At 44.4% G+C, this 143701-nt stretch overlaps 7 protein-coding genes and 1 pseudogene across 7 annotated transcripts; 7 read left to right on the plus strand and 1 right to left on the minus strand.

Annotated features, from left to right (window-relative positions):
• Positions 1-6191: 6191 nt before the first annotated feature.
• On the plus strand, positions 6192-7597 carry LOC124521859 (olfactory receptor 6K3-like). The gene has a single exon (XM_047093010.1). It carries the CDS (start codon positions 6215-6217, stop codon positions 7163-7165), a length of 951 nt encoding a protein of 316 aa, XP_046948966.1. The 5' UTR covers positions 6192-6214; the 3' UTR covers positions 7166-7597.
• Positions 7598-11012: 3415 nt separating this feature from the next.
• LOC124521641 (olfactory receptor 6K3-like) lies at positions 11013-11955 on the plus strand (annotated as a pseudogene).
• Positions 11956-18067: 6112 nt separating this feature from the next.
• LOC124521906 (olfactory receptor 6K3-like) lies at positions 18068-19015 on the plus strand. Its single transcript, XM_047093087.1, has one exon. It carries the CDS (start codon positions 18068-18070, stop codon positions 19013-19015), a length of 948 nt encoding a protein of 315 aa, XP_046949043.1.
• A 10090-nt stretch (positions 19016-29105) lies between these two features.
• Positions 29106-30068, plus strand: LOC124521904 (olfactory receptor 6K2-like). Its single transcript, XM_047093085.1, has one exon. It carries the CDS (start codon positions 29106-29108, stop codon positions 30066-30068), a length of 963 nt encoding a protein of 320 aa, XP_046949041.1.
• Positions 30069-40442: 10374 nt separating this feature from the next.
• SPTA1 (spectrin alpha, erythrocytic 1) lies at positions 40443-110678 on the plus strand. Its single transcript, XM_047092890.1, has 52 exons — positions 40443-40664; positions 41653-41892; positions 43676-43801; positions 45750-45890; positions 46609-46755; positions 48802-48935; positions 49488-49632; positions 51792-51946; positions 52892-53027; positions 53128-53229; positions 54709-54846; positions 55440-55550; positions 57042-57119; positions 57267-57422; positions 58818-59022; positions 60480-60661; positions 61360-61603; positions 62839-62961; positions 65807-66024; positions 66809-66901; positions 69036-69173; positions 69942-70093; positions 70211-70397; positions 71969-72070; positions 73046-73137; positions 73913-74057; positions 74821-75002; positions 76950-77049; positions 77164-77361; positions 78152-78295; positions 79135-79238; positions 79845-80007; positions 80269-80400; positions 80901-81038; positions 81206-81310; positions 82597-82805; positions 84163-84283; positions 84788-84909; positions 85674-85806; positions 89479-89577; positions 90513-90675; positions 91309-91385; positions 100538-100747; positions 103242-103538; positions 104591-104703; positions 105869-105886; positions 106375-106426; positions 107417-107604; positions 108526-108579; positions 108964-109110; positions 109723-109867; positions 110381-110678. Exons 2-52 carry the CDS (start codon positions 41656-41658, stop codon positions 110504-110506), a joined length of 7227 nt encoding a protein of 2408 aa, XP_046948846.1. The 5' UTR covers positions 40443-40664; positions 41653-41655; the 3' UTR covers positions 110507-110678.
• A 5321-nt stretch (positions 110679-115999) lies between these two features.
• Positions 116000-116953, minus strand: LOC124521732 (olfactory receptor 10Z1). The gene has a single exon (XM_047092806.1). It carries the CDS (start codon positions 116939-116941, stop codon positions 116000-116002), a length of 942 nt encoding a protein of 313 aa, XP_046948762.1. The 5' UTR covers positions 116942-116953.
• Positions 116954-130046: 13093 nt separating this feature from the next.
• On the plus strand, positions 130047-130979 carry LOC124521643 (olfactory receptor 10X1-like). The gene has a single exon (XM_047092622.1). It carries the CDS (start codon positions 130047-130049, stop codon positions 130977-130979), a length of 933 nt encoding a protein of 310 aa, XP_046948578.1.
• Positions 130980-137497: 6518 nt separating this feature from the next.
• LOC124521644 (olfactory receptor 10X1-like) lies at positions 137498-138430 on the plus strand. The gene has a single exon (XM_047092623.1). It carries the CDS (start codon positions 137498-137500, stop codon positions 138428-138430), a length of 933 nt encoding a protein of 310 aa, XP_046948579.1.
• Positions 138431-143701: the final 5271 nt, after the last annotated feature.

Genomic DNA, 143701 nt, shown 5'->3' on the forward strand with positions numbered 1-143701 from the left:
TATGACATAGATAAGTCCTAGGCATATAATGTACAGCGTGATAACTAGAGCTAACACTGCTCTATGGTATATAGAAAAGTTCTTAAGAGAGGAAATTCTAAGACCTCTCATCACAAGGAGAAAATTTTCTTCCTTTTTTTCTTCTTTTCTTTGCATTGTATCTACATGGGAAGATGGATGTTAGCTGGACATTTCACAGCAGATGTAAATCAAACTGTCATGCTGTGCCTGAAACTTATACAGCAATGGAGGTCAATTTTTCTCAATAAAACTGGAAAAAATATGTATTTATATAATCTACTAATTCTGAGCAAATCTATCAAAGAAGGCTCATATTTTAAAAAGACTCTTGGAGTTCCTCTTACTCAGGAGAACCAATGAGAAAAGATCAGAGGAGGAGGTCCCACTAATTAATCTGTGGGGAAATGGATGTTTTTTCTCTGGTTATCGGGGGAAATCTCTGGTAGAGAAATCTTCCCGAGTATTTTAGAAACAGGTTACAACAGTCCACCTGATGAACTGAAGGGACTTCAGCCACATAAATCCAGGAAAGGACCTCCTTCGTCTATGCCAGAGGGTAAGAGAAAAAAGGCATGTGGGTCCAAGGTGCGGGCTTGTCCTGAGTCAAGGAGAAAGTGAATTGCCTAGTGGGTAGAAGAAAAGGACCCTTAGCCTTGCTCCTTATGTTGACTTCACTAGCAAAATCTGGGGACATATCTGAGATTGCATGAATGGCAGAAAGCAATTGGGCTCAGGCAGGAGGAGATACATTTATAGGATTTAAAATTGGTGGTGATGGGGGTGCCAGGGTGTTTCAGTCAGTTAAACTTTGGACGTTGGATTCCACCCAAGTCATGATCTCATGGTTTTTGAGTTTGAGCCCCACATCGGGCTCTGCACTTACAGTGTGGATCCTGATTGGGATTCTCTCGCTCTCCCTCTCTCTCTTCCCCTCCCCCGTCTCTGCCCCTCCCCTGCTCATATTTGCTCTCTCTCTTGCTCTCTGTCCCTCAAAAAAGAAAAAAATGGCGATGATGTTATATGTCTGGGGCATGATGGCTGAATAAGACTTTTCCCCTAGTAATGATATTGTTCCTCTCTTTGCACACCCTCAGATTTTTTCAAAATTAATTCTGATCCAGGAGGACACCATTTTACATACTGGTCTCTGTTCCCAGTCAGAGGACTGTAAACCAAATAAGGTCATGAATAAAGAGTGCAGACATACCTGAGTTTCAGATTCCTGAAAATCTTGTATCAGGGAAGTGAGTCAGACTGAACACAGTCTGGACCCCCCCACCCCCTGACTAATGTTTTCTACCCACCTTCCTTTCGCCTGGTGGGATTAGGTGAGCTCATTTTGTCTCCTTCCAGTCTCCAACAGATAAACTTCGAATTGGCACATTAATTTCTGTAGAGTAGAACACTGCTTTTGCCAAAACATAAGGACCCAGATTCTATTAAAGAGGTTATCATCACTCACTTCGGAGAAATAAACTGAGATGCCAGAAACACAGTGAGACAATAACTGTGTCTGCTTGGGAGGGTCCAAGCTGTCTCGGTTCGAAGACGGTGGTCGTGGTCACCTTTGTACCGATTTGCCAATGGAGAGAAGTATGAACCTTCTCTGCCTCTTCCCGGACTCTCTACATGTGTGCCAGGGGTTCAGCTGAGCTAAGAGAGAGCAGCAGATTGAAACAACATTGAGGCCGGATGAAAGTAACCGCCAAGCTCTTCATCCCTTACCGTGTTAGTCACTTACTATGATAGCATGAGCAAAAGGCTGAAGACAAAGAAAGCACTTTCCTGCAGCGCATTTCTTATCCCCTGTGAAACTGAGCACTGATCAGGGGTCAGAAGCAGCGGCGCAAGCCCGAGGGTCATTTCAGTGTTGTGGGAGCCCTGAACAAAAGGATCCAGAAGTTTTAGGGACCCTGGGATGGAGAAGATACAGCGTGGACTAAGTCAGCTAAGTCCACTCCTCTCCCTTGTCCCCTGCAGAGGCATCGGTAGAGGTGCCTGGAGAGGACCTTGGTCCAAGGCTGCAGATACAGACGTAGGAGTACGCTTGCTGGGCTGACTGGAAACACACAAAGGGCATGACCGGCCAGAGGAGCCACAGTCCTCGCTGCCATCCCCTTAGAGTCTGTGGTGCACAGGCCAGGACCAAGTCTGGTGTCAATGGGGCGGCTTGCCCTGGGCGTCTTGCCTGGGAAAGCCTTTGCAATCGCCTGCAGTTAGGGCTGGAAATCATACAGGTTTTCTGCCAGGGGCCAGACTCCTCAGTGCATATGTAATTTTGAGGCGGAGAGGAGAGTGGGAGAGATCTGTTCCCTTATTCTTATCCCTATGCCTTGGACTTTTAAGTCCTTTATTTGAAACGTTTGCATAACTTAAATCTTTTCCCTTTCTCAAGCAAAGCTGATTCCATCTGCTTGGGTCTTGGGCCAGCCTAACTTTTCTGGGACTTTCAGTTCAGCCCTGTTCTTCCAACCTTTCTGGGTTTCTCCGAGCCCCTCCACTTACCTCTTCTAAGCTTCTCAGAGTCCAGAGGACCGAGAAGGGCAAGTCTGTTCCAATGGACTTACCTAGGCTCATACCATTCTTCTTCTCTATTTGGCCTTGGCTTTATCAAGAGTGACGAGTCAAACTTACTGCTGATGATTTCCCTACAGATGTGGGTCACTGCAACGGTCCATCCCCCCGGGACTGAGATTTTCTTAGGCAAAAAATACTTTCTTGTAAACTCTTCTGGCCTCTACCTGTTGGCCAGCTCCAAGGCTAGTTCCATATTTTCAGGTGTTCATTACAGGACCATCCCTATTTCTCAGTATCAGTTTCTGTCTTAGTTCATCCAGCCTGCTGTGACAGACGTGTCACAGACTGGAAGGCTTAAACAACACACATTTCTATCGAGCACCTCTGCAGCCTGGAAGACTGAGGCCCAGGTCAGGAAGATTTGGGGTCTGGTTTGTAGATGGCTGCTCCTCTCTGAATCTTCACATGGCAGCTGACAGAGAGAAGCCATTTTTCTCGAGACTCTTAGAAGGGTACAAATGCCTCTCGTGCTCATGACCTCATCTAATCCTTATTACGTCCCCAAAGTCCCTCTCCTAACACCATCACATTGGGAGGTAGTTCCAACGTGTGAATCTGAGCGGCAGAGAGCAAAAACATTCGTCCCACAATAGTCTTAGCAATGGAATCATACAACGTGTAGCCTTTGACTTCTTTCCTTTAACACAGTGCGTTTGAGGTGAATCCACATTGTGTGTCTGTCATTCATTTTCATGGCTGAATAGTATTATACGGGTGTACCAAGTTCGTTTATCCCTTTACCAGTTGGAGGTCATTTGGGTTGTTTACAGTTTTATAAATAAAGCCACTGTTAATATTTGTTTATAGGTTTTGGTGTGGCCATAGACTTCCTTTGGGCTAAATACTTAGGAGTGGGGATGCTAGATGACATACATCCGTGTTTGATTTTACAAGATACTGCTAAACTCTCTTCCACAGTGGCTGCAGCATTCTGTGTTCCCAGCAGCACCTGCAGGAAAGATAATTACTCCACACCCTCCCAGCACTTGGCATCACCAGCTGTTTTGTTAAAAAAAATAAGTTAATTGTTCTTATAAATGTGTGACGGTGATGTATCTCATTGCGGTTTTAAGAGTTTTGAGTTTTCCTGTTTTCTGGAAATGTCTTTAGGCAGATGCATGTCTCACAAATACTTTCTCCCAGGGTGGCTTTTTTTTTTTCATTCCTTAGGGCCATCAATTTTGATGAGGTTCAGTTTGTCAGTTTCTTCTTTTACATATTGAGCTTTTGATGTTAGAGCATCCACACTTTTGTTGTGCCAAAGGTCATAAGGATGTTCTCTTCCATTTTCTGGGAGATACTTTATGGTTTTGGTTTTACATTTAGATCTGTGATCCATGTTGTGTTCATTCTTGGGTATGATGCAAGATTTATTTTAGCACACGTATGTCCAGTTTTCCCAGTGCCATTTGCCAAAAATACCTTCTTTTCTCTGTTGAATTGCTTGACCATATATGGGAGTGTCTATTTTTGTACTCTCCTTGGCTCCATTGATCTGGGTGTCTGTTCTCCTGACAGTATTACATTGTCTTGATTTCTTTAGCATTACAGTGAGCCTGGAAATGTATATCAGCAGTTCTGAGTCCTCCAAATTTGTTCTCTTTTATCAAGATGTTTTGCTTTGTCCCTTGATTTTTCATTTATAGTTTAGAATTGGCTTCTTGATATCTATTTTAAAAACCCACCTGAGTTTTAGCGGAGGTTACATTGAATGAAAGTATACATTATATTACATATGCAATCATTGTATGCATGTATACATTCTATATGCATATTCATAGGCCAGATGTTCTATAATGGCATATGTTCTATAAATGGCAGAAAAATGAATGGCAATTAATATCTTTAGAATATTTATAATCCTCTCATTTTATGAAAATGTGAGGGATTTGCATGTATAAGAATAATAAACATCTCCTAATTCTCTGTGGGCACTTGATTTTCCAGAAGTTGCCGAAGTGATATTTGTCAGATTTAGTCTATATAAATAAAGCAGTTCTTAAAAGAACATTTTCAAGATATATACTTAGTTTTGTAATGAGATCTCTGAAAAACCTCAGAATGAGCCAAATATTTTCCATTGGCTCCATCTATGTTTCAAATGCTTCATTTTAATTTGGAATTTCAAATGGTATTTTTTAATAAAGTTGTAAGCTTTACATTGATTCTGCTTATAAGTAATTTTTCAAGTAGTGTTAATTCAGGGGAAATATTCCGCTGCCTTCCTAGGGAATATTGGCATACAGCATAATCAAGTGTCCTAATTTCATTGTATGAGGAGTTTGTTTGTTTAATTTATTATTTTTTGTGTGAGAGAGAGAGCAGAGGAGAAGGGTAGGGGGAGAAAGAGATAGAATCTTAAAGAACTCTCCATGCTCAGCACAGAGGCTGGATCGGGGTTTGATCTCAAAAGCCTGGGATAATGACCCAGGTTGAAATCAAGAGTCAGACGCTCAACTGACTGAGCCACTCAGGCACCCCGTGAGGAGTTCATTTTTAAAAGGTTCTACACGATCTCAAAAGAGAACTTATCTTTCAAATTCCTTTGTGTTCTCAATATTTCTCTTTGGCTCATTTTCGATTCAGGTTTCTGAATTGCTGGGGAATAGTACCCAGTACACTTGATGAGATTCCTTGAACTACTTTTAGAGATCTCTTCATACTTCATGCAATTTCAAGGGACCCAAATTGTGCTGGAATGTCACATTTTGGCTCTCACCTTCTAATTCCTTGATGGTCTTTGTCAGACTATAAACAATCCATGCAGGGAGACTTAGCTAGCTCAGAAACACTCTCTGCTTCTTTTTAATATCTCTGGTGGACTGACATTTAGAAGCGTGATGGAAAGATTTCAAGAACAGGTTTCTCAAGAGAGAACTCCCTGTTCACAGACTGGGCCCTCTTTGTTCTTCCAGAACCCTCTAAAGCTCAGTTTCTGGAATTTCTCTTCCCTCTGTGCTGACCAGTTTCCACTAGCTTTATCTCTTCCACTGCTGGGAATAGGTTCCTACCATAGCTTCACCTTGACATATTTCCCTAAAAACCTCACCCTTTCTCTAACTACACTCAGAATTCCTCTGTGGTCTGATAAAGGAACTGAATACCGAAAACTGGGGATTTTCCAGAAAATGCAGAATACAACTTGACAATAACTGTGTAGACAGGAAAATAACTAAAAGTTTTGATCGTCTAATCTATAGCCAAGAAACATCAGAGAATGTATCCGGTATGTGATTCAAAATGATTTTGGGAATTCGTATAAAAAGTGATTATCAGTAGTCCCCCTAATATCTTACTTTGCTTTAGTTAGCATAGCTTATAAAGATGACCTTATGCAATCTTACTTATTTTTATTTGTCTCCTTCATTGGAATATAAGCTCCATGAAAATGGAGTGTTTTCTTCACTACTGAATTCAACAAGCCTACAGTTGTGTTTGGCACATAATAGATACTAAATGGACATGTTTCATTAACCCAAGAATGATAGGGATAAATCATCTACCTAAAGCATTTCTTCCTTTGAACCTTATTTGAACCAAGAGATCTAACTCTTTATATTTCATCTAGGGAGTGAGCTGTGTCTTTCTACCCAAAACACTTAAGGCTGTTGAGACCATGGTAAGAAATAACCGAACTTCGACAGTGACGGAGTTTCTCTTCTCTGGATTCCCCCAGTTTGAAGATGGCAGCCTCCTCTTCTTCATTCCTTTGTTCATCATCTACATCTTCATTGTGATTGGAAATCTCATGGTATTTTTTGCAGTCAGGATGGACACCCGTCTCCACAACCCCATGTACAATTTCATCAGCATCTTCTCCTTCCTGGAGATCTGGTACACGACAGCCACCATCCCCAAGATGCTCTCCAACCTCATCTGCGAGAAGAAGACCATCTCCATTACTGGTTGCCTCCTGCAGATGTACTTCTTCCATTCGCTGGGAAATTCCGAGGGGATTTTGTTGACCACCATGGCCATTGACAGGTACATTGCCATCTGCAACCCTCTCCGCTACCCGACCATTATGACCCCCCAGCTGTGTGCTCAGCTCTCTGCAGGCTCCTGCCTCTTTGGCTTTCTTGTGTTGCTCCCAGAGATTGTTTGGATTTCCACCCTGCCTTTCTGCGGGCCCAACCAAATCCATCAGATATTTTGTGACTTTGAACCTGTACTGCGCTTGGCTTGTACAGACACGTTCATGATCCTGCTTGAGGATGTGATCCATGCTGCGGCCATCATCTTCTCTGTCCTGGTTATCGCTGTCTCTTATGTCAGAATCATCACTGTGACCCTGAGGATCCCGTCTGCCGAAGGCCGCCGGAAGGCCTTCTCGACCTGTGCGTCTCATCTTGGTGTCTTTCTGATGTTCTATGGCAGCGTGTCCCTCATGTACCTGCGCTTCTCCGCCACTTTCCCACCAACTTTGGACACAGTCATTGCACTGATGTTTGCCGTTCTTGCTCCCTTTTTCAACCCTATCATCTATAGCTTGAGAAACAAGGACATGAAGATTGCGATTAAGAAGCTTCTCTGCCTTCAGAAGGTGTTTAATGCACCTGCAAGATGATGTTACCTCATAGGCACCTCTCACTTTGGATGTTACTCTAAGATACTAAACCACAAAACTAGCATATAACTCATTCGTTGTCACACTGATAGTTTCTATTTATTCCATTTCTTCCCATGTTTGTTCTATTTATACATGTCTAATGTATCACAGACTACCTGTTCAGACATGCGTAGGTGGATAGATAATAGGGAGGAAATATGATGTTTAAGCCATTAAAATATATGCTGTAAACATTAATTTTATTTCTATTATGTAAGTATTATTCTTATTATTCCATAAGCATTAGTAACAACTGCAGATTATAAGATACAGTGGTTAAGAGCATAAGATCTATAGAAGAGAGGCTCATATTTTACTGGACTACATACAAGTTTTGTGACCTTAAACATGAAGTAGGTTTGAGAGGTGTTGGATACATCTGTTGCCTTGACTGTGGTGCTTATATGTGGTGTTTGCATATGTTCACACTCATCTATTGCACATGTTAAATATTTTCTTTGTATACAAAGTATACCTCAATAAAGTTGTTAAAAATAAAATAGACCATTTCATGCCACGGTAAACCATTAGAAAGGATATTTTTTCCAGATCTTCTCATGTGATTTTTTTCTTTAGTTTGCATATAGTTGACCCATAATGCTACATTAGTCCCAGGTGTACAACATAGTGATTCAACACCTCTATACTGTACGTCATGCTCCCCACGACCGTAGTCACCATCTGTCATCATGCAGTGCTATGTTCCCTATGCTGGACCTTTTATTCCAATGGCTTATTATTATTTTGGAATTTCAAAAAAAAATATTATGAGAAGTTAGACAAGGAAACTACGTCCCTATGTCACAGGAAGAAATGTTAGACAAAACTCAAGAGAGAAAGAAAGCACATCTTCCCATCCAAAATTTGACACCTAATTCCAAAGGGGATTACATGATAAAAGCAACTAGATTTGAAGAAGAAGAAGAAGAAGAAGAAGAAGAAGAAGAGGAAGGGGAAGGGGGAGGGGAAGGGGAAGGGGAAGGGGAAAGAGGAGGAGGAGGAGGAGGAGAAGGGGAAGGGGAAGGGGAAGGGGAAGGGGAAGGAGGAGGAGGAAGAGGAGGAGGAGGAGGAGGGGAAGGGGAAGGGGAAGGGGAAGGGGAAGGAGGAGGAGGAAGAGGAGGAGGAGGAGGAGGAGGAGGAGAAGGAGAAGGAGAGGAGGAGGAGGAAGAGGAAAATAACAACAACAACTCTGAGTTTTCAACAGAGCAATGGATTGAGCACTTGAAATACAGAATAATCCTGTGAAAAGTGGTGAGACAATGACTGTCACTAGAGAGGTCAGCAGGACCCATGTGGATTGTTTAGGAGAAGAGAGATTCACATGCATTTGTGGCATGAGAAAAAAAAAATGACATTTCCCCCTCACTTCACTATTGGCACAAAATCCCAATGACATGTCTGTTGTGAAATGGTCTTATTTTCTATTAACCATTTTTCAAGTTTTTTTTCAAGTTTGTTTCCTTCAAGACTTTCCACACGTGTGTGTTCATGTAAGAAGAGGAGGACCAACACAAAGTGCTCTTTGCAGGGCACCGGGTAGACTTACGGACACCTGGGGCGATAACCACAGTGGTGGAGAAAGTAGTTGGCCATGTCCAGAGATATGAGTACAATCAGGAAAAAATACTTCATGACGACTTTGATCCCGAAATCTAATGAGACGAGCGTACAATGGGGACCTTTCTGCTAGTTAACCCCGTGAGGGAAAGTGATGTTCTGCACTGGGGGGCAGGGAGGGAATCCCCAATGGAGCCCGCTTACCCTTCTTGCTATTCCCTGGGATGCCTGTGAAAATAACTGTAAGATCCCTTTTGGAGGGGCCGGAGGAGTGTCAAGGATGCAGAGATCCACACAGACAGGGGAGCCCCTGCAGTCTTGGGTAGAGGTGAGTGCAGGAGGCTAAGGCTTGAGAACGAATTCACTCACCATGCACAAGAAAATCATAGGGGTTCCTGGGTGGATCAGTGAGTTAAGTGTCTAACTCTTGATTTCATCTCAGATAATGATCTCATGGTTCGTGTGTCCAAGCCCCGTATCGGGCTCTTTGTTAACAGAGCGGAGCCTTCTTGGGATTCTCTCTCCCTCTCTCTAAATAAATAAATAAACAAACATTAAAAAAAAGCCTGAGGACTCAGAAACTTCAAATGTTGGTAGTGCATAAAGGCAAGTATAGCGGGAAACTTACTGGGCACAGGCATAAATAAAACAGGATACTCCATTATGATGCTATCCTTTGAGAGGCCAGTTTTTCCAGACTTGCTTAGGACTCTCATTAAAAGTGAATTGTCGGGAAAAAAAAAGATAGAGGGGGAGGGAGCCAAACCATAAGAGAGTCTTAAAAGCTGAGAACAAACTGAGGTTGATGGGGGGTGGGAGGGAGGGGAGGGTGGGTGATGGTCATTGAGGAGGGCACCTGTTGGGATGAGCACTGGGTGTTGTATGGAAACCAATTTGACAATAAACTTCATATATATATATATATATATATATATATATGTGTGTGTGTGTGTGTGAATTGTCATACTTCCCTTTCCAAACAGTCTCCAATTTTCTTTTCTCACTTGTCCATGGCTGTCTTGTGGATTTAATTCTAATTGCATCAAGAGTATGGCTTCCAAGTTAATTTATTTGACACCAACCATTTTTTTTTACATGCCAACCCTGTTCTAGGTTACTGCCCTGAAGGAAGAGCCCAGTCTAAAGAAGGAAAAACAGGGGCACCTGAGTGGCTCAGTTGGTTAAGAGTCCAACCCTTGGTTTGGGCTCAGGTCATGATCTCAAGGTCATGAGATTGAGCCCTGAGTTGGGCTCAGCGTTGACAGTGTGAACCCTGTTCAGGATTCTCTTTCTCTCTCTCTCTGTCTCTCTGTCTCTCTCTCCGACTCCCTCCCCACTCACTCTTGCTCTCTCTCTCCCAAAATAAATGAATAAACATTTAAAAAAATAAGGAAGGAAAAGCTAGTAGTTGATGATGAAACATGATAAATATAATCCAGAAACCCCAGTGTAACAGTGCCCAATATTCTGGAGTGTTGACTATCTTCCTGACGCTACTCTAAGCCTTGAAAGTGTGTTTACACATATTGGCAGGGGCAGTGGGTTCGAGCTCTTCCTTAGAGATACGGTGAACAGATTTACATTCTGACTTCAGGCGAGAATCCCGCGGAAAAGGGTTTCACCTGTCTGTGTCTAAATGTTCTCCTCTGTAAAATGAAGATGATCTTGCCTCCCTAGAGCATCTGGAGCATTAGGGAAAAAAACACAGCCTGTGCTTGGGGCGGTGCTTGCCACAGTGACTGACTCCATACCCAGCACACTATGCAACGCGGTTCTTGCTATGGTAAAGTGTTTGGCCATTCTCAAAGCCTTCCGTGCTAGTATTAATATTTTCTCCCGTCCGCCTCCGGGCTTCGGCTCGGGTCAGGATCTCACTCACGGTTTCATGGGTCTGAGCCCCCCATCGGGCTCTTCCCTGACAGCGCAGAGCCTGCTTGAGATTCTCCCTTTCTCTCTGCCCCACCCCTGCTCCCACTCTCTCCGTCTTTCTCAAAAATAAATAATAAAGAAAACACTTAAAAACATTTGGAGACTGCTGTTTCTGTGGTTGTGCCTCTGAAGGAGCAGGGAGAAAAAGCCAAATACTAGTCAATGTGCACAAGAGTGTGAAATTAGGAAAGAATAAAACTTGCAAGTTATTTCCTGTTATCCATCCAAGTTACTTAGCTGTTCACCACCCGTTCTTCTCTGCCTCCTTGTGAGCTGGTGTGTGCCCTCGCCTTCATTCGCAGGGAGCTCTGCTGAGCATATGGAGAGGGGAAACATGTCAGCCGTGACTGAATTCATCTTCACTGGCTTCCCGCAGCTCCAAGATGGCGGCCTCCTGTACTTCTTCCCCCTACTTTTTGTCTACACCTTTATTGTCATTGGGAACCTGATGGTCTTCTTTGCCATCCAGCTGGACACCCATCCTCACAACCCCATGTACAATTTCATCAGCATCGTCGCCTTCCTGGGGATCCGGTACATGACAGCCACCATCCCCAAGATGCTCTCCAACCTCATCTGCGAGAAGAAGACCATCTCCATTACTGGCTGCCTCCTGCAGATGTACTTCTTCCATTCGCTGGGAAATCCCGAGGGGATGCTGTTGACCACCATGGCCATTGACAGGTACATTGCCATCTGCAACCCTCTCCGCTACCCGACCATTATGACCCCCAGCTGTGTGCTCAGCTCTCTGCAGGCTCCTGCATCTTGGGTCTCCTCTTCCTGCTTCCTGAGATTGTGATGATTTCCCGCTTCTCTGTGGGCCCGACCAAATCTGTCAAATCTTCTGTGACTTGGTCCTCGTGCTGAGCCTGGCCTGTACAGACACGTCCACGATTCTGGTTGACGATGTGATCCATGCTGTGGCCATCATCGTTACCGTCCTAATCATTGCCCTGTTCTCTATCAGGATGGTCACTGTGGTCCTGAGGATCCCCTCTGCTGAGGGCCGGCAAAAGGCCTTTTCTACCTGTGCAGGCCATCTCGCTGTGTCCCTGATTTTCTTTGGCCACGTGTCCCTCATGTACTCACGATTCAATGCCACCTGCCTCCCAGTCCTGGACACCACAACTGCACTGATGTTTACTATCCTTGCCCCCTTCTTCAATCCCGTCATCTATAGTCTGAGAAACAAGGACATGAAGAACTCGATTAGAACACTGTTCCACCTTCGGAAAACGTTCGACACATTTGGAGGTTAATTCTGAGCCACAAATCTCCCCCCGTCTTACTGTTTTCTGTAACAGATTAAAAAAAAAAATGAAACCACTCTATACATAGTTCTTTGTCACACTGAACTTTCTGTCTGTTCTCCTCATTATTTTCCCTGATATCTAGGAAAACACATTTATACTCTAGGTCATAGCTATTAACACTGATGTATATACAGTCAAGAACCTTATTATGGGGTTGATTTGCTTGCTTTCTTCTGAACGGTTGCAATTAAAGGAAAGCTCGCTCATCACTCCAGAAGCTGGCCGTGTGCTTCAGGCAATAGATCTCGGGAAAGTTCTCTATTTCATTATGGATCATGGATTACCTGATTAGGTTTGTTGGGAGTAGATATCTTTTTTTTTAAGTTTTTGAAATTAATTTATGTATTTTGAGAGAGAAAGAGAGCACAAGCAGGGGGGAGGCACAGAGAGAGAGAGAGACTGTATCCCAAGCACTCCCTGCACTGTTAGCACAGAGCTTGATATGGAGCTCAAACTCACGAATGGCGAGATCATGACCTGAGCCAAAACCAAGAGTCAGATGCTTCACTGAGTGAGCCATCCGGGAGCCCTGGGAAGCAGATATCTTAAAATAATGATAATAATAATAATACTTAAGGAAGTAAAGTATACTTTCATTTTTAGTTATGTAATTAGTTCTTCATTAGAATAATAAGCGTATACATTTAGTAAGACTAAATGACTCCTGATGCCAGACATGTTCATAAGAAACCTACCACGTAGGATACTGTTAACACATATACACTTCAGTACACACAGATACACACAGAGAGGAATGTTAGTTATTGCTGGTCTTCCTGGGGCTAAGCATCTTCATTTTCTTCAACACAAAAGTCTTCTTTGCATCTATGGAATGGCCGCTTCAAATAACATGATTCATTTGACTTTCTAACCGAACAGCTCTAAAGAAACTTTCCTCTCCTTGCCATATCCAGTGCTGTTGCCTGAAGTTTCTATCATAATTCATGCACAGCTCTTATAATTATCTTCATAAAACACACGTACAAAAATTTTGGTATAAAAATAGCAATTTTATCCTGTGTACTGAAATTTCCTTCCCCAACAGTCCAATAAAACAGCCCAAACCAAGTGGATATTAATTTCTTTAGAGACCCAAAAGGCGCACAAAACACGAAACAACCCCACCTAGCTTACATCACAAGCATCCTTCCAGAGGGAGGGAAAGAAAAAAACCTCTGTAAGTCCTGAAAACCAAAGAAAGGTGAAGTCAATAGACAAAATGTAAATAATCTCTTAAAGTCATAGTATATACGACCCAAAATTTAAGGGAATTCAGTACAGGCAAGAGAAGGCCCTATCTGGGAAATATTTCGCAGGAATCTTTTTTTGATAAAAGTGTTGGAAATTCCAGGGGCGCCTGGGAGGCTCAGTTGGCTAAGCGTCCAGCTTCAGCCCAGGTCATGATCTCGTGGTTTGTGAGTTCAAGCCCTGCGTCAGGCTCTGTGCTGACAGCTGGGAGCCTGGAGTCAGCTTCAGAATCTGTGTCTCCCTCTCTCTCTGCCCCTCCCCTGCTCATGCTCTGTCTCTCTCTGTCTCTCAAAAAATAAACATTAAAAAAATTTTTTTTCAAGTGTTGAAAATTCCAAACAGAAGTGGGATTTTGATAGATATGCATTGGGATGGGGACTCATGAATGGGTATCTGGAATGTTTCTGTTTCTCAAGTGGGGACTTTACCTCTTCAACTCCTGGGTTTCCTTTGGTGGATGGCACGTGAAGTGAAGTTGGGACATCTTTGCCTCAAAAGTCTGAGTTTAGGATTCCACAACCAACAGAGAAGAGGCACATTAGTGGCTGTGTGTCATCCACTTGGTTCAAGTCCCATCAAGGAAACCATTTAAATTAAAGGGCCGCTGACAAAAGCAGCTGGAAATGGAGAGGGGGCCTGGGTTGCAGTCACATACAAACTTCAGTCCTACTCGGCCTCCGAAGCCAAACCCCGTGATTTTGAACTTGTGCCACGCTAATCGTAAATAACGAACACAAACAAAAGCAGATAAGGAAACAAGAAATTATCCAACAACACCTGTTCTCGACTTAGGATTGCACTTCACGGCTTCACCGTAGCCTGGCCAGAAAATTTGTATTCCTGTTCCATGGGCAGCCAGAATTCAAACGGTCATATCCGCATTCCTGAGTTTGCAGGAGCAGGCATTGGAAAGCCAAATGCACCACGAGGGCAGGAGGGAGGACGTGTGACGCATCCCAGCGGCACTCCCACATACAAACGCTTGCTATTGTCAATTAAGTATGGGATAACTTTCCATCCTGAAGGAAAACAAACAAAAAGGTTTAAAAATGCTTCTGCCAATCTAAAAGTGTACTTATTCCTCCAAGTGTCACAAAGGGCTTCATATACCCAACTGTTTATATTTTTCATGTGGTACATTTGAAAAAGAGCAGGGAGAAGAATTTTATTTTTTTATTTTTTTATTTGTTTGCTTCAGAAAGCAACAAATCAGAGAATCAGAGAATAAAGAGACTGTGCAAGTATGTTTCTCCACGTTGCTACCACTGGTGCCTGTTTGCCAACTGGACGTTCACTTGGGTTGCAGTGGGGCAACTCTTGACAATTCAAGTCCACGGTGAAGGCTGGTCTGTTAGGTTTAAAAAGGGGGCACTATGGTCATTCAACTGTTTCCATTTCTAGATTTCCTAACACCTGGATAAGGACAAATACAGACAAATTAAACATTTCTTTTCTCTTTATTTAAAAGTTTTATTTATTTATTCTGAGAGAGAGAGAGAGAAAGAGAGAGAGAGAGAGAGAGATGGAGAGCATGAGAGGAGATACGGAGAGAGAGAGAGAATCCCAAGCAGGCTCTGTGCTATCAGCACAGAGACCAATGCGGGGCTCAAACTCACAAACTGTGAGATCATGACCTGAGCTGAAACCGGGAGTAAGACTCTTAACCAATTGAGCCACCCAGGCACCCCAACATTTCTTTTTCTTAAAGTAAAGTAAGTCACTTTCCGTTCTTGTTAATTTATGCATTTTCTCATAGAAATAATTTTATTTCTAGAAACAGATGCACCGCAGATTATATCTGTAAAGCAAACTTGCCAAATGTTGCTGATACTAAAAATCAGGTTAGTTTTCATGGGGGGGGGGAATAGACAATCTAGATAAAATTGCATATTCAAGGGAGCATATAAATATTTCTTAGCGATAAGATTTTGGTATTACACTCGAGAGAAACATGAAGGGAAAAAAATCTTCCCTGATAACTTTCAGTGGTTAAAGATAAACATATCTTACACAGTCGTCGTTAATATGAATTTATTTTTATAAAGTATTCTAAGTCACCAAATTCCATGATTAGAGATGAGAAGTCCTTCTTCCTAACGTTGTGCATTCTTGAGCCAGGCTCCGTAACCACATTCACATGAAAGACGTGACCCCATCGCTTTGCTACCGTATCAGGAAACTTCTAAGATATTTTCCGTAAGAATGGTGAATAGAAAACGAATTAATATATGTGTTGTTGTATTTGGCGATGTTTGCAACACACTGTGAATGAAGTGGTATACAAGACCAATCTTTCATATATTTGTGGGGAAAAATAGAAAATTAAAGAATTCATCAGAATCCATAGAAATAATTTGAAGGAGAGCCCCATGTATGTTGCTGGAAGGAAAAAGGTGGGGGGGGGGTTCCATCATCTTCTTTAGTACTGGCTCACTTTTCCAAACGACATGTTTTCCCAGAAATTGTTTTCTTTTTTCTTCGCTACTTTATCCATGATACTTAACATGCCAGTAAGTCACCTTCAATGCGGTTCCTTTTTTAATTTTTTTAAAAATGTTTTTATTTATTTTTGAGAGGGAGAGAGATGGAGCATGAGCAGGGAGGAGCAGAGAGAGAGGAAGACACAGAATCCAAAGCAGGCTCCAGGCTCTGAGCTGTCAGCACAGAGCTCGATGTGGGGCTCGAACTCGTGACCCACAAGATCATGACATGAGCCAAATTTGGATGCTTAACTGACTGAGCCACCCAGGCACTCTAACACTGTTCTATTTCTTGTGTGTTTTTGTGAGGGTAGAGTCCTATCAAAGCTGTTCTTTGTATGGAACCCTCTCAATTCCATACCAAGATGGGAACTGACTGGTTAAATCGTAACCAGTAACAAGAAAATGGTGGTAACAATGGTCACCGGGATCTGTGAGTCTTCCTTGGGACACTGATTCTCCTCTGACCTGAAGATCTAATGAGAAGACAGGGAAGGGGTGTCTGATAATTGACCCCATGAGGGAATAGATTGCTTTCTACTTATTACCAAGGGATAAAACCTCAGTGGAGTTCATTTTCCCTTTGGTGTCTTTGGTAGGATGGCTTTAACAACACTTCCAGAGACAGTGAAAGAACATTCGGCAATGCAGAGACTCAGGGAAAAGGAAGAGCCCTCTGGTATTTTGCAGAGGTGAGTTTAGGGTCACTGAGGGCTGGGGAGAAATTATCCATTTTCTTTGCTAAGGATGAAACACATTCTAAAGACTCAGTGAAGATCTGGGGAGGCTTGAATTTGGGCATGGGACTAGGGCTTCTGAGAAAGTTCCATCTTTGGAATTCTGGGCTCTGCATATTTTCAATCAGAAGTCATATCCAGTTATTCAGACCATGTGATGGTCCAAGACACGAATGCTCATCCTCTCTTCTCTACCTGCCTTGCTTCTGGATTCTTCTGGCTTTAATGATGTTTGCAAGTCAGATCCAAACCTAGTCATTACAAAAGAAGCTACTTTCAAGTGCTTAATATATACTAGGGGTCGTGAAAGACAAAGGCTCATCCTTCCAAATGGAAGCTCACAGTCTAGTGAAGTTAAACAGACAACAAGAATTGCAGTGAAACTTAATCAGGTTAATGGTAGGGGCCCTGCCGAAGACACAGAGATGAGAATAAACCCAGAGGCGTATGTGTACATGTGTGTGTGCGTATGTGAATGTGGGGAAGGACATGAGCGCACTTCTGACAGGAGGCAGTGGCTGAGCTGAAACCCAAAGGAAGCCAGAAGCATCCTGGTGAAGAAAAGCGAGTCCGAATGCCTTCCCAAAAGAGTGTTGGCAATGATCTCGGGGAATTGGAGGTAGACCCTGAAATCTGCCATCGTGCAGGAGGAGGGAGGGGCGGGTGGGGATATGCTGGGTGTGCGGATCTGAAGTCTGGAAACACACCTGTGCTGGAGACAGAGGCTTGATGCCTATGTATTGTTCATCCACAGACAGTGAGGAAGGACAGGACTTCAGGGGCCACAGCAGAAACTTGCCATACACAGCCATGTACCGAATGGGTAAAGAAGATGGGTCCATAACACATAGAAGGAAACAATGACATAGCGAACACACGAGAAGAAGCCTCCATATGGGAACAGGGCGAACCTGGAGTGGGGTTGCATGAAAGCCAAGGGAGAAAAATCTTCAAGTAGCGGTAATCAGGAGTTTCTGGCGCAAAAGGGTAGTCATAATATAATAACTGAAACGTTTATGTTGCTTTGCGGTTATCACGTCACTGACACATAGGACAAAATGTCTTCTGTAAGTGGCAGTAAAGAAAGAATTCACACAGCAAATGGTTGAGGAGTGAACAAGATCTGAACGAGATACTGTTAATATTACTGTTTCAGAAAGCCGATCTCGGAAAGAAATGAGAACAGATATTGATCATGAATGCCAGGGGCGTTGATACATTAACTCATGTAATATAACTCCGATTGGACAAATAGGTTTTCACCTACAGAAGAAGATGCTGAATCTCAGAGAGATTGTGGGACTTGCCCATTATCGCCCAACTAATAGGCAGCAGGATGAGAATTCAGGCTCAGTATGTTCGATATGTTCGATTTGAACCCTGGCTGTACTAATCATTAGCTATACTGTCTCCCAAATAAAGATTGCAGATACAGGCAAGCCACTGGTCATTTTGAACTGAGGAAGTGTCAAAACACACGCAAAAAAAACGCCACGTAACCAAAATACTGTTTATGTTTACACTGCATCGATTTCCTTCCCTGTTAGTTGGGTATAACCTCTCCCTTATTCACAGGAAGCTCTTCTGGGGATAATGGAGAGTGAAAATCTATCAGCCGTGACTGAATTCATCTTCACTGGCTTCCCGCAACTCCAAGATGGCGGCCTCCTGTACTTCTTCCCCCTACTTTTCGTCTACACCTTTATTGTCGTTGGGAACCTGATGGTCTTCTTTGCTGTCCGGCTGGACACCCGTCTCCACAACCCCATGTACAATTTCATCAGTATCTTCTCATTTCTGGAGATCTGGTACACCACGGCCACCATCCCCAAGATGCTCTCCAATCTGATCAGCAGCCAAAAGACCATCTCCTTGACTGGCTGCCTCTTGCAAATGTACTTCTTCCATTCACTCGGAAACACTGAAGGAGCCTTGCTGACCATCATGGCCATCGACAGGTACGTTGCCATCTGCAACCCTCTTCACTACCTGACCATCATGACCCCCCGACTATGCGCTCAGCTTTCTGCAGGCTCTTGTGTCTTTGGTTTCCTCATCCTTCTACCTGAGGTTGTATGGATTTCTACCCTACCTTTCTGTGGCCCCAACCAAATCCATCAGATCTTCTGTGATTTCGGTCCATTATTAAATTTAGCCTGTACGGATGCCTCTGTGATCCTAGTGCAAGACGTGATTCATGCTTCAGCCATTCTGATAACGAGTCTGATTATTTCCCTTTCGTACATCAGAATTGTGGTTGTTATCCTGGGCATCCCTTCAGCAGAGGGTCGTAAAAAGGCCTTCTCCACCTGCGTCGCCCACATTGCCGTCTTCCTGATGTTTTTTGGCAGTGTGGCCCTCATGTATCTCAGATTCTCTGCCACGTATACGCCGTTCTGGGACACAGCCATTGCTGTAACATTCTCTGTCCTTTCTCCCCTTTTCAATCCCATGATATACAGCCTGAGAAATAATGATATGAAAGATGCTATTAAGAAGCTCCTTTGCCCTCAAAAGGTGCTTCGTGTACGTGGTAGGTAACTTAGGAAGCAGTCTTCTATATGGATGGAACTTCTTCGCAAAATACCGACCCCACAAACATGAGAACTGAAAAGAATTATGCAAGTAGTCCAAATTTCTTCTCCATGAGTTGGTGAGAAGACTGACAGAGAAAGTCCTATGAGGACTTACAGAGACAGCAAAAATACCGTTTTCTTTTCTGTATCTCTCATTTTGTGCATTTGATTTTAATTTGCTCTTTTACTTCAAGGCGGTTAATTGTATAAATATTAATAATACTCATAGGTATTACCTTTCTTTGGTATCGAATCTCTTTACAAAACTCCCAGTGACCTGATGGAGCCCATGGAGCCCACTCCCCATGACACTAAGGTCACGGGTCCAAGTTCTTTCTGGAAGCTACTGGACATTAAGCAGAAGTAAGAGCCTCTGGCACCCAGACCATAGACTGGATCCCCCATCTTTGCTTCCTTTCCAGTCAGCCTTGCTGGTATTTTTAAGATCTACATACTGGGGTGCTCTGTACATGATGCTGTCGTGAACAGGGGGTCACGGATGATGGGCAGTTATGTTAACCCTGTAACTGTGAAAAGCAACTGAGTAGATCAGATCCGTCCCCATGGGAACTTAGCGTCTCACGTAGGATCAGTGTGAGAAAATGTTGACATAATAAATGCATATGTTTACATCTATAGACAATGAAATTTATTGATGAATTAATCCACCCCTCTAAGAAATTGTCTCTTTTCCGATATCAGTGCTAAAATATATATTTTGTGTAGCAGTTTTCCTCTAATACCTATGTGACTTGGTAATAAAAAGTGTTTAATTCAAAATTATATACTAAAACTTATTCATGTTTCTACAAAGTACTTAGAGCCATCAGTTTAATTATGGCAAAAATTGGATTGGATACGCAAATTATTTCTCTCTTTTGAACCTTTATATTGTTTTCTGGCAATCACCATTCTTTTTTTTTTTAATATTTATTTTATTTTTTAAGAGAGAGAGAGAGAGAGACAGAATGCGAGCAGGGGAGGGGCAGAGAGAGAGAGGGAGACACAGAATCCAAAGCAGGCTCCAGGCTCCGAGCTGTCAGCACAGAGCCTGACACAGGGCTCGAACCCATGCACCCTCAGATCATGACCTGAGCCAAAGTCGGACGCTCAACCGACTGAGCCACCCAGGTGCCCCTGGCTATCACCATTCTTATAAATATGGCAATTATCTTTTTTTTTTTTGCATAAAGTTCTTTCCATTTTCAAAAACCTCTGTCTCAAGATAAATTTCAAGAAGTTGACTCACTAAAGTAACATGAGCTGATATGTTTATAGCTGTTGGTAAAAATATTGTTTTTGCAAACGGTTGCACTAGTGCATCGATGGGGCACTTTCAGTACAACTTTGATTACATGGATTAAGTAAGAAGTCGAGCTGCTCTGCGAAGCTGCCAATTCTATCACGGACAAGGCGAAATTGTAGCACGACTGTAATAAAGGGTAGTGATAAGTTGCAGTGATCAACTGAGTTATTGGTCCCGATTCTTCACATCCCCGTAATGGAATTACAAGTTCACAAATCTTCAGAGTGGGTGGTGTATACTTTTCTGCCCCATAACTTTGGATTGGCTTTTTTCTTTTTCTTTTCTTTCTTTCTTTTTTTTCTTTCTTTTTTTTTTTTTTTTTTTGACTATTGGGTTGTCAGTGGACATCACAGGGGTTGAATCTATGCCTTTGTGGTTGGGTTCGCTCTGGTAGCTGCTTTCCTGGCAGGATTGGACTCATGAGGCCGTGTGCCTGGGAGCCCCTAGTGCAGAGAATTAGAGACATGGGGGGCTGATCTGCCCAAAGCCTGGTGCCTGGAGCCCAGAACCAGAACCCAAAGCCAGGAGGCCAGCCTAAGTCACCTTCTTGCAGCTGACGAGCAGACTCATCAGTAGGAGGCTAAATGATTATTGTTTTAATATCCATGTGTGAAACACTTCATAAGTTACTGCGTTCTGCTGTGCGTGGGATTTGTCTGGCACCGTACCAGCCCAGAATTGTCGAAATTTAATAACTAGTCCTTACTGTCTGAATCTTAAGATTTTCTTTTGGGTTGTAAGTATTTTAGAATCGTATTGTTAATTATTTCTTAATAATTCTATAATTTTCAGAAACATTATCTGCATCAAATGTGTAATTATTTAACCATGCCACCTGGTTGTGTGTGTGCATGTGTGTGTGTGTGTGTGTGTGCGCATGCGTGGGAAAGATATTTTACACATTAAATGGATTTTTGCGGGGGATGCCTGGGTGGCTCAGTCGGTTAAGCGCCAGACTTCAGCTCAGGTCATGATCTCACGGTGCGTGGGTTCAAGCCCCACATCAGACTGTGCTGACAGCTCAGAGCCTGGAGCCTGCTTCGGATTCTGTCTCTCTCTCTCTCTCTCTCTCTCTCTGTCCCTCCCCTGCTTGCACTCTGTCTCTCTCTTTCTCTCTCAAAAATAAATAAACATTTAAAAAAATTAATAGATTTTTTTTATCATTTAGAAACAGAGAAGGTGCTGGAGACCTGCAGTGGGGAGTTGGGGGGGGGATATGCAGGTGGGCCATTCTTTGGAAAGACCATTCTTTTTTCTATACCATTTTCCTCACCGTTTTTGTGGCTTATAGTCATCTTGCACTTGATCAGTATTTGGAAATAATGTTACAGCATTAAAGATTTTTTAAGGTAGAATAATAGTTAAATACAAAAGCTTTTAAAACAATGTGAAAATAAAAAAAAACATATGCACGACATATTGAAGAATTGTAGAGATTCTACTTTTGTATTCTTTTTTAAAAAAATATTTTAAACTTTATTTTTGAGGGATAGAGCATGAGCAGGATAGGGGCAGAGAGAGAGAGGGAGACACAGAATCGGAAGCAGGCTGGAGGCTCCGAGCTGTCAGCACAGAGCCCTATGTGGGGCTTGAACTCATGAACCATGAGATCACGACCTGGGTTGAAGTTGGACGCTTAACCAACTGAGCGACCCGGGCACCCCCTACTTTTGTATTCTTATCGTTTGTTATACGTACATAAGCAAAATGTTTTGTGTTTGTCCAAACATAGCATAAAGTTCGTATGAATTCTCTATAGTAGTCTCTAATTAGAAACTGCTGTGTTAGGTAAGTTGGTGAGCGTGTCTTTTTCTGAAACCATAATACCATTTCTTGTTGCATATTTGTTTAGTTTATTTGGGGTGAGAAAAAAAATCATTTTCCTTAAAGTAAAAGATTTCTTTCAAAGAAGAACAAAGAAAAGAAACTTGGAAGAAAATCAGCAACAAATATAGACAAGTAATTTAAAATAAGATAAATGCAAAAGGCTCATAGTCACATAAAGAGATGCTTAAACTCCGGGGCACCTGAAGCTCAGTCAGTTAAGCGCCCTACTCTTTGTTTTGGCTCGAGTCATTATGTCACAGTTCATGGGTTTGAGCCCCGCATCCGGCTCCATGCTGTCAGTGTGGATTCTCTCCCTCTTTCTACCCCTCCCCTGCTCATGTGCGCTCTCTCTCTCTCTTTATCTCTCTCTCTCTCAAAAAGAAAGAAAGAAAGAAAAAAAGAAAGAAAGAAAGAAAGAAAGAAAGAAAGAAAGAGACATGCTTAAACTCTTTATTAAGGCTCAGTGGTGGAGGGGATGTAGAGACAAAGAAACACACATACCCAGCAGGTAATATAAACTAGTGTAGCCATTCTGGAGAAAATTCTGGTAGAACTTAAACTCGAGTGTATCCTCTCTCCTAGTAATCTTGCTCCTAGGAATGTGTCCCAAACATATTTTCACACGTGTTAATAAATCAGCATGTGTGAAGATGTTGGTTGGGTGTGGGGAAGTTGGAAGCAATCTGTGACCTATGATGGGGAAAAGAGTTGCTTTAACTAAGATCAGTGAATATTTCAGAGGATCATATAGGTGCTAGATGGTGTGAACTCAATGAACACAAAGAAACCTAAATAACTAAAACATAATGCTGAGTGAAAAAAAAATCAGCAATGCAATGAAATCAATCTGATACAATTGATGTGAACAAAAAGCACATGTACACAAAACACAAATGCTTGTTTCGCAAAGCAACATACCTATGGAAGATATCTTACAATTATAGTTAAGTAATTTAAATAGCTGTCTATGGAGAAAATAGGAGGAAGTATGAAAATTAAGGAAAATAAATAAAAACGTATTTCCATATAAATTTCTCTGTCTCTATCTCTCTATATATATATATATTTTTATTTATTTATTTATTTTTTTTTTACAAAAGCAGATCATTGAGGCGCCTGGTTGGCTCAGTTGGTTAAGTGTCTGACTCTTGATTTTGGCTCAAGCCATGATCTCACAGTTCGTGAGATCAAGCCTTGCATCAGGCTCTGCGCTGATGGCACGGAGCCCACTTGGAATCTTCTCTCCCCTGTCTCTCTGCCCCTCCCCACACTGTTTCACTCTCTAAATAAATAAATAAATAAATAAATAAACTCAAAAAAAAAAAAGCAGATCGCATGCCATCAGAGTTAACAACACATTTGTATGTCTTTCCAAGTCACAGCACAGAGGTCTAGTATTTCCATATCAAACCAACTGCAGCATAGTATGTTGTATTATGGTTGTACCCCTTATCCCTATGGCTGCAGATTTAAGTTTATTTCAATCACATCTAAGCATAAACATGTCACAGTGAAATCATGTCACAGTGAAAAACGGCATGTACGTGTGTAGACTGTGATCTTGTTGCAAGATTAATTCCTAGAAATACAGCTGCAATATTCAATAGTATTCAGGATGAAAGAGTGCCAAATCACCATTCTCGATATCCTAAAAATTTGTATAGTCAGCAACATTGAGAGTTTACATTTCAACACATTACCTCGTGTAGCATGTATCCCTTGACATATTCTTTGTCAATCTGAGACAAAACAAAAGGAATGCAAACACGTTTATTTGAGAATCACTGGAATAATATCGCATATATTTAATAAACAGCGCAGATCTTTTCTGTTTTTCCTTTTAACTCTTAATTGTTATGTGTCGACAATTTTTCTTTTTCTTTTTTTAAAATATGCTTTTTTTTTAAGTTTGGTGATTTATTTTGATGGGGCGTCTGGGTGGCTCAGTCAGTTAAGCATCCGACTTCGCTCAGGTCATGATCTCACAGTTCATGAGTTTGAGTCCTGTGTGAGGCTCTGTGCTGACAGCTCAGAGTCTGGAGGCTGCTTCGGATTCTGCGTCTCGCTCTCTTATCTGTTCCTCACCCACCCACTTGCGTTCACTCTCTCTCTCTCAAAATAAATAAGCATCTTAATTTAATTCTAAAGTTTATTTATTGGGGAGCCTGGGTGGCTCGGTCGGTTAAGCGTCCGACTTCAGCTCAGGTCACGATCTCGCGGTCCGTGAGTTCGAGCCCCGCGTCGGGCTCTGTGTTGACAGCTCAGAGCCTGGAGCCTGTTTCAGATTCTGTGTCTCCCTCTCTCTCTGACCCTCCCCCGTTCATGCTCTGTCTCTCTCTGTCTCAAAAATAAATAAACGTTAAAAAAAATAAAAAATAAATAAATAAAGTTTATTTATTTTTGAAAGAGAGAGAGAGAGAGAGAGAGAGAGAGAATCCCAAGCAGGCTCTACACTGTCAGTGCAGAGTCTGAGACAGGCCTCAAACTCATGAACCGTGAGACTATGACCTGAGTCATGATACCAAAGTAGGAAACCAAGGGTCAGTTACTTAACTGACTGAGCCCCCCAGATGCCCCGACACATTGACAACTTTTCTACTGAGTCCTTTGTTTCGTAAAATTTCATTCATTGAATAAATGGATACGTATTTCATTGTTGTTATCATGCTTCAAAACGTTAAAAAATAATTTATACTTTCATATTGTAATTTAATGTCATTTATGAAAGTAGTGGATTGTTCCAATAAGTCTAAAATGGCTGCAACTATATAAATTTCTTAGACATGACTTCATGTACTACTTGAAAGGAACCATTGCCTGAGTTTGGAATCGATGATACAGAATTAAATGTCATCACGGGTTGTCAAGTAAATTTGTTTCCATGTAAATAACCAATACCTTTTATAGAGTCTCCTAAAACAAACACAATGCTTAAAATTATACAAAATTTTAAAATTCGACCTAATTTCCAAATTGGTATTTTAAGGTGAACAAGGATATAGCAGATCTTGTTGGCTCGGTTGCCTAATCCAGGACCCACACCTAAACCTATTTTGCCTGTGTCTCTGAAGGGGTTCCAAGTATGGAGATGTTGGCAACAATTTGCCAGGATTTCTGGGAGAGCTATTGCTGGTGGAGTCCCAGCCGCACAACTTTTTTGCCGTGAGTGTGGAAACGATGCCTGGCACTTAGAGATCTATTTTGGAACCTTAAGGAAAAGTCCAAGAGAGTGACTCATCTATTCGGGATCAAATAAGCAAGGAGCATTCCTAACTGATACAAGTATAAAGAGTAGTTTAATTATAGAGTAAGAATTAATAAGCAGTCATTTTTTGAAGTACATGTTAGCATCCAGTTGAACTTGTCAACGAGAACACAAAATTTTTAGGAGAATGTGTTATTAACTGTCAATTCCCATGTCAAATATACTAAAAGAAAATTGTCATTTCCTACAATTCAGATTTGGGTTCCTAACAGCTGTTTTTAGTAACGGAACCAGAACTTTTTACAGAGGAGTTTAGCCCATAACACAGAGAAGGAGAAATTCAAAGAGAGAATGGAATGTCTTATAGCTTAAAAGCAAATTTGCTTTTTCCTAAATTTGGCTTCATGGCTGGAAATAAGTAATCGGGATGGAAGTCTGGATCTCGCTTTTCATTGTTCCACCAATCCGCTCCTCTCTGCTGAATCAACTTCCTTCAAATCCAAGTGTTGGATTTTCAGTAGTTTGATTCATTTAAAAGTCAACCCAACCAAAAGTACTACAGAAAAGGAAGTTTTTAAAAATACATTCATTCTGGGGCTCCTGTGTGGCTCAGTTGGTTGGGTGTCCAACTCTTGATATCGGCACAGGTTGTTACCTCAGGGTTGTGGGATCGAGCCCCAGGTCAGGTTCTGTGCTGAGTGTGGAACCTACTTGGGATTCTCCCTCACCCTCTCTCTCTCCCTTCCCTATTCTCTCTCTAAAACAAACAAACAAACAGACAGACAGACAGACAAACTTAGAAAAATACATTTATTCCAATGCTTCAGGCTTCCAGACTATCTCATTTGTCCTGGACTGGAGTTCTCTGGGAGTTCCCTGCGACTGGGTTCTCCTAATTACCAGGCTGAACTGTTTTTCTTAATTGGAGCTATTATGGGAATGATTGTTTTCTTAGTTATCTTAATTAGCCTATGTAAAATCCCCAGGAGAGTCTGTCTTCCCATGCTGGTTATGGTAAGAAAAAGATACACACATACATACATATGGGGCTGGGGCAGAGAGAGAGAGTTCTACAGGAAGCATCAGATCTATAAATCCCTACCTGGTGAAGGAAACGAAGTTCAGTTGGAGGACTCAGGGTAGAAACACAGCAGAAGGGCAAAGGCAGTTGGTCTTAGTGACTCTATATGGCTGGCAACATCAGGGTAGAGAAAGATTGAGTCTTCTCAATGTTTGTCCAACTTTGGAGTCCAACAGCAGGAAGGTCAGTGAATTAACTAATTTGGGGAAATTGAAGCTACCTAGGAAAAGAATAACCCACCTGCATAAGAATAGATAACCTTAGAGTACACGCAGATACTGTGAATATCTGTTGAGATTATTTGGAGCAAGGAGAAATTAGGAGAAAACGTTATAAGGCAAGTTCATACAAAGCATAAAAGTTTCCCAGGATTAAATATCAAAATATTAAAATTTCCCAGGAAACGTGTGGGATGTAAATGGGGCCAAAGCTTACGTGATTTTTGCTTTAAAACCACAAGTGAGCATAGTGATTGATTTCTGAAATGTTTCAGGTATCAATGCTTCAGGAATCAAATGAGATTTCCAATTAGCTGTTTGGCATTAACATCATTAACATTTGCACTAGATTTAGGATTACTAACTTTTGGATGAAGATAGATGTGGGTTCAGTGGCTTCAACGTCAGGAATGTATTTTCTTACAATTCTGAGAACTAGAAGTCTGAGATCCAGGTTTGGGCAGAGTTGCTTCCTCATGAGGTCTTTGTGGTTTGTAGATGGCTGTCTTCCCCCTGAGTCTTCCTGTGGTCCTCCCACTGAAACTGTCTGTGTCCACATCTACTCTTCTTGGATGTTCATCAGTCATATTGGATTAGGACCCACCCGAGTGACCTCATTTTGATTTAATTATCTCCTTAAAGACCCTTTCTCCAAATAGAGTCACATTCTGAGGTCCCAGGGGTTAGAACGTCAACATGTGAACTTTGGGATGACGGAATTCAACCTGTAACAGGTGGAGAGAGCAGGTTTGTGTCCAGGTGAGACCTCTAAGTGAGAGGGTTCTGAAGAAAATGTGGATCACCGGAGAGAGACCCACAGATAAGGAATTCTGGAGCCACTGTAGTGAATGAGAGTAGAAGGTCAAAAGAAGTTGATAAGCAATCTTGAATAAATAAAGTCTCTGTGTGAGAAAAAAATATGGAGTAAGAAATAATAAACAAAGATAGAAAAAATAAACAAAGATAGAAATCTGGGAGGTGGAAGACAGAATAGCCAATGAGGGAAATCAGGATAGCATGATGTCAAAAAGGCCAAAAAGGAAAGACTTTCAACGATCAGGTGATTGACCTTTGGACATTAGTGGCAATGAGGAGATGGGGGGGGAAGGGGGGGGACTGGATTTTTAATCAGAAAGCCACTGATACACTTTAAGAAAAGAGATGTACAGCATTGAGAGCAGATCATTGATTCAGAGGGTTTCAGGAGCGAATGAAGTCAATAAATACATATTAACGTATTAGGGAAAAATGATGTTGATACAAAAGAAATAAATAGTGTGTGTAGAGATAGTACTTTTCTCCCAGGATAAGATTTGTGCCCATTTGATAGCAGAAAAGAGAGAATCAATGAAGAAAATAAAACAAATGTTTTCAAAAGGGAATAATTTAATAGGACCATATCCTGCAATGCCTTGAGTTTAAATTGCATTTCACAGAGCCTCCAGCCCCCCTGTCCACCTCCGCTCGCCATACAATCCCCCTGGAGCAGCTCTGCATTTATGGCTTCAATTAGCCACTTTCCATGAAGTACATCATTTGACCAAAGTCTTCTGTCACAAAACACACTTGAGATCCATTTTTCTAGAAGAGGGGGAAGGGAAGGAATGGGAGATTGTAGAATGACCCATCGTTTCTTAAAAAAAAATGTGAACGGTGGTTTTTCTTTTCTGAATATTCTCTGAAAAATTGTTAAATACATATTATGTATATTATGCATATTTACATGGAGGGATGAAGGGAGAGAGAGAGAAAGAGAGAGACAGAGGATGTCTTATTTAGAGGCAGAAAGGGAAGGAAGAGGGTGAAATTCACCAGTGATGGTTTGTCTTTGGCATTAGAATAGTCAATGAAGTCATTTGCCAAGAATTAGATGAGGAATTGGGAGTTTGAGGAAAGAATTTTGAAACCATTTTGGGGAGATCATTGGGGAACCAGTAAGACTTGAATACAGAAGAAACATCACCTAGCTGTTCCCTCACTGCCTTGTCTAATTCTTTCTTTGTCTAAACACACCTGACCAGTAGGATTAGCATCACCTAGAAATGTGTTAGGCATGCAAATTCTTTGGCCTTATCCCATATCGACTGAGTTAGAAACCTTCAGGATATAGACCAGCAATCTGTGTTTTAACAAGCCCTCCATATGGCTCTGATGCATGCTAAAATTTGAGAATCACTGGTCTAAAATGTTGACTCTGCTTTCTGCCTGGATATTTTTCCATACTACAACCTTAGTTGTAAGCATCTATGGAATATGGACTATTTCTTTCTTCCTTTGTCTACCTCTGCATCCCCAGTACAGGGATCTACACAGTGCTGGCATTCGGTAGGCATGTTTACTTCCTGGCCAATAATCGTAGGCACCTCCTACAAGGCTTGAGTGAACTGGGAGTTGGAAGTCCTTGTTTTCAACTAGAAAATGGAGAGCCCCAATCAAAGTGCCGCTCAGGAGTTCATCTTCTCTGCTTTCCCTTATTCCTGGGGAAGTTCTGTCACCTGTTTTATTCCACTGCTCTTCATTTACACCTTCATTGTCATTGGAAACCTTGTCATCATCACAGTGGTCCAGCTGAATGCTCCCCTCCACACACCCATGTACTTCTTCATCGGCACCCTTTCCTTTCTGGAGATCTGGTACACCACGGCGACCATTCCAAAGATGCTTGCCAGCCTGCTCGGTGAGAAGACCATTTCCTTAAATGGTTGCCTCCTGCAGATGTATTTCTTCCATTCCACTGGCATCAGCGAGGTTTGTCTCTTGACAGCTATGGCCTTTGACCGCTACCTGGCCATCTGCAGCCCTCTTCATTATCCCACTATCATGACCCCCAGGCTGTGTGCCCAATTGACTTTAGGTTGCTGTGTTTGTGGCTTTATCACACCCCTCCCTGAGATTGCCTGGATCTCGACACTGCCATTTTGTGGCTCTAATCGCCTGGAGCATATCTTCTGTGACTTCCTCCCCGTGCTACGCCTGGCCTGCACAGACACACAAGCCATCGTCATGATTCAGGTGGTGGATACTGTCCACGCAGTGGAGATTATCACAGCCGTAATGCTCATTTTCATGTCCTATGTTGGCATTGTGGCTGTAATTGTACGTATTCGGTCAGCTGAAGGCCGCCGCAAGGCCTTTTCCACGTGCGCCTCCCACATCACTGTCTTTTTGCTTTTCTTTGGCAGTGTGGCCCTCATGTACCTACGCTTCTCGGCCACCTACTCCTTATTCTGGGACACAGCCATTGCTCTGGCCTTTGCAGTCTTGTCCCCCTTCTTCAACCCCATAATCTACAGTCTGAGGAACAAAGAGATGAAGGAAGCTATAAAAAAACACTTGGGTCAAGCTAAAATCTTTTTTCATAAGACCGAGGATCTCAAGTAAGATCTAATTATTGGACGTCTACGTGGCCACTGGTGCCTTTTCACTCTCAGCTCTGTGATCTGTCCTTTCCCATCAGCTGTTTACCGAGACTGGTCTTACAGAGGTCACCAAGGAACAGAATTCCCTAATAACTGAATTCTTTTGCTCTGTACCCAACTTGACACATTTTTTTAGAGTACGTAATTTATTTATTTAAATTAAAGTTAGGTAGCACACAGTGTAGTATTGGTCTCAGGGATAGAACCCAGCGATTCATCTCTTACATACAACACCAATCTCATCTCGACAAGCGCCCTCCTTAACAAAGTCAGATAAAAACAAATATGTCAAGTGCATTGAGGAGGGCGCTTGACATATCTTTGGATCCGACTATGATAAGTAAGCTTTCTGCCACTCACTTTAGTCAAGATAAGTTGATTTGCTGGAAATGATCTGGGTAAACATTTAATTTTAGCATTGTCAAAGTATTTGTTTGTAAGATATGGTAATGGAAAAATTATCTTCATAAGACTAAGTTCTCTCCATGGTACTACCAATGGATATAGTTGAAAAATAACCCTAATTCCTAACTTGAATATTTATTATTGATAAATAGCCATATAGACATATTTCAGCAGGTCCTATTATGACTCCCCTGCTCCTTTTGTACCTTAGCAATGTTGTGCAAGGTGAGTTCCAGTCTGGGTCAATAATGAGTCAAGGCCATTTTCGTGTGCTTGCGGCCAGCTGTAATGTGTGAAGCTAGTGGAGACCATTGTGGTCAATGGTAAATCAACTTCACGTACATTGGTGACCATGAGAAACTAGGAGAATGGGCAGGCCTCTGTAGAACTGACAGGGGATGAGACCCAAAAAAGTAGTTGGCTGCAGTTGTGTGGTGGTTCAAGACGATGACAAAGAATCTTAGAGCAAGAAGATCACTAAATAATACTTTAAAAGCAAAAACAAAACGAAACAAAACAAACAAAACTTGGCCTTCAAAAAAGTGAAGAAATATAACTAATCTATGCATTAATGAATCAGTATTTTTTTCATAGTAAATTGAAAAAACTTAATCTTTGTTTTCAATGTCATAAAGGGTATTGTATTAATTAAGCAACATCGATAAATACTTATTGAATGGATAAACCAGTATGGCCATGCTAAATGATCCAGCCCACCGATCGCTGGTATTGAGAAACTCTTCCCTTTTCAATCCCTTTTCCCCTGGCTTTGAGGATGGTGGGCTCTTCTTGTCCTCCTTTGTTTGAGGGCTCTGTCTTTCTGACTTTTCTTACACGTTTCATAAAGGGTGATTTTCTCCAAGGCTCACCCCTCAGTTAGAATGTGATGAAGTGCTGCTTGGGTGGCCCAGTTGGTTAAGCGCCTAACTCTTGGTTTCAGCTCAAGTCATGACCTCACGGTTCATGAGTTCGAGCCTCGTGTCGGGCTCTGTGGACAGGAGAAAGGGGAAAGGGCTTCTGAGAAAAGGCTAATACTATCTCATAAAGAGCTCAGACGGAGAAGAAAAGGGAAATGAGAGAAAAGCAAAAGCCATAGGTTGTCTTTGACAAGGGAAAGTCTTGACAAGGGAAGTCTTCAGGGAATATTTGGCATGTCTTGACATGAGATGTCTTGACAAGGGAAGTCTTCAGGGAATATTTGGCATAAAAAAATGAGGGAAAAGAGAAAAAGGGAGATCATTAGCGTTGCTGGGTTCAAGTAATGTATCTCTGTCTCACGTTCTTCCGAGAAATCAGGAATGGAATTACTTCACTGACTGACCGACTACTTACTTTAACTGAATTTTCCCAAGTACAATATTGTTTGTTAGAGAATTGATCCACATAAATCTCCAGCATGGGAAAGGGTTACACGATTTTCTTATCTGTTTTTTCCACTTTCCAATTTTATATTATATAAACCTTTCCTAGATATTATCGATGTCCCTAAATATTAATATAGCCTAAAGCTCTCTCACTTACATCCATACTTTTCCACCCCCAAGCTGCTCTCCAAAGTGAGGCTAAGTTATTTCTTAAAACTTAGATCTGACCACTTCATTACTTTGTTTGAAATCCTGTGATTAGACCCACCCTACTCCAGATTGTGAGTGGAATTTTACTAAGTAATGTGTGTGTGTGTGTGTGTGTGTGTGTGTGTGTGTGTGTGTGTTGAATAAAGAAAATTCCAAGAGGAGGGAAAAATAAAAGCAAAAGAAACAGGAAAAGAAGGCTCATGGGGTGTGTTGACATTCATGTGTTACTTTGTAACACTGCTCTTAGTAAATCTTGGGGTCAAGTGGCTTCTGACTTGGTCAGCACAGGAACAGCCAGCTTATTCTTGTTAATTTTAAATATATTTCTTTTCCCAACAAGTGCGCTGCATTTATTAACCTTACTTTCACTTCTAATAATAAAATAACATTTTATATCTTCACGGCTGTAATTATATTAATAATAACAATATTATATTAATAATAACAATAATACAATTTTCTACTTATTGGGCGTGCATTATATACAAGACATTGTAATAAATGTCTCCTGTATATATGTCACTTGATAACAATCCTAAGCGATGGGTATTACTATCATTCTTAGTATATAAGTAAGAAAACTGTGGCTCATAGGGTTTAAGTGATTTGTCTAAGGACACACATTTAGTAAGAGACTGGACTGTGATTTGCACCCCGTTCTATTATTTCAAAGCCTTGCTCTAGGGGTGCCTGGGTGGCTCAGTTGGTTAAGCCTCTGACTTCAGCTCAGGTCATGATCTCCCAGTTCATGAGTTCGAGCCCCACATCAGGCTCTGTGCTGACAGCTCGGAGCCCGGAACCTGCTTCAGATTCTGTGTCTCCCTCTCTCTCTGTCCCTCACCCGCTCACACTCTGTCTCTCTCTGTCTCTCAAACATAAATAAACATTAAAAAAATTTTGTTAAAGCCTTGCTCTTAACCACCATGTTATATTCCTAATATTGCATCGATGGTCCTGAGAAAACAGTGACATGCGGAGGACTCGCTTCTCAGAAGCTACTCAGCAGAGACCATCCCTGAGGTTCCCGTAGGTGCTATTGAAATACTTCACCTATTTCTTCAAGAAACGTCTAAAAATTATCTACCATATGCAGGGGAGAGTGATGTGTGTTGGAATAATGCCGGGACGAGGCACATTCTCTGATGTCCGGAAGCTCACGGTCCGGGATCCGAGTTGAACAAATCCAAGGAGCTGAAATATTTACTTTGCTTTTCCTCATCCAGTAAGCAACCATTAAACTTCGTCCACATTAAAAAAAAAATCAGCATGCATAGGGTTAGCAAGGGTCTTCCGTAAGTGGTGGGACAGCATAGATTACTGTTATTAATTTACTGTTATTAATTATTACTGTAATTAATAAATTACTGTTATTAAAATATGGAGGTGGCTTCACATTTGTTCTCATCGTTTGCACGGTGGAGTTCAGCTGTGGGACCACTCCTTAATCACAAAACAAGGTAAGAATAAAAACCCGTTTGTATTCAGGAGGATATTATTAAGGTGCCGGAGAATAGAACACAGGATGCTAATTCTCAGTAACTTTGTACTATTAGTCGCTACTGCAAATCTAACGACTTGCATCGTTTTGATACTTAACTTCTGCCTGCTCAGCCCGTGCACCTTTGACCCTGTGCTGTGTCATTCTTGGAAAGCTGCTACAAGAAATCAGAGATGTTGTCCACACTGAAGAACAACAGAAACTGCTACAACCGATGATGAAAAAGAACCACACAGAGTTAGGGAAGGTCATCAAGAGGACGGGACCCATGAGCTGGATCCCGGGGATGGGAGGTCCAAACCCCCTCCCCTGTCCTTGGAATGTGGGTTCCGTTGGCCCTTCCCCCTCTTGGAGGCCGGCCAAGGACCCAGATGCTCACAGCTGCTGGCCAGTATATGCAGCTGAACCCTGTTAATGCCTCACTATAAACTGTTAAGACCCTGGCGAGTGGGTACAGGAACCTGTAGCCGCCCAAGACAAGCCCAGTATGTAAGTTCCCTTTGCTTATTATACCCGCCACCTACGGACCTGGAGTGGCCCACCTCTTTCTGGGTCTCTCCTTGTCCTCCAAATATGGGGACTGGTCTCAGATTACACCTGCAGAACTCCCTGCAGTGGGGTGGGGGCTTGCAAACCAACACAGAGATGCTGTCGACTTTATCCTGAAAAGGTACTTGTCCTCCAACACTTGGAATCTCGGAAGAGGCTGCACTGAGCACGAAGGCCACCTGTCACCTCCCCCATCCTGGGCTGCCCCCAAAGTTTCAAACCGTGGCTGCTACTTCTGGGAATTGATCATACATAATTGCTAACCAACCTACCACCTTGTGGCCGGAGTTGAATGTTGGGATCGAATCTGAAGTATCTCCTGGGGCTTTGCTCCCATCTCGAGTCAGTGCTGGGGGCAAAGGGGAGGGCTCCACTTAGAGGGGACCTGCGTGCCTCCCTGCAGTGACCCTGCATCCACATTGCGAGGGTGAGCCACGAGCCCTCCTCCTGCTTCCCACCTCATCAGTGTGCTTATTAGAGTTTACTATGTTTATTATATATAATTACATACTGAAAAACCCTCATAAGTAATTCAGCATGTAATTTGAAGGTAATTATGTTCACTGTTAATGTTGTCCCGCATTTTTTTTAATTAAAAAAAAATTTTTTTAATGTTTACTTATTGAGACACAGACAGAGACAGAGCGTGAGCAGGGGAGGGGCAGAGAGAGAGGGACACACAGAAACAGAAGCAGGCTCCAGGCTCCGAGCTGGAAGCCCAGAGCCCCATGCGGGGCTTGAACTCACAAACAGTGAGATCATGACCTGAGCTGAAGTCGGACGCTCAACCGACTGAGTCACCCAGAAGCCCCCCTCATTTTTTTTTTTAATCTCAGACATCTCATCTGCATGGATTTACTGAACAATTCATTACTGACCAGTTCTTACACATGAGGCATTGATAGTTTCTGAACAAAAGAGTTTCCACTGAAGCCCTGGGGAGAGGCCTGTAAAGGCACGATAAAAAGAAGTAATAACAAAATTCATAGAATCATAGCAGAAGTAGTAACTAGGCGGGGTGCCTGGGTGGCTCAGTCGACTGAGCGTCTGACTTCGGCTCAGGTCATGACCTCACAGTCCATGAGTTCGAGCCCCGCTTCGGGCTCTGTGCTGACAGCTCAGAGCCTGGAGCCTGCTTCCGATTTTGTGTCTCCCTCTTTCTCTCTCTGCACCTCCCCAGCTCGTGCTCTGTCTCCCTCTGTCTCTCAAAAATAATAAACAAAAACGTTAAAAAAAAAGGAAATAGAAACTATGCTTGCAGAATCAAGAAAAACTTCAAAGAGAAATCCTGTTTCTTCTGAGACGTGCAGAACCTTTACTGTTTCTTTATGTCTGTTTATTTACCTTTAGATCTCCATCCACATTCAATTTAGGAAAAGTTCTTGACACAAACCAAGGACAGACAAGGGACTGCTTTTAAGGAATACCTTGCTCTATCTCATCCCCAATAATGGTGGCATAGAACTTTCTCTGGGAGGAATGGAAGCTGCTTTCTAGGCAGTGTCCTCTCTTATTCCAAGTAAAACCAAGAGCTGACACACCCTGAATGTATTTGGGGTAAATGTCTTTTAAACATTGGTTCCGATTGAACTTTTGACACTTAGATAAAGTTATCTTTACTTATTCATTCATTCATTCTTTCTTTCTTTTAGAAAAGATTTATCAAGTGTCTATTGTCTATTAAATAAGGATTATTTCTTGCACCTCGAAGGTAGATATTTATCGCATGTCTTACCAGGGTGTGTCCTCTGGGTGGGAACATATGGGCAGTTCAAGAAATCAGAGCACCGCTTTTCTTTTGGAGTCTCTGGCTATCATCGCCTTTCTCTGAATGCCCCAGGTGGCTGACTCTCGCCTCCGTTCACATGACACTGGCAATGAGGAGGTTCATCTCTGGACCAGATTTTGGAAAGACCATAAAGCGGTACTAAGTTTTCTCCAAAGTCACCTCAAAAGTAGCTCTGACATTCTTTTCACTGAAATTCCTCTGAACCCTTCGACGCCAACTGATCAGAGTGCCGCATTATCTTTTAATTTGTTTCAGAAACGGGGAAGAGAGGCCATAATGGAAAACTTTGACGTAGACATGAAACTTCCCTTTCAGTGACCGATTTACAAACGTCCCCGTTCAAGTGGCTTATATGTGCAATTACGAACTATGCTTACGTCTTTTTGTAGAAAATCCAGCGTTACTGACATCACTTTGCTGTAGCACATGTATTTTGCATGCAGACAGCTCTCAGTGCAGGACCGTTAGCACAATCTTACACACGCAGTGTGAAAGTGCGGCCTCTGGTTTGTAAACTCCTCGAGAGCAGGCATCTTGCTTCGGTCACCTCTATGTTCCCTCTGCCTGTTAGAACTCTGTGTCCATGAAAAGGCTCAATAATAGTTTGCTGAAAGTGTAAAGGGTTTTTTTTTTTTATTTCTTTAAATGTTTATTCATTTTTGAGGGGAGGGGGCAGAGAGACAGAGGGAGACACCGAATCCGAAGCAGATTCCAGGCTCTGAGCTGTCAGCACAGAGCCCGACGCGGGGCTCGAACCCATGAACTGTGAGATCGTGACCTGAGCCGGTCAGATGCTTAACTGACGGGGCCACCCAGGCACCCCTGAAAGTGTAAAGTTTTAGAAGAGAGATAGTCTATGCTTCTTGACAAATTAGACGTTATAAAAAAGTTAAGGTATAGAAAAAACTCAGACGGTTCCCACACTCTCCAGGGTACGGCAGGGGCGGGCAAGTAATGGGTAAAGGCAAGGTATGTGATATATACACATGCAGCAGTTTTTAAAGAATGAAATGAAGCCATGTCACAGATAGTCCACTAAAATTTCTATGACTGGCATATATTTAGATGCTAAATAGAACTTTCACTGATATCATGGGGGCTCTAGTCCGTTAAATATAAGAACTAAACTTCATAGTTTAATCAGGGCTGTGAAGGAAATAATATGTTCAGTCTTGGCACTTGGCTCCTACTTCCCTTTATTTTAATGAGAAATAATATTTTTTAGTTGAGCTCTTCTTTGCCCCGAGTGGGGCCATGACACTGAACCTGCTATCTTTACAAGGTTTATGAGGACTTAGGTTTATACAGTTTCCTTTAGTGCTGCTGTACTCAAAGAAAATTATTAGTGGCTGGGAACATCAACCAGCTTTATGCAAGACTTTTAAATGATGCATCGCAAATCATCCTTGAAAAGATAAGCCCTTAGCTTTATGAGGGATTATCCCACAGCCGATCCCTGCCCTTTATATTCTGATTTTCAGAATTAATGATTCAGAATAAAATGTATGACCTGTAACTGAAACATAAAGTGAGTCATATAACAACACCCTGAAACAGGTAGGTTAGTCATGACTGTCCCCATTATATACTTAACAAAATTTAAGCGAATTTCCTATGCTCATCAGGTTATTAAGTGGAAGAATCAAGCTTTCAAGTTAGATGTTTCAGTTTGAGATCCAAGGGTTTTGCCATTATCCCAAAGTTTCCTTCCTGCCTCAATCACATGGTTCATTGCAGAAAGCGCATGTCATGGGTTTTATTTTTCCTTATTCCTTGCAGGGATACCAAGTAAAAAATAATAATAATAAAATACACAAGGGAGGGCGAGAGAAGACTGTAGTAGGGGGGGAAAGAATTATATTTCTTTTATTGTAGGATTGCAAACTTGGATAATATATATCCCAAATAACTTTAGAGGATAGGCAGTGATAACAATTAGCGTGGGGACAGTTAACTGCAAAGAGATCGTTTTATGTTTTTAAATTATACTATCTAATATTCTAACCCCTAGAAGAGACAAAAAAAAAAAAGTAGAGACGTTTTAAAATGAGAACTAATTCTGGAAAAACAAAAAAAAATAATAAAAATGTTTAAAAAATAAACTAATAATGACCTTTATCCCATGGAAGAAAAGGTTACACTAAAAGTAACATAGTTTTCCTTGTTGGTAGATGAGCTGAGAAAGTGGGACTCCAGAAAATCCACAGTCAACACGATAGGGGTGTTCGTGCTGCGGCTTGGGGCTGCTTCAGACTTTGGGGCGTGGAGCACCTCTGGGAGTTCAGGGCCCAGGAAAAGATCTGATAGCCAAAGGGGGCCCCGGGGAAGCTGGGCAGGGCTGATTAACCGCCGTGTGGAGTATAGATCTGCCCAGAGCCGATACCCACGACCCATGCAAGGGCCCTGCCAATCACCCCCGCCCTTGTACCACTGAACGTGAGACTCGTCTCTGATGAAGCTGTTGGGGACACCCTCCGCCTTCATCTGCAGCCGCTCAGCCCTCGCTCACATACAGAGCAACACGCGATTTTAAAGACAGTACACGATTCTAAACCTCCACTGTATTCGCGTTCTTTACCTGAGTGTCTGGAATCAGAGTCTGTCTATCATCAGAGCCGATGAGCATTCTTGGAAAACTATGAAAGTGGCAAGAGGGCTCAGGGCTCCAAGGGTGAAGCCACCAGGATCTGAGATATTCTTGTCATGACTCTCCATCCATCCCAAGGGCACCCAACAAGGGTGGCGCTCTGGGACAGCAGTGGCTCCGTCAACCTGGAGGGCCTGAGAAGATGGGCTGGGGAGGGACGTAGCTGGTAGCTGCCACACGGGCAGCCAGACTGCTGACAGAGAAGCTTGCACCAGGAGCCCTCCTGGATGCCATGGTGGAAAAGTCACACAACGCTGGGTTTTGATGCATAAAACTTCTTTCCTGACCCTTGTGCGTTTGCACATCTCTACCTGCTCTCAAGGCTATTGTTCTCACCCACTTTTATTTCATTATTTCATGGTGACCAGTCGTGCTGATGGGGCCCTGTTGTTTCCTTGGTCCCAAGGTTTTCACGTGGTTGTCGCCGGGAAGATTCTGGAATGGGACAACCAGCAATGTTGATGGATTAAGAGGAGCTTGGCTAGAACAGATGGAGGGCAGGGTGGCATAACGGTGTTCCTCATGGGGACTTGACTCTTTGTTTACACGCACCCAAACTGAAAGCCATGGGATGGGATCCCTCTCAGACACCACCTCTGTTCTCATATAAAAATGGGGATGATAATCCCTGCTTCCCAGAATCCTCTAAAGATTGGAAGTCAATGTGAATTGATCATGCCAACATATAAATTATATGTACCTGAAGATAGGATAATTGATGGTGGTCCTTACATCTTAGATAAAAGTTTTTAAACGTCCTGTCCACCTCAACTCCAGTCACAGGTTCCTTGGTGCATGTGATATAACACATCCACTAAGATTTGTGTTGCTGCGTTGAATACCCTGTTTGATTTGAATAGAATGAAACTGTACGGAAAAGAAGAGAATTTGAAGCTCTCTCAGTTGTTTTGGGTGAAGAAGAGGGAAGAGGGAAATCAGAGGTATAGAACCTTGTTCTACCTTAATAGACTATGAACGCTTGGTTATTCAAGGTGGATCCAACCTGGAATGAAGTGTGGGTCACATACTTGGCTTGGGCAGTCCCCTGCTTTGTAGGAGGATCTGAAACCATCCCGGTATTTTCTCTTTGTTTGATTCATTTTTGTAACGTGGCCAAAAAGGACTATGCCTTTGGAGAACTGTTTCTGCTTCCTTTACACTCCATTAAAAACAATTCATAAAACAGGATGACTTTTATCCCACATTTTAGAACTCTGTCCCATTCTCAGATATTTTATTCATTTGTCAAATGAGGTATGCTCATTTTTGCTTCATGAAATACGAATCAACACACACATATCTTCCTTCCTCCATCCCTTCGATTTAAATGGTTAAGGGAACGGCTGAATGAGATTTTTAAAAACCCAGCCTGGAAGACCAGGAATGCAATTTTCTTCCTATTTTCACAAAGGCTCTACGGCAAGAATTAGCATATCTTACTGATTTCAGGGCTGTTAAAAATCTGCTTCTGTGTTTTCATGAAGTGGTTGAGTTGTATTTCCTAGAGATGGGTTGGAACAAGAACCTATGTGTGCCCCCAAGTTCTTTTAATTCTGCAGAGTCCAGAGAGCGGATGACCCAGAATTCCTTCATGATTTGCCATTCGCAGACATAGCATCTAAGACGAGTCAAAGAAACAACACAGAATTATAACACGGCTTCTTTATCTTACGTCTATCTGTAATGGCTTTTGCTTTCTAACTTTTCATTTAAAGAAAAAACCTTCCTTTTATTTCCTATGAAATAGGAAATAGTTCCTCCTGAGAAACTTTTAGAGCTACATACAGTCTCTGAACCGCTGAGTCACCCAGCGACTGCCCAAGTTAACAGCTGCCTCTGCTGAACGTGTCTCCTGCCTTCTGAAGATAACAGAGACTCTAGCTGGCGGGAGTCTGGGCCCAGGGCTTTTCTTTTCTTTCTTTTTTTTTCTTTTTGACTCTTCCACGTGTGTACCATTTCTTTCATTTTTATCGGAAGAAGACTAAACAATTCCATGTGAATTCTCTCTCTCTCTCTATTCCTCTCTCTTCTGGAAACATCTTGTCTTGCCAGGTTCTTGACCTTTACGAAAAGTGAAACGCTTTCCAAAGGAAACCGTGAGTATGGAATTCTTTATGGCACAGTTTGTCATTGATATAATGAGGAAAGCAGTCTCGTTTGACCTTTCTGTACCGTCTTGGACAGAATCTGTAAGCATTGTTTCTTGGCTTTTAAGAAGTAGAGAAGATTGATTTTGACTCTCTTCTTGTGAGTATCCCGTTTTAAACCACGGCCTTAAGCTTGTGGCTTTATAGCATGAAAATCTAGCAATGACCCATTTACACGGGTCCGTATATAGAACAAGTAGAGAACTTGGAGGAAAATAGTACACAAGAAAGATCTGGGTCTGTAGAGAATGAGTTGATTCTGTAGCCCAAGTAGTAAAAGCGATATACAGAGTAGCAATTATATTTCAGAGGAAGATTAAAATTTGAACTTGATATTCAGTGTCCTGGCGGAGGTAAGCTAGGGGAAACTGTGCCCACATCCAGATGAATGAAGGTAATCCTCTGGAGATTTTTCAAGTTATTGCCCTAAACAGGTTGGTGCCACTTATGGTGTTTAACAGTATAACCTTTTATGTTGTGGAAGCCAATTACTGAGATGCTAATAATTTGAAATGTATGATAATTGGATAAAAGATGTGCTGAACTTTTTGTTTGTAGTGTTTGTAAATATAAAGCAAATAAAAAAGTGGAGAAGATTAATTTTGACTTAATTTGTATACAGAATGTATATATTATATATCCTAATTAATTTATATATATATATATTTATATTTATATATATATCTTAATTTATAGAATGTAATAGATGTTGGCACACATTTATGTGAAAAGTTGGAAGAATGTCTTGAGTGCTAAAGAATTATTAGCCAAAAGGGTAGCTAGATAAGGTTGAAATTATGTAGATACACTGGACCCCTAATAACAACAGGCTTCAAGACATCTGAATCTAAGTCCCACATGAGTAAAGGCCTTGGTACATACAAAAGGGACATCATAGAGATTTGAGCACCAGTAAGAGAAGATTTTTAACTTTCAGGCTATGGAGACTAGTGGCCCAAAGGTGCTGGAAACTGCGGAGGCGATCCAGGAGAGACGTCGGGAGGTGCTGACTCGGTACCAGAGGTTCAAGGAGCTGGTTGCGGAGAGGGGTCAGAAGCTCGAAGAGTCCTATCATTACCAGGTTTTCAGACGGGATGCAGATGACCTAGAGAAGTGGGTCTTAGAGAAACTCAAGATTGCAGATGATAAGAGCTACGAAGATCTAACTAACATACAGGTACTCAGTTGTTTGACTTCCCCAGAGCAGACCCTGAGATCTCCAGGGAGGGTAACATTCTTGTAATGTAAGTGCCTAGTTAGTTAACTGTCAGGCGATAATGTCACAGAAAGATCAGACTACCCATTAGGGACCATAATTCTATTTCTAAATGGCCCGTGTCTTTCACTTCTCAAGCCTCAGTGCCTTATTTACAAGCGAAACTCGCTCTATGAATGTATTCTTTTTTTTAAGTTCATTTATTTATTTTTGAGAGAGAGACAGAGAGAGAGAGAATGGGAGGGTCAGAGACAGAGGGAGAGAGAGAGAATCCCAAGCGGGCTCTGCCCTGTCAGCTCAGAGCCCAATGTAGGGCTCGAACTCACAAACCATGAGATCATGACCTGAGCTGAAACCAGGAGTTGGGCACTTAACTGATGAGCCACCCAGGCGCCCCTCTATGAATGTATTCTGAATCTGAAATTAAGCCATGAGCAAAACAGTGACTGAGAGTTCAAAGAATTTATGACACACTCTGTGATTTTAATATTTTGAGGTGAAGAAACATCAGTGCCTCAGAATCAGTTGCCCTCCACCCTGCTCAGAAGGATAGGAGCAGAGTGGAATTTTTCCTGGGTTTCTCCCAAGGGGCTATCCATGCCCTTCATAAGTCCACTTGACAGGTGTCAGGAGGAGAGCTTTGGTGGAAGCTCCTCTCCTCCTTGTCCTACAGCATGTGACAGAGTCACGACCAGGAGAAAAGGTAACCTACCTAAAAAGGGTACTTGAGGGGCACCTGGGTGGCGCAGTCGGTTAAGCATCCGACTTCAGCCAGGTCACGATCTCACGGTCCGGGAGTTCGAGCCCCGCGTCGGGCTCTGGGCTGATGGCTCAGAGCCTGGAGCCTGTTTCCCATTCTGTGTCTCCCTCTCTCTCTGCCCCTCCCCCGTTCATGCTCTGTCTCTCTCTGTCCCAAAAATAAAAATAAACGTTGAAAAAAAAAAAAGGGTACTTGATGTTGGAGAGGAAGCACTGGGTCAAGAACAAAGTGATATGGATTAAGTGCATCCATTTATATAGGCCAATAACAGCATAATCTGAGAAGCAAAAACATCTCAATCACAAAAAAGCCATTATTGTAATAATCACTTTCCTCATTGCGTTCAACTTTCCATAGCACTTACTTCCTCTTTTCTGAAGAGGAACAAATGTGGGGCATCTTCTCATCCCCACCGATGGCGATGGAGGGTATTTACTGGAAACTCCCCAAAGGCGATGGGAACAGGACAAAACATTTCTCTGTGGCCCTTGACTTTGAGCCTGGGGGGGCCAGGAGTGACCATTTCTTGTAAGATGTGACTCCTCCAGCCCTGAGCACGGGTTACCACTTAATCTAGGTTGTGAAGCAAGTAGTTCCACCCGAAAGTAAAAAAAGGAACAGAAGAACATTTTTAGGACCCAGGGACGCTAGGCTTCATTAGCCATGTCCTCTGATTTCTTTTTTTTTTTTAAGTATACCCATACTTTGTTTTATTTTTACTTTTAAAGTTTTAATTCACTTTTTATTTTTTACAAGTTTTTATTTTGTTTTATTTATTTTTTTAAATATGAAATTTACCGCCAAATTGGTTTCCAGACAACACCCAGTGCTCATCCCCGCAGGTGCCCTCCTCCATGCCCCTCACCCACTTTCCCCTCCCCCCACCCCCCCATCAACCTCCAGTTTATTCTCAGGTTTCAAGAGTCTCTTACGGTTTGCCTCCTTCTGTCTCCGTAACCTTGTCCTCTGATTCCTAAACTTCAGGGCAAGTATCGGAAGCATGAATCTTTGGAAGCAGAAGTGCAAGCAAAGTCCAGGGTCATTCCTGAGCTGGAAGAGATCAGGGAAACCCGGTTTGCCGAGGGGCATTTTGCCCATGAGGACACCAAGGTAACTATACGACATGACTCTGGAAGAGACGAGTCCAACTTTTTATTACGTTATCAGAGTTTTCATTGATTATGCCAGGTATGCAGCTAGATGCAGCTGGCTTGGAACCGGGGTTCCTGCCTCTGATCTTCTAGTGGGGTGGAGCAGGAAAAACGACGGGACGTCCTCCTGTTCCTGGGGTGGGAAAAGAGCTATGACACGAAAGCTATCCTGGGGTAGCATCACGCTCCTCCTTGAGCACCGCAGGATAACTTCGCTGAAGATCAAGTCCTTTTCAACCCAGTTCCACGTGTCCCAGATGACTTGGCCTTCCCAAATGTCACTTCATTTTTTTTTCATTTTTTTTTAATTTTTCTTTTTTTACAGAGACAGGGTGTGAGTGGGGGAGGGACAAAGGGACAGAGAGAGAATCCCAAGCAGGCTCCATGCTCGTTGTGGAGCCCGATGCGGGGCTGGATCCCATGACCCTGGGATCATGACCTGAGCCAAAATCAAGAGTCAGACGTTCAACCAACTGAGCCACCTGGGGGCCCCTCCCAAATGTCATTTCTGATTATTTCTTCTGACCTCAGGGTCCATGTTCCTTAGACTCTTCAAACAAGGGATGTTCTGCCATTTGAATCTTCTCTGAAATACCTGTCTGTCTGTGATGCCTCCTTCTCTTCACAGCCCACATGCTGTGACTACTATCGTAGTTCTGTACATCTGCTCCCCAAATCCCATCTTCAGAAAGTCCTCCCTGAACACTGAGGACTGAAGACCATCACCCCTTTGGAATCCATTACTAACGGATCAACTCTTTTCTGACTTCATTCACACACTCTTCCAACATGCTTGTGTTGATAAAGTCACTTCAGGATCTCTTCTGCATGAGTGAGATCTTTCTTTCTTCCTTCCTTTCTTTCTTTCTTTCTTTCTTTCTTTCTTTCTTTTTTCTTTTTTTCACTGAGTTTTTTTGTTTTGTTTTGTTTTGTTTTGGAAGCGTCAGCCCAGATTTACGTTACATATTTAAAAATTGGGTCTAGTCTTTCCACATTTGGCATACAAATTCTGGTCCATTTTACTGTCAACAAAATATGGTCAGACAACACAGACTTTAACCAGAAGAGAACCTTATTGGAAAGAAGAGTCTGTAACAAGAAAAATCTCAAAACGTACCTATTGGTGTACAATTGAAATCATTTTTGTGTCATTCCCAGCTTTGTGTGCCACAGATCCCCTACATCAATTACAATATTTGAGCCACGTTCGAAACCTTTTCACAACTATCAGACTCACCGTGCTCCATCAGACTGCACCGCTATGGGATTCGGAGAGAAGTGTGGTCTGTGTGCTACCTTATGCCGTGGACCAGTTGGAAAATATAAGATTCTTGAGGACATAACACAGACGATACCTTCAGTTTTTCAAGTTATGTAATACATGATCTTCTAAGCTAACCTGGCGTCAAAGCCTTCGACTGCATAGTCCAAAAATTCTCTTATGGTTTTGGTGCCACGAATTTCCACTACAAGTTAGCAAAACTGTAACTCTCACTCCTTCTGGCAAACAGTTCGTGCTAAATTTCTTCTACGACTTGGCCAGTACTTAGAACGCCCTCTGCCTATCATGGACCTTTCCAAATCCTATCTGTTCCTCAAGGTTCAGTTCACATGAGCACTCTTCCATGAATCTTTGTGGCCTCCTGTCTTGTGGTCGGCAATCGTTTCATCCTGTAAAACCTCAAAGCACGTTTACATTTTTTTCTCTCGTGGCAGATCACATCCGGCCTGGTTTAGCAGCACATCCCGTGCATGTCGATTTCCTCCTGTAAATGTTTGGTGGAGCCGTTAATGCACGGGCGGATGACATTTTTATCCAGCCCCCCTGCCCCCCGGTGGAGTGTGCACCTGCCCCAGCTGCCCTAGGCAGGTGCGGTGTCTGAGCGGTTTTGCCTCTCTTCCCAAAGGCCCATCTGGAACAGCTGCGCACGCTGTGGGACCTCCTTCTGGAGCTGACCCGGGAGAGGGGCGCCCTGTTGCTGCGGGCCCTGCGTCTACAGCAGTACCTGCAGGAGTGCGCCGACACCTTGGAGTGGATCGGAGACAAGGTGGGGACCACGCAGGACACAGAGGACTTCCCGTTCGCGTCCCAGGCACCCCGCGGCAGTTGAACGCAGGCTATTTGTAAACCAGTCTGGGTGCCTGTTCCTGGACCCTGTTCCCGGAAAGTAGGAATTTTGGCAGAGATGTGGGGGAGACCACTGACATTACAATGTGGGGAGAAAGTGCTCCCGGCCTGTCCCCGGCTACTTTCCGTGCCCCTCGGCTCCTTCTCCTGAATTTTTGCTCCGACTCTGGGTCCAGGCTGGCGGTGTTGCTTGCTCCCTCCCTAAGGGCTGCCTCTCAGTACCTGTAACTATTTTTCTAGACACTGAAAGAATGATCCCGTAGTTAGGGCTGAAGATAACAAGTAAGCAAGAGAGTGCATAGTGCCGCCCTTTTGCGGATACTCAGTGTGTTGACCTGAGTAGAACCAGGATGAATTTATTTCTTATGTTCCAAAGTACAAAAGGTGCTTCCGGGAGCCTTGGCCAACCACGTCCCTGGTCTTTCTGGAAGATTACCTCAAAGAGCGCCATGCCCTGGGCCAGGGTGCTCCCTCCGGACACCCGCTCCTGCTTCTGGCTCTTTCCTCAAGGTCTCTCCCAAGCCCCACCAGCCCCTCTTTCTGAGATTTCCGGGGAGTGTGGGCAATGGTTTGAGGCATTTGAACTGCAGGAATTCTGAACGTTTGCCAGTGACTCAACAGACTTTCCTGGTCCACAGGAGGCTATAGTGACGTCAGCAGAGCTGGGTGAGGACTGGGAACGCACAGAGGTCCTGCATAAGAAGTTTGAGGAGTTCCAGGCGGACCTGGAAACTCAGAAAAGAAAATTGGATGGAATGAACCAGTATGCCAACCAGTGTGCCGAGGTGAGATGGGGAGCAGAGGGTCGATGCAGGGAAGGGCTCCTGAGAGCCAAAGCCTTCCGCCATCAGCAGGTGGGACGTGAGGGACACGGGCATCGGGAGAAAACAAGGCTGCGTGTCCTTGTCGTAACAGGTCCGGGGCAACTTCCTCTCCTGTCCGGGCCCATCCCTTGCCAGTCTGTGCAAATAGAGGCGTGACTGGGAGGGAGAGCGTATGTGTTCACACCTGTGGGTGTGCCTGTGCAGATGCGCGGAGGAATGAGACCCGCAACCGGGTAACTCCTGTGCGGAACACCGGTCGGTCAACCACTCAGTTTTATGCAGCACCCTTTTCATGGAGAAGAACCCGAATAAAGCAGCAAAGAATGTGAAATAATGGTGGGCTACTGTAATATGGACGATGTCATTATACATGATGTTTGTGGGTGGGGGAAGGAGAAGAGAGGCAGATTTACCTTCCTTTACTTAAGAAAATGTTTAAATAAGCTTTCAATATCTGAGCAGGCAAACAATTCGGTGTGGGGCTACATAACTGTAGGATGTGCCAAGAAAACCGGGAAGACAGCCTGGTTTTATTTGTATATAAAGGAAATTTTATGTGGATGTAAAGGAAATTTTATGTGGTTATAAAGGAATTCGAAACTCCAAGCGTTGGCTATTGTGCTTTTCCATATGGTCTCATCCTCACTGCATCTCCAGAACGGCAACGATCTTTCTGTACTAACAGAATCGAGATTTCAGGACGAACGGGTACCTGAGGGGGGAAAGTAACTGACTCTCCGTTTTTTTCCAGGCCGCGTTTCCAACAGTCTCTAAATTTTCTCTTTCCGCCACCTTTGTCCTGTTGTGGAAGTTGTTTAGTTATTCGGTGCTGTCTCACAAACCGTCACAAAACTGAAAACAACAAACGTGTTACTTCTTCCGGATTCAGTGGTTCAGCTGTTCCACTAGACAATGCTCCTGGTCCCCCCTGGGTTTCTTAAGTGGCTACAGTTATTTGGTGGCTTAGTCGGGGCGGAGGGCCCAAAACGGCCTTGCCCCCACGTCTGCGGCCTTGGCGAGGATAACGAGGGGTTTCTCCACACGGTCTTTCATGTTTATGTGTCAGCATTCCAAAGGTTAGAACAGAAGCTGAAAGTACAGAAGTTCGTGTCATTTCTGGCACATTCTATGGTAAGCGAGTCATAGGCCAACCCAGATCCAAAGCGTGAGGAAACGGACTTCACGTCTCGAAAGGAAGGCTTCCTGGTAAAATAGCATGGCCATTTATCTAACCTACCACGGGAAGGATCAACACAGCTTAGAGCGCGTCCTCTGCTCTTTTGCACCGGGACCCACACAGCGCCAAACAGAAAGGACCATCTATCCAGGAAGGAGAGGCTCGAAAATCCCGTCTGGAGCGGCTTCAGAATTGGGAATGGAAATGTGAAGAGACAGGGACAGGAGGAGCAGAAAGACAGACACGTGGGAACTACTCAAAAGTGCCAAGTGTCAACATAGGCTTACGCTGTTAACTTAACCTAGTATTCATTAATTTCAGTGCTTTAGATGCTTTGCAGCAATCCATGAAGTTTTTCTCCAAAATTAAATGTGGATACATGTGCGTAGAATTCTGTATAATCTCTCAGTAGATTCTCGAAGGCGTCAGGACCCGAGAGGAGTTAAGAACCCCAGTAGCAGAGTGTTGGAAAATAAAGTCATATTTCACAGATGGGGCTTTTTCTTCCTTGGTTTTCAGGATTTTCCGGGGATTAGCAGGCACCAACAAGGTGGAATTCTGAAAATAACACCATGGCTGGGCAATGTGTGTTAATAGGGTGCCCCAGGGCTGCGAGTGAGAGAGACTGTATCTGGGCGCTTGGCCTCTGGATTTTGGCAACGTGGATCGGGTTAAAGCTAGGGCACAGGGCTAAGGTGAAGATTGGGATCTGGCCAAAAGGTCGTTCTCCATGCCTGGCAAAGTACGAACTAGCATGAAATGAGAAATGTCAAATGATTTTTGGAATAATCTCAGCTTTGCCTCACTCCCGCACTGGTCCCCTCCCACAGGAGAAACATCCTGACCTGCCCTTGATTAAGCTAAAGCAGGATGAGGTGAACACCGCCTGGAAGCGTCTCCTCAGCCTGGCTGGGCAGCGACAGGAGACGCTGGCCAATGCTGCAGACCTCCAGCGATTCAAAAGGTACAAATCTGGCCCGCACGTTATGGGAAAGTCTACGACAGCGCCACATCTAATTGTGCCGGCCTCTGTCTGCTGCTGGCAATTACCGGCCAATCCCTCAAACCAAAGGAAATCATGTGCTTGCATTTAAGGCTGCAAGGGAGAGCGTAGTTAAGGCAGCTGTGACCCACCCCGTGGCCAAGCGTGTGATGACTGGAGCCTAAAGCTATAAAAGCGCAGGTAAATTAGCGATAGAAAGGCTGCAGAGGCAAGGAAAGCATATTACGAACTGGATGGGAGTGGAAGGTTGAGTTGGGAAGAAGAAAGACTCATGAAGAGCTGACCCAGATATGGGAAGTATATGCAGAGGCCCAATGACCAGGGAGATGCCCAGGCCCCTACATGTCAAAGGAAGCCATTAAAAGCAAGAACTCTTTGCATTACTCTTTGATAGTGAGTAGGAATTCCAGGTAATTGCTAGCCGAGTGGACCAGGGCGGTCTCTGCCGTGTGTGTTGTTTGCCCTGTAATTCCTGACATCTTCTTTGTTGGAGCTCATGTGGCTGTCTGGCAGGGATGTGACGGAGGCCGTCCAGTGGATCAAAGAGAAGGAGCCTCAACTCACCTCTGAGGACTATGGCAAAGATCTCATTAGCTCTGAGGCGCTGTTCCACAGTCACAAAGGTCTTGAGAGGAACCTTGCAGTCATGCAGGACAAGGTAAGCCACTGCTGGAAGAACGGCCAGCCTCCTGGGCTAGAAGAGGTATTTGCTGGCCATCTTGCCTCCAGAGGACGCAGTAAGTTCATTATTTCAATGAGGGAGAAATTCCTCGGCCCTGAATATTCTTCTTGTTCTAGTTCGTGACTTATACATGGCCATTGGATAGCCTTTAGTTTTCTTTAAAGATACACAGATTTTTATATAGTCTTGTGTTTTTTTGCAATGAATTTCGTGATTTAAAAACAAAAAAAAAAGCTACCTCCCACAATGGCCTCCTAATCTCACTCTGTACCTGCAGCCAGGGAATCTTTTCTTTGGTCAAAGAAAAAGCTCGTCAGTTCCAGCTCAATCTTGCTTGGTTTTTTTCCTGCACTTGGTAGATAAGGGAAGACATTTCTTCTTGCTCTTCTATAAGAAACTCAGAGACACCTAGGGCACGTTACTAGGTCCACCTTTGGGTTTTCTTCTCCTTTTTTAAAAATTTTATTTGTTTAAATTCAAGTTAGTTAACATAGAGTATAGTCTTGGTTTTAGGGGTAGAATCCACTGGTTCATCACTTACATAGAACACCCAGTGCTCTTCCCAACAGGTGCCTTCCTCAATGCCCATCCCCCATTTAGCCCATCCCCCCACCCACCTCCCCTCCAGCAACCCTCAGGTTGTTCTCTGTATCGAAGGGTCTCTTATGGTTTGCCTCCCTCCCTGTTTTTGTCTTATTTTTCCTTCTTTTCCTCCACGTTCATCTGTTTTGTTTCTTAAGTTCCATATATGAGTGAAATCATATGATATTTGTCTTTCTCTGGCGGACTTGTTTTGTTTAGCATAGTATACTAGTCCCATCCACATTGCAAATGGCAAGCTTTCCTTCTTTTTGATTGCCGAGTAATACTCCATTGTTTATATATACCACACCTTCTTTATCCATTCTTCAGTCGATGTTTGGGCGCTTTCCATACTTCGGCTATTGTCAATAGCACTGCTGTAAACCTTGGGATGCATGTACCCCTTCAAATCAGCACCCCTGTATCCTTTGGATAAGTACCTAGTAGTGCAATTGCTGGGTTGCAAGGTAGTTCTACTCTTAACTTTTTGAGGAACCTCCATACCGTTTTCCAGAGTGGCTTCACCAGGTCGCATTCTCACCAACAGTGCAAAAGCGTTCCTCTTTCTCCACATCCTCTCCAACATCTATTGTTTCCCGCATTGTTAATGTTAGTCATTCTGACAGGTGGGAGGTGGTATCTCATTGGGGTTTTGATTTGTGTCTCCCTGATGATGAGTGATGTGGAGCATTTTTTCGTGTGTCGGTTGGCCATCTGGATGTCTTCTTTGGAGAAGTGTCCATTCATGTCTTCCGCCCCTTTCTTCGCTGGATTCTTTGTTTTTTGATAAGTTCTTTATAGATTTTGGGTACTAACCCTTTACCTGAAAGCTGGAAGACGCGGGTCCCTATCCCTAGAGGAATAGACATAGGCATGCCGGAACTTAGTACAAGCCCCTGCTCCAGACTGACTTCCATCTTTGCTTCTTCCCCCTCACAACATCACCCATAAGTTCAACCAACTCCATGGAGTATGCACAGCAGTCAGCCCACTGAAGGGCCCCGTGTGCTGTGCCCTGACCGTAGCTCTGTCCCTGGAGCAGTTTTGTATTTTGTCTTACTTTTTTCTCCGGATAACAAAATCTCAAATCCTAGACGACATCTGATGATAGTTGAATATAATGATTCCCACAACAATATTTATGGAAACAGTGTAGAGGGTGGTGAGTGACAGCCTGAGGTCTAAACCTTGCTCCTGGTACTTAGTCACTAAATGCCCTTGCACTAATAAATACCATCCCAGCTTTCGCATAAAAGGGGAATAAGAATAGTTTCTACCTCTGAGTACTATTTTCAAAAGACTGGAAAACAAGCAAACACGTGTGAAATGCTAAGCACCATAAGAAACAAACACGGTCAGTAAATTATTAATGCTGAAATAGCACGTCCACATATTAACATAAAAGCCTCAGTGTACGTGTATTAAGTTATTAGTATTCATACGGCTGTTTTCTCGGATCTCTCCCGCCAAACTTTGTCAGGGAGAATCAGAGTGCTTGGATTTCCCACCGCATTTCTTTCTCATCCCCTTTCCCTCTTTCTTTTTCCCCAAAGGTAAAGGAGTTGAGTGCCAAAGCAGACAAGCTGATGCTTTCCCACCCTTCAGATGCATCTCAGATCCAACAAATGAAGGAGGAGCTGGTCTCCAACTGGGAGCACATCCGCGCCTTGGCGGCCAGCAGATATGAGAAGCTGCAGGCTTCTTATTGGTGGGAACCCCCTCCTCCCTCTTGCTGTCTCTCTATAGGGTTCGGGTATAACGTCAAAAGCAGAAATTAAGAGTGAAAGCGAAGACATGAGGAGGGACCCAGCCCTCCCGCCTCCTCACTGGTCGAGGCAAAAAGAAGCTTCATTTGTTAAGAGGAGCCCTCTGCAGGTTGATGTGACGGTCAGAATGGCACCTCCACTCACTGCACCCCGTCCGTCTTCTTCCACTTGCACAGTTGTAGGATGCTAGGAAGCTGCCCGGGGACCCGGAAAAGCAGCTAAAGAAACACCAAAATCCTGGCCCCAGTTTAGGCACCGAAATAAACTTCCAGGCTGAAGGGCGTAAAAATAAATCTGGAATTATTTCCTGAATGCCGTGTGGGCTGGCTTGCCAAAAAGCCGGGTACCATTTCAGTAGTTAATGTTTATGGTTAATCATTAAAACCCCAGAAGACAGTGTTTATCCTACTTTTACGATCCCAAAGTAACTGGTGAGCATTTAAATGTTCGACTAAGTAACCATTTTCGTGGTTTTGTTTTTATGAATAGGGTCAAGGGTGAGCTAAGGTGCATGAGGGCTCCTAACCCCAGCTCTGCTTCCTTTTATTTACGTGTCAGGGCTTATACTTTGGCCTCGTTGGCCAAAGTGCTTTACTCCAGTTCAAGTGCTTCCGGGGTAGGTGCGACGTTGTGATGTTGGAGAAGCAGGGCCCCTGCGCCTCGTCACACAGCAATGCACCCGTCCGGGGAGTCTGCAGCCTGGAGTGAGGGACAGCCTGCACCATTAAAGGAACAGGCAGTGCATCAGGGCAGTGGGAGGGGGGCGGGGATAAGGGTGAGGAGCACGTTGGACATCTCAGCTCAACCCAACCCCAACTCCAGGCTCCCAAGTCCACTCACACCTACCTGGTTTCTCCTTCCGGCCCTTTACCTTAACTTCCCTGCAGGTATCAGCGCTTCTTATCTGACTACGAGGAGCTCTCAGGGTGGATGAAAGAGAAGTCTGCTCTGATCAATGCTGATGAGCTGCCCACAGATGTGGCTGGCGGGGAGGCCCTGCTGGACAGGCATGGGCAGCACAAGGTAGAGAAGAAGAGCCTCCCCAGGAGGAGGAAGAGGGAGGCGCCAAGCCCCCCAGAAGGTTTCTTGCTGAATTTTAAGACATTCCGTCTTGTGACCCTAGCACGAGATTGACTCTTATGATGACCGATTCCAATCTGCTGAGGAGACTGGTCGGGAACTGCTGGACCTCGGTCATGAAGCCTCTGATGAAGTTCTGGAGAAGGTAATCCAGTTTAACAGCGTGCGAAATTATGATACACATTTAGCCCCACTGAATCTCATGATAATATGACCATCTCCGAACAGGACGAGGGTAGAAGTCGTATCAACCTCTCAATATTGAGATGCTCCCTTCACATATTGCTTTAGCTGAAATGAGTCATCTGAAATTCTCAGGACGTGAGGCGTGCTTCCTCACCTCTGAGCCTTTATTTCCTGAACCTACCAAGTTTCATCGACCTGCCTTCTACCTAATTCAAAACCTCCATACCATCTTGCCTTGTCATACTTGTGCCGTTTTATCGCTTTTCCATACTCGCCTCTAGACTGTAAATTCTTTGAGGACACTACCTACGCATCTTTGGATTCCCTAAGGTGCCTGGCCCACGGCTGGCTTTCTTCTCCCCTCTCGACAACCTCAAATCACACTGATTTTTCTATACCTTTGTTTCTCAAATCTACATTAAATAACAGGAAAGCTTTACACAGTCTGAATCCCACCCGCTGAATAATCAGGTTTGCCATGATCGTCTCCTCCTGAATCGCAAGGACTCACCTCATCCCCCTGACCCCTGAGAGATTTTGCTTCAGACGCAGAGTCACCGAAACTCCTTGGGATGATAAATAAAATAAGATTTGCAGCCTCTTTGCCTTTCATCCGATTCCAATCACAGCCTCCAGTGCTGGGGGTGGGTGAGGTTGAGATGGCCATAGTTTGAATTCACCCCGAGCTCTCTGGGAAAAATAAAAAATAGGGATTTTTGTTTTTTAAACAATTTTCGGCCAAAGGAAACCGAGATCCCTGCAAATGCACCTGTTATCCTGGGAGCCTGAGAAATCTGTGCTGCCTTTTTGCTGGACTTAGCACGGCAGCATTGCCAGTAGACTGGGATTCCTTGGGCAGACGTGTGAGCAGGAGGAAAAGGCTCGTATGGGTTTGAGAATGTCACCTTTCTCTTTCCTTGGGGGTTCTTATTGGCTTTCAGAAGGGAATGCAAACTTCTCAGAACGATCATTTACGTGCTGTATAAACGTCACCTTCCTCCAGCGTCCACCTTCTTTAGACACTGCACTTTGCTCTGGGGCACTTGTATTATCTAACAATCACTTGGAGTGATGATGCTGTCATGGTGTGCCCTCCTATGATCCCGGTCCCCATCCCCATGCCCTCCTATGATCCCGGTCCCCATCCCCGTGCCCTCCTATGATCCCGGTCCCCATCCCCACCCTTTAAATCCCTGTTCGGTGCAACACCTGCCACACTCTACTCCCCGCTTCTTCCCATCGGAATTCATCTCTTCTTCATTTCTACGTATTAAGCGTATTGTTGTGCCTCTGTTGTGGCCTTTACCCTCATCTCCCTGCCACGTTGTTCACCTAGACATTGATGTCTTCAGAGAAAAGCCCGCTTCTTGTTCATTTGTGTGTCCTTCCGAAGGCCTGGCATTGACTGGGCGCTCACGTTGTCTCCTCCTTTCCAAAGATGACCATACTCGCCAACGACTGGGCTGCCCTGCGAGGGCTGTGGAACCAGCGGAAGCATCAGTACGAACAGTGCTTGTACTTGCACCTCTTCTATCGTGACAGTGAGCAGGTGGACAGCTGGATGAGCAGACAGGAGGTAACAGGAGGGGACCCTTTACCACGGGACTGCCATCGGTACCCTCACAGCTGCTGCTGAGGGCTGGGGCTTCTCCTAGGACCTGGAGGGTGATCCGTGGGGAGAAGAAGAGAGCAGCCCTTTCCATGAGGCTCTTAGAATTCCCTCATGAACAGAAGCCTAGAAAAATACCTAAATACACAGCAGAGGGGCTTTAACCGCAAGCCAACAGGAGGCCAAATGCGTATCAAATTGCTAAGGGATCAGGGATAGAAAGTTGTGATGAGTCAGGGTTAAGCAGAGATGTCCTGAAGGAGGTGAGGGGCCCTCTTGAGGCAGCGCTGGGGGCTCAGAATGGTGCCTGGATTGGCCGGGCGGATTCTATGTGGACAGACCCAGAGACAAAGGTGGTAAAGGTGTGCGGGAGGATTAGGAAGACATCTGAAGTTCCTGCTGTTTGAGGTTGGTCCCCACACACCATCCCGCCATGTGCTAATCCCACCTTGCTCTCCCACCACCTCCCTTCCATCCTTAGTCCCTGTGTCAGAGGTGTTCCAAAAGCAATGATTCTCACCAGTGAGGAGAACGGAGTTGTGTCTCTCTGTCTCCTACAGGCCTTCCTGGAAGATGAGGACCTGGGGAACTCCCTGGGCAGCGTGGAAACCCTTCTGCAGAAGCATGATGACTTTGAGGAGGCCTTCAATGCCCAGGAGGAGAAGATCACAGTAAGAAGCGCCCCCGGTGTGGGCGCCGCATCCATGTTTGTTTGCGTCATCAGACAACTCCCGTCCTCAGAGAGGACCACGTGTCACTGCCAGACAGAACGTGAGGATTACTTTTAAAAGAGGAAACATCCAGAAAAGCATTCATACCCATCTTGCCATCACATTTCTTGTTCCACAAAGCGTTATTTCGAAAGTTTTTAAAGATTTTGGCCATTCGCATTTTCCGACGAATTGCAGGACGGCCTTATTTTTTCTACAGTGTGAATGGTTATTATTGGATCCACATCTGATAGAGAACCATTACTTAGAAGTTTGAAAGGTATTTTACTTATAACGTATTATTTATTTAGCTTGATCTTCTCCAGGAATGTCTCCATTTAGTTTTCTCTGGTATAATCTAGATGCCTAAGTAACATCTATGCATTCCTGTATATCCTCAGCTTTGTGTCTCCCATCTAATGCAACCACGGTCTTCCTGTGAAGCCTACGTTACAATGTCCCAGAAACTGGTCAACATATAAGCAGGGCTCAGACAAGTGCAGGAAGATTTTATTGGTCCGGTAGACTCTATGTCTTTGGCTGTCTCCTAGGCTGGTGCTGGCTCTTAACTCACACACGTCTGCATATAGGACCACAACCAGCAGCAACAACCCTAACCATAAAATTCCAAGCCCTGCCTGTCAATCTTCAGTCAACCTGGAGATTACTATGGTCTCTTATCAATCCATGTGATCACTCTGTTGATTGTCACGGGTAAAAGCTAAAATAATTTGTTCTTTTAAAAATGATATCATTTATAAATGTTTATTGATTTACTTTTGGGTGAGAGAGAGAGAATCCCGAGCAGGCTCTGAGCTGCCAGTGCAGAGCCTGACGCAGGGCTCGAACCCACACACCGTGAGATCATGATCGGAGCTGAAGTTGGACGCTTAACCGAGGGAGCCACTCAGCTGCCCCCATGCTTCATTTATTTTAAGATTACTTTCCTATTCCTGATCCCTTAACCCATTCTCAGCTCTAAAAATCTGAGGAGTTGATGAATGAATATGAGTAAATGTTTTGGATACTTGTTCCCATGCAGCTAGAGATACAGATGTATAACAGATAGGGGGAGAGAGAGAGAGAGAGAGAGAGAGAGAGAGAGAGAGAGAGAGAAGGTGCTGGCTACCGGACATGACTATATCCACAGTGCTTCCTCCTGAAAACTTCAGAATAGATCAACTATTCACCTTCAAGTGACACCAAAATGCATATACTATAAACTAGATTTTAAAAATATTATGGAATAAATGGGTAATTAATTTGTCAGGTATACATTTTTGAAACAGAAGTTGTGACAGAGGTCGGAACTAGTACCCAGATCTCCAATCCCAAAACTTGTACTCTTCTCACACTTCCGGGCTTCCTGTCTACAGTTGGCCAAATGCTGGCCACTGACTCAGGGGCCCCAGTAGAAAAACCACTCCAGTTTTTATCGTTTCTGTTTTTCAGACCTTAGACAACAATGCCACCAAGCTGATCGATAACGACCATTATGACTCCGAGAAGATCGCTGCTCTCCGGGATAGCGTACGTCCGAGGCCGCAGACGCGCGTCTGCCTGCTTGTGCCGAGGGGCCAGGGGAGGCGCTGGGGGCATGGGCACTGAGGTGGGCAGTGAATCTCAGGTGTCCATATTTGGCTGTGCTGACCATGAGTGTGGTCACGGCTTTTGCAGCTCTTGTCCCGGCGGGATGCCCTACGTGCCCGGGCTGCCATGCGGCGCAGACTTCTGGAGGATTCGTGGCTTCTGCAGAAACTGTATGAGGACTCAGATGACCTAAAGAACTGGGTCAACAAGAAGAAAAAGTTGGCCGATGATGAAGACTACAAGGTAAGCGGGGTTTTCAGACCCTGGGCACACTCAGCAGGACTGAGTTTCGGGGGACAGAAGTCTTAGCGTGGAAAGGACAGTAGTGTTCAGCAGGCGAGCCTCCTTTACAGAGGAGCGTCATGAATCCCTCAAGACGCAATATCAAGCTGAAAGCCAAGAATCTGGCTTCTGGATTTCCCGTGCCCTGCTGCCTCTCACCTCTTCCCTGGCACAACTTCTAATGTCCTGTAACGTAACGGGGAAAGGGAGGGACTGTTTTTTATTCGGCTGCTTCTTGCCCCTTGGCCCCCTCTGCTGCTCTCCTGGGCACCTTTAGAATAGGAACACTCTGTGTCCGATCCCGGTGGATGTTCACGTTACTGAAAGCTACCAGGAACCTAAATGTAACCTCAAGGTTTGACGTAATACAGAGTTACACAGTTTTCTATCTAGAAGGGAATGGCTCCTTATTTTTACTGATGAGAAACCAATAAAATTTGAATTGGAAAGGGAATTTGGATTTGAATTGGAAAGGGAGTTTGGATTTGAATTGGAAAGGGAATTTGGATTTGAATTGGAAATTGCCCAAAGTTATACAGTTATTTAAAAGGCAGTTTAACAGAAGCGTTTGAAGCATGAATTCTGGAGAAGGTGAACCGGGGCTTGAATTCTCTCCCTGTTCTGTCTCAGGTTATGCGACTTAGGCAAATTCTTGAGTTACCTCTGACCCATAGATTTCTCTACCTTGGGGTTGTGTAACATGCGTATTTTTCACTCATCGGTGTTATGTAATATAAACTATTACATACACGTATATATATTCATACACTTCCACATTTACTGTCAAGGCTGGAATTAGTCTCTTAATTTCTAGGCCAATATCTATTCACAATATTTACTTTTCTTGACTTCATTCGGTCTTCGGTGTATACCTTGATCCTGAGCATCTTATCTGTACCTTTCATTTTGTGAAACTCCATAACCTGTGTTTGCATTCTTTAGAGGAGCTGTGCCTCCAGGGAACGGAGGGTAAACAGATCTTCTCCAGATGGGGCAAAGGGGTGAATGGTTCAAGTATCAGGACAGGAATGAGAAAAACTTGTCACCTTTCATGACGGTTCTCTGATTGTTTATACTTGCATGGCGTGCCTTATTCAAAATTAATCTTCAGGAGTTATCTAGGCTCTGTAGAAATACGTGTAAGAATCGATTAGCCACATGTGCTGTGTGGATAGATGGAGGGGATGGCCATGTGAGTTTGCTAACCTTCTCTGGCTCAGTACTCGGACCACGACTGTTGCCTTGTTTCCTTTCCTTAATGCCGTTGTGTTTACAGGGACAAGTGACCCCTATCCTCAAAATTCCTGCTCCCCATTCTTTAGATTAATAGTTTCCTTGTCTTCGGTCTTGTCTCAGGATACTCAGAACTTGAAGAGCCGGGTTAAAAAGCAAGAAGACTTCAAAAAGGAATTGCAAGATAATCAACGCCTGCTCAACACGCTGGAGAAAACTGGCCAGGAAATGATTGAGGCTAATCACTACGCCGCGGACAAGGTGACTGCTCGTGTGGCTGAGGTTGTCAGTCTCTGGAAGGAGCTGCTGGCAGCCATGGAGCAGAAAGGTGAGGGGCAAGGGTTTTGGTCAAAGGCTACTTCCTAAATTCTGAAACCTACCCTTTTCATCTCTGCTACCTTGAATGACCAACGTGAGAAGGAATGCCGTTTGTTGATCAAGGGGTTTTTACAATCCAACCCGAATTTATCACAGCATTAGATATGGACAGTTTTATGTTCTCTTCACATATGTAGGTTTAAGCGAAATTACTTTTGTTTTCTTCACTTTGCTCCCACATTTTTTTCTTTCTCCCGAATAAACATTCTGGAGCCATGAATCCAACATTGGCTACGCACCTAGAACTAGACTCCTTACCTCAAGTTTCACATATTTGGGTTCTATAGATGAGACCAGATATTATGACCCGGGTTATTAACTTAGACATTAAGGCTGTCAGCACCACATGTGATGCCCCTGCTAAATTTATTCTTATGAATAGGGCTTGACGACTTGTTTTTTTTGCCTCCTTGAGAGTGTTCAGGCTCTGCCGCAAGCTCTTAAAAACAAATCGCCGCATGTCTACTTGAATAATCTCTAGGCACCTTTAACTTCCTTTCTCTAGAAAATCAGTTGTGAGCACTGGGTGTTGTATGGAAACCAATTTGACAATAAACTTCATACATTGGAAAAAAAAAAAAGAAAATCAGTTGTAGTAAATTGACACAAACAAAGAGGTTTTCCCATCAATAATCTCCTTGTTAGATGCAGACTCCATCTATAGACATGACTCTGCCCTAGTTATAGGAGAGATGTATCATGCTCATTCTGTTGGATAACATTCTAATTTTGGGTTTAGGGGGAAATCTAACCTGACAGTAACAATAAGATGTCACTGCTACTCCCCCACAACAGGAGACACATAAATTTCCTCACAGATATAATGCAAATAATTGCTGTAAGGTCAAAGAATGAAGAGTTTAGTTGAGAACAGTGTGGATAATCAAGGCATTTTCTGGAAGAGATAATCGTGAGGCGTGGCTCATCATGGGGACTAAGAAGGACTGGCAATGTTCTGAGAAAGACATTTATAAAAAAGACACCTCGAAATTTCAAATGGAACCAATCCCGATTTTATCCTTCCCTGGAGAAACGCAGTACTTGGGTTTGGATTCCTTTGAAAAGGAGGCCTCGTTAGAGAGTAACAAACGTCATAGGAAAATACCCAGGATGGTTAAAATTTAATACAGGGGAACTGTAAGGCACCAGGGAATAAACTGATTGTGTACTTTTGTTTTGAGAATGAACGCTACCCTATTTAAAAACAAATGCCATCCGAGTTCTACAAATTCAAGGTGATTTTTTTTTTTTTTTTTTTTTTGGTATAACCACATCCGGGATGGTTATCTATATTTTTTTCTCATCAGAACATCAACATACTGTATTCCTCCTTACGTTGATGGAAGGTGTGCCATTGTGTAACGAAAAAGCGATGGCCCCTGTCTCAATCCGAACGCCTTCTTCCAGGGACGCAGTTGCATGACGCTAACCAGGAACTACAGTTCCAGAACAACGCGGAGGACCTAGAACACTGGCTGGACAAGGCAGAAGAGCAGGCTGCCTCCGAGGACTACGGGAAAGGCCTGGCAGACATCCAAAGCCTGCTCCGGAAACACGGCCTCCTGGAGTCCGCTGTGGCCACCCGCCAGGTGGGTCGCCAGCCCTTTGGCCGCGGTAGGCCGGGGCACCCCTACGTGCTCCGAGCACACTCGTGATGAGTAACTCTCGAAAGAAAAAGAGAGCGAGACACCAAAGGTAAAACTGCCCGAGTTTCAGCTGGTCAGCTGCCCCTTCCTCAGATCTTCTCTAACGTGGCCATGGCGCTGGGTGCCCGTGGCCTCTGTCAGAACCCCGTGGCTCGTGGGGCTTTGTGGGCTCTCCTACTTTTGGCATCACACCCTCCCTGCCAGAAACTTGGGCTTCGTATTCCGGCTCGTCACTCACTAGTTAGGTCACCTCCGGTGTGTGTCTTCACCCGATTCTCACCTGTACGAGAAGGTTTGGGCAACATTGCCTCCTCCTGTTCCGGCACCCCGGGATGCAAAGCTTGGAAATATCTCGAATCCCACTTCTTTTATGTTTTAGTTAAGAACGCTGAAGCCCACAGCGGTGACGCGACTTGCACGAGGTCACAGAGAACGTTGCCAGCAGGGCGAGGACTACGATGCAGATACGTTAGGCTCTTAGTTTCGGGGTTATCCCCCCGACATCCCACCAGACTGTGACTTAAGCTCATCCACGGAGGGGTTAGAGTGTAGGCACTGTGTGATGTTCCGGAGAGCCCGCTTCCAGTTGACTCACTTTCTCATCCCCTGGGGTCCTGACACCTATTCCGTCTCTCCCTCAGGATCAGGTGGACAGCCTCACAGACCTGGCAGCATATTTTGAAGAAATAGGCCATCCCAATGCTGGTGACATACAAGCAAGGCGGGAGTCCCTGGTGTCCCGGTTTGAAGCCCTGAAGGAGCCACTGGCCACCCGGAAAAAGAAGCTCATTGACTTTCTGCACCTGCTGCAGCTGTTCAGGGACACAGAGGATGAGGAAGCCTGGATAGAAGAGACAGAGCCTTCGGTGGCTTCCACCTACCTCGGTGAGTCCTTGACCATGAGTGGGCAGAGCCACAGGGGAGGTCCAGGTGTGCAGACCGTTTGAGAGAGCTGGGACGCAATGGTGGGGGTGCTTTCAGGGTTTACTCTCAGCTTTCTCCCCGCACACTCGGGAAAATATTTTCCAGTCTTCCATAGGAGGTGTTTTAAAAAATTCATACCGAAAAGTTTACCTCCTAGAATAAGTCACGAACAGTGTCACGAATGGAAGACCTCTGGGAAGAGCTGGAGTGCTCAGCTTTTCGCTACTTACTCTAACGTATTGCCAAGGTCATTGGCTGAGCAGCCATGGTTAGTGTTTAAGGTACCAAGTGATTTTGTCCGTAGCGTCAGTGCCTCCCTTTTGTAATGATCTGCGCTTCCGAAAGGGTAAAAGAGGGCAGAATAGCAGAGAAAGTACAGACTTCCTGTCTTTAAGGAGCTGTCATCTCATCAGTGGGAGGCCACAGGTGGAAGGAGAACTCAGTGTCCACGTCTATGAGAAGCCGATGATGACGACAGTCTGGGAAAACTTCTAGAAGAGAAAAGACCTCTTTGAAGAGTCCATGGGCACAGTTTCTGGAAAGTCATTTAGTGGGAAGTATAAGGAAGGGACGGTGAAGGAAGAGGGAGGAACCCACGGACAGGAGACAGGGGACGGTAAAGTCAACACCTGGAACTCGGGAGCCAAAAAGGTGGAGGAAAATTAACCATGCACACCACTTAGGAGGTGCTTGTGAATGTTAACAGCAAGGGAGGCATTTATATGTCATTTCTAATCTTAACAAAGAAAACTTCAAGACAGATAACACACCATTTTCTTGGTGAAACAACCTAAGTTGGAAGATTTAATAACTTTCTGACACCCGTGGGTATTAGTCAGTGCAAGAGCCTACCTTTTAGAAAGTAATCTGATGAAAGACAATTGGTTGCAAGATATTGGAAGTTTTAGCTGAGGAGTTACTCGCCTCTCTACCTATCTTCCGAAGAGAACGGTGATTTATTTATTGTCTTTTGTAAAATGAGGAATTGAATCTTCTTAGCACAAAGAGGCAAGGGGAAGAACAACGCTGAGCAGAGTTAATTCAGAAAAATAATATAAATTTCGGGAAATGCACTCAGAGATCACAACCTCAAAAGAAGAACTTGTAGGTCGAAGAGTTACAAACAAGTAGACTTAGCCTCTTCTTATTCTCTACACTAGAACCACACCAGGCCCTGAAATTATTTTTCTTTGTAGGCAAGGACCTGATTGCCTCCAAGAAACTTCTGAACAGACACCAGGTCATCCAGGATGACATCGCCAATCATGAGCCACACGTCCGAACGATAACGGAGAGGGGAAACAAAATGGTAGAGGAAGGTACGATCGGTTCTGGTTGAACTGGCCAATCATCACTATGTTAAACTTAAGGGAAGAAGTTTGTTCCATTTTAGGGCTTCATGGGAATTGAAAGGTACAAATGATCCACCTTCCCCCTCAATGCAGAAATTCCCCTTGGGCATTTCTGACAGGTGCAATGATGACACAATGTTGCTTATATATGCCAATAATAGGAACCCTCCTACCTCACAAACCAGTCATTTCTATTTTCCAATTAAGCCAATAAAGAAAATATTTTTTGCCAATAACCGATATATTCTCTAGGAGTTGCAGAATTTAGAATTGAAGTTCTAAAGCCCCATAAAACAGATCACACCCTTTCCCCACTTGGGAGCTTCCAGATCTGTGAAGACTTGCCTTAGGTTCCCAATGTCTTATAGTCTTGATGGCAAATAGCACCATTTATTTAAATCCCTTACTTTATATAGTCTTGATATGTCTCTTCCCTCCTGGCCTCCCGTCTTCAGAAACCCCTACTGCTTAAATAGGACGCTCAAAACCAAGCATCAAATTCCAAGCAACAGTAGATTACACTGGGATTGTTTCTCCCTTGATTCAAGAATAAATTGGGGCCAGAAAAAGAATAAATTGTTGCCAGCCAGGATCCAGTTATCAAAAGTATAGTTTAAAATTCACATGGCTCTGCAAAATTTCAGACCTCAACGGTGATTCATTTGCGGTTACTATGTTATTACAGTGATTCACCTTATTTTTTCTTCCCTTGAAATCTCCAATTGTAATTGTGGATTTTGTCTATTTCTTTCAGTTCTATCAGTTTCCGTTTCATGTATTTTGAAGCCATGTTAATTGTGTGCGGAGAGATTTAGGCTTGTTGTGTCTTCTGGATGAGTTTAAATCCTTAACATTATGGTATAGCTCTCCGTATCCCTGGTCATACCCTGAAGCCTACTTAGCACGACTCTAACACAGTCACACCAGCTGTCTTTGATTCATCTTTGCACAATATATATTTCTCTATCTCTGCTCGTACTCTGTTTCTTTATGCTTAAAGCAGATTTCTTGTAGACAGCATGCAGCTAAGCTTTGATTTTATGTTACACAATCTGATAATCTCTCCCTTTTATTGGGATTGTTTAGATCATTTGCAGCTAATGCAATTATCAATATGGTTGCAATTAAATCTAGCATCTTGTTATTTATTTCTCCTTACCAGTTTCCACAGTCTTTGGGTTAATCATGCATTTTTTTGTGATTCCATTTTTCTCTCCATATGTGTTTAGTAGCTATAGTTCTGTGGGGTATGTGTCTAGGGGAGTTGTGTGTATGTGTGTTCAGTTTAGAGTAGTGATTCTCCACTTGTGGTTTTGTGGGTTTCATAATAATGCTAACACATTACTTGCCTTTTTCATAGGCTTTCTTTCATAAATGCACAGTGAAGTTCCCTGCATGATGTGTGATAATGCCCTTTTGTTCTAACGGTGAATAGAATACACACTTGTCTATTCTTTTGTTTTAAAATTTTCCGTTTCAGTATCTGAAAGGGTGACTATTCAATAACGTTTTAAGTTTATTTATTTATTTTGAGACAGAGAGAGAGAGAGCAGGAGAGGGGCAGAGAGAGAGAGAATCCCATGCAGGCTCTGCACGGTCAGAGCAAAGCCCACGTGGGGCTCAAACTCACGAAACTTGAGATCGTGACCTGAGCCAAAACCAAGAGTCAGACGCTTAACCAGACTGAGCCACCCAGGCGCCCCTTGCCTTCTGTTTGAAACCCATTTTCAGGAGACATAAAATTCTTGAGAGACAGCCTCTGTCTTTCTGTACGTTAAAGACACTGCTGAATTGTCTTCTGACTTTGCGGGGTTTCTGATGTAAAGTCCGCTCTCGCCACGATCTCTGCTCCCCCGTGTGGAATGTGTCTCTTTTCTCTCTTACCCTTTGATGCTTTTCATCGCTGATTTTCAGAAATTTGATCACAGTATAACCTGGTGTGCTGTTCTTTGTTTGTTGGGTATGGCAATCACTGAGCCTCTCGGAACCCCCAAGGAAGACTGCATCCTGGAGCTGGTTTAGAGACGGGGCCACTACTGGGGTGCAGTTCTGCCAGAACTCAGCTCATGTGTTGTAATCCCAGTGCACTTTGCTGGGCGCTGACTTTATCTGCAGCCCTGTGTGGGCCCCAGGGATGTGGGGCCTCCTGCTTTGCAGCCACCTTGTCCTCACCTGGAGGGGTCTCCTTGCACACGTGCGCAAGGGGGCACCAGTCTAACCCGCGAGGGGACCTCGGCACACACCTCCGAAGCCCCATCTCTGTGCGGCACCCTTCTTCGGCCCTCTGCTCCGTGGGCTCCGGCTGTCCCTCCTGCCCCAGCTCTGGTCCGCCTGCTCGGCCCGGTGTGACAGCCGGCTTCACCCTCCGGCACAGCCTAGAGACTGCCCCGTGCATGGGGGGGCACATGTCACTTCTGCCCCTTCTCTCATGAGTCACGATCCTCTGCCTGTTGCGTGAACATCATCGGATCTTGCGATCTGCCCAGTTTTCTAGTTGTTCCTATGTACTAAGCACCTTCCGGGCAGAAGCGACGATCGGTTGGATTTTCTGTTTACTCCAGACAGTGTATGTTTTTGGAACTCTGAGCAGGACCCACACCTGGGTATTCTGTTTCAGGTCTGCGTGTCACAGACCACACCACCCCACTCACTGCCACGCACATCCACCCATCCTCTATCATCGCCACACGGACTGCCCACGGTAGCGTCCTCCTACCTCCCTCTCTGTCTCTCCCAGGTCACCAAAAGGAGTGAGGTATGGTGATGTTAAGGAGGGGAGTACTCACCCTTCTTTTAACTAACTACTCCACAGGGCACTTTGCTGCAGAAGATGTGGCCTCCAGGGTCAAGGCTTTGAATGACAACATGGAGTCTCTCCAGGCTCGAGCAGCTAGACGGCAGAACGATCTTGAGGCCAATGTCCAGTTCCAGCAGTACCTGGCTGACCTGCATGAAGCCGAAGCGTGGATCCAAGAGAAGGCGCCTATGGTAGACAACGCTAACTATGGGGCCGATGAAGAAGCAGCTGGGGTAAGGGGAGCGTGGGGGTGGACATCGTCTAGTACGTACCAAATGGCACGAGACTGCGGGACAGCCGCACGCTCTGTTAGATTCTTTGGGGCTTCCAGAGTAAACACATTTGGCCTTCACCAGCTGGGATAGCCTTGCAGTGGACACAGGTCCTAAGAGGTACACTACATTTTCCCGATCCCACAGAGATCTGTAGATTCCTTAAAGATTATCTAAACCCAAAAGGCATGACCAGAGAGCCATCCCTGTCTTGGTCCCATCCTAACCTTCTGAGGCTAGCCTTGGAATTTCGCAAACCAACCATGGTTCTAACATATATGCGCTGCAATTACTTTATTGAAATAAAACCGGGCAGACATGTACCCTAAGGGTCATAATTATCTTCTAGGTCTTGCTCACTGCCTTATGGTAAGCCGGTATCGTATTTAGCAAACCTTCAGCGCTGGGGATAATTGCAGTGGGCATCTAAAGTATGCTAATGTTGAATCCTACACAGTAACGTCACTAGCTGTGATGTGTGTTGATAAAACACTTGTGCTGTTTTGAGTTCGTTTTGATTAAGCAAATATATCGAAATTGTTGACCTTCTAACTCCTGTTTTCCTACTCCTTGTCAATTTAGAGTTAGCAAAAGACCTCTTTATTATAGATGGAAAGTGTCTCTTACCGAGAATGAGGACAACCGATATAACCGGAGACTATAGCCCCACCACCCCCAGGAATGCATAGCGTTCTTCGCGTTCTTCCTGTATTCGATTCTAACGATCCCTCCTCAACAAATCCAGGCTCTTCTAAAGAAGCACGAGGCCTTCCTGGTGGACCTGAGTGCCTTTGGGAACAGTATGCAAGCCCTGAGGGACCAGGCGGAGGCCTGCCAGGTGAGAATTCTGGCTTTGAGATGCCAGAAGCCACAATCCCCACCAGAGGACACAGGACTCTCTTTATGACTGGCTTTTACTTCCAATAACTGGGAAACAATTGCAAAGAAAATGCTAAATTCTAGGGTCCTTATCAGCAGAAATTGTAGCCTCTTCATAGCGTTTGCAGAGATTTAATCCGGAAGGGGTTCTCCTCGTAAGAGCGATCACGTTCTCATTGATGTACTCTCGTTTTCTGTTTTCCTTCCTTTTATATTCCCACTCCTATCCTTTATTTATAGCTCATTCTTACAGTCCTTCCTGATTCCTTGTCTTCCTTCTTAGTTGTTTTTATACATTTATTAGATGTCTAGCCGATGCGAACCAGAATAAAAAATAATCCCGACAGCAGGACAGTTCCAGTCTATTAGGAGATCAGAGATTTCAGCAAATAAGTGCATATGATAGATACATGAACAGGAGAAGGGGTCTCAAAGAAAAGAGTGTTCCCCTCTCCTGAAATAAGAGTGTTGGAGGCTAGGCAGATCCTCCCAGCTGAGGCGAACCGCTTTATCTGAGTTATTTTTTTAAGGTGGTTCACTGTGCAGACGAGGACAGGAAGGGCTTCTCTAGGCAAGAAGCACCGGGCACAGAATGGCCAGGTGCATTTGGGATATGGCGCATGTGAATGGTGGAGAATGTGAGGCTGGCCCGGAGCCAGAGCCAGCAGTGGAGGCTTCTTCCGAAGAGGATGGGGGCGCCTCCTTGGGGTAGCGGAAGGAACAACAGAAACACTGGGAACAGCCTTTCTAAGGAGAGGCTGTGGACTCACATGCCAGGAATAGACAACAGACAGGCGGTGTATGCCCAGTAACCATGTGTGCACAGAGCCTGCGTGCCCGCCGTCCTCGGCTGGCACGGTGGAGCCTAAACGAGCAGACGGGTGTGCGTCTGTGTGTGTGGAGGACACGCGGTACTCGAGGGATAGAAAACCAGAGGGGCCTGTGAGGGGAGGTATACACCCTCCGCTCTGATCTGAAGAAGGGGTGAGCCATTGCTTACAAAGGGGGGATCGTAATTTGTTCCTTCTCTCAGAGGTGTGATATTGGCAGAAAGTATATCGGTAGGAAATCAAATACCTTGGAGAGCAGGTTGCTTGCTAAAGAGAGATACAAGGTCTTTGATCTCAGTTTATGGTCTCAATTTATGAAATTCTGTGGCCTTTCCTGTGCTGTAAGTCACCCATCTCTAAAAACAAAGGCCAGGGGACACCTGGGTGGCTCAGTCGGTTGAGTGTCCGACTTTGGCTCAGGTCATGATCATGCTGTCGTGGGTTCAAGCCCCGCGTCGGGCTCTGTGCTGACGGCTCAGAGCCTGGAGCCTATTTCGGATTCTGTGTCTTCCTCTCTCTCTTTGCCCCTCCCCTGCTCGTGCTCTTCTCTCTTGCTCTCAAAAATAAATAAAACATAAAAACAAAGGCCCACATTTCCTTGACATGATAATTTAAGGGTTAAGAGGTTGGAAGGATCGGGGCACCTGGATGGCTCAGTCAGTTAAGCAACCGACTTCGGCTCACGTCATGATCTCACGGTCCGTGAGATTGAGCCCCACATCAGGCTCTGTGCTGACAGCTCGGAGCCTGCAACCTGCTTCGGATTCTGTGTCTCCCTCTCTCTCTGCCCCTCCCCCACTCATGCTCTGTCTCTCTCTCTCTCTCTCTCTCTCTCACAAAAATAAATAAATGTTAAAAAAAAATTTTTTTTTAAAGAGGTTGGAAGGATTGTCAGTGGAGGCCCAGGAAATGGAGAAGGTGATGAGAGATAGTGGGTCTTTCATTTTCTCAAACAATCTTCTGAAATGTTGGTGCATTTAATCCCTTATTACCTGCTTACGAACTGGTGCTTAGAGCATTTGCCATGTTTCTGACAATCTACAAACTCACTTGCTCACTCTGTGTTCATATTCCCCAGCCGGCCTGTCCCCTCTTGTATCAGGGTGGAGAATATCTCTGGGAGCGACATGTTGCATTCTGTCTCTTATGGTAGCCGTGCAGGAGGTTCCAGCCCGAGGCTCTCCCCTCCGTTCAGCCCAGGGCAACCCACCACCCTTGGGTCCAACAGGTGCCTGACATGATCTGCTTCCTGCTTTTGTCCAGCAACAACAGGCTGCACCAGTGGAGGGAGCTGCCCGAGAACAGAGGGTGGTGGCTTTGTATGACTTCGAGGCCCGTAGCAATCGAGAAGTCACCATGAAGAAAGATGACGTCTTAACTCTGCTCAGTTCCATCAACAAGGTGAGTCTCCCTTCTGACCTTCTTCCCGTCGGCAAGATGGCCCTTCCATGGTCAACTCGCCCAACCTTGCCAGATACCCATGTTTTGGCCTCCAACACCTTTCTACTGCGGTCTCTCTTAAATTGCCGTAATCTATTAAGTCGTAACTTTCTTCCAGATATCGTGTGAGATCCTGTAGCTATCTTTTGGGGTTACAACACCAATTACAGTGAACCAAATGAAGACCCAAAAAGCTTCAGTAATTAGCCCAAAGACATATAAACTATGAATGGCAGTTCTGCAATACTAAACTGTCCCTTTCTTCTCGTCTCCTTGCTTGTCTCCCTTCCGTGCTAATGGTCCTAGTGATGGGACGCCAATGGTCGGGGCTAGGGGGACCCTGAAAAAAGAGAAGTCTTTTGTCCACTCGGTTTTCTTCAATGTGGCAGAGACGGGTCTGTGAGAAAAGTAAGCAAATATTGGCTCTTTTCAAAAGAGCTCAAACAACTTTTTTGAAAAAGGAGGTTTTTGAAAACCTCCACTGTAGTTAAAGGTCTAATGTCACACGTCAAGATCCTTGATTTCGGAGGCTGACTTGAACAATCCCTGCAAGTCCTTATTTACCTCCTCCAACATCTGTGAAAATCACACGCCAGTCATAAGCAGTGGTTTGCTTCTCTTGCCCTCAGCCTGTGCCTGTGCCCACAGGCTTCGTTATGAGAGTTGAAGCTTCTCCTACCTGTGTTTTTCCGAGACCTAAGGAAGGAGTGGGGATCTCTCTCTCCACAGGACTGGTGGAAGGTGGAAGCTGGTGACCACCAAGGCTTTGTGCCCGCTGTCTACGTCAGGAAACTGGCTCACGATGAGTTTCCCACGCTCCCGCAGCGGCGACGAGAAGAACCAGGCAGCATCACTGAGCGCCAGGAACAGATTGAGAAGCAGTAAGTTCTGGAGGCTGCCAACCCAGACAGTACTTGGCTAATCATTTCTTATTGGCAAAGACGCGTCTCATGTTTCGTGTTTCACGACGCCTTCCGCTTCTCCCTGGTTCCGCGCAGGTACCGCTCCCTCCTCGATAGGGCCGAGGAACGCAGATGTCGCCTGCTGCAACGCTACAACGAGTTCTTGCTGGCCTATGAGGCGGGCGACATGCTGGAGTGGATCCAAGAGAAAAAGGCAGAGAACACCGGGGTGGAACTGGATGATGTCTGGGAGCTGCAGAAGAAGTTTGACGAGTTCCAAACGGTGAGAACGAGCGACTTTCTCCTCTAGACGGCTTTCTGAAAGTGACTACTGTTTCCATTTATTCCACGCCTGCCCCTAAGTGGTTGTTCAACTTCACATTTGCTAAATATCCGTCCCAGAGCTGCTGAGGGTCCCACATTTCAAAGCCCTGTCTGGGTATTGGAGCTAGAAGGAAAACACAGAGGAGACTAGTCCCTGACTCGGCAGCCTGTGGTCCTTACTGCTCCTAGACCCTTCTGGGACTGCTGGTCTCCCTGAGTTCTTCAGCACTTGCCCCACACCGCGCTGTGTTCTGGGAGCTCAGGTTGAGGGGGGAAGCTGGGGTGAGAAGGTGGGAAAACAACCTGACTTTACACTTAAGCAGTTTCTTTTTTTTTTTTTTAAGTTTTTATTTATTTATTTTGAGAGAGAGAGAGAGAGATGGAGAGACAATCCCAAACAGTCTCCAGAGCTCTCATCCCATGGGGACATGGGGCTCAATCCCACAAACCATGAGATCACGACCTGAGCCAAAATCAAGAGTTGGACATTTAACTGACTGAGCCACCCAGGTGCCCCTACAGCTAGACAGTTTCTAAGTTTCTGCCTGCCTAAAACCCTCTGTCCTCTGTTCTCACAGATTTATTCTATACGTTATCTAGTGGCGAATATAAACCTCTCCTTTCCTTTCTTTTTCTTATGATGCCTTCTACATAGAATTCAAGGTGACATATAGATAGATGATAGATAGATAGACGACAGATAGACGATAGATAGGTAGAAATCTGGGTAAATAGATGGGTAGATACACAGGCATATGGATGGATAGATGATAGATATAGATATCGATAGATAGATAGATAGATAGATAGATAGATAGATAGATGATAGATAGGTAGACATGGGTAGATAGATGATAGATAAATAGAGAGATGATAGATAGATAGATAGATAGATAGATAGATAGATAATAGGAATTATATGGATTGTATATACATACACAGAATACATAAGGAAAGAGAAAAGAGGACAGTGAAAGGAAGGGAGGCAAGGACAAAATTATAAAAGAACACCAAGAATGACACTCCCACGAGGAAGCTCGTGGCCTCCCACGAGGAGGCCTTTGTACAATGTAATGGACAATATCGTCCCCATAGGCATGGTGCTAAGCTCCTCAGAGCGGTTTCTTACAACATGACCTAAAGCAAGCAGGTCACAGCTTAGTCTGTGAAATTCTATAGAAAGCAAAGGAATTTGTACTGGTTGGAAACCACAGTATGCGGCTCAGGGAGAGACTCCTTTAATGGCGTCACTTAATCCGGGAGAGAATTTTAAGGAATCTAGGAAATTAGATGTGCTCCACACTCCAGAAAAATAGAAGCTCTCTTGCCAAGTTCTTGATAGCCACAGAGGGTCAGGGAGTTTAAAGGTAACTCTTCTTAGTGGCAGATCGGAGGGCATCTTCTTGTGCTTCGCAGGCGAGGTTAGCAGTATGTTTAATGTCTAGTCAAGTTGGGGCAGAGGTGAGCCGGAAGGTATGAAGATTCCTGAGAAGGGGATTTATACCGCTTTGGACAAATGTTCCCACCCAGGATCTGAAGGCCAATGAGCCTCGGCTGAGGGATATCAACAAGGTGGCAGATGATCTTCTGTTTGAAAAGCTTCTAACGCCAGAAGGAGCTCAGCTACGTCAGGTAAGTGAAGCTCCTTCCATTTCTCCTCACCGCCGGGCTGAGGTCTGGGGGTCTACGTCTCACTTAAATACATTCAGCGTCAGATTCCACAGATCAGCTAGAACGGGCAGAAGGTCTAAAGCTGGCTTCAGATAAGGTCAAAGACAATAGTTCAAACAGTCTAACCATGTATATATTTAAACTGATCTGAAATCTATAGATCGCAGCACATACCTCCATCTTTTCTTACAAACACGGAAAATTCATGCCCAAACCATGAATACAAAGAAAATGCAGTTATGAAGCTCTGACGGTGGAAAAGGGTTAGTCAGGAAAGCTTAGTGGCAGGGACAAGCGCTGATGAGATCTGATGAAGGAAGGAGAAAACTATAGGTCAGTAGAGATGGGAGGTGGGGGCCTTCTAGACCTGATTTAGATCGGGACCTAAAATCATAAAGATTTTACGAAAGATCTGATGAACGTGAGTGGGAGGTCCGCTCCAGCTCTCTGGGTTGTCATAAACCAGGGAAGATGTGTCCTCTGCCTCTTTTATGGCGGTCGACATGGGGTGAGAGGGAGAAGGCGTGTGCATAGGAATAACTTGTTTCCTCTTTATAAAGAAGTACAGCTCTAAGTGGTTGTTTAGCTCGGTCAATCTAGGATGCAGAAATATGGTAAAAACTTCTAACCACCAAGGCAACGTATTCCATTCACCTTTTGGAGACTGTAATTAGTCTCTGCAGCAGCAAACATCGGTTGCTGGCCTAGGGTTGATGGTTCCACCCTGGAACGTCATTTGGGGAAGGAAAATGATCCCTTGCTTAACAGCATGAATGAGGGCCAAGCTCAAACTATCCAGGAAAGAAAGAAACCTGTGCAGTTTCGGAAGAGATCACGTGGAAACAGCCATGATGCAAGCCTCGTCTGGTCTTTGGACAGCGCCGAGCGACTTGGCGTTGGCTTTCCAGCGGACTCCTGTGTGTCTGCTTCTTTCAGGAGTTGAATAACCGCTGGGACTCCTTGCAGAGGCTTGCAGAAGAGCAGCGACAGCTGCTGGGCAGCGCCCACGCCGTCCAGATGTTTCACAGGTGAGGAGGTACCCCAGAAAAGCCCCCAAGGCTGACGACTGCAGGGGACGCACAGTGGTCAGCACAGCACCCCTGAGACAGAGATAAGAGGGGGTTGGGCATCTCAGTAGTGGATTCCTTTCTTGGCACGCGGGGTCCTCCCAGACAAGGAACATTAATTTCTAGTTCGTGGATCCCGGTGCATAATTCACAGCCTGCATGATAGTTAATGCAACGGGGAGTAGACACAAGAGGTTTAAGTCATTAGATTTCTGAACTAGCAGTAGGCAACAGGTTATCACATTGGCTCTGACTCTCGATTCGACCATTTTTTACATCTGATTCCAAATCTTTGTCCACACCTCCATAGGCGAGTAAGCAAACAAACAAACAAAATGGTGGCCGAATGCCTTGACCGTGCATACGTATTTTTGAGCATGCAGGGGAGAGAAAGGGAAACGCAGACAGGTCTGGCTGCTTAGAAGGACTGAAGATGGAAAGCCAGGAAGCAGTCAAGTGTGCACTCTGCAGCCAGGCCAGCTGGTGCAGACAGGCCCCATCAGGTGGCGGTGGAATAACCTTGAGAAAATGGCCCCCGTGGGGTTCAGTTTTGCCTATAGAGAATGGGAATGGGAATTGTACCTATGCCTCAGGTATTGGTGGGACAATTCAATGAGCCTACATTCTGGCACCTCGGAAAGGGTGACGGGGATGATGGTAGAAATGACTTCCTTGGAGCCAGCTGGTCTGCCTGTGGAATCCACTGTCACTCTAGTCTTTTCCTCTCGTGAACCAGAGAAGCAGATGACACGAAGGAGCAGATTGAGAAGAAGCTCCAGGCCCTCAGGGCTGCTGATCCCGGCTCAGACCTGTTCAGCGTTCAGGCCCTTCAGCGGCAGCATGAGGTCTTTGAGAGAGACCTTATGCCTCTGGAAGAGAAGGTGAGGTGTGCGCTCCCAAGCTGTCCCAACGTGCCCCCCTCTCGTTTACACCTGTCCGTGCCCTCATTATTGCTTTCATTCCCCAGTCCCACACTCTTCTACTTCTCCTTATCTTACTCTATACTTGCTTTTAGATCTGTCCCTACAGCAGGTGCACCAAAAGGACATGCCCAGGACCATGAACACAGAGGGAAAAGCATATTGCAATGACCTCTACTGTCCAAGTACCTCTGTAGTGGGTTCCAGGTGCCTAGACCATACAGAAGGCCCACAGCCTCAGACAGAGGGGGAACTGGCCACACCCAGGATAGCCTGGGCCAATCATATTCCCATTCCCTCTGTGAGGAACTGACAGCACATAATCCCCCTCCACTCTAAAAAAAAGCCCTGGAACTTGCCAGATGTGCACTGGAATAACACAGGGCATCGTGTGGCTTGGTATTATCGTGCAGAGCAAAAAGAGCACAGAAAATGTCCATACTAAAAAGACCTTCACATTAAAAGTCAGGACCCTTGGGGGCTCCTAACTGATGTTGCCACTGACCAGCAGAGTCACTTAACTGACACCTTCTTATCTTAAAAAGAAGGGTGATAATGTCAAGTTTGACTGCTTCTGGGAGTTATTGTGTGTACCCAAAGGGTTGACATTATTTTATGAAGTAGTAAGATGTTCTTGTACCTCACTGACGTCTATTTGAGGAGTGGACATGGCCAGCGCTCGGAAGTGTTATTTTGCTGAGATTCAGTCCTTGCACCTCCTCAGGTGACCATGTTGAGGGAGACGGCAGAGCGGCTCAGTGAATCCCACCCAGATGCCGCTGGTGATCTGCAGAACCAGGGAACGGAGCTGAAGGAGACGTGGGATGACCTTCTAGGGTGCACGGAGGACCGTAAGCACGACTTAAATGAGGCCCGGCAATTCTACACGTTCCTCAACAGAGCCAGGTAAAGCTCCAGAGGCAGACTATGCCAAGTGGGGTGGGCGGTTTCCGTGTTTGGTCTCTACATAGACCTTCCAGGAGCAGTCTGAGTATAGGTGTTCTTCACGGCTGGTTTGGAGGGTATGTCCACATCCGGATCACACCTCTGGCAAGACAAAAAGCTCCAGCTCGGTAGTTCAAGCCATAGGATACCCAAGTTGGAAGGAATGTGACGCCATCTAGGTAAATCAAGTAAGCCTAGAGCATGGACGGTATACAGGGAGCTATGTCAGCAGCTGTAGAATATGGATGTTTTCTTTCTACTAGAAAGGACAGAGGAGCACAGATAACCATGGTAGAACACAACACAGCCCAAACACGCATCCTAACGAATGCGTGGAACTAGCAAACAAAGGCACAAGGATAGGAAAGGTGTACCATGTTCATGAAGCAGGGGCAGCTGGTGCAGCGGATCGCATGTCAGAGGGGTCAAGATAGTGTTGAGATAGAATCTTAGAGAATTTCCATCGCCTTGCTAGAGAGTCTAGACATTAGCATAATTGAGCAAATATACACTCTATCTGTGAAACAGTTTCCACGTTCTGCCCCATCTCATCAGTCTCCTGGGAGGAGTGTTGGGAATTGAGGATCCAGAAAGTAGTAGCTCACAATGTAATACTTTTGGAAAAAAAAAAAAAAAAAAAGGAGGCAAGTTTTGGTAAATAGTTGCAGTTGCACTTGGCAATCCCCTCTCAATTCAGGTTCTCTGGAAAGCTATCATTTTTCATACAATAGAAATAAATAGCATCCATAGATGCCCCCCACAATCATATATGTACTCATAGCTCTGTGTATATACAGATTCTGCTCTGACTTCAGATTGCAAGTCAAATGCTGCCTCTTTCTCTTTACGAAATCTTACTCTTCAATATGCAGAAATAATATCCCCCCTGTCCAAACAACTCTGACCTGATTCTACTTCTTTATGACCCTTTTGCTTTTCAGGCTGTTTTTGAAAAGATAGGTATTAGCCTCTGTGTTTTGTTTGTTTGTTTGTTTTCTTTCAGTCTACAGTGTGAGCTCCTTGGAGACACAAATATGTCTCTTCTGCAATGTTTGGTACTTAATAAGCACCCAGTGAACCCTAGTTGTTTGACTAAGTGAATACATGAGTTTACAAGAGAAAAGACCCTTCTGCCTCAGAGTGGATGTTTGCTGTTTCTTCCACAAGAGGAAGGACGCTCTCTATGTGATGCTTAATTTGGGCATCACGCAGGGTTGCTAGTCAGAACGTTATTACTTGACATTACTCTCTGGGGTGATGGACTTTAGCTCTCCTTATGATACCTCTTGACTGCTATTGGAGTAAGAAATGGGCCCTGGTCTCATCGACAGCATGGAGTGTGTGAGTGTGTGTGTGTGTGTGTGTGTGTGTGTGCGTGAGCGTGCACATGCTGGCAGAGCACGTACTAGATTCTTTTAGGAACAAAGTAAAAGCGAAGACATGCCTTCCTCGAGATTCCATAAAAGATCGATCTTTAAACTGAAGAATCCACTTTTTAGGGACAAGAATCATTACGAGTAATGGAATATGTGTCGGTCCAGGATTCGAGTGTCTGGGTTCCAGTCCAGATGTCTGTTTCGACTCATACTGCATAAGAACATCACTTACATTCTCTAGGCTGACCTCCTCATCTCCAAACTGAGAACAAAACAGTTCCCAGAATTCCGTACAGGATTATTGCAAGACCTGAAAGAGATAATACATGCAAAGACGTTTTCAAACGTGGGGGATTGCCATTATTAAGTCAAACAGTGAAAGGGCTGTTTGCAGAGGGCCTACGAAGCAGAGAAAGACAGATGGAAAGTGTTACTCTAGAAATGTTTTCTAGAGAGGAAAAAGCCAAGGACAGATAGCCCTGTAACAAGCTGCGTGGTCGTCCTGTCAATCCCAATATGTCTGTTTCTCTAGGGACCTAGAGAACTGGATGAGTGGCATTGGTGGCATGGTATCATCAGAGGAGCTGGCTGAGGATTTAACTGGCACAGAGATCCTGCTGGAGCGACACTCGGTAGGGCCTACAAAAGCCATAGCCGCCGATCACATGACCTCCCGACCTTCCCTCATCTTACGACTTTGATGAGATGTCACTGGCGTCACCAGTCTCTTCCCTTTTCCAACACAGGGGCATTATGCTGACATGGAGGCTGAGGCTCCCACCTTCCAGGCCTTAGAGGAATTCGGCGGAGAACTTGTAAGAAGTGGGCACCGTGACAGCCCTGAAATTCAAGAAAAGCTTGAAGCGGTCAGGCAAGAGAAAGGTGACTTAGAGAAAGCTTGGGATCAACGCAAGAAGATGCTGCATCAATGTCTGGAGTTGCAGGTAAAGCAAACTTCACACCGTTTAGCAGGATAGCCTCAGACCATTCCTTCTATGCTAGTGTGCATGGTTACTCCAGATGCTCATTTCACCGGACGCACCACCCCATAAGCACAAGGACATTCCTTGACTATCTGCCCCTGTATTCTCATCATTGTGGTGTTCTCTGCTCTGATCCCTGTTAGAAGAGCCAAACAAAATGGGGGTCAGCTCTTGGCATGGGATGGGGTGGTTATTATTATAATGTATTCATTGATTGAGAGTTTGGTTGATGATTCTTATTCTTACGCTACTGTGTGCGAAGCCCCCAAAATAGAAAGATAAGTAAGATAACGTCCCTTTTCTTAGTGAAATTAGACATGTAGACAGCTGATTCTAGCATAATAAGATGATTCTTAATAAAACAAAATGTATGAATATTTTGAGGCTGAAGAAGAGGGAGCGATTATAGCCAGTGAGGGAAGGTACGAGCGGGTCATTGACGACCGTGAGGTTAGTGTTTATGACAGTCCAAAAGAAATAACCAGCCAGCATCCACCAGGCACAACATGTGGGAAACCTCACCCTGAGAATGGAGCCTGTATAAATATACACTATAGCTTATTTGAAAACATAAGATGTGGTTTCAGGGAAGAGGGAAAGGTCCAGTATAGGTAAGATTCATGGTATGAATGTTTCTTGGGAGAATATAAGCACCCCTTACGGCATCTCTTATATCAGTATCGTAGGAGAGGGATAGATTCTGTCCTTGGTGCCCTGGATTGAATATAACCTCTCCTTTAATTCCCCGTAGTTGTTCCACGGGAGCTGTGATCAGGCCGAGAGCTGGATGATGGCACGAGAGAATTTCCTGAGGTCAGAGAGAGCGGGCCCCTTAGACAGTCTGGAGGCCTTGATGAAGAAACGGGATGATTTGGAGAAAGCAATCAATGCCCAGGTAATAACAACCAATCTAAGAGTTCCGATAACAAATGTTAGTAATAATAACAGAAATACCGATACATACATGTCATTTCATGCTTTGGAAATATTTTTTTACGAAATTTATTGTCCAATTGGTTTCCATACAACAGCCAGTGCTCATCCCAGCAGGTGCCTTCCTCAATGCCCATCCCCCACCCTCCCCTCCCTCCCACCCCTCCCCCATCAACCCTCAGTTTATTCCGTTTTTAAGAGTCTCTTATGATTTGACTCCCTCCCTCTCTAACTTTTTTTTTTCCTTCCCCTCCCCCGTGGTCTTCTGTTAAGTTTCTCGGGATCCACATAAGAGTGAAACATATGGTATCTGTCTTTCTCTGTATGACTTATTTCTTTAGAAATATTTTAATTCCCGTTTGCTTCTTACAGAAACCTCTGAGGTAGATAGGGCAACTTGACACCGTGGCTTAGTCTTACCCAGGTCACACACGACATCGGAACGTCTTACTGCCAGCCCGGCCTTTTAAAACCTAACTTTTAGCATTGGAAGTGACTTTAAGTATTGCTTACGCCAACATCCCACCCAATGCAGGACTCACCCTCTACGACGGCCATGGGAGGAGTCTGTTCTTTAAGGGAGCTCAGTACTAAAGAGCCCATCTTAGTGTCATTCTTAACGTTTGTCTTCCTGTTGAGTTTAAGTCCACCTTCGTGGCAGTCATGTACCCTCTGGCTCTGGTTCCCCCCCGCCGTGTGAAGCCACAGAGGGTGTCTCTGTTCTTTTCTAGGAAGGAGTCTGGGATTGCCCTGGAGGTCTAATCTCTAGGCGTCTGGGCTTTTTTCTTCTCCTCTGTCCAGGACAAGAAGATCACAGAGCTAGGTAATGTTGCGGATCGGCTCATTGCTGATGACCACTATGCCAAGGAGGAGATTGCTGCTCGGTTACAACGGGTGCTGGACAGGTCAGGCCTGAGCAAGTGTTTTGTGAGCTAAGGAAAATGGAACGAAGGGACCTCTTGGCTAGCATGGAGGATGGGGGTCACGCTCTGAGTCCTTCTCGTTTCTAAATGCCTGAAACTGTCTTGACACTTGGAAGCCTTTCTGATCGAGAGTCACAGAATTAAAGTCATGGAAGGTAACTTAAAACAAAAAAAAATACCTGATTTAACCACTGTATCTCATATTTGAAAATAATGAGATTCTGTGACAACTAAGCCTATCAATATAATAAAACGGGTAATATATAATAATATATGACCTTTGGAAATGAGGTCAATGGACGAGCTGAGCAGGTGGAGGGAGTCCTCAACTTGGGGAACTCTTCTGATGGAGTGGCAGGCATGTGATGGCAGTGAAGAAACCATGAAGGTAAGGGTTCTGCTCAGGATGGTGGGAGCCAAAAGGCACCTGAGGAGAAATCTCCTCCTCCTTCAGTCTATAAATAATGAAAGGAGAAGGCACAGTTTGGCAAATGGCAAGATTAGTGGCTATGGCATCAAAGCTTGGTATCACTTGGGCATTTGCCCTCGAGGGTCGAGGGCAGAGAGCGACCTAGCCTCCTCCTCCAGATGGAAGGCTCTCAAAGAACTACTGGTTGCTGAGCAGACAAAACTTGGTGACTATGCTGACCTCAAACAATTCTACCGTGACCTCGAGGATCTGGAGGAATGGATCGGTGAGATGCTGCCCACGGCCTGTGATGAATCCTACAAAGATCCCACCAACATTCAGGCAAGTTCGAAATGGGAATCTTGGAAAACTCTGGCATCCCCAGATTTCTGGATGCAGGGTATCTCCCTAACACTCAACTCTTCCTAATGGTTGAGATCCCTGCCCTGCCCTCAGGGGCTTCTGAGTCTAACGTGAAGGGGTGAGTCCTTCAGAAGTCACCACCTTAGTTATGACGGCGCATTCACTCTTTTCTTTTACCCAGAATGTATCTATCTCACTTCCCTAGATTCCAGGGTGATTTAGTTTCTGATTTCCTTTCAGAGGAAATACCTGAAGCACAAGGCCTTTGAAAATGAGGTCAACGGCCGAACCGAGCAGGTGAAGGGAGTCCTCACCTTGGGGAACTCTTTGATTCAGCGGCAGGCATGTGATGGCAATGAAGAAACCGTGAGGGTAAGGGTTCTGCTCAGGATGGTTTGGGCTAAAAGGCACATGAGGAGAAGCCTCTTCCCGCTTCAGAGTTTCTGTGGGTAGGGATGTGGAGCGTGTTCTGTGGTTACCGGTCTTCCCTCCGCTGCCACACAAAAGAAGTGAGAAAACCGTGAGGCTCAGACCTTACCACTTTCGTCAAGCCCAGGACCTAGGGCTCCGAGAAAGCCTCAGACTTAATGCCCAAGTGATATCGTGCTGGCTTGGCATCTTCTATCCTTCCTGCCGAGGGTTTTGCCACTTAGGCATCAGTCTGTAGAAGCAACCCAGGGCCCTTTCTTCAGACTTCCTCCCAGCACCTGCTGTTCTTTACCCAGATTGAGCACGACTGGCTTAAAATGGCCCTCAAGTGCTGGCCGACTTTGGCTAAGCCCTAACTCCTAGCCCCCTACCGAAGCCTCTCACATTGTCACAGGACTCGGGATCCTAAAGACCATAGTAACCCCCAGGTTTCTTTGGGTCAGAAACAACTGCAGGAACTGCAGAGACAGTGGGACTACCTGCTTGAGAAAACAGCTGACAAAGGAGAAAAGCTTGATGAGGCGAGTCGCCAACAGAGGTTCAACACAAGCATCCAGGACTTTAAGTTCTGGCTCTCAGAGGTAATTGCACCTGGAAGGGCAGGGGCACGGGAGCTTAGTAAATGTTGCCAATTAAATGGATTTAACTTGACTCTCTTGGGGAAAGTTGGGGGACATGGTTGCTAATGTTGTTCTCCCTAAGGACAGGCTTCATCTGGAAGCTTCACTGCATATCCCTTTATTTCCAGGCAGAGACACTGCTGGCCATGAAAGATCAGGCCAGGGATTTGGCTTCGGCCGGAAACTTGCTCAAGAAACATCAGCTGTTGGAAACGGAGATGTCGGCCCGAGAGGTAGGTGGTGTTGGAATCTCAGTCCTGTTGGCTGAATGCAAATGCTTCTGGCTTTCTTCCCTCGTCTCAGGAGGCCGTTGGGGAACGCTTTCTTAGCAAACCTGACCAAAACTGACTAGTGTCCTAAGCCAGCAGTCGTTACCATCAGGTCAAATTCATGAGCTGCAGAGCTGTGGCAATGATCACTGCTAACCAATTATCATGCAACTGTAGATTCTAAGGCTCCAGAAAGAGGGGCCTAAAGTTATCGTGTCTACCTTTGAACGATGTGCACATATAAACTCACTATCTTCCAAAGCTCATATTCGATCTGTCTTGGAAAGAAACTGCAAGTTTATTTTACATAATTATGGAGGGCAAAAAGATGAGAAGGGGACATCAGGTGCAATGAAGTTGAATTAAATATGCACTCTGGAATTTCCATGGAGAATTCCAGTGCATTCCAGTATCAAGCAGATACGTGTCTTGGGAGCAACGATAAACAGGTTGGCAGGTATTAATTTCATACTGAAGAATTTTAAAAATATTTTTTAATGTTTATTTTTGAAGGAGAGAGAGACAGGGCGTGGAGGGGGAGGGGCAGAGAGAGAGAGAGAGAGAGAGATTGAATCCGAAAGGGGCTTCAGGCTCTGAGTTGTCAGCACAGAGCCCAACGTGGGGCTCAAACCCACGGACTGTGAGATCAGGACCTGAGCCGATGTCGGAAGCTTGGCCGACTGAGCCACCAGGACACTGCTCATACTGAAGAATTTTATATTATCGATTTTATTTCGCGGCAGAGATATGCACAGGAAGGGCAAGAAGTCAAATGCTTTCTAAGTTCAGATCTTTAGGGCTCGATGATATTCCCCCACGACATCGACATCGCTAGAAGGGCAGAAAAACAGGCAGGACAGGCTGGGTGTGTTCCCGATGTGGCCAGCCTAGGAACGTTATGGTCGCGTATCTGTTCTTGAATACTCCTATGGATACATCTGCCAAATCCAGGACTACTGTGAAGAGGACAGTCCTCTTTGGAGACACACTTACTCACACTCATTTTCCAGTTGGGGAGAGGAGGAAAATGCAAGGCAGAACACCGCCAGGCAAAATGTGCGGTTTAAGGAATATAGTCTTGTTACTGTCTTTACCCTTATCCCATCCGAGTTAAAAGGGCGTATCATCAAATTATCTTCAAAAGCAATCTGTTCCACCCAGTCCTCGAACAGGAACCAGTGGTAGTTGAAATCCAGAATGTACTCAAAGCCTGTGGGGTTCCGTTCACTGAGCACCCCTGCACTTTCTAGGATGCTCTCAAGGACTTGAATGACTCAGCAACTCGTCTGCTCTCCAGTGGGACTTTCAACGTTGACCAGATTGTGGAGCAAAGGGATAATGTCAATGAACGCTTCCTGAATGTCCGGAACTTAGCGGCCGCACACCACGAGACACTGAAAGAGGCCTATGCCTTGTTCCAGTTCTTCCAGGATCTAGACGATGAGGAATCGTGGATAGAGTATGTACTACCAACTCACACTGTGTGAATGATCCAGGAGAATAGATGATCTGTTAAACAGGTTCCTATTTGCTGCTGAAATGAAACGCGTCATTGTTTCTCAAAGTTGATAGTACTTCTTAATCATGTCTGCCTTAGCCTAAATTTAACACTGGTTTTCTTTTCCTCAAATTCCCTCACTGGATGCAGGCAGAAGGAGACAGGCTTGGAGAAGTAGGGAGCAATTCATGTACACTCTGGGAACAAAATCAAGAAACCTTGTGTGTTTGTTCTAGAGGGTTCACAGTGTGTGCGATGTCAGAATGAGACAGCTGGGCCTTTACAGCTTACTCAGCTGGCGACATCCTTGTCCTTATTCCCCGTTTATCCTGTGACTCGAAGGTGCCACTGAACTGGACACAGGACCTGCCGTGGGTTGGTTACTAACTCTGCTTTCGTTGTAAAAAGTACACTTGGGGAAATCTTAGTAAATCAAATTATTTTCCCTACTTCCCATTTAACCTGCCTCCTCGTGCTCCTCTCGTACAAACCTGCTGATTCTCGCTGGTAATCAATGACTTAGAGGGAAGTGTTGTATATAGGGCAGCATGGAGGACATCTTAGAAAACTTTAGAAGCAATGAGATAATATGATCTTGTCTACGTAGCCCTGTCTTGTGCTTTGCGGCTATGTTCAAACATTGTTCACTTGGAAGCAATCCAACTGCCATGACTCCTGTAGTATAACTTTTTGCACCCATTCTACCTAAGTTCACTATTGATATTAGTAGACAAAAATAATAAAGCCATGAAAGTCAGGTATGTGCATGGCTTCATTGATATGTGTGTATTAATATTTTTGAAAACCAATCATTAGTGTATGTTCTTGAGGAAAGAAGAAAAGGTGTGCCAGTAGGCAGGCAAGGGAATGAAAGGGAAGGCTCTTACAGCTGTGGGTACGGTGGGGATCATTATGTTATTTTTTTAATGTTTATTTACTTGTTTTGAGAGACAGCACACAAGCGGGGAGAGGGGAGAGAGAGAGAGAGAGAGAGAGAGGATCCCAAGCAGACTCTGCCCTGTCAGCACAGAGTCAGATGCTTGATCTCACGAACCATGAGATCATGACCTGAGCCGAAGTCAAGAGAGTCGGACACTTAACCAACCGAGCCCCCCAGGCGCCCCCAGTATGTTACTTTCCTTGGTGTTTGGATTAAGCCAGGAGCTTGGCAGAAAGCCTCTGGCACCAAATACCTTTGTGGTTACCGGAATTTACCACCTCCTCACCCCCCAGCCACACACCCACTCTTAGAAAACCCTCGCTCTCGGATGGCCTCACACGTCCAAACTGCATTTGGGGTTTCCTTCCTTGGTCCCAGGGAGAAGCTGTTACGAGTGAGCTCCCAGGACTACGGCAGGGACCTGCAGGGCGTTCAGAACCTGCTGAGGAAACACAAGCGCCTGGCAGGGGAGCTGCAGGCACACGAACCCACCATCCAGGTAGGAAGAGTGGAGGCGATCTCAAGCCCTCCCTCGTGCCGCAGACAAGCAGGGTGAGGCTGCCTCACGCGGAGGTGGCCTGCGGGCACACAGAGAGCTGGGCATGGAGTTCACAGGTGTTCTTCCCTCCTCTGCCTGTTGCCCCCTAGGGACAGAAGGGGTCTGTGCGGAGACCCATGTTTTCCCCCGGAAGGGGCACTTTCAACACCCCAGGCACTGTTGCTGGTGTTAGGATGTAGGCTGGGACCTCTGGGAAAACTGTACTTGAGCCGAGCCATAAGGGAAGGAGACAAGTCTGGGTCTGGCTCGGCAGCAGGGTCACCCTGCGACCGTGAATAATCCAGAAAATGGGTCATGGAGTGTAGCCTGGTGGGAGCACTGGAGATTGTAAATGCAGTGGAGGGTCGGAAGGGCTGGGTACCTTGTTGGGGGGAACGATGACTAAATGGAGACAGAGGGAGAGAGAGACCGTGGAGTAGTGTGACATGGGGGTGTGTCCTTCAGAATATTCTGGATGCGGCAGAGAGGCTGGGAGACAAGGCTGCTGTGGGGCGAGAGGAGATCCAGGAGCGCCTGACTCATCTTTTTCAACAATGGGAGAAGCTCAAAGAGTTGGCCAGCACTCGGTGAGTTGGGGATCGGACGGAGGCCGTTGTCTTCCTGGATTGTTGGTATTGGGCTTAGCATTGGCTGCTCTCCCCAGCTCCCCGTCTCCGTTGATCTTCAAAGTCCCTGTCCAGATGTCAGTGTTACACTCAGCTTGCCCCCTTTTGCCCCGGGGAAGAGGTCAGGCGGCTGCCACCGCCACGGCCTCGCCACCCGCCGGCTCCTGCGCTCACGGCTATCGTGGTTGTCCCCACATGCCAGCCATCCTTCTCACCGGGCCGTGGCCCCCGGGTCTGTTTTACTTTGTATGACCCACCCCGCTCCCAGGCTTGGCGCTATGTGCAGCCCCTAGGAAGCAAAGAACGAGGGGTAGATTTCCTCCCTTGTAGCCAGATGGCCAAAGCAAATAATTTCTGCCTATAATTCCATACCTGTTGGCGGTAGGAAGATGTGTCTTGCTGGGGAGTAGAAGGAAACATCTAGCTTTTTGTGGTGCCTTCACTATATAAGAGGCAGCACACAGAATAGAAAGAGACCTTAGCTCACGGACGCTGTTCTCCAGCTGGGCACTCGTGTTTGGACGAGGCTCCCTCCCAGCAGCAAAGACTCCCGGGGAGCAGGAGATGCCACAGAACAGGACTTCTGGGGTCAGGGCCTCCCCCTGTTCACAGGAGCTCAGATCAGATTGTCCTGTGTGTCTGCCTCGTGCAGCTGTGCTGCTCAGTATAGTGCCCCGTGTGCTGGCTTCTCCCCATCCTCACTGGGGTTCACTGCCCTGTTGCAGAGGGCTCCGACTGGAAGAATCCCTAGAATACCTGAAGTTCATGGAGAATGCTGAGGAGGAAGAAGCTTGGATCAGTGAAAAGGAAGCTATGGTTGCACGAGGGGGTTCTGGGGACACACTGGCCGCTACTCAGGTGAGTAACAGGCTGAACGATCGATTTTCTTCCCTTGGATTTGAATATTTTCTTTCTTTTCTTAGAAAGCATATTTATTTATTTTGAGAGAGACAGAGACAAAGACAGAGAGAGAGTCCCAAGCAGGCTCTATGCTGTCAGCACAAAGCCCAATGCAGGGCTCAATCTCATGAACTGTGAGATCATGAGCTGAGCAGAAAATCCACAGTCGGACGCTCAACCGACGGAGCCACCCAGATGCCCCTGATTTAAATCTTTTCTTAAGTAGTCAACATTTTCATCCATGAAAAGAATCGTTCTCCTGGTGGGAGGAAACGATGACGGAAATATGGGTACTCCTGCCAATTTTAAATATGAAAAATCAAGGTCCGAGGATGCAAGCAATTTGCCCAAGATCACAGAATCAATCGGGTGTGAAGATAGGACTCAAGTCTCAATCCCATGATTCGTGAGTTCAGTCCTTCATGCTTACAGGCCTTCCCTCACAGAGGTAGGTTTCCTAAAGATTCCCTCAAATACTAATGTTACACTTAATTGGAAACATTCTCATGCCTGGCCACTGGTTGCATTTTCCAGAAAATCAATTTTAGAAGGGCGACCTGGCAGGTAGACTAGTTCTACAATTTAGAGACACCCTTGTGAATACAGAATTGAGTTTTCCAATAAAGAAATGACCAAGTGGTCCATGTGATCTTGAGTTAAGATGGAGTTTTAGAGCTTTTGAGAAGGTGATCATAAGATAATGATATTCTTGGGACCTTGAGGTCTCCGCCTAGTAGCCTTAAAGCTTAGGGATTTACCGAGAAGTCTCTGTGGAGATTCATTCACTCTTACGTGATGACATAAGGGAAGGCTCACACTGGCGATGGAAAACTTAAAACCTGCACGTGGCATGAAATCCCCACCACTAACTCCTCTCGTTTGAAACATCTTCTGGGACATGTGCACACACTGCACATGTATGAGTGGTTTAAGCTTTCATATCAAACATTCCCAAGGCTTTGCTTTTCAAAATCAAACCTTACATTTTGAGAACTGTAGGTACCCGTGCAGTTATAAGAAGTAATACAGAGAGGTCCTATGTGCACTTTACTCAGTTTCCTCCCGTGGTAACACCTGCCGGCACTTCGACACTGACAGAGTCAAGAGGCAGCACGTCACCGTCACCATCTTGCAGAACACTGTCCTCCCTCTGCCTCCCCCTTAACCCCAGGCAACCCCTAATCTACCCTACGCCTCTGTAATTTCGGACGTATGAAGAATGTTGCATAGATGAACTCATACAGTCCGTAACTTTGGGCAGTTGGCCTCTCGCACAGCGTCGTTCCCTGGTGACTCGCTCAGGCTGTGTGTGACAACAGTTCATTCAGTGCTATTGCCGGGTAGTATGTCATGGCGTGGATGTCACCTGTTGAAAGGTGTCTGGGTCGTTTCCACTTTGGAGCTGTTACGAGTAAAGCTGCTATCGATATCCATGCAGAGGCTTCCATGTAAACGTGAGTCTTCCTTCCTTGGGCATAAATGTCCAGGAATCCAATTGCTGTAGGATCACTGCATATCTGGTTCTGTAAAAAAAAGTATATATGCATAAAAATATAAAAGTGTTCAACTGTTTCCATAGCGGCTGTACCGTCTTACCCACTCGCTGGCAGCGCGTGAGTGATGGCGCCTTCCAGCACATTCTTGCCAAGAGTTGGTACCGTCACCATTTTTTTTATTTTACACAATCTGATAGGAGTGTGGTGTATCTCCTTGTGGTTTCAATATTCATTTCCCTAATGGCTAATTTTTTGGGTGCTTATTTGCTGCCTTATTTTCTTCAGCGTAATGTTTGTTTGCTTTAACTGTTGACCTTCTGTGCTTCTGTGTCAAAAATGCAAACTTTTGGCCTCGCCCAAGATCATGAAAAGCCGCTATGTCTTTTTCTAGAACTTTAGAGATTTACGTGTTCATTTTAGGTCCATTAGCTGTTTTGAGTTCACTGTCGTCTGAGATGAGGCATTGGGCGTGGTTCATCTTTGTGCCTGTGACTGTCTAGTGGCTCTTTGTTCTGCAGGTGTCCCTCCCGGCCAGCCTGTCACTTTCACGCCCACTCATGCTGTTCTATTTGAAGTGCGGCTTTTGTAGACCACATATAGCTGGGTCACATTTTTAAAGCCATTCAGCCAATCTTGATCTTTCGATAGGTACACTTAGACCATCACATTCAAAGACTCGTTTTAATGAAAAGTCTTTGCAGTAACATACAAATTCCAGGAATAGATTTTTATGAGGATTTATTGCTAATAATCTTCACCATTACCTTAAGATACCTATCCACCTAGCCTTTCTGTGTCATCTTGTATCAAGAAAACAATTGGTCCTCTGAGTCTGGGGGTTCTTGGACCCGTATAGATTGGCAAATATAAGAGAAGAGAGTTGCCTACCTGTCGTTGGATTTAGATTTCCTGCCCCCAATCTCATATTCTCTCTTTGTTTAACATGTGAGGAGAAGAGAAGATATTTCTGATCAACTTCTTACAGCTACAAGAACCATAAAAGATATATTTAAAGTGAAGTTTTAAGCTTTGGCCTTATCAACTTTTAACACAACATTGAGGAGACTACTTAGGACTTAGGAATATATTTGAAGGAGGGACACCTAGACTTTATTTAAAGAAGCATGAATTAGATGTGAGGCACCTGAGCTGTCCAGAGTGTCCAAGGGGAAGCACAGAAAAGAGATTGGAAACAGAAGGAGATGGGGTTAAAGAGACTTTATTTCATATATTGTGTGTACGTAAAACACGGCTAAATCAGTCTATCTTATATTGTGGATCCGTATCCAATCTCCATGTACAGTTTCTGCATAAAGATGAAATATACAGTCATCCAATATCATGTAGTGCATCTTGTATTTAAAGAAATAACCATGCCTAAGAACACCTTGTATCCTGAAATTCTTTTGTTTGCAAAATGTGGCAGTTAAAAACCGTGTTAGTCACACAAAATCCATTTCTTCCTGTGGCCCAGGCTAGTATGTGGTATAGAAGGAGAAGTGGGCAGGGTGCTTTGGGGACAGGACCAGGAGGAGGCAGCCGAGCCAGCCCAGGCCCTCGTGGATGGAGGGTAGTGGTGGGCAGGGCTGCCTTGTCTGGAAAACACTCGGGAGAATACAAAGAAGGAGACTCACTGCTTCTGGGCTTTGTCCACACTCCTTTCCCCATCCTACCAGCAGCAGTTAGACCCAGAGAAGTTCAAGACTGAGATTCAAAACAGCTCAGTGCCTTCTTTACCTGCCTTTATGCCCACTCTTAATATAGGATGATACTTACTCTTTTTCTGTGAGATACAGCATTTCATGGAATTATGTACATTTCAAAATGGAGGAATCCGTGTGTATTACCTTGACCGACACTCTCATCCCAAAGCCCAGAAAAGCTTACGTTCACCCTAGTAAGTTAGAAACAGTGTCACTGTATTCTTTTACTTCTTTCTTTTCTGGTAGGATTGCCCTTTTTGGCAAGTGGAGAGCTTTAGGGGAGGCATTTAGTGGCACTGTGCAGGAAAAAGTGGACGCCCCCCTAGCGTAGCCAAATCGTTCCTGTGAGTTGCATCAACGGGAGTCAGAATATGGGTAGGTTAGATTGTCCAGGCTTGGATGTGTCGATTCTCACGGACTCATTTCCACAGAGCTTGCTAAAGAAGCACGAAGCATTGGAAAATGACTTTGCCGTCCATGAGACCCGAGTGCAAGATGTGTGTGCTCAAGGAGAAGATATTTTAAATAAGGTGAGTACTTCAGGGATTCCAGGCCAAGATCATCTTCTAAAAGGGATCGGTCCAAATACAGAATCACGAGCAGTGCTAAAACCATACGCTGAATTTTATTTTATTTTATGTTTTTAATATTTTTACGTTTATTTATTTTTGATAGAGAGAGACAGAGCACAAGTGGGGGAGGGGCAGAGAGAGAGGGAGACCCAGAATCCAAAGCAGGCTCCAGGCTCCGAGCTGTCAGCACAGAGCCCGACGTGGGGCTCAAACTCCCAAACGGTGAGATCATGACCTGAGCCGAAGTCGGACGCCCAACCGAGTGAGCCACCCAGGCGCCCCCATACATTGAATTTTAATAATCTCTTCCTAGCTATCTTATTTTTGTTCTGAGCACATAATTATCTATTCAGTCACTGTTTTTTGGAAATTCTTTTTTCTAGTTCTTACAGGCATATCTCTCAGATTTCCTTAAATCCCCTGTTGACCCTCTTATTCACTGTAAGACATTTATAAACATCTTATCGTGTGCTTTGGTTATAGAGTATTGTAAAAACGTAAAGAAGTTCTTTGTGCGCCTTTAGCAAAGAGGACCACACTGAAACCCCTTTGTAATTTGAGAATCATTCTTTGGTACAAATGCTTGTTTTTATGAACTCTCACTGATCTAAGTACTATACAGAGATCCTTAAACAGAGGGGACTCTGGCTAAGAAAGTCACACTCATGTGGCCCCACACAAGAAGATCTCCTAAATGCTAGAGTGGAAGTAACCATCCCGGCGTGGATGAAAAATACAATAATACGATAACTGCAGTCGACCCAGAAGAGAATAGTTACGTATTTGTAATGAGAGAGATGCCACCTTTTTATCATACTAAAGAATTCAACTTCTAGCCATGGACATCCACCAATGTGTATCTGTTCCTTCTCTTCTCCATCTTGGTGTCTCAGGAGAAAAGTCAGCACACGGAGAAGGTAGCCACCAAGATACAGGCTCTGACCGAAAAGATCCCTTCTCTGGCTAAGGCGATGGCTGCTTGGAAGTTGCAATTGGAAGATGATTATGACTTTCAGCAGTTCAACTGGAAGGCTGATGTAGTGGAGGCCTGGATAGGTATGGCATATGAAGGCCAAGGTCCTTGGGTGTGAGAAATGCTGGTAAATTCCATCGGTAGAAAGATTCTGCAGTTTTCTCACTTCCGGTGAGAAAAAAGATGCTCCCTCATCACTCACTCCTACCCTTTCTGGACATAGTTACACTCACATGTGCATGCATGTGTGCATACACACACACACACACACACACACACACATTCATCCCTCCCCCACACACACACACACACAAAAACATGCTGAGGGGTGACTGAGGACCAGAATTCCATAAAACACATTTTTGGGGAATTGGTGATTTCGCATGTGATATTCAGAAGGGCAGAGCTATAGCAGAACATTCTAAAAAAAAATAGCGTGTTTGATTGTTTTTAACTCATGCCTGATCTGCAATTTTCCTTTGTCTTCCAAACCACCCAGAAGTGTTGGTCCCAGCTCAGCTTCAGTCAGGGCTGCACTGCATAAGTCCAGAGAGACCACCCATCAGCCCCCCACTGCTCCCATATTCCAATAAATGACTCACTTCCGGAGTCAGGAGGCTCTCTAATGGCTTGTAGGGAATATTCCTTTTCTCCTTACCAAAGCTGATTCAAGAGCAACCGTGTTTCCCCTCTAATTAATCGTCTTTGCTCTCTAGCTGAGAAGGAAGCAAGTCTGAAGACCAATGGCAATGATACAGACCTCACTGCATCACTTGCTCTCCTGGCAAAGCAGGTAAGGACAGGGCTGCTCGTGGGCAGGTGCCCATGGTGACCACAGCCCACGTGCACGGAAGATGAACACTAGGATTATTCCATTCCCAAATTCTGTGGTTTTATTGTCTGTAGGACCTGCAATATTGTTCCTCTTTTTCTTCCCCATATGCATAATTTGCTAGTTTTTTTCTCTCTCTCCCTCCCCTCAGTCTTGCTGCTGCTGGGTGTGCATCATTTTTATCAGAGAACGAGCTTTAGGGTTTTTTTTTTATTGTTCTCTGTTATATCTTTGGATATTATCCCACTCATACCTTTTTATATCTTTCTCATTTTCTTTTTCTTTCCTTGGGATTAACTTCTTTCTTAAAAAATTCTCAAGGTGGATATTTATTTAGATTATCAAATATTTAGCCACTCCTTTTCTAATATTTTGATATAAGGATATGAATTTCCCTGTAAGTAAAGTTTTAGCAGCACCTCACAATTCCATATGTTACTTTTGTTATTTTCACTCAGTTAACATGCTTCTGTCATTTCTAATTTCTTATTTGAGCCATTGGTTATCCCATATTGTATTTAGCTGAACTTCCCAACACTTGGAAATGTTCTTACTATCTTTTTTGACATTTATATCTTGTCTAATTCTACTTTGTTTTAAAAACACACCCTCCATTATTTTAGAAGCTTGGTTTACATCCAGAAAATAGTCTGCTTTGGTGAATAGTCTACTTCCAGTTGAAAAGAATGTGTACTTTGCAGTGTTTTTTGTTACCTGTCAGGTTTTGGTTGTGAATCGTGTTGCTTAAATGCTCCATTATTTCTATATATTCTGAAGCTAAGTTAAAGGTTGTGTTGGCATTTAGAATTATGAGTCATCTTGATGAACTGAATCCTTTTTATTCTGAAATGTTCTTTCTAATAACATTTCTTGATTTAAAGTCTACTTTTTCACAATCTAGAGTACCAGTGTTTTTTTGTTTGTTTGTCTAGTGTTTGCAGTCCATATTTCTATCCTTTGGTTGTTTTCTTTTTTACATTTATGTCTTTATATTTTCTAATTTTTGTTGTTTAATTGATACATGTATAGAATGCAAAATGATTAGCCTTGTAGCTGACACCTGCCTCCCATCACATAATTGCCTCTTCTGAGAACATTTCAGATCTACTCTCTTAACAAGTTTTAGGTGTATAATACAGGAGTGTTAGCCGTAATCATCGTGTTCTACGTGAGATGCCCAGAACTAGTCAATCATTTAGTTGGAAGTTTGTATCCTATGACCAGTATCTCCCATCTTCCCCACCCTCCAGCCCATGGCAACTACCCGTCTGCTCTGTTTCTCTAAGTCCAGCTCTTCTGTATTCTACGTGTGAGTGATATCAAGTGGCGTCTGTCTTTCTCTGTCTAGCTTATTTCACTTAACGTACGCTCTCAAGTTTCATCCAAATTGTCACAAATGGCAGGATTCCCTTCCATCTGGCGGCTGAATAATATTCCATTTTATACACACATCACATCACATCGCATCTCCTTTGTCTGTTTATTTGTTGATGGACATTCAGGTTGTTTCTGTATCGTGGCTAATGCAAACAATTTTGCAATAAACATGGATGTGCAGAGTATCTTTGTATTTTAGATTGTCTGCTATAAATTTCACAGTGAGGATTGCTTTATTTATCTAATTTGATCATTTTGTTGGAAGGGGTGAGTCTATTTACATTTGAAATTTTTGTAATGTTTATTTATTGTTGAGAAAGAGACAGAGACAGAGCGTGAGCGAGGGAGGGGAAGAGAGAGAGGGAGACACAGGATCCGAAGCAGGCTCCAGGCTCCGAGCTGTCAGCACAGGGCCTGATGCGGGGCTCGAGTCCATGAGCCATGAGATCATGACCTGAGCCGAAATCAGATGCCCAACCGACTGAGCCACCCAGGCGCCCCGAGTCTATATACATTTAAAGTAATGTATTAGCTGGGGTGGGAAGGCAAGGTGCACGGCGGCAGGGGGGGCAGGCTTAGCTCGCTTCTCCTTAGGTGATCCACTTCAGGAGGGGCCCTGTGCAGCCGGAGGGAGTCAGATCGCTGCCTGAGGTTTGGCTCCGCAGAAGCACAGAGTTGGGTGTTCGCGCGGAGCGAGCAATTTCCCTGGCCGGAGCCGGTTCCCTTTGGGATTTTGGCTGGGGGATGGGCGGGGGAGATGGCGCTGGCGAGCGCCTTTGTTCCCCGCCAAACTGAGCTCTGTCGTCCGGGGGCTCCGCAGCTCACCCTCCCTTTGTCCTCCAGCCTTCCCGCTTTCCGAGCAGAGCTGTTAACTTATGACCTCCCAGACGCTAAGTCGCGCTTGCTGTCGGAACACAGTCCGTCAGGCCCCTCCGCTTTTGCAAGCCGGACTCGGGGGCTCTGCTTGGCCGGCGAGCCGCCCCTCCGCCCCGGCTCCCTCCCGCCAGTCCGTGGAGCGCGCACCGCCTCGCCGCCCTTCCTACCCTCTTCCGTGGGCCTCTCGTCTGCACTTGGGTCCGGTGACTCTGTTCTGCTAATCCTCTGGCGGTTTTCTGGGTTATTTAGGCAGGTGTAGGTGGAATCTAAGTGATCAGCAGGACGCGCGGTGAGCCCAGCGTCCTCCTACGCCGCCATCTTCCTAGTCGAGCCCCCAGCTAATACGCCAGATCCCCAGCATCACAAGCCTGGCAGTGTGCAAGTAACCCAGACGGGCCACGCCACCCCACAGTGAATCCCGCCCCTAGGAGAGGGGAAGAGAAGGCACACACCAGTCTGACTGTGGCCCCAGCGGTGGGCTGGGGGCAGACATCAGGTCGGACTGCGGCCCCGCCCACCAACTCCAGTTATACACCACAGCACAGGGGAAGTGCCCTGCAGGCCCTCACCACACCAGGGACTATCCAAAATGACCAAGCGGAAGAATTCCCCCCAGAAGAATCTCCAGGAAATAACAACAGCTAATGAGCTGATCAAAAAGGATTTAAATAATATAACAGAAAGTGAATTTAGAATAATAGTCATAAAATTAATCGCTGGGCTGGAAAACAGCATACAGGACAGCAGAGAATCTCTTGCTACAGACATCAGGGGACTAATGAACAGGCACGAGGAGCTGAAAACCGCTTTAAAGGAAATGGAAAACAAAATGCAAACCACCACAGCTCGGATGGAAGAGGCAGAGGAGAGAATAGGTGAACTAGAAGATAAAGTTATGGAAAAAGAGGAAGCTGAGAAAAAGAGAGATAAAAAAATCCAGGAGTATGAGGGGAAAATTAGAGAACTAAGTGATACACTAAAAAGAAATAATCTACGCATAATTGGTATCCCAGAGGAGGAAGAGAGAGGGAAAGGTGCTGAAGGGGTACTTGAAGAAATCATAGCTGAGAACTTCCCTGAACTGGGGAAGGAAAAAGGCATTGAAATCCAAGAGGCACAGAGAACTCCCTTCAGACGTAACTTGAATCGATCTTCTGCACGACATATCATAGTGAAACTGGCAAAATACAAGGATAAAGAGAAAATTCTGAAAGCAGCAAGGGGTAAACGTGCCCTCACATATAAAGGGAGACCTATAAGACTCGTGACTGATCTCTCTTTTGAAACTTGGCAGGCCAGAAAGAATTGGCACGAGATTTTCAGGGTGCTAGACAGCAAAAATATGCAGCCGAGAATCCTTTATCCAGCAAGTCTGTCATTTAGAATAGAAGGAGAGATAAAGGTCTTCCCAAACAAACAAAAACTGAAGGAATTTGTCACCACTAAACCAGCCCTACAAGAGATCCTAAGGGGGACCCTGTGAGACAAAGTACCAGAGACATCACTACAAGCATAAAACATACAGACATCACAATGACTCTAAACCCGTATCTTTCTATAATAACACTGAATGTAAATGGATTAAATGCGCCAACCAAAAGACATAGGGTATCAGAATGGATAAAAAAACAAGACCCATCTATTTGCTGTCTACAAGAGACTCATTTTAGACCTGAGGACACCTTTAGATTGAGAGTGAGGGGATGGAGAACTATTTATCATGCTACTGGAAGCCAGAAGAAAGCTGGAGTAGCCATACTTATATCAGACAAACTAGACTTTAAATTAAAGGCTGTAACAAGAGATGAAGAAGGACATTATATAATAGTTACAGGGTCTATCCATCAGGAAGAGCTAACAATTATAAATGTCTATGCGCCGAATACCGGAGCCCCCAAATATATAAAACAATTACTCATAAACAGAAGCAACCTTATTGATAAGAATGTGGTAATTGCTGGGGACTTTAACACCCCACTTACAGAAATGGATAGATCATCTAGACACACGGTCAATAAAGAAACAAGGGCCCTGAATGAGACACTGGATCAGATGGACTTGACAGATATATTTAGAACTCTGCATCCCAAAGCAACAGAATATACTTTCTTCTCGAGTGCACATGGAACATTCTCCAAGATAGATCATATACTGGGTCACAAATCAGCCCTTCATAAGTTTACAAGAATTGAAATTATACCATGCATACTTTCAGACCACAATGCTATGAAGCTTGAAGTCAACCACAGGAAAAAGTCTGGAAAACCTCCAAAAGCATGGAGGTTAAAGAACACCCTACTCACGAATGAGTGGGTCAACCAGGCAATTAGAGAAGAAATCAAAAAATATATGGAAACAAACGAAAATGAAAATACAACAATCCAAACGCTTTGGGACGCAGCGAAGGCAGTCCTGAGAGGAAAATACATCGCAATCCAGGCCTATCTCAAGAAACAAGAAAAATCCCAAATACAAAATCTAACAGCACACCTAAAGGAAATAGAAGCAGAACAGCAAAGGCAGCCTAAACCCAGCAGAAGAAGAGAAATAATAAAGATCAGAGCAGAAATAAACAATATAGAATCTAAAAAAACTGTAGAGCAGATCAACGAAACCAAGAGTTGGTTTTTTGAAAAAATAAACAAAATTGACAAACCTCTAGCCAGGCTTCTCAAAAAGAAAAGGGAGATGACCCAAATAGATAAAATCATGAATGAAAATGGAATTATTACAACCAATCCCTCAGAGATACAAACAATTATCAGGGAATACTATGAAAAATTATATGCCAACAAATTGGACAACCTGGAAGAAATGGACAAATTCCTGAACACCCACACTCTTCCAAAACTCAATCAGGAGGAAATAGAAAGCTTGAACAGACCCATAACCAGCGAAGAAATTGAATCGGTTATCAAAAATCTCCCAACAAATAAGAGTCCAGGACCAGATGGCTTCCCAGGGGAGTTCTACCAGACGTTTAAAGCAGAGATAATACCTATCCTTCTCAAGCTATTCCAAGAAATAGAAAGGGAAGGAAAACTTCCAGACTCATTCTATGAAGCCAGTATTACTTTGATTCCTAAACCAGACAGAGACCCAGTCAAAAAAGAGAACTACAGGCCAATATCCCTGATGAATATGGATGCCAAAATTCTCAATAAGATACTAGCAAATCGAATTCAACAGCATATAAAAAGAATTATTCACCATGATCAAGTGGGATTCATTCCTGGGATGCAGGGCTGGTTCAACATTCGCAAATCAATCAACGTGATACATCACATTAACAAAAAAAAAGAGAAGAACCATATGATCCTGTCAATCGATGCAGAAAAGGCCTTTGATAAAATCCAGCACCCTTTCTTAATAAAAACCCTTGAGAAAGTCGGGATAGAAGGAACATACTTAAAGATCATAAAAGCCATTTATGAAAAGCCCACAGCTAACATCATCCTCAACGGGGAAAAACTGAGAGCTTTTTCCCTGAGATCAGGAACACGACAGGGATGCCCACTCTCACCGTTGTTATTTAACATAGTGCTGGAAGTTCTAGCATCAGCAATCAGACAACAAAAGGAAATCAAAGGCATCCAAATTGGCAAAGATGAAGTCAAGCTTTCGCTTTTTGCAGATGACATGATATTATACATGGAAAATCCGATAGACTCCACCAAAAGTCTGCTAGAACTGATACAAGAATTCAGCAAAGTTGCAGGATACAAAATCAATGTACAGAAATCAGTTGCATTCTTATACACTAACAATGAAGCAACAGAAAGACAAATAAAGAAACTGATCCCATTCACAATTGCACCAAAAAGCATAAAATACCTAGGAATAAATCTAACCAAAGATGTAAAGGATCTGTATGCTGAAAACTATAGAAAGCTTATGAAGGTAATTGAAGAAGATTTAAAGAAATGGAAAGACATTCCCTGCTCATGGATTGGAAAAATAAATATTGTCAAAATGTCAATACTACCCAAAGCTATCTACACATTCAATGCAATCCCAATCAAAATTGCACCAGCATTCTTCTCGAAACTAGAACAAGCAATCCTAAAATTCATATGGAACCACAAAAGGCCCCGAATAGCCAAAGGAATTTTGAAGAAGAAGACCAAAGCAGGAGGCATCACAATCCCAGACTTCAGCCTCTACTACAAAGCTGTCATCATCAAGACAGCATGGTATTGGCACAAAAACAGACACACAGACCAATGGAATAGAATAGAAACCCCAGAACTAGACCCACAAACATATGGCCAACTCATCTTTGACAAAGCAGGAAAGAACATCCAATGGAAAAAAGACAGCCTCTTTAACAAATGGTGCTGGGAGAACTGGACAGCAACATGCAGAAGGTTGAAACTAGACCACTTTCTCACACCATTTACAAAAATAAACTCAAAATGGATAAAGGACCTAAATGTGAGACAGGAAACCATCAGAACCTTAGAGGAGAAAGCAGGAAAAGACCTCTCTGACCTCAGCCGTAGCAATCTCTTACTCGACACATCCCCAAAGGCAAGGGAATTAAAAGCAAAAGTGAATTACTGGGACCTTATGAAGATAAAAAGCTTCTGCACAGCAAAGGAAACAACCAACAAAACTAAAAGACAACCAACGGAATGGGAAAAGATATTTGCAAATGACATATCGGACAAAGGGCTAGTATCTAAAATCTATAAAGAGCTCACCAAACTCCACACCCGAAAAACAAATAACCCAGTGAAGAAATGGGCAGAAAACATGAATAGACACTTTTCTAAAGAAGACATCCAGATGGCCAACAGGCACATGAAAAGATGTTCAGCGTCGCTCCTTATCAGGGAAATACAAATCAAAACCACACTCAGGTATCACCTCACGCCAGTCAGAGTGGCCAAAATGAACAAATCAGGAGACTATAGATGCTGGAGAGGATGTGGAGAAACGGGAACCCTCTTGCACTGTTGGTGGGAATGCAAATTGGTGCAGCCGCTCTGGAAAACAGTGTGGAGGTTTCTCAGAAAATTAAAAATAGACCTACCCTATGACCCAGCAATAGCACTGCTAGGAATCTACCCAAGGGATACAGGAGTACTGATGCATAGGGGCACTTGTACCCCAATGTTCATAGCAGCACTCTCAACAATAGCCAAATTATGGAAAGAGCCTAAATGTCCATCAACTGATGAATGGATAAAGAAATTGTGGTTTATATACACAATGGAATACTACGTGGCAATGAGAAAAAATGAAATATGGCCTTTTGTAGCAACGTGGATGGAACTGGAGAGTGTGATGCTAAGTGAAATAAGCCATACAGAGAAAGACAGATACCATATGGTTTCACTCTTATGTGGATCCTGAGAAACTCAACAGGAACCCATGGGGGAGGGGAAGGGAGAAAAAAAAAAGACGTTAGAGTGGGAGAGAGCCAAAGCATAAGAGACTGTTAAAAACTGAGAACAAACTGAGGGTTGATGGGGGGTGGGAGGGAGGGGCGGGTGGGTGATGGGTATTGAGGAGGGCACCTTTTGGGATGAGCACTGGGTGTTGTATGGAAACCAATTTGTCAATAAACTTCATAAAAAAAAAAAAATAAAAATAAAAAAAAATAAATAAATAAAAAAAATAATAAAGTAATGTAACTGATGAGTATTTACTTATGTTTATGATTTAACACTTCCATCCCCCATCCAACCCCTACTTTTTGGTCAGGGACTGAAATGATACGAGACATAATTTCATTTTTTGGGGTGGGGACTTGCCTTTTTTTCATTGGCTCTTACTCAGGCCTTTCAAGGGTTTAACTAAACGCCTTTCAGGGGGGCTTCCCCTCTTTGTGTTTTCAACTCAGCGCTGTGAGATTAGCAAGGAGCCTACTTAGCATCTTTGACTTTTTGCTACCGTTTCTGCTGGGCTTCTAGGACTCCTGGCCTGTGCGGTTTCGGAATCTGTGGACGCCTGGAGGAGAAAACAGACAGAATATCGAGCCTATTTTTCTGCAGTTCTTTTTCCACCCTGGCTGCCCAATTCCCCAGAAACTGTCTCTTTAGCCTCCTGAGATGACCAAGAGCTCGGAGCAGCTGCGTTGCCCTCAACCTCTTGGCCTGTGCGGCCTGCACGTCATAGGGGAAGGTGACAGAGATTATTACTCTGACCTTAAGACTGTGTCCTCTTCTCTGGAATTTTGATCCTTTGAGGTGTCGTTACCTGAGTTGCATTCTGCTCTCTTTCAAACAGCTGATGTTTTGTGCTTTTATCCAGCAGTTACAGTTATTCTCAAAGGGAGAATTAATCATATGCAAGCCACCCTATTAAATCTGGAAGTTCAGTATCCAGAACTTTGTGATGTTGATTTCAGCACCACGCACACACACACACACACACACACACACACACACACACACACCATGAATCGTGATCTAACTGAGCCCTGCAAGAGGTCTGTTGTCGGTGTGTATACCTCCAAGATCTCTGATAGTGCGCTGTCTGCTACCAATCAGAGCACAAAACCTAACAGAGGACGCAAAAGAGTCTTAGAAAGGATGCGAGCTGGAGGAAGCATTTAGTTTTGACTCAAAAAATGCGGAAGATCGTCCCATGCTCCCGTATTCCCTTAATATTAATATTACACCTACCCTAAGGTCTGGTTATAAAACACACATCCACTCAAACTCAGCCATACTTCCAACCACAGACATTCACTTAAGTCTCGAAGTTACGTCTCCTTCTGCTTGGTCATCACTCTAATCCTTTCCTAGACCTTGTCTTGTCCATGATAAAACATCTGGTAGAACCCAGGTGTGACTGGCCCCGGGAATCTGGGTTGTATCTCCGCTCACAGCTTCTGTCTGGGTCTTTCCCAGGACACGCTGGACGCCAGCCTACAGAGCTTCCAGCAAGACAGGCTGTCGGAGATAACTGACCTGAAGGACCAGCTGGTGGCCGCTCAGCACAGCCAGACCAAAGCCATTGAGGAGCGCCATGCTGCCCTGCTGAGGCGCTGGGGGGAGCTGCTGGAAGCCTCTGCAGCCCACAGACAGAACTTGCTGGAGAAGCAGCTTCCCCTAAAGAAGGTAAAAAAAAAAAAGAGAGAGAGAGAGAGAGAGAGAGAGAGAGAGAGATGAGCCATAATCAGTCGTCCACTATCTGTATATTCTATTAGCCATGGAATCCAGAAATAGATACTGGAAACCCAGTTTGGGTAATCTAGAGACATTTGAGTGACTGCATGGAAAGGATCAGAAAGGCATTCTTATTTTTTTAATTTTTTGTTAGTTTTTTTAATGTTTATTTAAGAGACGGAGAGACAGAGTATGAGCAGGGAAGGCACAGAGAGAGAGAGAGAGAGAGAGAGAGGGAGATACAGAATCCAAAGCAGGCTCCAGGCTCCGAGCCATCAGCACAGAGCCCGATGCAGGGCTTGAACCCACCAGCCATGAGATCATGACCTGAGCCGAAGTCGGGCACTTAAACCGACTGAGCCACCTGGGCGCCCTGGCATTCTTACTGAACAAGAAGTTATTGGGGTTTTTTTTAGATTGATAGGTTGTGTTTTTTGTTTGTTTGTGTGTATGTTTGTTTGTTTGTTTCTTTTAAGACTGACTTGTCAGTTGTCCAGCTGACTTGAGAGAGAAGCCAGGCACATGTAGCAGAAGAAGTAGGTGGGTCAAAGGGTGAAAGGTCCTAGTGTTTGAAAGAACTAAACTGACAGGTGGGAGGTAAGGCTGTCCTTGGGCTTTTCTCTAGCCCAGACACAAGGAGCACTCAACCAGTAAAACCTGAGTTCCCACCTTGTGTTGATCTTTCTTGGCTGGGAGACCTTGTATATGTCCCTTAACATGTCTGAGCCTTGATTCCTCCATTTATGAAATTGGATCATATTACGACTGTTTCCTGCTGGTCTGTTATGACTATTAAGAGATAATGGATCTGAAAATGCAGTGCAAACCACTAAGTTCTATGTAGGTATAAGTGATGAAAATGTTCTTTCTAGTGGTGGCCGCTAAGGTATTGGATGTTGATCATAAAAAATACCAATAATAAAAGGAAGTCAGGATGGTCAGTGACATTACTGAGCACTCCTAGGCCGTAAGTATTATACCGGGCAGCAAGGTAAGGCAGGCAGGGGAATTAGGAAACAGACACACGGACAAAAATCAGTCAGTCTGAATGCTTAGCTAACTACTCTGTTGGTATGGAACCTACAGAAATAAATCTTAAGTGAAAAATTAAGTCAATTTGGGGGCAACTTTACACACATATATGCATTCTAGATAGAAAGATGCTTTACCTTCTGATTCTATTTCGCTTAATTTTTGAACTGCAAAGAGATTTGCTATTTTATTTTCTGATTATAAAATCTTTGTAAAATACTCAGGTGATCCATAATATTACAAAAATAATACGAAATACTTTATAGGTTTTTTTTTTTTATTTCCTATATAGGAACCAAGTCAATTTCTCTGTACTGGTCTATTTTTAGCATATACATTGCCCAAATGAGTACAGGGTAAGATGTAATGGTGTAGTACCTTCGTAATCTCCCTTCCATTTAGGCCAATTTTTTCCTCTTTAAACCAACATATTTGGGGATGAAAACTCATTTTCATATTTGCTTAAGATAAATCTCTTGGGAAGTATAAACTGCTGAGTATGTATGTATGTATGTGGGTATTTTAGAGGAAGGAGAGAGAGAGAGAGAGCATGCGGGAGGGGCAGAGGGAGTGAGAGAAAATCCTAAGCAGGCTCCACTCTGTCAGCACAGAGCTGGACATGGGGCTTGATCCCCCAATGCGAGATCATGATCTGAGCCGAAATCAAGGGTTGGATGGCCAACTGAATGAGCCACCCAGGTGCCCCAAATCTATGATACATTTTAAATCCAAAACTAGTTTTGATCACCAGTGTTTGGAACAATCCATGCTATTTCTGTTGTTCAGAAATTCAGAGAATTCAGAGTCATCGAGAGCATTATGGAGAACGCCAGACAGTAACCTAGGAGTAAGGGTACAGACCAGAGGGTGGGAGCTGGGTTTAAGCAGGGGCTTCAAGCACGAGCTGAGCCCTGAACAAGTTCTAGAAGGAAGGCAGGAAAAGAACTCTGTACAAAGAGACATCAGAGAGGTGTGGATAGACTGGCCTAGCCCATAAATGATTTGCTTATTCAAACGTTCATCCATGCATTCACGTAACACTGATGTTTGCACGTTCCCTGTGTGACAGGCAGAACTGGAGCACAGACTTCAGAATAACAAATTGTGAAATCGTATGGCTGAAAATGGCCCTCGCTTCTTTCGGACTCTCAGAGTTAAAACAATGCTAAGAGTCCTTCCGCCTCCTTACGTGCAGAAGGTGGAGGCCTCGGCTACTCTCAACCAGGGCGCCAGGCCTCGAACTCGTCTGCCCGCCTGCTGAGCACATGGTGCTCGGTGGTTTCCGTTCTGCCCTCCCACAGCTGCTGACCCGCCTAATATTTGAAGATGGGCGTTCTTCTTTTTTATATCCTCAGTCTTCTCTTTTGCTGAGGGGTTTTATTGGGCAAGATGGAGGTGACTTTTTCTTCTGCAGGCTGAGGAGCTGTTCATGGAATTTGCACACAAGGCTTCCGCTTTCAACCACTGGTGTGAGAATGCCAAGGAGGACCTGTCAGAGCCTGTGCACTGTGTTTCCCTGAACGAGATACGGAAACTGCAGAAGGACCAGGAGGCCTTCCTGGCCTCCTTGGTGGGGGCCCAGTCGGACTTCAACTATTTGCTGGAGCTGGACCAGCAGATTAAGGCCTTAGACGTGCCTTCCAGCCCTTACACCTGGTTGACAATGGAGGTGCTGGAGAAGGTCTGGAAGCACCTACATGACATCATCAAGGTAATGGCACACGGCAGAGACATTCTTTCGCTGTGGCGAGCGTGACCACCTAATTTAGTATACAAGTTGGGGGGCCTTTTGAGAAGGAAAGGATGCTATTAATAACCACGTTGGGACAGCAATGGAATCTATCTAAGAAAATGTTGGAAATATGTCCACAGTAAGGTATAATCCTACGCCCCAGAGCTCAGACACTCTCATGCCTCCGGGTGGTGAGCAGTGATTCAGGGAGGCGAACACAAGTCCCAGGAGGTGGCTGTAAAAATGGGCCATGGAGGGGCGCCTGGGCAGCTCTGTCAGTTAAGCGTCTGACTTCAGCTCAGGGCACAATCTCACGGTCCGTGAGTTCGAGCCCCGCATCGGGCTCTGTGCAGACAGCTCAGAGCCTGGAGCCTGCTTCGGATTCTGTGTCTCCCTCTCTCTCTGCCCCTCCCCTGCTCATGTTCTGTCTCTCTCTGTCTCAAAAATAAATAAAAACGTTTAAAAAAAATGGGCTATGGAAAGTTCACGAGGTTCGTATATATGTCCACAGTCTCTAGAATTCCCCCATCCAAGGCACGCATTTCATACATACCTCCAAAGTGCCTTTTTTTTTATGTGTTTGTGGTTGTCTGTCTATAGTGACATTTATCATAGAAACTGGAGAAGATATTAAAAAGCTTAGCAGAAAAATTTCATGAAAATGTCACCAATTTTAGATGGCAACTCTCGTTACTACCTTTCCCTAAAGGAAGGCTGCTTTCCCTTAAAATGCTCCTTTTATGTTCATTTAAATGAAAATTTCACCCAGAAAACAAATGAGAAGAAAGATGATTTGCCTTTATTACTAGTTTATTTGTCACTGGGCTTGGTCTTACAGATGCGTGATGGGAGCTTCCTTCTCCTTCGGGGGTGAGGAGAGGGCGGGATGACATAGGAGCACGTACTACATGCTTCTGGAAGACAGGTTAGATCAGGGGAAGATGTGCAGCTGAGAATAGCTACAAAGCAGCTATTTTACTACAAAGAAAGGTCTTCAGCATTCACTCTTCTCTCTGTGATTCGGGGTTTAGGAACGAGAGCAGGAGCTACAAAAAGAGGAGGAGAGACAGGTCAAGAACTTTGAGATGTGCCAGGAGTTTGAGCAGAATGCCAGTGCCTTCCTTCAGTGGATCTTGGAGACCAGGTGCGTGGTGCTGTCCCCAAACCCATGATCCCTGTGTCACCACGGGGGTGAAATGCGTGTCTGAGGAGAGTAGGGGAGGGGGGGGGTCCTACAGGATTTATGGTGTTCTAAAATCACCAGATCCTGTCTGTGTTTTTCATCTGGAATTGATGGTTTTCTAAGTCAGTCCGTGCAAAAGCAAGAAACGAGAATTTCGTGCCACTGCCCATCGTGTTGCCTTCCATGTTCTCTCCTTGATGCTCTCATTTTCCCCCGTTGCCTGTGATTAAAGTCTAAAAACCATAGCAGTCCCTTATGTTGGCACTTTACAAAGTGCTTCTATACCCGTCACCTCCCTTAACTCTCAGAGAGACCTTGAAATGTGCACAGAGCCGATTCGATTATCTCTGTCCCCAAGTGTGGGAAGAAGATCAGTGGACGAGTTGACTTGCTCCAGGTCGCGTGTGTATTTATGGGCACGACCAAAGGCGGAGCCTCCTGTGAACACCTGCTATGAAGCTCTCAGGCTGCCCCATCGCTAAAAAGAAGCCGTGGTGAAAATCAGTGAGATAATAAGTGCGGGCTGCTTTTATTAAATGCAGAATGTCCTATACATGACAATAACATTTGTCACATCTTCTGGGGCAAATGATCTGGAAAAGAAGAGACTCGGAAGGTATAATACGTTAGCATAAATGTCAAGGTTTGTAGGCCGTCTCCAGCAGGTGGGTCAGAAATGTGGTCAAAGTGGTGGTTTCGACAGTCCGTGATATATACCGACTGCTCCCACAAACCCAGCAAGGAAAAACCAGACAATGAGCAGAAAGCAATCCTGTGTCATGGCCAAAACTCATGTGACAGAGGGCAGAGAAAGCAAAGTGCATCATCCTCTGCCTCTGGTGTGGTCCCTCCCACCCACCCCCACCCCCAGCAGTGTGTCCCCGACACCTCGCATGGTCACCTGACACCTGAGCTCTTCTCCATCCCAGGACAGGAGGAGCCGCACAGAGGCTCCTCTGAGGGGGCGAGACTCTGGGGACAGTGCAAAACAGGTTCCTCTTTTCTGGTTACAGAAGATTTAGAATATTTCTTAGATCTGAGGAAAGAAGATCATTGAAGTCATCCATGTTAACACGTGGTTTCTCTTTTCTCTCTTCTGATCGCTGCTCCCGACCTCCACGCCCAGGGCTTATTTTCTGGATGGGTCAGTATTTTGTGTTACCGTGTTTGTTTTGTCATAGATGTGTCTGTTATATTCTGGAGGCAAACGGAGGACTCAGCATGGGGCATCTTTGCCATCGTCACCATCAGATTGAGATGGCACCTAAGTGGAAGCATGGGGTGGAAAGAGAAGTACAGGGTATATCATCCTGCCCTGTACCCCCCGAGGGGGAGACTTGCCCTTGTTAGGTTAAGGGTATGTCCCAGAGTAAGAATCAGGGGGACTATGGCAGCCTTCTCACAGGCACAGAAGAATGAGGACAGACCTTCCTTCCCTTCTCATCTGTCCAGCAACTTGCTAGCTGACAGAAGGGTTTGGTTTCATGAAAATCTGGTGTGAAAATTCATTCTGAAGAGGCCATTATAATAAGATACAGAGGTAGAGAGACGTAGGCTGTCAGAATCAGTCCGTCTGGGTGAAATCTTGACCTCTGATTTTATGAGTAACATTTTCCTCTGCTTCTTAACTAGGTCTTTGCTCAAAGAGACGGGAACCCTGGAATCCCAGTTGGAAGCAAATAAGGTAAGTAATGTTGAGCATCAGCTGAGGATGTTCCCAGAATTACAAGGAGTGCCAGGAAAACCGGGAGAACTTTTACATGAACCTAAAGGCAACCCTCGTAGTACTTTTAGGTACATTTCCGGGCCTGAAGGTCAAGAGCTTAAGGTTCTAGTCCCAACCCTGCCCACCATTTGCATTCTAACCATTGACTGACACTTCACGGACAAGGACATCGGTTCACTTCAATGTCTGAACCTGAGCTTTTGTATCTGTACAATGGAGCTCATAATGCCTACATCATTATGATTAAGATGATGATTACGAATGAGAGCCGGGGTGCCCGGATGGCTCAGTCAGTTAAGCGTGTGACTTCAGCTCAGGTCATGATCTCAAGGTTCAGGGTTCGTGGTCTGAGCCCTGTGTGGGGCTGTCTGCTCTCGGCATGGAGCCCATTTCGGATCCTCTGTCCCCATCAGATCTTTCAGATCCTCTCTTCTCCTCCCCGGTGCCTGTGCACATGCATATTCTTTGTCTTTCTTTTTCCTCTCTCTCTATTTTTGAGAGAGGTATAAACCTAAAATAAAATTAAAAAAAAAAAAAGCAGAACAGATACAGAAGCTCTGGGCCTACGATCTGGAGCATTCCCCAATTTCTGTTGTCATTTGACATGGGAAAATAATACGATTGAATGTAGAGGATCTCTCGAGGTGTCCTGGAGGTGCTACTCCTGTCTCCTGCAGCACGTAACTGCTAACTCTTAGACTTCTATATGGCAGATGTCCAGAATGACAGACGTCCCATCACTTAACCTTCCCACCATCGCATAAATGAGGAATACAGAAGTGGACCTCTTGAGCAGTTCATTTTTCACAGAGGACAGGAAGATGCCTGAAAATCATTCAGGAGCAGGCAGGGGAAACCCAAACCCATCAGCTTCTTAATCTTCTCTACCATCGCCTGGTTCGGAGCTACCCTGTGTGACCGCTCTTTCCTTTTGTCGGTCTTCTCTAGCGGAAACAGAAGGAGATTCAGGCCATGAAGCGCCAGCTGACCAAGATTGAGGATCTGGGAGACAACTTGGAAGAGGCTCTGGTCCTGGACATCAAGTACAGCACCATCGGGCTGGCCCAGCAGTGGGACCAGCTCCACCAGCTGGGAACGCGGATGCAGCACAACCTGGAACAACAGATCCAAGCCAAGTACTGTGGACCCGTGACCAGGGCTGGGCAGGGCGCGGGTGGTACTGGGTGTCAGGAACTTAGTGAGCCCCAAGGGCTAGAGTTTGGGGTACTGTTTATAAAAGAGCTGCTTCGGAGGTAGTACGCACACCATCTCCAGACTAATCAATATTCTCTTTCTCTCCCTCTCTCTCTGCTGCCCCACAGAATGACGATTTCTTTTTATATGGGAATCTATTTTGAGACAGGAGACAGCGCCCCATCCCCCTGAAGCTATTCGTCATTCAGTTCTCAGAGTCCCTTGATCTTATGCGATCTCTTCAGGAAGCAGTCCCTTTTGTAAAAGCCTGTCTCAGATGTCTAGAATGCAAGAAATAGTCAAGGTGGAGAGCCAGAAGAGCAAAATTCACTTGTTTTTCTAAATAAATTAATTACGTCAGAGCAGCTTGAGGTGTCGGTAACAATGACAGCATTATTATCTAGACAAGGGATTGGCAAGCTTTCCCTGTAAACAGACCAATCGTAAATGCGTCAGCCTTGGAGAGCCATGTCGTTTCTGTTGCAACTACTCACTCTGCTGTTGTAGAGACAAAGGGCTATTAATAACCCGCAAATTCATGAGCCTGTACATATTTCAATAAGATTCTATTTATGGACACTGAAATTTGAATTTCGTGCAACTTTAATGTTGAATGAAACACTTCTTCTTTTAATTATTTCCAACCATGTAAAGAGGTAAAAAAAAAAACCCTCCATAGCCCATTAAACTGTGCAAAAGCAAGTGGCGGGCTAGATGTGGCCCACGGGTCATAGTTTGCCAAGCCCTGAACTAGATGATCTGAATAGCATATTATCCACCGACATCCCTCTCTCTTCCACATGGCAAGCCTTCTGATGTTTTTCTGTTTCATTTCATGGGCCAATTCATGCTTTTCCTTTCAGAGACACCATAGGTGTGAGTGAGGAGACATTGAAGGAGTTCAGCACAACCTATAAGTGAGTAGATCTTCATAGTTGACCCGTTCTTTGCTTTCCAACACATTCAGAATGAATCTCCAAATAACTAAATTTGTCCCCTCAGTGTGGCTTGGTAAGATCTTAAATGAAGATCTAGACGTGTTAATGAGCCTCAAGTCACGGCTTTGAATGTGTCTATGAGAATTCCTGGACTTGAGAAAATGCATTTCTCTCATGCTCCCCATTTGACTGTCTTTACTCCATCCACCGGGTTAAAAATAGTGCAGAAACACAGGCAAGCTCTCCACTCAGCCCTCTGATGACCTGTGGCACGTTAAAGCCTCAGCCAGTCCCACAAGAACTGTCCGTTTCTGTTCTTATCTGGTTCTCCATGGAACTTGATAAAATGGTTTTGTTCTTCAGACATTTTGATGAGAATCTGACGGGGCGCTTGAGTCACAGAGATTTCCGGTCCTGCCTCAGAGGACTCAACTACTACCTGCCCATGGTGGAGGACGATGAACCGGAGCCCAAGTTTGAGAAGTTCCTGGATGTGGTCGATCCAGGGAGGTAGGAAGGAGACCGAGGGAATGGGGCTTGGAGACCAGGGCAGAGAGTGAAATGATCCATAAAACATGACTCTGTTAACTCATCTCGGGAATAGGAAGACACAGACTGTATAGACATGAGTTGGGCAGCCTTTTCTGCCTCGGTAGGATCAGCTCCGAAGTGCATGGCACTGATTCCAGCTCAGGCACAGCCCCTGCAATTTGCTCGATTCCTGCTTTTCACTTTTGATCTATGAATTTCAGCTGGTTCTTGAGAGAAGCATCTTTCCCTGTAAGGTCCTAGGATACCCAACTGGCGGGGGTGGGGTTGTGTGCATGGGGGGTGGGGGTGGGGTGGAGACAGTCATGAAGGTGCTAGTTCTTTCCAATGCCAAGGATGCCACAAGACCAGAAATTGAGGCCTTCGATTCAACTTGAAAAGCTTGAAGCGCCTGGGGACTGGGGCTGGTGGAGACTTGCAGACTGTGAGGGGCATCCGGCCAGAGGGCTCCCCCGGGAGCAGAGGCTGGGGCCGCGGAAGCTGCATTGGCTTAGCTGCAAGGGTATGGGAAGCAGGGTCAAAACAGAGATCGCAGCCCACGTTCTCAGAGAGCTGAGCCCATTTGTCCCCCAGGAAGGGCTACATCACCCTGGAGGACTACACCTCATTCCTGATCGACAAGGAGTCAGAGAACATCAAGTCCAGCGATGAAATAGAGAATGGCTTCCAGGCCCTGGCAGAGGGCAAGGCCTATATTACCAAAGACGACATGAAGCAGGTCAGATTGCAGTTGCGTCCACGGTCGCTGTGCTCCCATCGTATTCCAGAGCTTGGTTACTTGGGGCCAGGGCGGCCTCCCATTGGCAACTTCCCTCCCCCACCCACCTTTTGTCCTCTTGGCTCAGACACTCTACTGCACAACTTGTCATTTGCTTACTCACCTTTCATTTTGTCTTGTACCGGCGTAAAAATGTAGAGTCATCCTCTAATGACTGTAGCCGTCAATTCCAAACCTGAAACTCAATTTGGAAAACTGTTTCCTGTCCCAAAGTTTATGGAATGGGATAAAGTGTGTGGTCAAAGTGAGAGGGGAGCCTCTGGGTCAGGGCTGGTTGAAAAGATGGGCTGGTCTTACTCCTGGGAAATTACAGATTTCGGAGAAGATGTGTGGTGGGAACAGGGCCGGCTGCTGCTTCTAAGTCTCTGCGGTCCCTAAGGTTCAAGGCCTATCACCAGCCCCAAGGAGCCAGCTGTTTTTCATCCCTGGGACTGTATCTCTGTTTTGTTTCAGGCCCTAACCCCAGAACAAGTGCAGTTCTGTGCATCACATATGCAAGAATACGTGGACCCGCGAGGCCAAAGACACCTTGCTGGTTATGACTACGTGGGCTTCACCAGTTCCTACTTTGGCAACTGATAAACGGCTTTCCTGGGGTCGTAGAAAATCTTGGTGTGGTGGGAAGTACTGGGGGAGGAAGGAGACAGGCAAGTATGGGAGGGAGGGAGATAGTCGTGTGTGTGTGTGTGTGTGTGTGTGTGTGTGTGTGTGTTACACTTATTAGAGGACCTGGAAAAATCTCAAGCTGGAGGATATAAGGCATTAACAGAGTTGGAGGAGAGGAAGCATCACAGGCTTATTTCTTACGCAACCAGTGACTACTCAGGGGTCAAGTTCTTTATTTTTTCTTGTTGGAGTCTACACATTCTTTATTACTTTGTTTTGTTGTGATTACGGAATAAAATATTTCCTTTTGTAAAAAAAAACCCTCATATTTAAGTATTTCTTTTTAATAGGGCAATATGAAGTAACATGTTACACACGTGAGCTTCTGTATTTCTGAGAATCACACAGCCATCTAAACATGAGCAGGTAATTACACTGCGAACAAGGGCCAGGGTAGAACGGATAAAGTCCAAGACGAGTTACAAAGAGCTTCTCTTGAGTTTTGGAACATGTCTAAATTCTTACCTTTGAGGGGTGCCCGGGTGGCTCCGTCCGTTAAGCGTCCGACTCTTGGTTTTCGCTCAGGTCACAATCTCGCGGTTTCGTGAGTTCGAGCCTGGAGTCGGGCTCTGCAGTGACAGCACGGAGCCTGCTTGGGATTCTCTCTGCCCCTCCCCCACTCACTCTGTCTCTGTCTTTCTCAAAATAAATAAAACTCCTACATTTGGAAATGAAGATATTTGACATCCTGGAGAACCCCAATACTTGTGTCTGTAGAAGAAGAAGAAAAATGCCAGCACCTGTTTTCCTCTTGATCTGTCCCTTTTCCATACTTCTCCATGAGAGAGGATGTCATTAGTCTCAGAATGGTGAGATTCTGGCCAAACAGGGCTTCCTTTTGTACTCTGTGTCCTCACATTTGCTCTTACATTTTAATGCGATGACGAGATTATTGGTTTTGATTTCCTTCTGCCTCCCATTAGAGAATTCTAATTCTCTAAGAAGAGAATTAGTAAGAAGTAGTAGAACTGTTTCCAAAATGAAGAATTAAGGAAGAAAAACAAGAAGAGGGGGGTGCTGTCTCCAAAAAGTGTTCAGGCCAAAGCTGACGTTCTGTCCAGACTTGTGAAAGCCGATGGTGTCGTTTGCTGGAGAGAATTCTTAGGTCAGTCGGCCTTGTACCTTGTGCTAGCATCCTGCACGGTGTCCGCGGCCAGCCCCTGGATATTGCTACCTGATTATCGCCTTGTCCCAACTCATCCTTCACACAAAAGTCAGTCCTTCCTCAGCCAGGGACAAATTCTGTCCCTGGAGCCACTTAAGCGAATCTTTGGTTAAAACCAAAAAGCTATCTTTGCTGCTAATAATGTATAAAGCTTTTTACTAAGTTTTGCTTAAACATTTGGAGACTACTGAACATGAAAATCAAAAAGGATTTGAAGAAAAAAAACACTTGATTATGAGTTACCAAGAATGGTTGCAGTTGACAAAAAGCTAGCCCAATGGACCATCACAAACGGTATCATTAATATCACACTTACCAAGAAGTAGGGAGACTCTAACAAACACGTGCTCGTAATGAACAAAGGCAAAGGTAAGTATGGTTCCATTCTCATCCCGAGCCTCCCCCTCCCCCAAGAATCTGCAAGGCCTAAATCAGATTATTAGGCATGATGGATGATGGGTCAAGAAATGCTCTTTAAGGCAAAGGACCATTAGCATTTCATGAAAGATATCGGGTCATATTGAGGCCAGAGGAGATAATATTTATCTGATGAATCAACAAAAGACCACAAGAAGGTGATGATGTCAGAGTCACATACAGCTCCCTCTGAAGTCAGATTCTGACCACCTAGGCACACAAGTACAAATGGAAATGCGGGGAGCAGCATACATAATTTTGTTGGGTCTGTAGGTATTCAACTTTTAACAATTAGAACTCATATCAAATGTCCCTTGTGATTTGGGTTTAAGTTCCACCTAACTGATACTCCAGTTTTTTTTTTCAATTTTTGTAACATTTTATTAATTTTTGGTAGAGAGAGAGAGAGAGAGAGAGACAGAGCTGTCAGCACAGAGCCTGATGCGGGGTTCGACCTCACAAACTACAAGATCATGACCTGAGCCGAAGTCAGATGCTTAACCAACTGAGCCACCCAGGCGCCCCAATACTCATCTTTTATTAACTTTCTGTTCACTTACTTTAAACTGGAGCCCTTGACTTAGTCCTATTAATTCTTTTCTTTACAACATACAGACTGAAGCCTGTTTCCGAGCCCCAGCCCTACAGCTACATCCGTGGGTGTTTTCATGATCCCTACTGCTCAGTTGTGTCTCTATAACTCTTCCACTCCTAAAAGAATGCTCCCCTTTACTTTTAATGCGCCTCTCTGACACCAGGCATTTGCCTGGAAGCTGTCAGATTTCTGTTTCCTGTATCCAGGCCGGTTTCCCAATCTGCGATCCTCTCAAGGCCCAGGATCCGGATTCCTGCTTTCTCCGGTCAGATGCTGTGCCAGGCAACAGCCCTGTACTCCTGCTTGTCCAGTTAAATCACGGAATGCAAGATGCAGGGCACTGCTGGTCCCAGCTTCCACCAACATGAACAGGCGGCTTCAAGTGATGCTGTCTGGAAGCTCCAAACAGTAACAGATGGCTGTAAGGGGTGCTCTGTGCGTGGCAGGCTCTGTTCTGAAAACTTTTTAACAATCTTCTCCAAAAGAGCCCTAGAAATCAGATGCCACTAGGGGTGCTGGGTGGCTCCGTGGGTGAAGCAGTCGATTTCGGTCCATGGCATGATCTCATGGTTTGTGAGTTTGAGCCCCGCGTCGGGCTCTGTGCTGACAGCTCGGAGCCTGGAGCCTGTTTCAGATTCTGTGTCTCCTTCTCTCTCTGCCCCTCCCCTGCGCTCTCTCTCTCTCTCTCTGTCAAAAATAAATAAACATTTAAGAAAAAGAAAGCAGATCCTACTATCATCCCATTCTATGGCTGGGAAACGGAGGCACAGAAAGGCGAAGAAGCTTGCCCTAGGTCACGTGTGCAAAACGTGACAGATCAGGGCTTTAACCTCAGGAAGTCAGATTCCAGACCCTCGTCACTTAATGGGCTCCTTAAGGACCATGAGTTGGGTACATGTGGTCGTGTTCACATCGGAGGGGCCTCTGTTTTGCTGTGTGTGTGTGTGTGTGTGTGTGCGCGCGTGCATGTGCCTGGAAGGATGATTTATTCTTTGTCAGAAGCACATGGTCACTTATTTAACCAAAGGAGGGAATTTGAATCACCTAGAGTGATTTCATAAACTCTTTCTGCCTGGCCCCAACCCAGGTCAGTTGTAGGCTCTGTCTGTAGGGATGGCTCCCAGGGACACCTATTCTGAACAATCGTTCCACCCCCATGTGATTTTTACGTCCTTCCAAACTTAAGACTACTACATTTGGAAGTCAGTAGGACCTTTGAGTATTACTTACTAATTCTTGGAACATCTTTTCCCACCACTGCTAGGTGTGCATTTAGGGAATGCTGTGCTAGATGGACTGAATCGATTTGGGAAATGAATTTGCTCAGGCAGCCTCAGTGCAATGGGGAGATTACTCCCAGCCTGGAGTGAAAAGGATGCGAGAGTACCCAACTTCTCTCCAATGACCCAGGCCCTTTCTGCCATCTGACTAACTCTCCTACCTCTCCCCAACCTGTTCTCTTCTCTGGGATCTGGCTCCCTTCTTCCCAAATTTAATTTCCACAAAGTTCTAACGGGAGTCTGTGTTTCTTCCCTGAGAACATAGAAAAGTATGAATTCTCATTTGAAAAAAAATCCCCCCAATATGAGTTTCTCTCAACTCTTGCCCCCCACTGCTCATTCATTGCTGAATTATGTGAATTTGGCATTTTCAAAACCTCTTATGTTTCATAATTTTCTTCAGCTTCCAGCCCCACTATCCACGTTCTGGTCTCCATGCCTTTCTTTATGATGATGATGGTGGATTTCTTACTGATCTCTTTGCCTCTTTTTTCTCTCTGCTGAGATCTGTCATCCTCTCTGCTGCTGGATTAATCTTCCTGAATCAGTTTCCAGACGCCACTCAGCTCTCTGCTCAGAGGTTTTACGGTGTCCTCTCTCCCATTGTCGAAGGCATCAAGCCTGAAGCAAGGTATTGAAGCTGCTCTCCGCGAAAAAATGCCTTCACCCAAGCCAACTTCTCAGCACCACTGGTGACGCATTTTCAGCGTCTCTGGACAATTCACCAAACTCTGACACAGGCCTAGATTGCCTTGCCATTGAGACTTTAGTTACCCTATTTTCTCTTTTAGCAGATTCTTCCTTCCCACTGACTGCATTAAAACTTACCTATCTGTGAAGAACAAGTTCAAGTATCACCTTAGACACAAAACCTCTGAAATCCACCGATGTTAACCTTGAAGTCTCTGATTCTCCAGGGAAATTAACCTCTCCCCAAACTAAAAGCTGATATTACGTTGCTTAGCTCGTTATCAATAATAGCAACTGACACTTATGGGAAGATGACTATGATCCAAGTACTGTGCTAAATTCTTTACATGCATGGTTCCGTTTAGTAAGCCATGCAAAACCACCAAGGTACAAGCATTTTACAGATGAGGACGTTGAGGCTGAGAAAGGTAATGTAACTTACCCAGCATCACACAGTTAGTTACAGGGCCTGCATTCAAACTCCTACCTGACAACCGTGTGAATTCATGATACCTTTGCTTACCCCTAAGAATGTCTGTGCACGAGATATTACAGGTGGAAAGTGTAATACACAGGACAGTGTTCCACCACAGTTTCTACAGGACAGTGTCCGTGCTAGGGAGTGATCCAAGCAAGGAGGTCCTTAACACCAGAGATCATGAGGCCAACACAGGGCACAAAGAAACAATGAGCCAGAGATAGATGAGACAATAATATAAAAAAAAGATGAAAGGCACCCTCTGGGGGAGAGAAAAAAAAAAACCTACCTTTTCATTTAACAGAACATTCAAACGAATCTGTCAAATAGATTCTCAATGAATTTCGATCTTGGAAGAGCATTATAGGTAGGATAGTCTAATTATGCAGTGATTTTACGAACATCTACAGTATCCCTGATAGGGCTCCAGCCAGCCCTGCTTTGAACTTGAAGTGCCAAGCTGCTCTCTGTTCAGCCGAGCTGGAAAATTCTTAACGAATGGGGTTTCCGTGGTGGCGGCTCTTAGGCCGAAAGTGAAAATTCAGATTCTGAGCTCAGTGGGAGTTAAGCACCATGGACAGAGCAGGAAGCCCTGCTCAGCTCCCCCAGCAGCCCTCCCCCCCTCCCCCCAACCCTGGGACTGTAGGCTGCAGGATTGGGTTCTCCCAGAGGGTTGGGGATGGGACAGCTTTGACCTGCGACGCAGAGTACGTGGCCGGTTGGCCTGGGTTCCTGTTCTCAGTCCAGCCTATGCAAAGGAGGCTGAGCCACGGGAGAGCCTTCATCCTGCACCCAACAACCTCCCTCGGAAGGCACTTCTCAGGGCTGTTTGCACAGCCCGATTCCTTAGACTATAAACAATAGGGTTGAGGAGAGGGGTCACCACAGTATAGGTGACCGCAATCAGCTGATCCCGCTCAAGAGAGTAACTGGCTTTGGGCCTCAAGTACATGAAGGAGGCACAGCCATAGTGGATGATGACCACTGTGAGATGTGAGGCACAGGTGGAGAAGGCCTTCTTCCGCCCCTCAGTGGAGGGGATCCTCAGGATAGCTGCCAGAATGTAGGTGTAGGAGATGGTGATGAAGGAGAAAGAGACCAGGAGGACCAGCAGGCTAAGGATGAGGATGCCCAGCTCACTCGGGCCTGTGTCCCCACAGGCCAGGCTCAGCACTGGTGGCGTGTCACAGAAAAAGTGCTGGATCTCGTGGGAGCCGCAGAATGGGAGGTGGAAAATGACCAGTGTCATTCCCAGCCCAAAGAGGTACCCACTCAGGAAGGAGGTGCCAACCAGCCGGGCGCAGAAAGGAGGATCCATGCGGCTGGCATAGTGCAATGGGGCACAGATGGCCACATACCTGTCAAAGCCCATGACGGCCAGGAGGAAGCAGTTGGTACAGGCCCACGAGGCAGAGAAGAACATCTGGGCAGCACAGCCCTCATAGGAGATGGCCTGGCCCCCCATGACCAGGCTGGAGAGCATCTTAGGGATGATGCCCAAGGTGTAGCAGGTCTCAGAGAAAGACAGGAAGGAAAGGAGGAGGTACATGGGGGTGTGCAGATGGCTGTCCAGCCTGATGACCACAATAATGAAGACATTGCTGGTCAGGGTGACCAGATACAGAGAGAAGAAGAGTGCAAAGAGCAGGAGCTGAAGCTCCCCGAAGCCGGAGAAGCCCAGGAAGACAAAGCCCCTCCAGGTGGTTGCATTGGTCTGCCCCATCCTCGGTGGTACCCTCACAGATGTGTGGATCCCTTTCCCCTTGTCTGTAGATGCCCCGCTTCTTTACAGGGCAGGATGAGGTGGGTTCTCATTCCTTTGTGCCTGTTGGAACTCAAAAAGACGGCTGTAATTTAGACAGCCATCAAACCTCAGAAAGGTATTTATCTCATTAGAGGCACAGATATGTGGGTCCATTTCACATGCATGTATATGCATGCACAGGCATGCACAAAGGCACACAATGTGCACACATGTGCACACACATAGACACACACGTGTACATGAACACCAGGTGCAAAGCCCTCACACATAATCACGCATATCTCCTCGGTACACCACACGTTCGCCATTAATGACCATATCCACAAATCACAAATACATCAGGCATGCTATAAATGCACATCTACTGAGATAGCACATAAATAAGTAGATGTGTGCACCACACATATATTCATACCAACATCATATATACACCCACATAAGAATATTCACGTGGACACATATGCGTCGCCTGTTAGAACACGATGGGGGCTTAATGGACATTGTTTTATGAGTCAGGCAGCAGAACCGAGACTAGAGGAAAAGTGTCTGCGTCCTAATCTAACAATCCTTCCCCTAGTGACGACTCTTCTCAGACACCGTGGGACATGCACTCCCATGAACACGGAGCTCAGCAAGAATCCCTTGTCTGTGTTTTTCTCCCAAAGTCTTTTCCATATGAGTCCATGCCTAGCACTGGAGGAAGCATCAGAACTCAGGGAAGGGGCGGGTCCCCAGCACACCGATCAGCTGCCAGGGGCTGCCGCTGGGAGACCGGGCAGGGGGGGCTCTCTACTCACCCTCACCCGAAGAGGCTCATGGGGAGGCAAGCCCTCCTTCTCAGCGACCATGCTCTACGCACCGCCCCGCCACCCTGCCTGCAGGAGAAGAGACCTGAGATCCATCTCATAAACTCCTGCTGTGGGCAAATGCGATGTTCCCAGGTTATACCAGGACAGCTTCCACACCTGTGGACCCAGGAGGTGAGTCATGTCTGCTTCCATGGAAACAGCTTCTCTCTCTGAGGGTCCCCTGTCCCCATGGGTGTGATGTCAGGAAGCACCTCTAATGGCGTTTGCCATTAGCTGTGAGTATTCTTTTGGGGAAAGCATAAGAAGAACCGTGAACAAACAGATGCTAGCATCATTATTCAAACAACTCGATATGTGCTAAATATTATATTTATTATTTTCACCTGTCAAATCTCTTTTAAAGCTTCAAATGCCCTGGTGAAAGAGAGTTGACAGTCGCATTTTATGGAAGAGGAAACCAAGCCCAATAGAGTCTAAGTGACCCATCCAAGATCGCAGAACTCAGATTCAACCTCTTAGAGTCTCCCTGTAAGATGTATACTAAGAACACAGGAATTCACTTTCCCCTGCTGTTGTCTCACGAGCTGGAGATGACTGTTTCTGACCTGTGTCCAGTTTCACAGGTCATACTGCGTGCTCACAGTATGAGAGCACCCTCATTTCCCAGGTTTACCCCCTTCACCTATCCTCATCTGTCCACTCCACTTTTTCACATGCATCTTTTTAATTTTTTTTTTTCCAACGTTTATTTATTTTTGGGACAGAGAGAGACAGAGCATGAACGGGGGAGGGGCAGAGAGAGAGGGAGACACAGAATCGGAAACAGGCTCCAGGCTCTGAGCCATCAGCCCAGAGCCCGACGCGGGGCTCGAACTCCCGGACCGCGAGATCGTGACCTGGCTGAAGTCGGACGCTTAACCGACTGCGCCACCCAGGCGCCCCAACACATGCATCTTTTTAAAGCTTATCTATTTTTTGAGAGAGAGACAGAGAACAGAGGATGGGCAAAGAGAGAGGGAGAGAGAGGATCCCAGGTAGGCTGCACATTCTGAGTGCGGAGCCCGACGCGGGGCTCCACCCCACAAAACGTGAGATCATGACCCAGGCTGAAATCAAGAGTCAGGTGCTTAACCAACTGAGCCACCCAGGTGCCACCAGACACATCTTTTCAAAAGGAGCCTTACTTTATTTCCATCTTTCTGCAATACTGCAATAACTGTACCCAGATTTTTAATCCATTCGTCAGACCATCCTGAAACCTGAAAATATCCAGAAATTCCAGGCTTCGTCATCTTATCTAACTCTTTGCTCAATGCGCATTGTTCTCGAGTACACCAGCAGTGTGAACCCACCCCTCCAATACACATTTTTGCCCATTCGCTGGCTCAGGAGAAATGGTAATGATGATTGTTAAAATGCATTCAGTGCCAGACATCTTGCTGACTCCATTAGACGAATTGAACACTCAAAATATTTAAAGATTATTCTGATTACCCTCCCTTTTTGGATAAGAAGACTGAAGCATAGAAAATGTAAATAACTTACTGAAGAGAAGGTGACAAGGGCCAACACGACAACAAGTGGCCTCAGGAACGCTTCTCTTCACTATCGTGTCATTTATGGTAACCTGCATCGGTCAGAAGGGTCCACGGGGCACCTGAGTGGATCAGTTGGTTAAGCATCCAACTCTTGATCTCAGGTCATGATTTCAGGGTTCTGAAGTTCAAGCCCCGCATCGGGCTCACTGGCAGCACGGAACCTGCTTGGGATTCTCTCTCTCCCTCTCTCTCTCTGCCTCTCCCTGCTCTCTCTCAAAATAAATGAATAAACTTAAAAACAGGAGTTAAGGGTCCAAAAGATGAGCAAGACATGAACATTAGTATAAGAGTACAACTGTTGGCTTTCTAGCAATTTCCCTAGCACTTGGTATTGTTTTGTCTGTCGACTTAGAGACTGTCGCATGCATTTTTCATTTAAAACATTCTACATAAACTTAATATTGAATGATTTCCAGTAAAATATGGAAAAGTTGCAATGACATGACTCTATTTACTTAAATCCACCAACACATTCCTATAATTTTTAAACAGCCATATGCCTTTTTAAAGAAATTAAGATAGTACTTAACACGTGCATATATAAACTTTTAAATTTAACCTCACGTTCAATTTCAGGGTTCTTCGTTCTCCCCTGTGTATCCAGGTTACCGTGGGCTTCACGTTCCTTCAGCCTTCTCTTAGTATATCTTACACTGCATGCTGGCTAGCAACTCTCCTCATTTTTGTTTATCTGAGGATTTTTTTCATTTTGCCTTCATTCGTGAAACACAGTTTTGCTGGATAAAAAATTCCTAGTCCATGGAGTACCTTTCTTCGTCTTCCCCTATGTCATTTTCAGCATCTCTGTCCTCCCTAATTTCTAATGCACACACTGCCCTTAATGACATTGTCATTTTATTCTATGCAAATTCTCCTGTTGTTTCAACATTTTCTCTTTAACTTTGGCTTTCATCTATTTGTGTATGGTGTGTTTACATATGCTTTTGTGTTTTTCTTACTTGTGATTTATGGAACATCATGACTTTCTACCTCATTGTGTTCTACCAAATTTGGGCAGTTTTCAGCTATTATTTCTTGAAATATCCTCATCCCCTGTATCTTTTCATTTCCTTCTGATCTTCCCATTACACAAATGTTGGACTACTTGGTATCGTCTCAAAAAATCTCGCAGAGTGGATTCATTTTAACCCTTTTTTTCCGTCTTCAGATCAACTTATTTGTATTGTTTTATTTTTCAGTTCATCAGTCCTTTCTTCTCTCATCTCCAAAATTGAGCCTATTTAATGAAAAATAATGTATTCCATCAATATGTAAAAAGAATAATGTTTCGTGACAAAAGGGGATTTATTCCAAGGATGCAGGACCGATTTACTATTTGAAAATATGTTGAACCATTCACTAAATTAGTCAAATTAATGGAAAAAAGATAAGCTACTCATCTCAATATTTGTACAAAGATTATTTGGAAAAATCAATATCTATTATTATATATATAAAAAAGAAACTCTGTTCCTACTTGAAACTAAAGCACATCCTTCCACATTGTAAAATATTGAATTCTTTTCCCTTGGATAAGCAATCTGACCACTCTACACAACATCGTGCCGGAAGACCAGACCAGTGTAATAATATCAGTAAAAAATGGAAAAGATGTAATAATTTGAAAGGGATGATAAAACCCTTCATTTGCAGATAACGTGACTGAGTACCTAAAAAATCTTACTAAACCCATAGAAGGACTACAAATACAATAAGTACACTTAGAAAGTTCTCAAATCAATTGCTTTTCTTCATATTAGTCACCAAAAATAAGAAATTCCCTTTTTTGTTAAAGAGAGAGAGTGTGCAAGGAGGAGAGAGGGGCAAAGAAAGAGATAGGCAATCTTAAGCAAGCTCCAAGCTCACTGCGGACCCACAGCTAATATTATCCTCAACAAGACTGGGATGTCCATTCTTACCATTACTATTTAACATAGTACTGGAAACCTCAGCAATCAGACGACAAAAAGAAAGGGCATATAAATCAGCGAGGAAGATGTCAAATTTTCACTATTTGCCGATTACATAACACTCCATGTGGAAAACCTGCAAGACTCCACCAAATAATTGCTAGAACTGATACATGAATTGAGCAGTCACAGGATATAAAATGAACATACAGACTCTTTGCCTTTCTGTACACCAATAATGAAGCAACAGAAAGAGAATTCAAGAAATCTATCCCATTTATGATTAATCAAAAACCATAAGATACCTAGGAATAAACCTAACCAAAGAGATAAAAAGATCTATATGCTGAAAACTAAAGAAAGCTTATGAAAGAAATTGAAGAAGACACCAAGAGACGGAAAAACATGGATGCTCATGGATTAGAAGAACAAACATTGTGGAAATGTCTATACTACCCAAAGAAACCTAAACATTCAATAAAATCCCCATCACAATAATACCAGCATTCTTCACCAAGCTAAAACAAACAAGTCTAACATTTGTATGGAACCAGAAAAGCAGCCAAAGCAAACTTGAAAAAGAAAATCAAAGCTCAATTCATCACAATATGGACTTCAAGCTATATTATGAAGCTGTCGTCATCAAGACAGTATGGTACTGGCACAAAAACAGACACATAGATCAATGGAACAGAAGAGATAACCCAGTGATTGACGCAAAAATGTATGGCCAACTAATCTTTAACAAAACAAGAAATGCCAATTTCTACAAAGCTAAAGTCAGAGCGAGTAAGCATATTGTCACACAGAGACTTGTATAATTATGTTTTAGCTGCTTAATTCATACTTATTGAAAACGTAAAGCAGTGCAAATGACCATGAGCATGTGAATGCCTAAACAAGTTCTAGAATATTCATGCAATGAAATAATACCTGGAAATGAAAAACAAATAAATGTGAAACAAGATGCAAAAATCTCAGAAGCATTAGGTTGAGTAAAAAAAATCCACAAGCAACACCATTCACACCCTATGTGTCTGTTTCTGAATCCAAAGAACAAGAAAGTTTTATAACGGTTGTTGACATCACCTCCCTGATGGTCCCTGTGGCTATGATTGGAAAACAGCATTAAGGAACTTGCTGAAATGATAGAAAAGTCCCAGGTCTTGAACTCACACTTCTGAATTACCAGTGGGTCAGAGGACAACTCAAAAGAGAAACACAAAAATATATATCTTGCCACAGACGACAATCCCAAACTTACAAGATGTATCAAAAGCATCTGTTACAGGAAAATTTGTATTGATAAGTAACCCTCATTGTGAAGAAAGAAAGATCCCGAATACATAGCCTATCTTGACACCTGACAGAACTAGAAAAAAGAATGCACTAAACCCAAAGACAGCAGAAGGAAGGAAATAACAAAGATGGGCATGGAAATAAATAAAGACTAGAAAGACAGTAGAGAAGATGGATGGAATTAGCAGCAGGGGTGTTTGTTGGTTGGTGAGTCTTGGAGGGGGTCTGATTACTGTCTCCAGGTTGTGGACTCCAGCAGCTCTAAGACTGGGGGACTTAGGCAACAAGACCCAGGGAACTTGTCACTATATGTGCTTTGGGCCCCAAAGCCCCGAGCTGCTCTTACCCTTTCCAGCGTTCAGGTGTGTCTTCTTCGGTAATTCCCAGAGTTTTCAATTGTACTAAGTTGGAAGGACGGGGAAGGTGTTTCTACTCTGGGGTCTGACAACTATTGTCCTCAGCTCTGTGTTATCAGAACGTTTCCTAAATCTACTGAGTGAAACCTGTATTTCGGACCTTTTCACAGCTAGGCAAATAGAGGGATAAGCAGATAGATAGCTGTAGCTGAGCATGCTGCAGGCTCAGAGGCTTTCAGTAAAAATCTACTGGCCAAGGTGATTTAAATCAACAGGGTTTTTATTTTCCCCAAACTTCTGAATACATCAAGCTAGGCAACGTGTTTGCAATTAATAGATAAGCAATCATAACTGATAATCATTTTGTAACAACTGGAAAACCCAATTATGATAAACTTTTCAGAAACTGAAAAAAATGAATGTTAGTGATCAACAGTGAATATGTTTTCAAGTCAAATAGAATCCATATCATTGTTTTGGAGAAAGTAGAAAAAGAAACTGACAAAATTATACTCCAATATATTGTTAAAAATAACTTTTGATGATAGACCATTTGGGTATTAGGAAATATAACTTAGAAGGAATTCAAAGAATTGAGTAGCACTGCTTTTCTAGAAAAAAAAATTTTTTTAGAATAAAATTGATCCTGAACTGTTTCATTTATGCAAAAAAAAATGTTACTCATTGATATATAAGGTAATTTTTAAAGCACCACTTCCATTCAGGGATAATTTTACATTGAAAAAAAATTATTTTTTTAGTGTTTTATTTATTTTTGAGAGAGACAGAGACAGAGTGCAAGATGGGTAGGGGAAGAGAGAGAAGGAGACACAGAATCTGAAGCAGGCTCCAGGCTCTGAGCTGTCGGCATAGAGCCAGACATAGGGCTTGAACTCACAAACTGAGAGCTAATGACCTGATCTGAAGTCGGACACTTAACTGACTGAGCCACACAAGAGCCCCTTACATTGAAAATTTTAATTTTCACATTTAATCAGATTTCCACCTGGACATAAATTATGGAAAAAAACATTTTTAAAAATCAACCTATAAACATTTTTGTTGCAGAGAAGTATGCTAAGGAGACCAATCAAAACCATATACAAAACAAACAAACAAACAAATGAATATATAATTTTGTGCACATATGTCAAAGAAGTTCATAGAGAAAAATGAGAATATTTTTTAATTGGAAGATGTAAATAGCAAAACAGTGTTGCATCTAAATGGCATTGAGCCCGGCTAGCTCAGTCGGTAGAGCATGAGACTCTTAAATGGCATTGAATACTTTTTGCATTTAAAATATTTTTTAAATGTGTATTCAGTTTTGAGAGACAGAGAGAGAATGCAAGTGGAGGAGAGGCAGAGAGAGAGGGAGACACAGAATCCAAAGCAGGCTCCAGGCTCTGAGCTGTCAGCACAGAGCCCAATGTGGGGCTTGAACGCACAAACTGTGAATTCATGACCTGAGCCGAAGTCCGATGCTTGACCGACTGAGCCACCCAGGCACCCCTGAATATTTCTTTTTTAAATGAGTTATAAAGAATGGAGTGAACATATCAATATATGCTATATGGAACTTGAAATATGTGGTGATTTTAATTTTAATGAAAAAAAAATATATATATATACATATATTTACCTACTCACATAAAGGAATATAGGGACAGCTCTCAATGTAAAGGGCATTGCCCAGGCCAACTGCAGTGACCATGGCCAGAGGAAGGAGACGGGCTGGTCATGTCTGTGATGGCTCGGGAGTGAATGCAGGGCGAGCTTCCCCACACAGAACTGTGTGGTTTCAACCCCTGCAGGCACCCGAGGGCAGAGCCCCTGGTTTCTTATCAGCTTGCCCAGCTGTGTGGCAGAAGGGAAGGGGTGTGGGGGGTAAAGTATAAAAGCTTTCAGAAAACCACAAAGTGGAGTCAGACTGGAATACATTCTGCCAATATCTCGCGATCTTGATGAATGTAGGCATGAGGTAGGTTTTAATATCGGACGCAATGATTTCCATTTGATTCTTCTTTAAGATTGTTACATATATGCAAGAACTTGTTAGTTTACATGTAAATTAGAATATGTTTGTTGTTCTCTATAAAAAAAATTGGGAGGAGACTTTAAAAGGATTGCAATGAGCCCATACATCAAATTGGGGATCAATTTTGTTATTTTTTTCTAGTTTCTTGAGATAGGAATTTAAGTCATTTCATAGAGACCTCTCTTCTCCTCTAATGTGCTATAAATACCCTTTCAGGATGCTCTAGGTGCAACCCACACATTTGGATATGTTGTTATTTCATTTTGCATCAGTTTATTAATTATTTCATTTCTTTTGAGATCACCCTTACAACCATGGATAGCTTCATAGCGTTTAATCTCCATGTGTTTACAGATTTTCCTACCGTCTTTCTGTTCTTGATTTCCAACTTGAATCCAACATGGTTAGAGAACCAGATGTCCTCTCTATAATTTCCCTTTATATTTCTGGCAAATAGATAGATTAAGGAGTGCACCTGTTGTGATGAGCACGTGGTGATGTGTGGATATGTTGAATCCTATATTGTACACCTCAAACTAACATGACACTATATGTTAACGAACTAGAATTAAAAAGAACTTAAAAATGTTCTTGTCATTTGTCTTGAGGCCCAGGGTATGATTTTTCTTGTGTGATTTTTAGGATAGGTTACCTATGCCCCTAGGCCCAGCTGGTGATGCTGTTGTGGGCAGATGAGGCCTGGCTGCCTGGGGTGAGGTGGGGGCTGACGCGGCAGGTACAGCCAACAGGGTCCCCGCTGCCATCGGCTGTGGGTCTCCCCTACTAAGTCCCTGCTGCACTTCGCCTTTCTTGGTCCCTTGCCAGAAAGAACATCTGTGCTTTTATTTATTTATTTTTTCCTTGGTCTTTGCCTGTGAACATTTTCCGATTGCAGGGTGCAGAGCTCTCCACACCCCAGCTGGACTACCTGAGGGATAAAAAGAAATCCTTGGAAACCCTCTGTGGTGGTATTCTTCAAGCGTGGAGACCCCTGGCCAATCCATCTTCCATGATGCCTCTTCCAGAGTCATTTTAGGACTGTTGGAATATTTCCATTTTTTCTAGTTGTATTTAGAGGGCCCTGCAGAGAAATGTGAATATAGACCACTTTCATTGAACTTGAATGGACTGAAGATGCTAAGAAATTGACAAAACACTTGACTAACTTTTAAAGCATTTTATAATTTTTACATTCCCAACAATAGCCTATGAGTTACCCTACTTCCAATCCTAACCAACGCTAAGATGGTGAGGTTTTTTTTAACACATTTTAAAAGTCGTGTAGTAGAATCAAGCTGGTTTCATTTTCTTTCATCTACCAAGGTACAATTTCCCTGTAAGAAGACACCATTATAATTCTCTGAGTTCCTTCAGAGTACAGTCTTCCAACATCGTAGGCCCTAAATACCCAGGGGTGGAACTGGTGATGAGAGGGCCAGAGTGTGAGGGAGGGGGAGAGCATTAGGGATGCAGTTCACTCCCCTCCTTGCCAAACAAAACTCAGGAATTAGCATGGACTGGATAGGAACTCTGCAAGCTTTAAATCCCCAGAGATTCCAGGCAGAGTTTTCCTGGTCACATGTTACAAAACAGCCCTGGAACTAATGAGAGAAAATGACAAAGTTGAGTCAGAAAGTTCTCCTGCTCCCTCTGATGCAAGAAGAGAGGAATCCCTTAGGGTCCCCTAACAGGAGCCAAACCTCTAGAGCTGAGGACCCACAAGTGCGAATGATAATCAGACAATATCTCCAAACCGGTGGAAGAAAAGGTTCTTAAGCACCTTCAGGGTGATTCAGGGAGTGGTAGAATCAGATCATGGCACGTGTGGAAAACTCTAGGGCCACAGAAGGCTAAGGCTGGCACCAAATCACTTCCCAGCTGGGGAAACTTCGATCCAGAAGGCACAAGGACTTTGCTAAGGTCACTCAACAAGCAGCGATAAAGTTAAAACCACAGGCTCTTAGACAATGGCTTTTATACTAAATGGATCTCTGTGTCTTCTGAGCGAAGAGCAAAGCAGGCTTCCCACAATGTGAAGACCATCGTGGAAAATAGAACACTAACATTGAATTGGCTTTGGGGCGCTGATAACAGACACAAGGTAGGAAACTCTTGTAGTGAATGGACTCTGCACTTTCTCCAAAGTACCATTTCTCTGGGACTCTGGAAAGGGTGTGTATTTCTTTTGTCAGTGGATCCACGTTGCAAATTACATTTGATACAACTTGATTTGGGGACAACTTCTGACATCGTTGAGCATAGGGTGGGGTATAATACTCACACCATTACACACACACACACACACGTCCAGAATATGTCAGAACTAGGGGAAAATTCTGCAATTCACACTCTTCTAGTGATGATTCACCAAGTAGGCGTTTAACTCACAAGTAAGGGAAGATTAAGTAAGGAAGGCTGTCTTGGAATATGTATTACTGATTCCTTGCATTTTCAAAATGTTTCTGAATGAAATGATGGATTGGAACACAACCCCCCTGGCTGTTTAGGAGGGGATATGGCATATGGTGTGGAATCAGAATGTCCTGCAATTCGTATGTCAAAGAGCTTCAATTTTGCCCCATGGGTCCCAGGTACTAACAACAATCGCTTTGCCAATATTCTCTCCTCTCACCCACTTTGCGGTACTTAGGCAATCTTTTGGTTCCACTATCCGTCTAATTGCTCTACTGACAGGGTTCCTGTGGAGACTCTAGAGAATTTGGACACGTGAGTGTGTACAGTGTTCTACTGAGGCAGGAAATCTTTACAATGGCTCAGTGATAATGGAAGGGTGTATGGCACCTAGCATTTCTGAGAGGGGAGACGGTCTTCTGAGACAATCTCGAGCTTTCTCAAGGCTCTTTCAGGGCAAAGTGGAACAACAATCTGCAAGAGTGGGTGGGGATCCCAAGGAGTTTCATGCTCCATTTGGATGCTGAGGAGGTTTGCCTAAAAGGCCTCAGAAGGAAGTCCGAGGGTGATTCAGAATACAGCCTTAGGCAGAAAGGCAAAATAATGCTCTCATCTTCTTTTGGGGATATAAAACTCACTTATGGAAGGTGAGGTGTGGACACGGGGGGGGGGGGGGGGGGACATGCACCAGGAAAGGAGAAAGGATGGAGGGAAGGATGAGTCACATGTCAGGGGAGCCTGAGGAAGAAGGAAGTCATGTCAGGTCAAAGAGGACGAAAGAATCAAGAGATCCCAAAGCGAGAGTCCCCATGGCTGCATATTTCATTGTGAAATGTTATAATTTTACCATTATGTTTATTTTTTTTATATTTATGCATATTGATTTATATGTTAAAACTACTGACTTATAGTTCAGAACTTCTTCAAAAATAATAATAAAGATTCAGCCCATTTTCCCAATGCTTCTTCTGTCTGTTGGTGACCAGCTTGACTCTGCTGACGGAATGCTTAACTTAGCCTCCACCGTATCTACTTAAGACTGGAAAGACTTGTTATCTCCAGGCTCAACATTCTGCCCGATGCCGAATAACAAGGTAAAACAGAAACTGTTTTAGATTCAGCCTCTTTGCCATCACTAACCTATCTGTGCACGTGTATTGGGAATCATTACCTTCTTCAAATGCTCCATATTAGCGCACGGAGACATACAGAGATCTGTGACCGTAGACTCTTTACGGGAGGACAAAAAAAGATAAATTGTAAGAATGTACAATTCAGTCAAAACATTGGCTTCTCGCTACAAATATGCCCCTTCATAGACACAGCTCTCTTCTTGCTAAAAAGAGGGAAATAATCTCAGCTGCCATACACATTCCACAGCTGTCCTACACACTTCTCATCCACGTGGTCATGCATAAAGCCAACCAACATTAGAAGGAAACTAGCAAAACGTAGAGCCTATCAATGCTAGCTATTAAATATATTGACATGTGGCAGAGGAAACATGATGGATCAACATAATACAAGGCTGAGGGAATGTGTCAAATGCACGGAAAAGCAGCAGATTGTAGATTTCAGAGGAGGATGAGATTAAAAGAGATGCAGAATATCAGAGAATCTGTAGAATTCTAGGGCTGACCTTTTTGGGAATCTGAGCATGGCACTGAAAGAATGGGAAAACCTCAACTGCACCTGAACCGAATTTGGATAAAAAGTCCGTTTATGGGGGCGCCTGGGTGGCACAGTCGGTTAAGCGTCCGACTCCAGCCAGGTCACGATCTCGCGGTCCATGAGTTCGAGCCCTGCGTCAGGCTCTGGGCTGATGGCTCAGAGCCTGGAGCCTGTTTCCGATTCTGTGTCTCCCTCTCTCTCTGCCCCTCCCCCGTTCATGCTCTGTCTCTCTCTGTCCCAAAAATAAATAAACGTTGAAAAAAAAAAAAAGTCCGTTTATGGGTAGCATCCACATACTCTTAAGAATCGCTATTAATCCGGAGGGTCCTGGAGTATCCGATCTCCCCTGTCCTCAGAGTACAGGAAAGGGAGCATGTTTTTTATTTCTTTCATATATGGGACCTAAATGTCTCCTCCAAGAAGACTTCATGACTTTGGGCATCCTTACGATTATAAGCCATTGTCTACATTTGGTCCCCAATTACTAACAAACCAACTATGAATCTTCACCCATTGGATATTTACAGACAATATTTGTGTGGAAGCTGCTTTGTCAGACCCTGACTCTGTCTGTCTATTAGCTACTTGGTGATTGTTTTATGTTCAGAGTCTGATCCAAATCTGGCCGACCTCAGACACCTGAATTTCCTTTCTCTAGACATTAATTACAGTATTTTTCCTCTTATGATATGACCAGCCAATAAAGTCTGCTAAAACAATAAGCCATGAAGAGTCTTCTGTCACCCACCAAGCGATCAGTAATTGCACCCCTAATAAAGGTATAACAAATGAACTAAAAATTAGGAAAACCCATGACCTACATACACATGGTGTTTTGCCACACAAATTGAAGAATCAATTGGTCATCGTAACTCCCTGATCATCTGTCTTATTCACACCACAACCTTCAAAGAATAACGGAGAGTTGAATATTTACTTGTTGTTTCTTTCACATTTCAGACATGCCACAATGAAGGCCAACCAGACAGTCCTGAAAGAATTCATTCTTGTGGGCTTCTCCTCGTACCCACACGTGCGGACATTCCTCTTCGTGCTCTTTTTTGGCCTCTACCTTCTCACCCTCACAGGTAACCTGGCCATCCTGGGTCTAACTTGGGCGGACAGATCTCTCCACACCCCTATGTACCTCTTCCTCCGTGCCCTCTCTTTCTCCGAGACCTGCTACACGCTGACCATCATCCCCAAGATGCTGGCAGACCTGCTCACTGAGAAGAGAAGCATTTCAGTCCCGGGGTGTGGCTTGCAGATGTGTTTCTTCCTGGGACTTGGTGGCACCAACTGCATCGTCCTCACGCTGATGGGATATGATCGCTTTCTGGCCATCTGCCACCCTCTCCGATACCCACTGCTGATGACCAATGTGGTGTGTGGGCAGCTGGTGGTCTCTGCTTGGGCCGGAGGCTTCCTTATCTCTGTGACAGAGACTGCACTGATATTCGGGGGCTCCTTCTGCAACCCCAACCTCATCCACCATTTCTTCTGCCACATGCGGGCCGTGGTGAGACTGTCCTGTCTAGACAGCGACCTCACCGAACTCGTTGTAACAATGGTCTCGGTGTCAGGTTTGATGGGTACCTTCCTGCTCATCGTCACCACTTACGTTTTCATTCTGTCCACTGTCTTCAGGATCCCTTCAGCCGAGGGCAAGCAGAAGGCCTTTTCTACCTGCGCCTCTCATCTCACTGTGGTCATCGTCCACTTTGGCTTCGCGGCTATTGTCTATCTGAAGCCAGAAGGCTCGGGAGGAGATGACACACTCATCGCTGTCCCTTACACCGTCATCACCCCTTTCCTCAGCCCCCTCATTTTCAGCCTCAGGAATAGAGACATGAAGAATGCGTTCAGAAAGCTGCTGGCAAAGAGGAGTTTCTGGAATATGTAATCCCGGATTGTAGATGCATGGTTGTCTGTTCCCTGATGTCAGCAGGCATTTATCGTGTGACGTCAGGAGAAGCCTTTGCCATTGACCTATTACCAGAGGTTGGCACATGGAAAACCAGAGACAGTCTGGGAGCTAAACCATCACAAACACTTACTTATTAAGAAAGTTGTTCAATTAATTCTACTTCTCCTGGCTGTTCCTCAAGATGGTACCCTTCTACCAGTTGGCCACTGGGTGTCCTGCACCATTAATGGCATTTGAAGAACAATATTGTGGAAGGCAAAAACAACCCCTGTGGCCACAACACTAAGAGATGCTTAAAAATATCTAAAGATACAGGGACAACTGGGTGGCTTAGTTGGTATAGCAACCCACTCTTGGTTTCAGCTCAGGTCATGATCTCATGATTCATGAGTTCGTGCCCAGCATCGGGCTCCATGCTGACATTTCAGAGCCTGCTTGGGAGTATCTCCCCCTCCCTCTCTTCCCCTGTCCCCCTCACTATGTATCCCTTTGTCTCTCAAATAAATAAACATTTCAAAAATATCTAAAGATATAACGGCTAAAGAATGTTTTTAAAATAATGTTGTAAGGTGTTGGGCTGTGCCTCCCAGGAGGTAAACCATTTCTCACAGGTGATACACTATGTAGAAATCATCAGCAGTCTATTGTGCGTATGTGGATTGATGTGTATATTGGGAAGTCTTATGCCATACTGATTAGTGAAGGTTTTAAAAAACACTGTTCATGACTGTGTCCTTCAAGTGACTGTCAGAAGCTCACTCTGAATAAACAGAGTATCTTGAAACATTGATCCAACAAGCCAATAAGGCAGTAGAGTCTGCATGACAGGCAGAGTCCCTGGACGAAGGTTGGAAATAACCCCCATTTTCTTCAAAACAAAGGTATTCAAAGCAAATGTCTAACAAAAGCACATGTCATGATATCGAAGGTTTCGACGTTGACGTGTATTGTGGAACAATTCTGGCAGAGATGTGATGTGCAATGAAAGAAACCAGAATCATTCAGCATCCAATCTCGGGAATTTTCTGACTTCTTTCCTCAGTTCTGTTGGTAACCCAATTTGTGCTCTTTCCTGTGGGACGTAACCTTTGTGAAGGGGGTTCATGTAGATCCAGGATATGACAAGCGTGGGGACAATGTCTGTTCCCCATCATTTACAGAGATGTTATAAAGATAAATGAGAAGATGGACAAAAAATATTATCAACACAGTGATTACAGTTACCTCTTGCCATGATTCTATTTTCTTCTCTAGGATCAGCTGTGCAGGCAGAATATATCCCCTCATCAATCTGTTCTCACTGCCTCCATGACAAGATTTCTTCCATTTTGGTTCCACCCTGAGAACTGACTATCTAATCTAGGGAAGCCATAAAATCTTGTCGATAGATGCCAACAATTTACCCAGTCCTGGTGGTCATAGGAAATATGGTGAAGTGTTAACTATAGTTCCTGAACTTGAATTTGAACTGGAACCAGTTAACCTTCACCTACCTGATATGGTGACTGTGGAGGCATTGCTACTTGCCTACTTAATATTTATTGTAGAGATAGAAATAAGAATTTGAAGGGGAGCTGGAAAATGCTTCTAAATAAATCATGAATCAAATAAAAATTCTTGCAAATCCTTGAAAAGTGGTTTGAATTGGAGAAAAGGAAAACACTACAAGTCAAAGCTGGTGGGACATAGCTTTTCAGTGTTTACATGGAAATCCATGGCCTCCAAAATGCATATTAGAGAAGTTCACAGACTGAAGGTTAATGACCTAAGCATTCCTCTCAAGAGTCTGGGAAAGGAATAAAGAACGAACAAAAAACGATTGTAAAGAATAAAATGAATTGGTAAAAGCAGAAATTAATTAAGTAATAGTATACAATACAGTGGTTCAAAACGTCAAAAGGTGGATTGTTGAAAATAATAGTGAATCTATTGTCCCTGGGGAGACTGATAGAGAAATTAAGACAGGAAATGCAACTAGACAATGATGGGAATGAAAATTGGGGCGTTTCTCTCATCACACCCACATAAAAGGTGAGACAATCCTGTGAGTGATTTCATGATCATGGCTTTGAGAACTTACACAAAGTGGGAAAATTCCTAGAGATCACATATTAAAGCCGACCTGGGGAAACCAGCTGTCTAATTCTCAAGAAAGAGAATTTTAATTAATACATTCTACATTAACAACAGACAAACAAACGAACCTCTGGAAACCTTAAGCTTCACCAGGAGAATCTGCCAAAATTTTAAAGTGGTTGTTATGCCAAATGCACCCAAAACCTTCCCTGGCACAGAGGAGTAAATACCCCCAACTCAGGTTTGGGGCCAATATTATTTAGAAACTGGATTTGGAAATCACACTCAGGAGCATAGACGCAGAACTCGTAACTAAAACTCAAGGTGGATTCAGTCTAGAAATGCAAGTTTGGCACATTTGAAATAGAGCTGTAGAATTAATCATGTTACCCAAATAAAGGATATTAATCATGTAATTACTTTAATTGATGAAGAATTGATTACTTTAATTGATGAAGAATATTATGGGATAAAATGTAATACCCATTCAGGGAATGAATAAAAACTAGCATAATAGGAATCAAAAGAAATTTCCTGCGGCGCCTAAGTGGCTTAGTCGTTTCAGTGTCCAGCTCTTGATTTCGGCTCAGGTCATGGTCTATGAGTTCCCCAACTTCCCATCTTCACCAACACTAGGATGGCCAATTTTAAAAAAAAAAAAATTTCTAAAAGTGGAGTAGTGAAAACAGATTGACTCCATCACCTTTTCCCACCAAGGTACAAACTTTTGGTAAGAAGAGACCATTCCTTGTAATTCTCTGAGTTCCTTCAGAGTACAGTCTTCCAACATTGTAGGCCCTAAATACCCAGGGGTGGAGCTGGTGATGAGAGGGCCAGAGTGTGAGGGAGGGGGAGAGCATTAGAGATGCAGTTCACTCCCCTCCTTGCCAAACAAAACTCAGGAATTAGCATGGACTGGATAGGAACTCTGCAAGCTTTAAATCCCCAGAGATTCCAGGCAGAGTTTTCCTGGTCACATGTTACAAAACAGCCCTGGAACTAATGAGAGAAAATGACAAAGTTGAGTCAGAAAGTTCTCCTGCTCCCTCTGATGCAAGAAGAGACAAATCCCTTAGGGTCCCCTAACAGGAGCCAAACCTCTAGAGCTGAGGACCCACAAGTGCTAATGATAATCAGACAATATCTCCAAACCGGTGGAAGAAAAGGTTCTTAAGCGCTGTGATTCCGGGAGTGGTAGAATCAGATCATGGCACGTGTGGAAAACTCTAGGGCCACAGAAGGCTAAGGCTGGCACCAAATCACTTCCCAGCTGGGGAAACTTCGATCCAGAAGGCACAAGGACTTTGCTAAGGTCACTCAACAAGCAGCGATAAAGTTAAAACCACAGGCTCTTAGACAATGGCTTTGATACTAAGTGGATCTCTGTGTCTTCTGAGCGAAGAGCAAAGCAGGCTTCCCACAATGTGAAGACCATCGTGGAAGAATAGAACCCTAGCACTGAATTGGCTTTGGGGCGCTGATAACAGACACAAGGTAGGAAACCCTTGGAGTGATTGGAGGCTGTTTTCCTCATGATTAATTGTCCCTGCACTTTCTCCAAAGTACCATTTCTCTGAGACTCTGGAAAGGGTGTGTATTTCATTTTTCGGTGGATCCATATTGCAAATTACATTTGATACAACTTGATTTGGGGACAACTTCAGATATAGTCGAGGGTAGAGTGGGGTATAATATTCTCACGCCCCTAAACACATATATATGCATTCAGAATATGCCAGGAGTAGAGGGAGATTCTGAAATTCACACTCTACTGATGATTCACCAAGTAGGCATTTAAATCACACGTAAGGTAAGATCAAGTAAGAAAGGCTGTCTTGGGGCGCCTGGGTGGCACAGTCGGTTAAGCGTCCGACTTCAGCCAGGTCACGATCTCGCGGTCCATGAGTTCGAGCCCCGCGTCAGGCTCTGGGCTGATGGCTCAGAGCCTGGAGCCTGTGTCCGATTCTGTGTCTCCCTCTCTCTCTGCCCCTCCCCCGTTCATGCTCTGTCTCTCTCTGTCCCAAAAATAAATAAAAAACATTGAAAAAAAATTTTTTTAAAAAAAAGAAAGGCTGTCTTGGAGTATGTATTACTGAGTCTTTGCATTTTCAAAATGCTTCTGAATTGAATGATGGATTGGAACACAACCCCCCTGGCTGTTTAGGAGGGGATATGGGGTATGGTGTGGAATCAGACCGTCCCGCAATTCGTATGTCAAAGAGCTTCAATTTTGCCCCATGGGTCCCAGGTACTAACAACAATCGCTTTGCCAATATTCTCTCCTCTCACCCACTTTGCGGTACTTAGGCAATCTTTTGGTTCCACTATCCGTCTAATTGCTCTACTGACAGGGTTCCCGTGGAGACTCTAGAGAATTTGGAAACGTCAGTGTGTACAGTGTTCTACTGAGGCAGGAAATCTTCACAATCGCTCAGTGATACCGGAAGGGCGTATGGACCTAGCACTTCTGAGAGGGGAAACGGTCTTCTGAGACAATCCAGAGTTTTCACAAGGCTCTTTCAGGGCAAAGTGGAACAACAATCTGCAAGAGTGGGTGGGGATCCCAAGGAGTTTCATGCTCCATTTGGATGCTGAGGAGGTTTGCCTTAAAGGCCTCAGAAGGAAGTCCGAGGGTGAATCAGAATACAGGCTTAAGCAGGAAGGCAAAATAATGCTCTAGACTTCTTTTTTGGAGATAATTACTCAATTATGGAAGGTGAGGTGTGGACACAGTGGGGGGAAACATGCAACAGGAACAGAGAAAGGGTGGAGGGAAAGATTAGTCACATGTCAGGGGAGGCTGAGGAAGAAGGAAGTCATGTCAGGTCGAAGAGGACTAAAGAATCCAAGAGATCCCTAAGATAGAGTTCACACTGCTGCACCTTTCATCATAAAAGGTTAAAATTATATCATTATATTTATTTTATTTATATTTCTTTATATGTAAAAATTGTCTAATTATAATTCAGAACATTTTCAAAATAATAGTGATTCAGACCCTTTCCCGACTGCTTCTTCTGTCAGTGACCAGCTGGATTCCGCTGACGGAATGCTTACACTTAGCCTCAACCAAATCTACTTAAGGCTGGAAACACTCATTGTCTCTAGGCTCAACATTCTGCCCGGTGCTGAATAACAAGGTAAAACAGAAACTGTTTTAGATTCAGCCTCTTTGCGATCACTAACCTATCTGTGCCCATGTTGGGAATCATTACCCTCTTAAAATGCTCCATATTAGCACTCAGAGACATACAGAGATCTATGACCATCGACTCTCTACGGAAGGAGAAAACAAAGATAAATGCAATGAACGTACAATGAAATCCAAACAGTTGGCATCTAGCTACAAATATGCCACATTATAGACACAACTCTCTTATTTTTAAAAAGAGGAAAATAATCTCAGCTGCCATACAAATTCCTCAGCTTCTCATCTACGTTGTCAAGAATCGAGCCAATAAACATTAGAATTAATTTGACAAATGTAGAGCTTTCAGTGCTAGTCATTAAATATATTAACATGTGGGTGAGGAAACACAATATAATACAAAGCTGAGGGAATGTGTCCAATATATGTCAGAGGGGTATGGGATTACATCAAATGCAGAATATCAAAGAAGTTGTAGAATCTCTAGCATCTATGTTGTTGAGATACTGGTCTTGGCATCAAAGGAATGGGCAAAATCTCACCTCCACCCGCACCGAGCCTGCATGAAGACTCTGTTTGTCCGTACGATCCACATACTGTAATGAATCAATATTAATCCAGAGGGTCCTAGAGTATCCGATCTTCCTTCTCCTCAGAGCACAGGGAAGGGAGCATGTTCTTTATTTCTTTTTGTATATGGGACCTAAATGTCTCCTCCAAGAAGACTTCATGACTTTGGCCTTCCTTATGATTATAAGCCACTGTCCACATTTGGTCCCCAATTACTAACAAACCAACTATGAATCTTCACCCATTGGATATTTACAGACAATATTTGTGTGGAAGCTGCTTTGTCAGACCCTGACTCTGTCTGTCTGTTAGCTACTTGGTAATGGTGTTATGTTCAGAGTCTGATCCAAATCTGGCTGACCTCAGACACCTGAATTTCCTTTATCTAGACATTAATTACAGTATTTTTCCTCTTATGATATTACCAGCCCATTAAGTCTGCTAAAACAATAAGCCACGAAGAGTCTTCTGTCACCCACCAAGCGATCAGTAATTGCACCCCTAATAAAGGTATAACAAATGAACTAAAAATTAGGAAAACCCGTGACCTACATACAATGGTGTTTTGCCACACAAATTGAAGAATCAACTGGTCATCGTAACTCCCTGATCATCTGTCTTATTCACACCACAACCTTCAAAGAATAACGGAGAGTTGAATATTTACTTGTTGTGTCTTTCACATTTCAGACATGTCACAATGAAGGCCAACCAGACAGTCCTGAAAGAATTCATTCTTGTGGGCTTCTCCTCGTACCCACACGTGCGGACATTCCTCTTCGTGCTCTTTTTTGGCCTCTACCTTCTCACCCTCACAGGTAACCTGGCCATCCTGGGTCTAACTTGGGCAGACAGATCTCTCCACACCCCTATGTACCTCTTCCTCCGTGCCCTCTCTTTCTCCGAGACCTGCTACACGCTGACCATCATCCCCAAGATGCTGGCAGACCTGCTCACTGAGAAGAGAAGCATTTCAGTCTCGGGGTGTGGCTTGCAGATGTGTTTCTTCCTGGGACTTGGTGGCACTCACTGCATCATCCTCACGCTGATGGGATACGATCGCTTTCTGGCCATCTGCCACCCTCTCCGATACCCACTGCTGATGACCAATGTGGTGTGTGGGCAGCTGGTGGTCTCTGCTTGGGCCGGAGGCTTCCTTATCTCTGTGACAGAGACTGCACTGATATTCGGGGGCTCCTTCTGCAACCCCAACCTCATCCACCATTTCTTCTGCCACATGCGGGCCGTGGTGAGGCTGTCCTGTCTAGACAGTGACCTCACCGAACTCCTTGTAACAATGATCTCGGTGTCAGCCTTGATGGGTACCTTCCTGCTCATCATCACCACTTACGTTTTCATTCTGTCCACTGTCTTCAGGATCCCTTCAGCCGAGGGCAAGCAGAAGGCCTTTTCTACCTGCGCCTCTCATCTCACTGTGGTCATCGTCCACTTTGGCTTCACGGCTATTGTCTATCTGAAGCCAGAAGGCTCGGGAGGAGATGACACACTCATCGCTGTCCCTTACACTGTCATCACCCCTTCCCTCAGCCCCCTCATTTTCAGCCTCAGGAATAGAGACATGAAGAATGCATTCAGAAAGCTGCTGGCAAAGGGGAGTTTCTGGAGTACGTAATCCCGGATTGTAGGTGCATGGTTGTCTGTTCCCTGATGTCAGCAGGCATTTGTCGTGTGACGTCAGGAGAAGCCTTTGCCATTGACCTATTACCAGAGGTTGGCACATGGAAAACCAGAGACAGTCTGGGAGCTAAACCATCACAAACACTTACTTATTAAGAAAGTTGTTCAATTACTTCTACTTCTCCTGGCTGTTCCTCAAGATGGTACCCTTCTACCAGTCGGCCACTGGGCATCCTGCACCATTAATGGGCATTAGAGGAACAAGATTGTGGAAGGCAAAAACAACCCCTGTGGCCACAACACTAAGAGGTGCTTAAAAATATCTAAAGATACAGGGACTACTGGGTGGCTTAGTTGGTATAGCAACCCACTCTTGGTTTCAGCTCAGGTCATGATCTCATGATTCATGAGTTCATGCCCAGCATCGGGCTCCATGCTGACATGTCGGAGCCTGCTTGGGATTACCTCCCCCTCCGTCTCTTCCCCTGTCCCCCTCACTATGTATCCCTTTCTCTATCAAATAAATAAACATTTGAAAAATATCTAAAGATATAACGGCTAAGGACTTTTTTTAAGCAATGTTGTAAGGCACTGGGCTGTGGCTCCCAGGAGGTAAACCTTTTCTCTGGTCACACCCACATAAAAGATGAGACAATTCTGTGAGTGATTTCATGATCATGGCTTTGAGAACGTACACAAAGTGGGAAAATTCCTAGAGATCACATATTAAAGCCGACCTGGGGAAACCAGCTGTCTAATTCTCAAGAAAGAATTTTAATTAATACATTCTACATTAACAACAGACAAACAAACGAACCTCTGGAAACCTTAAGCTTCACCAGGAGAATCTGCCAAAATTTTAAGGTGGTTGTTATGCCAAATGCACCCAAAACCTTCCCTGGCACAGAAGAGTAAACACCCCCAACTCAGGTTTTGGGCCAATACCATTTAGAAACTGGATTTGGAAATCACACTCAGGAGCATAGACGCAGAACTCGTAACTAAATTAGCAACAGTCAGAATCTGGTTTTCAAAGAACATGTCACAAAGCCCCTCGCTGCTCTTACCCTTCAGCAGCGTTCAGCTGCTCATACCCTTCGGAATGTCTTGTCTGTAATGCCCAGACTTTTCGGTGGCACTAAGTGGGACGAATGGGAAAGGGCTTTGTACTCTGGGGTCTGACAACTATTGCCGTCAGCTCTGTGTTATCACAACATTTCCTAAATCTACCGAGTGAAACCTGTATCTCGGACCTTTTCACATCTAGGCAAAGAGAGGGATAAACAGATAGATGGCTACAGCGTGCTGCAGGCTCACAGGCTTTCAGTAAAAATCTACTGACCAAGGTAATAGAAATCAGCAGTGTTGTGAATTTCCCCAGACTTCTGAATACATAAAGTCAGGCAGCGTGTTTGTAATTAATAGATAAACAATCATAACCTGATAATCATTGTATAATAACTAGAAAACCCTATGATGTTAAACTTTTCAGTAACTGACAAAAACGAATGTTCGTGATCAACAATGCATATTTATTCAAGTCACATAGAATGCACATCATTGTTTTGGAGGAAGTAGAAAAAGGAACTGATAAAATCATACTCTGATAAATTATTAAAAATAATTTTTGATGATAGATCATTTGGCTATTAAAGAAATATAACTTAGAAGGAATTCAGAGAAGTGAGCAGCTCTGATTTTCTTAAAACAATTTTTTGGACTAAATTGATCCTGAGCTGTCTCATGTCCCGCTCCCCTCCCCCAAACAAGTCATTCACTGATATATAAGGTAATCGGCACCACTTTCAATCAGGGATAATTCTACCTTGAATCAGATTTCCTCTTGGACAAAAAACATGTTAAAACCATTTTAAAAAATCAACGAATAAACGTTTTTGTTGCAGAGAAGTATGCTAAGGAGATCAATCAAAGACATATAAATAAACAAACAAATGAATAAATAAATAAATAGCTTTTGTGCACATATATCAGAGAAGGTCACAGAGAAACCGAAGAGTATATTTTAAAAAGGAAGATGTAAGAGAGCAAAACAGTGTTGCATCTAAATTTCATTGAATATTTTTGATAACCCTGTATGTTAATGAAGTAGAATTAAAATAAAATCTTAACAAGAATTCTTGTGGTTTGTCTTGATGCTCCGAATATGATTTTTCTTAGAGTGAGTTTTCGGGGAGGTTACCTATGCCCCTAGGCCCAGCTGGTGATGCTGTTGTGGGCAGATGAGGCCTGGCTGCATGGGGTGAGGTGGGGGCTGACGCGGTGGGTACAGCCAACAGGGTCCCCGCTGCCATTGGCTGTGGGTCTCCCTACTAAGTCCCTGTTGCGATTTGCCTTTCTTGGTCCCTTGCCAGAGAGAACATCTGTGCTTTTAGTTATTTATTTTTTTATTTTCCTTACTTTTACGTTTGTCTATGGACATTTGCTGATTGCAGGTTGCAGGGCCTCTCCACTCCATGGAGGATAAAAAGAAATCCTTGGAAACCCACTGTGGTGGTGTTCTTCAAGTGCTGAGACCCCTGGAGAATCCATTTTCCATGATGCCTCCTCCAGAGTCATTTTAGGATTCTTGGGATATTTCCACACTTTTTAGTTGTATTTAGAGGGCAGTGCAGAGAAATGTGATTAGAGGCCACTTTCTCTGAATTCGAATGGATTGAAGATGCTAAGAAATTCACAAAATACTTGGCTAAATTTTAAAACATCGTATAATTTTTACATTCCCAACAATGGTCTATGAGTTCCCCTACTTCCCATCTTCACCAACACTAGGATGGCCAATTTTTTTAAAAAATTTTCTAAAAATGGAGTAGTGAAAACAGATTGACTCCATCACCTTTCCCCCACCAAGGTACAAATTTTTGGTAAGAACAGACCATTCCTTGTAATTCTCTGAGATCCTTCAGGTACAGTCTTCAAATGTTGCAAGCCCTAAATACCCAGGGGTGGAACTGGTGATGAGAGGGCCAGAGTGTGAGGGACCGGAAAAACATTAGGGATGCAGTTCAGTCCCCTCCCTGCCAAACAAAACTCAGGAATTAGCATGGACTGGATAGGAACTCTGCAAGCTTTAAATCCCCAGAGATTCCAGGCAGAGTTTTCCTGGTCACATGTTACAAAACAGCCCTGGAACTAATGAGAGAAAATGACAAAGTTGAGTCAGAAAGTTCTCCTGCTCCCTCTGATGCAAGAAGAGACAAATCCCTTAGGGTCCCCTAACAGGAGCCAAACCTCTAGAGCTGAGGACCCACAAGTGCTAATGATAATCAGACAATATCTCCAAACCGGTGGAAGAAAAGGTTCTTAAGCGCTGTGATTCCGGGAATGGTAGAATCAGATCATGGCACGTGTGGAAAACTCTAGGGCCACAGAAGGCTAAGGCTGGCACCAAATCACTTCCCAGCTGGGGAAACTTCGATCCAGAAGGCACAAGGACTTTGATAAGATCACTCAACTAGCAGCGATAAAGTTAAAACCACAGGCTCTTAGACAATGGCTTTTATACTAAGTGGATCTCTGTGTCTTCTGAGCGAAGAGCAAAGCAGGCTTCCCACAGTGTGAAGACCATCACGGAAGAATAGAACCGTAACATTGAATTGGCTTTGGGGTCCTGATAACGGACACAAGGTAGGAAACCCTTTAGTGATTGGAGGCTGTTTTCCTCATGATTAATTGTCCCTGCACTTTCTCCAAAGTACCATTTCTCTGAGACTGCGGAAAGGGTGTGTATTTCATTTTTCAGTGGATCCATATTGCAAATTACATTTGATACAACTTGATTTGGGGACAACTTCTGACATCGTTGAGCATAGGGTGGGGTATAATATTCTCACGCCCCTGAACACATATACACACATTCAGAATATGCCAGGAGTAGAGGGAGATTCTGAAATTCACACTCTTCTAGTGATGATTCACCAAGTAGGCGTTTAACGCACAAGTAAGGGAAGATTAAGTAAGAAAGACTGTCTTGGAGTATGTATTACTGAGTCTTTGCATTTTCAAAATGCTTCTGAATTGAATGATGGATTGGAACACAACCCCCCTGGCTGTTTAGAAGGGGATATGGGGTATGGTGTGGAATCAGACCGTCCCGCAATTCGTATGTCAAAGAGCTTCAATTTTGCCCCATGGGTCCCAGGTACTAACAACAATCGCTTTGCCAATACTCTCTCCTCTCACCCACTTTGCGGTACTTAGGCAATCTTTTGGTTCCACTATCCGTCTAATTGCTCTACTGACAGGGTTCCTGTGGAGACTCTAGAGAATTTGGACACGTGAGTGTGTACAGTGTTCTACTGAGGCAGGAAATCTTTACAATGGCTCAGTGATAATGGAAGGGTGTATGGCACCTAGCATTTCTGAGAGGGGAGACGGTCTTCTGAGACAATCTCGAGCTTTCTCAAGGCTCTTTCAGGGCAAAGTGGAACAACAATCTGCAAGAGTGGGTGGGGATCCCAAGGAGTTTCATGCTCCATTTGGATGCTGAGGAGGTTTGCCTAAAAGGCCTCAGAAGGAAGTCCGAGGGTGATTCAGAATACAGCCTTAGGCAGGAAGGCAAAATAATGCTCTCGTCTTCTTTTGGGGATATAAAACTCACTTATGGAAGGTGAGGTGTGGACACGGGGTGGAGGGGGGGACATGCACCAGGAAAGGAGAAAGGATGGAGGGAAGGATGAGTCACATGTCAGGGGAGCCTGAGGAAGAAGGAAGTCATGTCAGGTCAAAGAGGACGAAAGAATCAAGAGATCCCAAAGCGAGAGGCCACATGGCTGCATATTTCATTGTGAAATGTTATAATTTTACCATTATGTTTATTTTTATATTTATGCATATTGATTTATATGTTAAAACTACTGACTTATAGTTCAGAACTTCTTCAAAAATAATAATAAATTCAGCCAATTTCCCAATGCTTCTTCTGTCTGTTGGTGACCAGCTTGACTCTGCTGACGGAATGCTTAACTTAGCCTCCACCGTATCTACTTAAGCCTGGAAAGACTTGTTATCTCCAGGCTCAACATTCTGCCCGATGCCGAATAACAAGGTAAAACAGAAACTGTTTTAGATTCAGCCTCTTTGCCATCACTAACCTATCTGTGCACATGTATTTGGAATCATTACCTTCTTCAAATGCTCCATATTAGCGCACGGAGACATACAGAGATCTGTGACCGTAGACTCTTTACGGGAGGACAAAAAAAGATAAATTGTAAGAATGTACAATTCAGTCAAAACATTGGCTTCT

The sequence above is a fragment of the Lynx rufus genome, unplaced genomic scaffold (assembly GCF_022079265.1).
Source record: "Lynx rufus isolate CCGP_SWC_20201006 ecotype Redwood Valley unplaced genomic scaffold, mLynRuf1.p SCAF_31, whole genome shotgun sequence".
NCBI classification, from domain to species: Eukaryota; Metazoa; Chordata; class Mammalia; order Carnivora; family Felidae; genus Lynx; species Lynx rufus.

Bases quoted from the DNA above. Each gene is read 5' to 3' on its own strand.
- LOC124521644 (XM_047092623.1), top strand. From the start codon at position 137,498: ATGAAGGCCAACCAGACAGTCCTGAAAGAATTCATTCTTGTGGGCTTC.
- LOC124521904 (XM_047093085.1), top strand. From the start codon at position 29,106: ATGGAGAGCCCCAATCAAAGTGCCGCTCAGGAGTTCATCTTCTCTGCT.
- LOC124521643 (XM_047092622.1), top strand. From the start codon at position 130,047: ATGAAGGCCAACCAGACAGTCCTGAAAGAATTCATTCTTGTGGGCTTC.
- LOC124521859 (XM_047093010.1), top strand. From the start codon at position 6,215: ATGGTAAGAAATAACCGAACTTCGACAGTGACGGAGTTTCTCTTCTCT.
- SPTA1 (XM_047092890.1), top strand. From the start codon at position 41,656: ATGGAGACTAGTGGCCCAAAGGTGCTGGAAACTGCGGAGGCGATCCAG. The intron at 41,893-43,675 runs GTACTCAGTTGT...CCTAAACTTCAG, and splicing joins AAGATCTAACTAACATACAG to GGCAAGTATCGGAAGCATGA. The intron at 51,947-52,891 runs GTGGGAACCCCC...ACTTCCCTGCAG, and splicing joins AAGCTGCAGGCTTCTTATTG to GTATCAGCGCTTCTTATCTG.
- LOC124521732 (XM_047092806.1), bottom strand. From the start codon at position 116,941: ATGGGGCAGACCAATGCAACCACCTGGAGGGGCTTTGTCTTCCTGGGC.
- LOC124521906 (XM_047093087.1), top strand. From the start codon at position 18,068: ATGGAGAGTGAAAATCTATCAGCCGTGACTGAATTCATCTTCACTGGC.